At 39.6% G+C, this 144,179-nt stretch overlaps 1 protein-coding gene across 2 annotated transcripts; it reads left to right on the top strand.

Annotated features, from left to right (window-relative positions):
* Nucleotides 1-55,103: 55,103 nt before the first annotated feature.
* GPCPD1 (glycerophosphocholine phosphodiesterase 1) lies at nt 55,104-105,568 on the top strand. 2 transcript variants are annotated; one of them, XM_063101433.1, is made up of 20 exons: nt 55,104-55,283; nt 61,190-61,266; nt 64,010-64,106; nt 65,886-65,970; nt 72,213-72,288; nt 74,295-74,336; nt 76,205-76,328; nt 79,865-80,096; nt 82,140-82,302; nt 82,627-82,759; nt 83,931-83,985; nt 87,372-87,464; nt 90,096-90,173; nt 91,138-91,177; nt 92,854-92,915; nt 94,358-94,423; nt 97,463-97,599; nt 98,095-98,230; nt 99,044-99,204; nt 105,257-105,568. In XM_063101433.1, the coding sequence occupies exons 2-20, from the start codon at nt 61,218-61,220 to the stop codon at nt 105,444-105,446; spliced, it is 2,019 nt and encodes a 672-aa protein (XP_062957503.1). In that variant the 5' UTR covers nt 55,104-55,283; nt 61,190-61,217; the 3' UTR covers nt 105,447-105,568. The 2 variants fall into 2 exon arrangements, with proteins under 2 accessions (XP_062957503.1, XP_062957510.1); XM_063101440.1 differs by lacking the exons at nt 55,104-55,283; nt 61,190-61,266; nt 72,213-72,288 and having other exon boundaries at nt 64,017-64,106.
* Nucleotides 105,569-144,179: the final 38,611 nt, after the last annotated feature.

Genomic DNA, 144,179 nt, shown 5'->3' on the forward strand with positions numbered 1-144,179 from the left:
TTCTAGACTCAGAACTAGCATAGTGTTGCTCTTCCCGTTCTGCTGGTCAAAGCAAGTCACCAAGTTAGCCTGAATTCAATCAACCCCACCATCACTGGGAACGCCTCAAGGACAGAGCCTGGATTTTGATTACCACAGTATCCTTCTGCCCTGGCACTTTGCCTTGCACATAGTAGGTGCTCAATAATATTTTGAAAATAAATACATTAAAGCATATCCTGATTACTGTTTTGTGTTGGTATCCTCTTTTCATGATCACGTCTTATCTCTCTACATCCTAAGTTTATGCCTAGAGGCATAAAACATGTCATGTAGCTCTTTAGATTCCTATCGCGTGCATGGGGCCCTGTTGCAGAAATGCTTGCTGTGGTTGCTAGTGAGTTTAAAGTTCAGGAAAATATCAGGATGTTCAAAGGAAAACAACTTTAGAGGTAACTTACTACCTGCCAGACTCTGGGCAGGTAGTCTTTTAGCCTCCTTGTCTTCAACTGTAAAATGGGGTTATCAACACCAACATCAAAACATTGTGAGATTTCATTCCACAAATATTTGCCAGGTGCCAGCCACATAGCAAGCTTTGTGATAAAATAGTATATGTGAGGGTTAATTTTTCAACTTGACCATGGGGTGCCCAGATATTTGATTAAACATTATTCTGAAGGCTGGCCAGTTACCTCAGTTGGTTAGAGTGCCACCTTGTAACACCAAGGTCAAGGGTTCAGACCCCCACTGCCAAACAAAACAAAACAAAACATTATTCTGGGTGTGGCTGTGAGGGTGTTTCTGGATGAGATTAACACTTGAATCTGTAGATAGAGTCAAGCAGATTGCCCTTCCCAGTGTGGGTAGGTCTCATCCAATCCTTGGAAGGCCTGAGTAGAATAAGAGGCTTAGTAAGAAGGAATTTTCTTTCTGCCTGACTTTGAGCTGGAACATCAGTTTTCTTCTGCCTTTGACTTAGACTCAGACTGGAACTATACCATCAGCTCTCCTGGGTCTGGACTTCTCAGCTTCCATAATCACATGAGCCAGTTCCTTCTCCCCATACAGTAGACCCTGGAAAAACACTAGTTTGAACTGTGCACGTCCACTTATATGTGGATTTTTTTCAATAAATACTATACATGTATTTTCTCTTCCTTATGATTTCTTTAATAACATTTTCTTTCCTCTAGCTTACTTTATTGCAATAATACAGTGTACAACACATAACATACAAAATATGTGTTAATCGATTGTTTCTGATAAGGCTTCTGGTGAATAGTAAGTTATTAGTAGTTCATTTAGGGAGAAGTCAAAAGTTATACGTGGATTTTTGACTCTGTGGGGCATTGCCACCCCTCACCCCTGGGTTGCTCAAGGGTCAACTGTATATCTCTATCTATATACATACGTATGTACACATATATCTATATATATGGAGAACCCTGACTAATATAATATGCAAGGCAGACCTGGTATTTATTATCAGAGAGCTTCACACATTTTGAGAGCAAGGGAAAAAAAAGACAAGTAAAAAGAAGAAAACGAGGTGCTGAGATAGAAAGGCAGGGTGGTATAGAAGTTACTATTGAAGTGACTTCAACATCCCCTGGGCCCACCTGCGCTTATGGTGGCTGCATTAGCCCGCCTCAGCAACACACCATCCTAGACAGCTCTGTGCAGAATGCCTGAGGTGAGTGCAGGTGCTAATGCCCCTGGGCAGCAGTCAGTGGGGGTGGATGTGGTGGATAAATGCCTCAGGCTGCTGCTCTCTAATGGGTTCTAAGGTATGTCCCACTCTGTTTCTTCATGGGCCCCCAGTGCAACCAAGCTTGGTTATCTGCAATAGGCCCTCAGCTGGAAAGCTTGTCTCTCTTCTCTGTCTCACCTGCAGTACTTTGTTACCTTTGTGTCCTGGGATCACCTCCCAGAGAAAGGGCTTGAACCCAAGTCCTTCTCTTAGGACTGTTACTACTACGGATTTATCATTTTCTCCATTTTTCCTGTTACCTCTTGGAGCTGCCTTCTTGTGGTATTTCTACCTGGCCTCAAATTCCCTATATGGGCACAGCCTTCCCAAACTTTTTCTGTTATTATTAAAAATATAACTAGGACCCACGTCTGCCTCACTTGATGGTCCACACTCTAGGTCTTCTTATGATCAGAAACTAATCTTTCTAACTAGATTTGTCCTGTGCCAGCCCTCTGTTTCTTTGTAGTTTGAGAAAAACAGTCCAATCATCTAAACAAATTTCAAGCTGAGCCTATAGATTTTCATTTCCTAATTTTCTCTACTATCTTCTGTGACTTCCTGTTTTTTCCAAACTCCTGGTCTGCACTTGAAAAGCACTGGTTTGGTAACCAATTTCCGTTCCTTGATGAAGAAAGCCTTGTTTACACTCAGGGTTGCCTATTCTGTTACATAAGGGTCCAGCAGTCACATTTCCTCCTCATGCTGTATGAGCAGTTTATTTCAAGCTTTGTCTACACATGGCAACACAGAACAATTGCAGAAATCAATTGCTGGGCCGGCCTGTGGCTCACTCGGGAGAGTGTGGTGCTGATAACACCAAGGCCACGGGTTCGGATCCCATATATGGATGGCCGGCTTGCTCCCTGGGTGAGCATTGTGCTGACAACACCAAGACAAGGGTTAAGATACCCTTACTGGTCATCTTTAAAAAAAGAAAAGAAAAAAAAAAAAAAGAAAGAAATTGCTCATAGTCCCTCTACGCAGCCAGAGTCTAAACACAGAATGTTAGGGTTCAAGGGGCTATGATGTATACTCTACTTTCAGAGAAAACATTCTTTCATGGTGGAATTATGGGTAATTTTAAATTTTTTCTACTCTTCTTCTGTATTTTCCAAAATTTTATAATGTGCATGTTTTACTTTTATACTCAGAGAAAAAAATAAGGGGGGGGGTTCCTGAAAAATGAAACAAAAACAATGCTCTAATCAGTCTTTCTACACTTTAACTTCTTTAGAGTGACTGGCCACCTCCCTTTCCAGACAGAAATTGAGGTCCAGAGTAGTTAACCCACCAGTCAACATACAACTTAATGCCCAAATCAAAACAACTTTTGGGGTATTCATTGATCAAAAATACATATTTTGAAAAATACTCGGCAGGTAAGAATTGTGTATTTGGACTGGAGCCTGTGAGGAAAGGGATTTCATTGATTTGGATAGTTGCTTTGCTCTGAGGAAAATGTTTTCACTCATTCAAAAGGCATGAGTCCCTTCTCCAGGGACCAGGGCTCCACCAGAGCAAAGCACTAATAGCACTGCAGAGGGAGTTGTCTAGAGACAGCAGCAGAGGATGAAGTGATCATGCATGTGGACGCCCAGGATAGCAAAACCATCTGCTGTCTACCTAGGTAAACACGTCAGCAACATGGGAGGAATGTACAATGGCATCTTTTATGAAATAAAAAATAGATTTCAACATAGCACAGTCACACTGTTATCGTTTTCTAGATGGAAAAGTAAATTCAATTTCCCTGAAATGAAAATGTGAGACCGGCCTAAAGGTTTCTAAGCAATTTTGCAATCATTTGACAGCTGTTTCTCCTTTTCCAGGATGTTAGCTCTATATTTGCTATAGACTGTATATTTGGGTCCCTCTGAAATGCATATGTTGAAACATAATCCCCAGTGCAGTGGTTTTAGGAAGTTGTGCCTTTGGGACGTGATTAGATCTTGAGGGTGGAACCCTCATGAATGGGACTAGTGCTCTTATGAAACAGGCCCTAGAGAGCTCCCTTGTCTTCTTTCTCCATGTGAGGTTACACTGAGAAGACAGCCATTTATGAACCAGGAAGCAGGTCCTCACCAGACACCAAATCTGCCAGTGTCTTGATGTTGAACTTTGCAGCCTCTGGAACTGTGAAAAATAAATTTCTGTTGTTTATAAGCCACCCAGTCTATGGTATTCTGTTAGAGCAGCCTGAATAGACTAAGACAGTATATAATAATCCATTTAGGCTAGCCAGTTGTCTCAGTTGGTTAGAGCATGGTGTTCATAATACCAAAGTTAAAGGATCGGATCCCCTTATTGGCCATCTGCAAAAAAAAAGAAAAAAAAAAAAAAATCCATTTAATGGCAAGTTAATTTTGTGTGTGTGTGTCTGGGTGGTCTGAACCCTTAATTTCCATTTGCAAGGTGGCACTGTCACCAATTGAGCTAACTGGCCAGCCCACTTAATGGCAAGTTAAAACAAAATGATTTGGGATGAAAAAAAAGTCACAAGAAAAAATCAGGTCATATTCTATGGTTTGTTTGTTTGTTTGTTTGGAGGCAGTAAAACAAACAAAAGCAAAGAATACCAAAAGATCTATGATGGAAACTAGGTCTATTCTGTCTCCTCCCCGGAGGCAAGCACTCTTTCGTGTTTCTAGAATAGTGTCCCTAAAATATTCTATGCATACATAAGCATTTTACATCTTTTTAAATTTTAAACAAATGCAGACTTTCTGACACCTGCTGTTTCATATTTTGTCTTCCTCATGTGGAAAAAAATCTTGGAGCTTATAAGTGACTTGAATTTCAACAGGATTCCTCAAAAGTGACAGGAAAACATGGGAAGCCAACACTGTTTTGAGTTGTTTTCCTGTGAAATGGATTGGCAAGCGTTCCTTGATGAAATCACCCAGTACGTGCTCAGCATTCATGAGCTCTGTGTGTGGAAAACTTAGGGAGTCCAAAGTGTGAGAAATCAGCTGAAGGTGTATCTTGTGATGGCCACAGACTCTGTGAACATTAGTAACATTAACATGTGCTTTGGGGTAATAATCAGTTGGTCATGATTTCAGTATCACTGTTGGAGATTATGAGGTGTAGGAAGGTAAAGTGCACTCTTTAGCAAGGAAATGTGGATTAAAATAACAATGGGATACAATTTCAGAGCCATTAGATTGGCAAAGATTTCAAGTCTGATAACACGAACTGTGGTAAGAGTGAAGAATCAGAACAGGGGCTTTTATACCCACCCCATGAGAGTGAAATTGGAATAATTACAATAGGGAGCAATTTTGCAAGACTTAGTACAGTAGATATGTACATAATCTCCACTCGACAAAGATACTTCTGTACATATACCCAAGCAAGGTTCTTGCACATATAAGTCAGGCTGGGTGTACACAAGCCTGTTCATTGCACCATTATTTGGGATGGTGAAATGATGAGAAACCTACAGAGCAGCTAAAATGAATGTATGAATTAAAGCTACGTTTTTCAGCATGGATAAATATCAAAAATATAATGGAATGGAAAAAAGCAAGCTGCAAAAGCACATGGAAAAATATGATACCAATTAAGTGAATTTGTAAAACACACAGACAGTGCTTTGTGTTGTTTGCGGACACATACGAGTATTCTCCAATTGTCAGATCCGTCTTGCAGTCTTCTCTATCTTCTGCCAGCCTTGGGAGGCTTTACAGACTTCATCAGGGAGCTCCCGTCCCTCTGGCTTTCTTTGCGTTCATCCAATGGCAGGCACCGGTAGGAGTCTGCAGAAGAGAGAAGCGCAAGGCTAGGTATGAACTCTGGTCCCCTTACCCGACCACTCCCTCTTTGCCAGGCTGGGGTTGGCAGAGGCTGCGTTTGTTCACTGAAGGCCACAGCTGCTGTCAGTTGACCTCTGCTGCAGTGACAGGTCTTCCTCCGTTCTGTCGAGGGTACCTTCAGTTGCTACCCCCAAGGTGCTTCACCATCCCTGGGTTCCCTTATCACAGCCTCCACATTTGCAAAGGTAGCCTTTATTAACCTGTCCCCACTCCATTTGTAGGTGCCTCCCAAGATTCTGAATGATGTACATATTTAGGTGGGGAGATTTATAACTATGTTTGCTAATGACATACACTTAGTTCAGAAGGCTGGTTACCTCTGTGCAAGGTAGTAAAAGACAGGATTTGGAGGAGAGGGTATGGGGGGAGGTTTAGCTGTATTTGAAAAGTTTTATTTTTAAAAAATAAATTTAAAAAAAAAAACACATCAGAAGCTTTTACATGAAAATGGTTAAATCAGTTAAATCTGGGTGGTTAATACATAGGTATCATATAATAATAAGTATTATTTTTGCTTTGATTGAAGTAGTCCTAAAAATAGTTTCCTTTAATAATGAGGTTTAGAAAGCGAAATGCTTCCTCATTCAGAACGATACATGAGGGTCACATGAGGCCCAAGGCAAATTGCACAAAATGGAAAGTTCTCCCTCGCCCCGGAAGCCCTGGACCCTCTTTCCACCAGCAACTCCTCTGAAGACACAAGATAACCCTGCACAATGGGATGAGGCTTTTCTACCCTCTCTGCCTAGAGACCATGGGAAAACGCACAATTGCAATTAGGAAGAGGACGCCCGATGAAAGAGAGATGAAATTGGTCCCCCGTCAACTGTGGAAGGCATCACATTTGTGACAGATGAGTGTTATTAACTGAACAGATCATTTGCATCTTTCTATTTCTACAAATTATTCTTGTTATCCAAGAAATAAACTCATTTGTCTCCATGTTGCTGAGGAACTTGCCTGTGTAGCCAAAATAAACAGTTGAAAACTGCACAACTGTTCAAATTCCGTGAGTAAAATATTAGGTACTCTCTAAATCTTGGAGCCTAGAATTAAACAAAATTCTGTATTGCCTTCCCCTGGGTATAGCTGTGTGTGTGTGTAGGTATGCGTGCATGCAACCTTGTGGTTTTAAGTTTTTAAATCATTTTATTGCTTTCTATTGTACTTACATATATTACATTTATTGCTGTAAAAAAGTAAACAATACTGAAGGGAAGAGTTGAAAAGATAAGTCCTCTTTGCTGTGCCCACCCCACCCAAGCCCCATTCTTTCCCCAGAAATAAACATGGCAATTAATGAGGCATGTTTCTTTCTTTCTTTTTTTTTTTTTTTTTTAACTTAGATGACTGGTAAGGGGATCTTAACCCTTGACTTGGTGTTGTCAGCACCACGCTCTCCCAAGTGAGCTAACCGGCCATCTGTATATAGGGATCTGAACCCATGGCCTTGGTGTTATCAGCACCACACTCTCCCAAGTGAGCCAAGGGCCGGCCCCGAGGAGTGTTTTCTACTGAACCATTTTCTATGTATGAATAGGTATGTGCATACAGACATATTATCCTTAACAGTAAAGCTTTGATACCATGCTTGGTGTTCTACAATTTGCTTTACTCATCTAGTAAAATGTAAGAGCTAGGATTTTTTGATAAATTTCTATGAGACACGCACGATTCAAAATGCTGGACCTGTATTAACCCATTTAATTCTCATTAAAAACCTTAGGATTATAAATGGAAAAGTGGAAGCATAAAGAGCTTAAGTGGCTTATCCGAGGTCTGACAGCCAGGACGTTCCAGAACCATGATTTGAATCCAGGTGGGCCTGTGTTAGAGCCCTCACTGGTTACCCCTGCGCTATGGTGCCCTATCTGGTCATGTCACCACATACAGATCTTCTTGTATCTTTTTAGGTGCTGCGTGGTTTTTGATAGAATGGATGAACCATCATTTACAAGACAGTTCTTGCATGCTAGCCATTTGTGTTCTTCCCAGTGTTTTGTGACTTATGCCTCTTCTTGTACACACCCCTTTGTGCACATGGGTAACTGTTTCTCTGAGCTAGATGCCTAAAATTGGAACCGCTGTGTCATAGGTGTACACACTTAAACTATTGGTATATACCACTAAATTCTCTTCTGAAAGCACTCTGCCAATTTTCAGTTCCGCCAACAGTATATATCCTCGTAGATACGGGGTACTACCAGCCTTAAAATTTTTTTAAAACAGTGTGCATCATCACAAACTCTAAATTAATTAACGATTTTTAAAATGTTTCCTAAACTGATAGGCAAAAAATATTTCGCTATTGGTTGTGACTTCTATTTCCTTGGTTTTTAATGAGGTTGAGATCTTCTCATACATTTATTGGACAATTTTACTTTGACTTCTGTAAATTCCTATTATTGTTTGTCTAATTTTTCTTTGATTATTTGTCTTTTTCTTATTGACTTATATGATATAAATGTACATAATAATTAAAATTCTTTTTCTGCTATACATATTGCAAATATTTTCTATCAGTCCATCTATTTTACTTTATTTTATTTGGCAGGGGGGCAGCTGGTCAGTACTGTCATTTGTATTTTAAATTTATTTTTGGTGTCTTTTGACTCAAAAAGTGTTTAATTTTTATAAAAAAATTTATCAATCTTTTTTTGGGGTTCTGGGGTTGAGTGTCACTTTCTCCTTTTAGAAAAACCTTTGTTTCTTGTAAAAAGTATAAATATATAACACATGTAGAAAATGTAAGCACTACAGATAAGTAAAAATTAAAAGTAAGAAATCAAGTGCAATCCTATCCCTCAGATACAAACAAAGATTGTTAATGTTTTGGGTATTTCCTTTCACATTCTCAGCATACAAGCAGATATAGTTGAACATTATGTTAAAAAAACAGGGTCATTTGTAAAAAGAGGTTCTGCTATAACTATTTTTTAATGTTTGCCATACTGCTCTAAAACACTCAAGAGTGAGGGTCTCATATATCACGGAAAGCACTGGTCCCCACCATCTGGGCTGGAGAAATGTAAGGAGGACATTTCCAAGCAGTTGGTTGCATTTACCTCTTCTATTTCAAGGGGAGAGGAGGATGCCCAGAGGGGCACAGGCAGCCCTGTTTGTCAGGGAAATGCCTCTGTTCCCACCAGGACCCTCTACCCCCAGACTCTGGTCACCCCTTGTATTATAAACAGGAAGCCAAAGCCCCTGGCTCCAACCCTCCCTCCCTATTTCACAGGTGCCACCTGAGCACATATGCCCCAAATGTCATCTGGAATTGTACCTGAGCCCCGAATTCTCCTGGATCTCATTTGCTGTCTTGCTCCAGGCACTAAATAAGCTCAGCACAAAGTTTCCGTTGTTTTCAAAGGGGACATTGCACTCACTGAGCTCCTAAGGTTGTCAGAAATGCACGTGACTTGTGCCACTAAAGTTAAAGATAGGGGGCATATTTTGTGGGAAAAAAAATAATGCAGTTTAGGAGCATTGTTTCACTCTGAAGTCCAATGACTGCACAAACATCACCATAACAATGTAGAAGGAAATAAAAATAATCATTCATCGCTCCTTGACCACCTGTTTTCACATTTTTAATGCCATGCAGCAAAAGCAGTATACTTATTTTTGTGTGGTTTTTTTTGGGGGGGGAGGGGTTATGGGTCATTTTTATTTTCTCCATTGAATTTTTTTTATTTTCTAATTTTCTGCAATAGTGTGCTGTTTAAACAGAAAATGTAAGAAAACAAAAACCACTAGACATGATATATCTATGCCTTTATATGTATAGCCATATGATTTTTTTTTTTTTTTTTTTTTTAAAAGATGACCGGTGAGGGGATCTTAACCCTTGACTTGGTGTTGTCAGCACCACGCTCAGCCAGTGAGCGAACCGGCCATCCGTATATGGGATCCGAACCCGAGGCCTTGGTGCTCTCAGCACCGCACTCTCCCGAGTGAGCCACGGGCCGGCCCGAGCCATATGATTTTTTAACAAAGAAAGAAACCCCAAAATTACAGGTATACCAGTAACTAGAACCCAAAAAGCATTTGCACAGAGAAAATTGTTTCTCTTTTATTTTATTTTATTTTATTTTATTTTATTTTATTTTATTTCATATATATATATTTTTTAATTTTATTAATATTATTTTTTTACATTCTAGGATGTTGTTGCAGAGCAGTTGGGAAGGAGGGGGAGAGGGGAAAGAGGAAGAAAATGTGATGGAAGAAGGAGGAAGGAGGAGGGGCGGGATTGAGGCCTGTGGCACCCCCCTCCTTCCCACAGAGGAGACCAGGGGGATTCCAATAGTGGCTTGGTCATTGCTGGGCTGGATGCAGATGTCGGGGATGGGTGGCAAAAGCCCTCGCCTCCCACAACCCTGGCTCGGGAGAGCCCAGGGTGCTTCCTGTGGCAGCTTGGTGGTCATCACTGGGGTGGTAGCACATGTTGTGGGGGCATGGCCGAGGACCTTGGTCCCCCACTGCTCTGGCTCAGGAGAGCCCGGAGAGCCTCCTGTGGTGGCTCAGTGGTCATCGCTGGGGTGGTGGTATGTGCCAGGGGTTTTTGGCCAAGGCCCAAGGCCCCCACCCTCGGGACTGGTTGTGGGTGTCAGGGGGGCATTGCTGAGGCTCCCAGCCCTCCCCTCTTTCTAGTTTGGTAGCCCAGGGGACTTCCAGTCCTTCTAGGTATTATAGGTGTTCTTTGGTGAAATGAGACCTTTACTAGTTAATATGAAACTTTGTCTCTGGTTGTGGGTACTCTGTTTTTTCTTTCAGTTCTTTGTTGGATTATTTGCTGTTCCCACCACTTAAACTCTGTGCTCGAACTAATTTATTGTCATTTACTTACTTCCAAAATGAGGGAACTTCCTGTGGGGACCAGTACTTGAGCTCTGTGGTTGAGCTAAATTGCTGCTTTGCTGCTGATTCCCTAAGGAAGGCTTTTTGTGCAGCTCAAGGTTTAATGGTTGACTTTATAGTTACTTCCGGGTCTAGTGAAATCCAGTGCACCTGGGTTGTGTAGAAGCTCTGGTCTGAGCCTGAGTCTTTTCATCAAACTGCACCCCATGCTATTCGATATTCCTAACCAGTCTCCTCTGAGTGGTTCTACACTAATTGGGGCACAGATCAGCTGTCTTTGCTGTGCCCCAGTGTTCCCCCAGTGGGCCCATCTCCTTCACCACCTCTGCTGTGAACACTTCCTATGGGATGGGCTGTGCTCTGGTCCCTTGTGATGACTCACTGGCCTCTGGATGGCTCCTTTTTTTCAGATGTTGTGGCTCCGCACTCCTATGTGGGTCCACACGAATCCTATTAGTAGTCTTGCAGGCCTAGGGGCCACAAAAGTCCTCTTCTCCCCTGCAGCCTCCAAGCAACTCCATATGAAGGGCACAGCTGTGACTTTTGCCAGTTCCTGCTCCGTGTGTTCAGCAGCTCCAGCCTGGAAACAGCTGGGGTTCAAAACAGTCAGAGCTGTTTTTTCTTTCTCTTATCATGGTTTCCTCCCACCTTCATGCACTCCGTAGGTCTCTCCTCCTCTTTCCCTGTGCTCTAGCAGTCTCAGCTTGGCTGTTGTTACTATTTTATAGTTGTAAATTGGTTGATTTGTGGGAGAGAGTGACTCTGGGGACCATCTATTTTGCCATCTTGACCGGAAGTCCCCAAAAGCAGTATATTTAGAAGAGCAATTCAATTTCTTTCTTCTTACCTCAAATCACTCACAGTACTGGGCAGACTCTCTGCTGGTGAACTTCACTGGTGTGTGCTGAGCGCTTTTGTTACAACATGCGGGTGTTCATTCTGTCTTTGTAGGTGAACTCTCTCCAGCTATGAAGCCATTCACAGTTTAATTCACGTATATTGTCAATTCCCTGAAGAGTCTAAGACACACAAGTACTGGAAATTCTGTTTTCTCCAATGACATTTTCAACCATGCTCTCTGAGTCCCCTTTCCCATCCCTTAATGACATCTATAGCAGATGCTATGGGTGCTTGACCATAAGGCTTTCACCATTCACACCAACTGCATCTTGAGGCAAGCACATAGATATTCCATCTGAGCTAACTTTGGGAAGTGGCAGGGAATTAACACCTCCAGAAGAAGCCCTCAACCAGTGACTGATGGCAGCTATCTCACCCCTCACATGGGACAAACTCTGCGATGTGGTCTTCACACTCTCCCAGAGGTTTGCAGTGGGACTGAGCCACACTCACCCGTTCTTTCCTATATCCATGGCTTCCTTCCTTTCCCTATGCTGCTTCCCCACTATCCTACAGGTGCTCCCTGGGATCATTGTCCAAATAAACTACTTACCCACACCTCCTTGTCTTCTGGTCTGCTTCGGGGGGAAGCCTGGAGCAATGCTTATACCACCATTCCCAGCATCTGGCCATAGCTGGTTGGACTCAGGCTAGGCACCTGACCGTGCCATTGGATTCTCTCTTGTGGACTCTCATTACGGGACAGAGAAGATGTTGATCAGTGTCTGCAAGAGGCTGGGGCTCTATAAACTCAAGAGCTTTATGGGGTCGTAGTGTACCACATGGGTAGGAGAAGCAGAGAAAGCTGGTTGGGGAGAGGGAGAGAAGGATGGGCCAGAGAACCGGAGGTGTGAGATGGCTTCCTGCTCTAGGCTCCCTCCCTTTCTGAAGTCTTCCTACATCTGGCTTCTGGTCTGTAAATTATGCCAATATAGGTATAAGAAATTCCCCTTTTTTTCTCAGACTAGCTCAAATAAGTTGTTACATACTGCCAAACAATAGATAAACACAGAAGATCATACAAAAGTTAGACTCACCCTCTCACAGAGCTGGAGATCCGTGTTCCAGGATTCTTCTCCCTCCCCTCAACCCCAGTGCCCTTCCCAGCCTAGTTCTCTGCTCTTGGGATTCATGAGGGGAGGAGGCTCTGACTTCCTCCTGTGACTGACCTCCTGGGAGGACTCCCTTGAGCTGCTCCCACCACTAGTGGCCTCCGTTGAGGTGGTGGGTTTTGCTGAGATGGCATGTGCCATTCTTTTGGAATGCTACCTAACTTTATCTGGACCCTTCATGCTGCTGAGGGCCCCCTCAGGAAGGGGCAGTCATGTCTCCCCTCAGCTCTGCCAGCCTCTGCACCCCAGCCCCTCTCCGGGTGAAGCATCTCTTCACTGGACAACTGCTTGGGCAGCTCCTGGTGGTGGCCCCTCCTCTACTCTATGACCCTTCACAAGGTGGTTAAGGACCCTAGAAGTTCTCTTCCATGCCCTTAGGCTAAAGGAAACTGGTGGGGGTAAGTCTCCCAAACCTCTCCTTTTGGAGCATTCTTATCCGCTATAGGCTGCTCATCAGGACTTTCTGTTTCTGAATTTTCTATTCAAGAAGCAATGCCAGTCCTGAGTTCATGAGCATCCCCAAAGTCCATGGGACATATGTCAGCACTCCCAAGAACCCCAAATGTGCAAATGTCCAAAACTGAGTCTGATACCGTCCCTAAACCTGCTCCTCCTTCAGTTGTCCCATCTCAGCTAATAGCAATTCCATCCTTCCAGTTGCTCAGGCCAAAACCCACAGGGTCATCCTTTTTCTGTTTTTTTTTGTTGTTGTTGTTGTTTTATTTGGCAGCTGGCCTGTACTGGGATCTGAATCCTTGAGTCTTGGTGTTACAACACTGGGCTCTAACAAACTGAGCTAACTGGCCAGCCCTGAGTCATCCTTGTCTGCTCTCTTTTTCCCATACCCTATATCCAATCTGAGAGCAAGTCCTGTCAGTTCTACATTCAAAATATATCTAGAATACTTCTCACCACCTTTACTGCTGTCATCATCTCCCACTTGATTACTATATTATCCTCCTAACACATTTCCCTGCTTCCAATTTGCTGCCTGTAACAGTTATCCATTGCCATAATATCCTTATTATGGGTTATGTTTCATAAGAAACAACCAGGAAACCTCAGTGGCATACAACAATGATGCATCCCCTTACCTGAGGATTAGCTGATGGCTCACACCCACATCAGGGTCAGCTGGTTGAGTTGACAGAGATAATTCAGCTCTGCCCTCAAGTGTTTCTCATCCTCCAGGCAAGTTCTCAGGATGGTGGCAGAGGTGCAAGACAGCAAGTGAAACCTGCAAGCCTCTTTGAAACTGAGGTTTGGAACTGCTGTGCCAGCACTGTGGCCTTGTTACCTTGGCCAAAGCAAGTCATGTGGTCAAAACCAGAGTCAGAGTGGAAGGTCCTCACCAAGTACATGGCTGAATCAAATCAGTGGTAGGGAAATGCATGCTGCCTCTTGTTGGGGGAGTGGCAGTGTGACATGGCAAAGGGTGTCAATGAGAGGAGGGATGACTAATTGAGGCCTTTAATCCAATCAGCCTCCCACATCCCTGTCCTGTGAACATTCCACTGATATACCACTTCACTGCTTAGAACTCTCCCAACTACAAAACTTAGGTGAAAACTTAGGGAGAAACCAGCATGACTTTGGATTTGGCAATGATCTCTTGGACATGACACCATATATGCACAGGGAACAAAAGTAAAAATAGATAAACTGGACTACATCAAAATTTGAAACTTCTGTGCATCAAAGGACACACTATCAACAGAGTGAAAAAGTAACCTACAGAATGGGAGAAATTATTCGCAATCATATATAACGGGGTTAATATCCAGAATACATAAAAAACTCCTACAACTAAACAAACAACCCAGTTAAAATATGGGCAAAGAACTTGAATAGACATTTCTCCAAAGAAGATACACAAATGGCCAACAAGCATATGAAAAAATGTTCAACATCACTAATCATTGGAACCATACAAATCAAAATCACAATGAGATACTACTTCACACCAATAGAATGGCTACTATCAAAAATAAAAATAAAGGGGCCGGCCTGTGGCTCACTCTGGAGAGTGTGGTGCTGATAACACCAAGGCCATGGGTTCGGATCTCATATAGGGATGGCCGGTTTGCTCACTGGGTGAACGTGGTGCTGACAACTCCAAGTCAAGGGTTATGATCCCCTTACTGGCCATCTTTTAAAAAAAAAAAAATAATAATAATAATAAATAAAAATAAAACAATTAATAAACAAAAAATAACAAGTGTTGGCAAGGATTTGGAGAAATTGGGCCCCTTGTGCACTGTTAGTGCAAAAGTAAAATGGTACACCCACTGTGGAAAAGAGTACAATGATTTCTCAAAAAATTAAACATAAAATAACCATATGATCCAGAAATTCCACTTATGGGTATATACCCCAAAGAATTGAAAGCAGAGTCTTCTTTTTTTTCTTTTTTTAAAAGATGACTGGTAAGGGGAACTTAACCATTGACTTCGTGTTGTCAGCACCATGCTCTCCAAAGTGAGCTAACTGGCCATCTGTATATAGGGATCTGAACCCGCAGCCTTGGTGTTATCAGCACCACACTCTCCCAAGTGAGCCACAGGCCAGCCCCTGAAAGCAGGGTCTTGAAGAGATATCTGTACACCCATGTTCATAGCAGCATTATTTGCAATAGTCAAAAGTGAAAGCAACTCAGGTGTCCATGAACTAATGAATGGATTAAAAAATGTGGTATATACATACAATGGAATATGATTCAGCTTTAAGGAGAAAGAACAACCTAACACATGCTACAACATGGATGAACCTTGAGGACATAATGCTAAGTGAAATAAGTCAGTCACAAAAGGACAAATGCTATATGGTTTCATTTACATGAGATACCTAGAGTAGCCAAATTCATAGAGAGAGAAAGCAGAGTGGTGATTGCCAGGGGCTATGGAAGTTTAATGGGTGTAGGGTTTTAGTTTAGGAAGATGAAAACGTTCTGGAGATTGGTTGCATAACACTGTGGATTACTTAACACTGCTAAAGCACACACTTGAGAATAGTTAAGATGGTAAATTTTATATTATATATAGTTTACCACAATTTTTCAAAAAACTCCTCTTGTGACACCCCAGATCCCTTTCCATAGCCTCCCTACACCTCTTGCACCCTCTGCTTCCCCAACTTCGCTCCAGCCACACCACTTCCTCATGGTTCCTGAACAGTGTCAGGCACACACCTGCCTCAGGGCACTTGTGCTTCCTGTCCCCCACCTGGAATGTTCTTGCTCTAGATGGCTGCACAGCTCACTAATTCACCTCCTGCAGGTCTTCTCAAATGTCACCTTCAAAGTGAGTCCTACTGGACCCCTTTGTCTAAACTATCAGCCCCTCCCTTCCCTGCTTTAGTTGTTTCCTCTTAACCTTTGTCTTGATGTAACATTTCATATATTTTACTTATTTGTCTTGTGAGTTTTGGTTTTTTTTGTTTGTTCGTTTTCCCCAGTAGAATGTAAGCTCCATGAAGGCAGGGATTGTCTGTTTTGTTTGCTGCTGAATGCCCAGCACTTAAAAAAGTATATGGTGCACAGTAGGTGCCCATAGAATATCTGCTTAATGAATGAACAAATGCCCATCATCGGGATCCTTTACAGATTCCTAATGTGGGCAGCCAGGATCAAGATGTCAGCCTCCCCTTCCTGTAAGTCCAACTATTTTCTTTAAATGAATCCCTTTGAGCATCTCCAATTACTTGATTTAGGGAGAGGAGAAAAGCATCCCTTTTCGACTCCGTTCCCCACTAAGTCAGTTATTCCCAATACCACCCCCAATATTCTTATATATAGACTGAGAAGTGGGGGAGAAGGGAAGAGATGGGGTTATGGCTGGCATAAATCCTAGAGGGAGGCATCCAACCCCACAGGTTGCAGCTCTCTTTAGAATGTGAGATACGTGTGTGTGCTGTTTTCAGCTATGGACCTAGTGCCAACAGGGTGGCTGCATGAAAATCTCCTCCTAACATCCTATGGCACAAGAGCTTCATGTATGACAGATTGTGAAAAATAGTCACAAATTCCTCATATCCCTCTCCCTTCCCAACGTGGTTTTGCATCTCCTCCCATCAAGAGGTAGAAATGATTTCTCTACCCCTTTGAACCCAAACCTTGTGACTTGCTTTGACCAATGGAATGGGGCAGGAGTGACGTGGTGGGAGTCCTGAGCAACATCTTAAGAACACTTGCAGCTGCTGCTCTCACCTTCTGGGTACACAGAGGATGCCAGGTAGAGGAGACCAGGCTCACCTCCTTGAGTATGAGAGACCATGTGGAGAGAGCGGTCCAGTCGACAGCTGGCACCAACTACGCCCACTGTAATGAGGATCATCCAGTCTCAGTCCTGCCCAAATGCAGCAACAGAAAGTATGTATTGCTTTCTGTTGCTGCTGTAACAAACGATCACAAACTTTGCAGCTTAAGGGAACACAAATTTATGATCTCACAATTCTGTAAGGTCTTACTAGGCTAAAATCAAGGTGTTAGCACAACCGTGCTCCTTTCTGGATGCCTTAGGGGAAAATCTGTTTCTTTGCTCATTCAAGCTGTTGGCAGTACTGAGGACTGAGGTCCCTGTTTTCTTTTTGGCTGTCAGTGGGGGTATTTCCAGGTTCTAGAGGTCTCTTGTATTCCTTGGCCCATGGCCTCCTTCCTCTAATTCAAAGCCAGCAATGGCAAACCAAGTCTCTTTCATGCTTTGCCTCTCTCTTTCCTCTTCTTCCATAGCATCTCTCTGCCAAGTCTTTGCTTTCCCCTTTTCTTTTTCTTTTAATATCTATTAATGAGAGGAGGATCCTCCATTTTTAAGGGCCCCTGTGACTACTTTGGTCTCACCCACACAGCCCTGGATAATGTTCTTATCCAAAGGTTTATAAACTTAATTCCATCTGCAAAGTCCCTTTTACCATGTAATGTAACATGCTCCATCCTTATGCCAGGAATTAAGACATCAACGTCTTTGGAGAGACCATTATTCTACCTACCACAGTGACTCCAGGAGTGAGCATCGGTAGAACCACCCAGCTAAGCCCAACCCAAATTCTGACCCACAGAATCATCAGCAAATAAAATGAATGGTTTGCTAATGCAGCAACAATGCACTGATACATCATGCACACAATAATCTCTGATCACAAAGAGGCAAAGGAAAATGCCTTTGGAATTTGACTGGAAGTTTTCAAGTAGGAAGAAAGCCTACAAACCTAAGATAAGTCTTTTTAGGGTGAACTGGAGAGATGAATAATTACATTAGTATCAGATTATGATACATATTTATTGCTGCAGTAGAACTATTTCCTTACACGATAGCTTGGCTTCATGATAGTAGAGAAAATCACTTGCATATATGAATATGAATCTGTGACTGTAATGAAGATATAATGTTGATGATATCTTTAATGATCAATCAAGGTGAGTGGATTAAGAATTTTTGAAATGTCTAAGGTTTGTCCCAGCCCAGGATTATCTGGATGAAGAGGGATTTCAAAGAGTGTCTTTGTCTGCTTAGGCTGCCATAACAAGATATTATGGACTGGGTGGCTAAATCAACAGAATTTTATTTTCTCACAGTCCTGAAGGCTGAAAGTCCAAGATCAGGGTACTAGCACAATTGAGTTCTGGTGAGGGCTCTTTTCCTGGCTTGCTGATGGCTACCTTCTTGCTTTGTGCCTACATGTTGCTTTGCCTCCCACAGATTTGTCACCACTTTTCCCCTGGGTGATGCAGCTGCCAAAGATTACTCAAAGCCCATCTCTTGTAAGCAGTAAGAAGCCCCAAAAAGGGGTTAATCTCCCAGAACCCTCAAGAGAGGGGCATTCCTTCCATTTGGGAAATTAACCCCAAATTGGGGTTCTCTTCCCACATTTATTCTCCAGACTAGGAAGTTACAGGACGAGAACATAGGTGGGGTTTTTGTTAAGTATAGTTTAACAAGTTTAACAGTAGAAGTTGGTAACATTCAGTAAGACAGGCAAGGTGACCTTCCATAATGCAGTTTGCAACAAAAGCTTGATTTTAGCAAACATTCTCTTCTTACAGCAATTTCCCAGTATCTTTACATATCAATCAGTAACCTGTCTGTCTTTGGGCCAGCAGCCTTGAGTGTTACAATGCTTTATCTTACAACAGAGACTATAGCCTGGGGAAAATTTCCTGTCCTTTGCAAGGTCAATATTTGAAACTGCAAGGCTCTGGAAAACCAGGCCTTGTGAAGTACATTTGCTTTATGCATACTCCACACACGTGGCCTTTCCTCAGTGCATATGCATGAATAGAGAGTGATCTCTTTCTCTCTTCCTCTTTTTATTTTTATTTATTTATTTATTTTTAAAAAGATGGCTGGGAAGGAGATCTTAACCCCTGACTTGGTGTTGTCAGCACCACTCTCTCCCAAGTGAGCCATGGGCCAGCCCCATCTCCTCTTCTTTTAACAAGGCCACCAGTCATATCAGATTAGGACTCAACCCTTATGATTTCATTTAACCTTAATTACCTCCTAAAAGCCCTGTCTCCATAGTCACTGGGGTTAGGGCTTCAAAATATGAATTGGGGATGCGGGGAGTGGAGGAGACATGATGCAGTCCATAGCAGAGAGTAAGCAGCCACTCCCTCATCTCAGCATGAAACTTTCAAGTGACCTACAATAAAACCTGTCATGCACAAAGTAGCAACTGATAAGCAAGGTAGAATCTACAGCTCAGAAAGAGGAGGACTGGAGTGCTCAAAGGAGACTCTCTAAAGTTAGGACTATCTTGGAACATGAAGCTTGAGTGTAGTTTTTCTAAACCATTACTCCAGTCAGGTAACTCCCTTGCCCACGGGCTTCTTGCTGCTCTTAAGAGAACACCAGACTGTATCACTGCCCACGGAGCCTGGATTCCACTGCTCGGCCTCTTCTCTTGCCACACCCTGATGCAATCCTAGTGAACTGCCTTCTGTCCCAAGGAGCTCTCCATCTCCTTCAGGCCTGTGCCCACGCTGTTTCCTCCACCTGGAGCACTTATCCAACCAATACCTCACATCGCATCCCCTCAGCCTCAGTTGTGCCTGCAAGCTCCTCTCAGCCTTGCGGTCTCTGTTTACAGGACCCTTCCTCTAGAAAACCTCAGGTTACTCCCGCCAGGGCTGGTTATGTGTCCTTCTGTTTGTTTTGTTTTTTGGTGGCTGGCCAGTAAAAGACCAGAAATTTTTTTTTTTTTTTTTTTTTGGCAGCTGGCCGGTATGGGGATGGGGCTCCGAACCCTTGAGCATGGTATTATCAGCACCACACTCTCCTGAGTGATCTATGTGTATCCTTTCATACTCACTATAAACTGGGGCAGAGAGGTAAAAATAATGCCATGAATCCACACCCCCATCACCTGGCTTCATCTGATGATGGAACATCAAATATTCCTTCACTGTTCAAATTCCCCCAATTGTCTCATAAATCATTTTTAATAGTTTGTTCGAGTCAAAATCCAAAGTCCACAATTTGAAAAATAATACTTAAATTTTTCCACTGAATTATTATGTATGATATTTATCCATGGCTCATCCCTTACCATAATAGTCAAACTACAAGGTATTATCTGGCCCCTTCAGTCACCCCAGACCACAAACCTGGGGTGCAAATTCATAGGCCATACTTGTACCTACAAGCTAACCCCTAACCACAAACTTGCTACTACTGATATTGTTTCCTTTGGAGCCAACTTACTCAAATTGATTGACAGACAGCCCAGATACATCACCAATATGGTAATTTTCAGCATAATTTGACATCATTGTAGGGCTCTGCAAGAGCTAGAAAACTGACCATGTGCTGTTCTTAAAGGGAAACAAGGGCAAGGATACATGGCAGCTCCAGGATCCTCCCAGCACAGCCTTTGAGGACATCTCAGGAAGTTTATAATAGGCTGGGCGAAATGTTTGCATGGGTAGACTCTGTCCCTGTGAGACACACTGTACCAAAAGCTGGATCTAAGTTTAGGTGGATTCCAAGATCTTCCCTTCTCCTGAGAACCTCTAAAAATAGCTTTTCTGTTACTTAGGAAATGTTTGCTCCTGCACTCAAATATGCTGTGATTCGAGTCCAATAGAAAAACGCATTACTGCCTGAGAAAAAAACCAGGGCTCTCAGTGAAGGGCGTGTATGGATAGGAACTATCTGAAATCACTGTCCTCATCTTTTACAATGTGTGTTATGCCCTCTCCCAACCCCTGGTCCCCAGCCCCATTTTGGTTCTTCACTGTAAACAGTGGACAGGCAGCTTCACCACTGAAATCTGGTGCACACAGAAGCAGCAGGGAGACACAGGGAGCTTCCAAGTTCTGCATTGTAACACAACATGTTGGAGAGAGAAATGCTGAAAACAGTGCATAGGAGAGGATTTATATTTCCGTGTTGGCAGTTGATCACATTCAGTCTTATTCAGCGAAGCTGCTTCCATGGCTGTTGCCATGGGAACCAGATGTGCTTAAGTAGTTTATCAGATACAGCTTCCGGAACCGACATTCTAAAGCTGGGTTTAGGGTTTCACCCTCACTTCAGGTGTTTTAAGGCTGCTGGGGTGTTTTCTTCCCATACATGTGTTTTTAATTTCACTGTCCCTGACCACCCAAAACATCTGAGATAAAATGGCTAACTGCATGAACCTACCGTTTGTAGGATTTTAATGATTTTGTCAGGAATGAAGTAATTTTTGGCACATTTGCCAGAAGGAGGCTGTAACTATAAATTTTACATGTGTGCGCACTGACTACGGCATCACAACGCAAGACTTTGAGAGACCACCAAGGCCATCCCTGATTCGCAGCCTTTGCTGTTTCCTGACTGTCCTGGCTCAGAAAAACATTCATCATCATGGTGACTTCATTGTAACCTTTCCAAGCTCTTCACGTTCCTCATTTGTTCAAAGCAGACAGTTCTCTGGTGAGAGTCCAGCCAGACGTCTTGTCTCCTTAGTCACCCACTGAGGTGTATCACCACTGGTTTCTCCTTCGCATTCAGCCCTCTTAGTTACGCACACAACACACGTGGATGAGCAGCTGATACTGAGAGATTGTGTATCTGGGATTCTTTCCAGATACGCCCTGCAGCGGTCAGTGTCTAGAAATCGGCACACACTGAACAGTGAGTAACAAGGTAAGGAATTGTCTGAAACCACTGTCCTTGCTGGAGCACTGGTATCTAAAAAGCCTGAGTTCAGATACGAGCTTTGCCTCTGTGATGCTGGGTGACGTGTTTCCTATTCCACAACTGCTTCCTAATTACTGTGCTGTGCTGCCCAGAGTCCTCTTCAGGCCAGAAGGACTTATTCTCCTAGCTGCTGGAAATATCGGCAACCGACAGCTGAGTTCCTGTCCAGGGTCAGCCTTCTCCTAAAAAGAGCTCCTTCTCAGGAACATGCTTCCTTCCTGGGCATCCCACAGACAGTATCTGGTTCATGGGGGGTATGAAGGCCCAGCCCCCTTCACTTCCACTCACCCTGCTCCAACTCAGGACACCTCTAATGGGCCACCCCAGCAGGCTGAAGCCTTTGTTGTTTGACACCACGTGGAGTATACTTACATTTAGAAAGCAAATATATTTCACAGAGTCTAGTTCCCTGTAGTTTCAGGTTTAGCTTAACTTCTTAAAAGTACATATAAAGTGTTAACCTTGCAAAAGACAGGAAAATTTCCCCAGGCTAAAAGTCTCTGTTGTAAGATAAAGAATTGTAACACAGCAAGGTTGCTGGCTCAAGGACAAACAAGTTACTGATTAATATGTAAAGATACTGGGAAATTGTTGCAGGGAAAAAGTGTTTGCTATGGTCAAGCTTCTGTTGGTGGATTGGCTTAACCTCTTGCAAATTGCATTATGGAATGTCACTTTGGTTGTTACCAGCCTTTATTGTTAAATTATACTTAGGAAAAACCCCACCTATGTTCCTTTTCTGTAATTTCCTGGTCTGGAGAATAAATGTGGGGCGAGAACCCCAGTTCATGGTTAATTTCCCAAGAGGAAGGGATGCCTCTCTCTTGAGGGTTCTGGGAGATTAACCCCTTCAGGGTTTCTCACTGCTCAGAAGAGATGGGCTTTGAGTAATCCCTTGCAACTCCGTCACCCAGGGGAAGAGGGGTGATAAATCCATGGGAGGCAAAGTGACACAACACATCACACAGTCCTACTTCTCCCCTGCTCAATCCCTTTTCCTTTCCAGGATGCTGGTCACAAGGGCACTCCCTATTAAGTCTTCACAGAATGTCCATCTCAGAATCAGCTTCTTCGGATACAAATCAACAACAGCTTTGAAGTTCCTTTGAAAAGTTCCCTCCCCACTGCCTCTTCAGCAAATGGTGCTGGGAGAACTGGATATCCATATGCAGGAGAATGAAACTAGATCCATACCTCTCACCATACACTAAACTCAACTCAAAATGGATTAAGGATTTAAATATACACCCTGAAACAATAAAACTTCTTAAAGAAAACATAGGACAAACACTTCAGGAAATAGGACTGGGCACAGACTTCATGAATACGACCCCCAAAGCACGGGCAACCAAAGGAAAAATAAACAAATGGGATTATATCAAACTAAAAAGCTTCTGCACAGCAAAAGAAACAATTAACAGAGTTAAAAGACAACCAACAGAGTGGGAGAAAATATTTGCAAAATATACATCTGACAAAGGATTAATATCCAGAATATATAAGGAACTCAAACAACTTTACAAGAAGAAAACAAGCAACCCAATTAAAAAATGGGCAAAAGAGCTAAGCAGGCATTTCTCTAAGTAAGATATACAAATGGCCAACAGACATATGAAAAAATGCTCAACATCACTCAGCATCCGGGAAATGCAAATCAAAACCACATTGAGATACCATCTAACCCCAGTTAGGATGGCTAAAATCCAAAAGACTCTGAATGATAAATGCTGGTGAGGTTGCGGAGAAAAAGGAACTCTCATTGTTGGTGGGACTGCAAAATGGTGCAGCCTCTGTGGAAAATGGTATGGAGGTTCCTCAAACAATTGCAGCTAGATCTACCATATGACCCAGCTATCCCACTGTTGGGAATATACCCAGAGGAATGGAAATCATCAAGTCGAAGGTATACCTGTTCCCCAATGTTCATTGCAGCACTCTTTACAATAGCCAAGAGTTGGAACCAGCCCAAATGTCCATCATCATATGAGTGGATACGGAAAATGTGGTACATCTACACAATGGAATACTACTCAGCTATAAAAATGAATGAAATACTGCCATTTGCAACAACATGGATGGACCTTGAGAGAATTATATTAAGTGAAACAAGTCAGGCACAGAAAGAGAAATACCACATGTTCTCACTTATTGGTGGGAGCTAAAAATTAATATATAAATCCACACACACACACACACAAAACCGGGGGGGGGGGAGAAGATATAACAACCACAATTACTTGAAGTTGATACGACAAGCAAACAGAAGGACATTGTTGGGGGGGAGGGGGGGAGGGAGAAGGGAGGGAGGTTTTGGTGATGGGGAGCAATAATCAGCCACAATGTATATCGACAAAATAAAATTTAAAAGAAAATAAATAAATAAATAAACTGGACAATTCACATTCAAATAAAAAAAAAAAAGAAAAGAAAAGAAAAGAAAAGTTCCCTCCCCTATTTTTGCAGTGCTGTTTTAGGGTGACTGATTTAGCCTCAGGCGTAAGGTGTTAGGAAAATCTCATCTCCTCCTTTATCCCCAGGCCAAAAATTAGGGGAATGAAACAATGAGAAGAGGTCTGCAGAAGCCTTTAGAAAAAGCAGCTTTTGGGTCGGCCCCGTGGCTCACTCGGGAGAGTGTGGTGCTGATAACACCAAGGCCACGGGTTCGGATCCCATATAGGGATGGCCGGTTCGCTCACTGGGTGAGCATGGTGCTGACAACACCAAGCCAAGGGTTAAGATCCCCTTACCGGTCATCTTTTTAAAAAAAGAATAAAAAAAAAGAAAAGAAAAAGCAGCTTTCCTCATTTTAAGATCTACCAGAAGAGATGCTCTCTATCATTGGACGTGAAAGAGGAAGCACATGGTCTCCAAGTTACTGGCAGACATCTTCAGAGGTTAAGGAAAGAAGCTGAGATTACAGGCAACTTGGGAAAGTGGAGGCAAGATATAATCACAAGATTTGATCTGTTGGCCCAAACTATGCCCACCTAGCCTCATCTGAAGCCAGTCTTCCTCTGGATTTCTCAACTTGTGAGCTACTAAACTTGCTTTACTGTCTAAGTCAACTTCATGCTCCCCATCTATAAAATGGAACTGATGATACTACAACCTAACTCATGGGGATGTTTTAGAAAATAAGTTATCCATGCATCTGGCACATAGAGCACGCTCTATGAATGTCAGCAATTTGTATGGTTTTCAAAACCCATGGCTGATGAATGCAAATAAAGACTGCTTTTCATAAGCATGGGTTCCTTGAAGGTACAAAGGTCTTTCTTGGATAACAGCTGGGGCTTTCCTTCAACCTGTATTTTGGAGTTTGATCCAGTGCTGAGATTTAAAAAATTTTAAGCAGTGGCGTTTAAAACACCTGGCATCTCATGTGGAAACCATAGACAGATCTTTCTCTATATATATACAAAATAATAATCAAAAGACTTGTAGGGTACTTACTGTGTGCCAAGTACCATGCTTAGCACTTATACTTATAGATTACATGTACATGCTTGTGTTACATATGAATTCACTGAAATCTCCCAGCAACCCCGAGGTAAGCACTCTTACCATCTCTACTGTAGTTCACTCACAACAGTACAGAGAATCCCATATGGAATTTGATGATTATGACTATCTACTCTGAATAACAGATGCTTTGAATCCAGCTTAGAGTCACAAGACTCTTTTAAAAAGCAGGAAATATAATATATGTAGCACAAATAGCCTAAAGTAATAACTACACAAACACACAACATATTCATTTCAGAGCTCTAGCTGGGTCTTTGTGTAGCTGAAACGTAGCAGCTCAGTTACAGATCTCTTTCACATTCCACAGGCCTGAGAAGACAATTTGAAAGAGAAAAGAGGAAAGCAGATTAAGGAAAGGAATAGCCCCATATATGTCACCTCTCGCAGAGTGACAGAGACACAAAAGATTACTCAGAGCCCATGTATTCAGAGCAATGAGAAGCCCGAGGAACTGCACCCAGAGAAAACTCCTTCAAGACAGGAGAGTCCAGGCACAGCCCTGAGTCAGGTTTTGCTTCAGTTTTTATTGTAAAGGACAAGAAAGTTACAGGAGAAACACAGGTGGTTAATCAATCATAGTAAAAACATAAACAAACTGGCTATGTGATGATCTTCATTAAAGCAGGTGTAACTTGAAATAGTTCAAGCAGTTTAGCATCAAAAAGAGTCATAAAACTAAGCTATGTGATGTACAAAAAGAAACGAGATCATCACCATAGCAGTGCTTAGCTCCCCAAGAAACTCAAAGAAACAGCTTAAGGCAAGATGTGGAATGTCCCCCAATCACTACCTAGAAGAATATCCTTGAAGATTTTAGCTCACATACTTTCCCAGCATTTAGGTTTAGGTGCACCAAGTGCAACTGCCCCCAGAGCAATCACTTTTTGCTGTGCTTCAATTCTCTTATCCACATCAAAGGCTTTAATCCTGTGGAAGTTTTCCGGTATTTTTAAATCTTAGCAATTCTATGTTTTTTCCTAAAGTGTTGGGCTTTGGCCCCCTAAGCTAGGGGCTCTGGCCTCCTAAACTACAGGACTTTGGTCCTTCTATCCTATAGGCTTTGGCCCTGTGAAATACATGTGTTTTATTTCTTTCTCATTAATGTCAGTATCCTTCACACATATAGAAAAGTGAAATCTTATATTCAAGGAGGAGAGGCAACTGTGCAAATCACAGGGTATGTTTGGAAAACATTTTACTTCCTCCTTTTGAGTTTAGACTGCAGTCTTTGGACTGGACAAGGTATAGTAAAAAAGAGAAAGAAAAAAGGCTGCACTGTCTGAGAATTAATGTCTGTTGCTGGGAAACTGTGTGTGCATGGTCGATCCTACAGTTTCCTGAAGGGCAACTGGGAAATTAAGAGTTATATCTGCAACTACACTGATAGGGAGATTTGGAGTTGAGGTATAGGACACAGGGAACCCATATGCACACTGGACTCTTCAGTGAGTCTTGGAATGCCAAAGCCTTTGAGAACTGTCCCCAAGGTGTAGTTCCAGACCAAATAAATCAACTTTCATGTACTGCTCAGGGAAGGACAAGGACAGGGACCCAAAACCAAGTCTGATAGGTGGGGGCCAGTGTTCTGAACGGGAGGTAGAGCTTTGCATGGTAGTGAAGCAGGGTCTTTTGCAGGGAGTGGAAGATGCGAGGCTGGGGTAGATTTAGAAACTGGGCCAGAAGGAAACCCCAGTGAAGAGTTTAACTTTTGGGAGAGTTTTCCCTTGAACTAGAGGAAAATTCTTACATGGCCTCATCTTAAATAGCTTCCTTCATATGTTTCATGTATGGTTTGAGTTTCCCTCATTTAATGAAATCTGATAACACCTGCATATCTTGTGAATCGTGGCAATTTGGGGGTGATGGGCCATCAGGGACAGGACACAAAAGGAAGTGGTGGTCCAAGGCAGAGAAAGGAGGGACAGGACCTTTAGACCTAGGGGGCTGGTGGGTGGGACCAGGAAACCCTTGTGTCCTATCTACAACAGACAGTGCTGCCCTTAAAGGATCCAGAAAATGGACCTTTGAGTTCTAAGCATAAAAGGAGTAAAATAAATTTTTCTCCTTAATAGAAAATAATCAAAAGTTTATTCAAACCATTTCCCTACAGAATTGAAAATATTTGTTCATTATTTCCTGTGGTGGCAAGGTGAAATTGTGTTAGTGTGTGACTGTAGAAGTCACAGGAACTGTCTTTCTTAAAGAGAAAAATTACAAGTGGATCCGACATTGTTGCTCTCTGTGAAGGGTTCATTACACAAGTACCCCAGACCCATGACATCCAAGTGTATTTTTTGGTAGATGTTGCTGCATGGCAGGACATCTGGGTGGCAGGAAAGGAGCATGGTGGGGGACGAGAAAGGAAAGGGTCCAGCTTAACCCACCATCAGCCAGCAGTGTGTCACCCCAGACACGTCTCCTTGGCCTCTCAGTGCCTCAGATTTCTCTCTTTTAAAATGGGAGAGGAAAAATAAGTAAATAAATAATGAAAGAGGAGGCTGGCTGGTTAGCTCAGTTGGTTAGAGAGCAGTGATATAACACCAAGGTCAAGAGTTCAGCTCCCCATACTGGCCAACTGCAAAAAAAATAATAATAAAAATAAAATGAGAAGGTGGCAAATTTCACAATTAGAGATTCATTCTTTTGGCCTAAAGTCTTTCCTTCTGCCAAAATACACATAGCCCCTAAGAGTGTTATCAGAAGCCATCGTCAGGTATTTATGCTACTTTCTTCGAGAATAGGCTTTGATGGAGGAGAAGATGCAGGAGAAAAGAGAATTAAAAGGGTTCTCAAGGTCTCGATGTAGGACAACTGAAGTGGAAAAAGAGCACAAAAAGGGGAGGACAGTCAGACCAGCATACATCTTTGATTAGAGCTAAATCAGCAAAGAAAACAAAAATGGAAAGTTTTGACAGTGTCACCTTTTCAAGGGAATAGGGAAGTAGAAGTCACCAACAGTAAGAGTTGCGGATTTTCTGAATATTTGTTCTATTGATAAACAATTTCTAGCTGTGCTGGTTAAAAGCCAAAACACAAAATCACCCCTGGGTTTCTTCCTGGGTTACAGTGTGAGCCAAGCATATTTCAGAGTGAGAAAATTTTCTTTCGTTCAGATTGTCCCCCTAAAAAGTATGATTGGTGATCATTTTGTAATTAGGTCATTTACTGAGAATATAAGAAAGTTCTCTTCTGTTTTATCAACTCCAAAATAAAAAATTGGTCAATGAATTTTTTTTAAAAGTGAGAGTATTGGAGGAGGTAATCCCTTAGGTCTGAAATATTTTGGTTGTCAGCTTTGCCTTACTTCCTGAAAGCAGGTCCATACCCACATGACCCAATTAAAGGAGGAGGCACAGTGCTCAGGGCTGGACAATTTGGCTGACTCATCAGGAGCAGAAATGAATCCATTCTGCATTGGTTGAGCAATAAAAAGAGAGCTGTGTCTTGTATGTCATGCCATTCCGTAGCTTCTTTCAGTTCACCAGACACTGTGAATTAGAGATGGAACTGATGTAATATTCTACATAGAAGTTAAAGTGGGCAACTCAATGTAGGGCTTAGTACAAACAACTCCCTTTAGAAGCAAACATGAAAATGGTCTTAACAGATAAACCATGCTTGGATACTTTAGACAAATCTCTTAGCTCAATCATCTGATCCTTATGATTAAAAAAAGAAAGCAAAATGTTTCTCTTGGCATTTTAAATTTTTAGTTGGCTCCCAAATGACTGTATTAAAGTGGCAGAAGAAAATTCAAAAAGTATTTCAACTCTGAATTAAGTATTCTTCATTATAGAAATAGATACAAACTGCTGGAAACATCTCCTCCTCCATATTTCCTCAGGGACAAATGAGCCTGGGATCTTTGACCTTTGTGGTATCTGGTGACTCAATTTCTATATGCAAAAATAATTTTAGTTGCCTGAAGAAGATTGGCCAATACAGGCCTATGCCCTGCAAAATAGATTTTTTCCCAGAGAATTTTATCTATCTACTCACTGTTTTATGATTTATTTTGAAGCCTGTGAAACATTTTCCATTCCTTGGAAGATAATTTGAATTCATTTAGCAGATTGTAGGCTCCTTTGTGAGCTAGAATTTCAGGATCTATAACTCAACAAAGGTGATTTATGGCTTTTACGAATGTTGGAAAGCAGGAGCTTCAGTAGGTTAAATTCTGAAAATTTGCGGGTGATTTGTACTGGACATATAGTGATTTAGTATTAACAAAACATAAAAAGAAGCTGTTTAAGGTGTTAGAACAGAATTCAAAATCCTGAGTAGGTTTTAGCCAAGTAAATGACAACTTCAAGTTCATAATTATTAGGAGATTTGTTTTTGGCTTAGTATATATGACACAAGGTCTTGCCATAGAAACAAAGTAAGAAGTTGTATTTTAAAGAGTGTGTCTCCTATGCCTTGGGGCCCAGCCCAGGGTCCCAGGGGCCCAGGGCACAAGCCAGGGTATGAACCCCCTGCCCACAACCAGGTACATCGCCAGCACCAAGGAGCATGCCAAAAACATCACCTCCATGTGGGTGGCCCACCACAGCCACCACAGTAACCACAGCTGCTGCAAAAGTGGCTAGATGTCACAGCAACCACACAGATGGTCCACCAGCCACTGGAGTGCATTGACACAAGGAGAGTCACCAGCAGAGACCAAAGAAAAAAAGAGGATGTCTCTCTCCACAAAGCCCATTCCAGAGTGACAGAAGCAGCAGCTGCTCTATGATAATATTGGGGGACCTGAACACACCTTTCAGCATTGGACAGTTCATCTAGACAACAAATCAACAGAGTAACCATTACTCTTTCAGAGGGAGAGAAGAAATCTAGGGTTATCAGTGGTGGGAGGTGGGAGGGAGAGGGGGATAGGGAGAGACTGGGCAAGGGGCATAAAGAATAAGTACAATTTGTAATAATATACATACTAGCAATATTGATTTGATCAACATATGTCAACATTGAATCCCAAAAATATGTATAATCAATTATGATTCAATTTAAAAAAGAAAAAAAGTTAAAAAAAAAAAAATGAAGAGTGTGTTTCCTGACCACTGATATTTTCTATGAATGTAAGAATTTTAAAGAGCTGGAACCTATTCTGCAGTGTCATTCATGCACTCATATAGAAGAATTTAAAAGTTCAAAGAGTCTTCTCTTACACCATCAATTTTTATCTCATGGGACTTTGGTCTTAGAGAAGAAAAAAAGAGAACAACAATAAACTGTAATGAGAAACACAGGAAATGACACTCATCGTGAGAACATTCTTCCACCCTTTATGTGTTCAGTTGGATGCAGCTGTGTCATTGAGGGCCAAGACCACAGCAAGACAGGAACTGGGTAGATAAACACTTTCCACTGAGGGGATGTCAAGAGTGGCCTTATTTTTGGTCTCAGATACTGATTCGCCTTAACAATTTTTAGATACGGGTGCTATTGGTTGTGACTGGCCACATCCAGCAGGATTCCCAGTTAGAAGAGAATCAGTTAATCGTTTATCTGCCTTTGGTTTGTTCCAAATTTAACAAGTTCCTTAACAATCTCCCAATTTCCTCATTTGCAGAAAAATTGGGCTGGCAGCATTATTATGGTCACAACTATGATGATGGAAAGAAAAAAGGAGCTAAGGAGAGAATAAGGGAAACAAAGCAACTTATTTCAGATAGGGTGGTGAGGAGAGGCCTCTCTGAGTAGACGATAATTAAGATAAGACCCAAAGGAAGAGAAAAAGCCAGCAAGAGAAAAGCAGGGGAAGTGCTTCTAGGGAGAAGGAACAGCATATGCAAAGACCCCGAGGATGGACAGGAATGGCGGTGCGGCATAAAATGAGCTTGGGAAAATAAACTACAAGCTTATTTTTTAATTCTAAGTGTAGTAGGAATCGATTGAAGGATGTTATGTACACTGTGGCATAATCTGATTTTTATTTTTTAAGATTGACCTATTTTCTGTGTAGGGAATGGGTTGGACAGGACAGGGGATTGGATGGAAATGGAGGTGGACATGATTGAAATGGGATTCAGAGATGGAATCAAAGGGACTTCTTTTTTTTTTTTTTTAAACGATGACCAGTAAGGGTATCCTAACCCTTGACTTCATGTTGTCAGCACCACACTCTCCCAAGTGAGCCATGGGCAGGCTCTCAAAGGGACTTCTGATGAGTTGGATGTAGAGGGTGACGGAAAGAGTGAAACTAGGTACAGTGAAGTTTCTCACCAGGGTGGCTAAATGAGAGCTGGTGCTATTTGCAAGACAGGTAAGGCTTAGGGTGGGGAAACAGGTTTGGGAGGTGAGAAACCAAAAGAACCAGGAGACACATTGTCATGTCTGTGAAATTCCCTAATAGGAATGTCAAGAAGGCAGTTGGATTACAGCAGTCTCAAGTTACAGGAAGAGATCAGGGCTGGAGACACAAATGTTGACAAAGTTGGCATCTAGATGGCAATGGAATCGTGGCATTAGATAAGATCATGCAGAAAAAGCACAGAAAGAGAAGGTACAAAATTATCAGGATCCTCAACATTTAGATGTTAGATAGTGAAGAAAGAACTTAGATGGTCAAGGAAATGGCAAACAAGGAGAAAATGGTATCCCAGACACCAGGAGGAGAGTATTTCCAGAAACAGTGTGTGGTTAACTGAGTCAGTGTTGCTTAGAGATCAGAAAATACAAAATACAAAAACATCCACTGGATTGGGTAACACAAGATTCTTGTTGACAATGAAGAAAGCAAGGTTAGTACAGTGGTGAGGGTGAAGGACAGGCCAGGGGGAGGTGGGGACAGCATGGAGAGGACATTCTTCCAAGAAACTGGCCCAGATGAAAGTAGTTTTAAAAACCCTTTACTTCCCTGAACATTGAGAAAGAACAAAGCTCTAAGGTTATTGTCATGTTGCAGTCTGGTTTCCCTTCCTGTTTTGATTGCCAAGTTCATTTTGCTTCAATTTTCCATTAGCACTAACTGGAAAGTCACCTCTTTTCATCCCAGCATGAAACCTGCACGTTATTGTCCTGTAAAGTAACTACTAATTACAGTAGCACAAGGAAACTTCCTGAAAGACTGCGTCCTTGTGGAATAAAGCTATCATTCAGGCGACCCTGATTTCTTCTTAGAAGCTAAAAACGTCTTTTCATCTTTATAAAATCAATTAATTATTCAGGAGAAATATTCTTCTTATAGTTCAGCCAAGAAATTAAAAATGACCTTTTCAGGGCAGGGGCAGCTTGTCTCCTGTTGTTAGTGCAGTAATAACTTTGAAAGAGGAGAAATTGGTCTGTCATTCTTACTTCTGGTTCATCTCTTATTTCTGCAAGATGTGTCAGAGACCCTCCATTCCATTCCCAGATTCAGGACCCAAATTAGTGCTTGACTTTTTCTTAAAATGCTCCTGGCTCTGTTTTTATATACCTCTGTTGTCTCTTCTTTTCTCCCCTCAACATTAAGCTTCTCCTTGGCCTGGCTCAGTCACCCAATGATCCCCACCCCCTGGTGGTCATGCCCTTGCATAGTCCCCTCCTTCACTGAATAGGGTTGACTAGGGTGACCAACTGGATTTTACAGAAATGACAGAGGATAACTTCTGAGGTTAGGTCACAAAAAACACCTTGCCCTCCCCTGTATTCTCTGTTGGATTGCCTACTCTGGGGAAGGCAGTCACTATATCATGAGAACAGTCAAGAAATACATGGAGAGGTTTTCATGGAGAAGAACTGAAGCTTCCTGCCAGTAACCAGCACTATGTGAGTGAGCCCATTTGGAAATGGATCTTCCAGCCCCAGGCAAGCCTTCAGATAACTACAGCTCCAACTGATACCTTGACTGCAGCCTCCTGAGAGACTCAGCCAGAACCACTCAGCTAAGCTTCTTCTAGATTCCTGACCCACAGAAATCATGATATATACATACATGATATATATATATGTATGTATGTATAGCATCTGGCTGGTACAGGGATCAAACCGTGGACCTTGGTGTTACTGGCACCATGCTCTAAACAACTGAGCTAACCAGGGAGCCCTATTTATTGTTTCAAGCTACTACATTTTGGAGTAAATCATTATATGGCAGTAGATAACTAGTACATCACTGGGACTGAATTATTGGGAGCAGCTCCACAAACTCCTGGGAGAATTTACATATTTTAAAGAGGATTATTTTATTTTATTTTATTATTTATTTATTTATTTATTTATTTTATTTTTTTTTATTTTTATTTTTATTTTTTTCTTAATTTTATTTTGTCGGTATACAATGTACAATGTGGTTGATTATTGTGGCCCATTACTGAAACCTCCCTCCCTCCTCCCTCTCCCCCCTCCCTCCCAACAATGTCCTTTCTGTTTGCTTGTCGTATCAACTTCAAGTAATTGGGTTGTTATATCTTCTCCCCCCCTCCCCCGGTTTTGTGTGTGTGTGTGTGTGTGTGTGTGTGTGTGAATTTATTTATTTATTTTTAGCTCCCACCAATAAGTGAGAACATGTGGTATTTCTCTTTCTGTGCCTGACTTGTTTCACTTAATATAATTCTCTCAAGGTCCATCCATGTTGTTGCAAATGGCAGTATTTCATTCGTTTTTATAGCTGAGTAGTATTCCATTGTGTAGATATACCACATTTTCCGTATCCACTCATCCGATGATGGGCATTTGGGCTGGTTCCAGCTCTTGGCTATTGTAAAGAGTGCTGCGATGAACATTGGGGAACAGTTATACCTTCGACTTGATGATTTCCATTCCTCTGGGTATATTCCCAGCAGTGGGATAGCTGGGTCATATGGCAGATCTATCTGCAATTGTTTGAGGAATCTGCATACCATTTTCCATAGAGGCTGCACCATTTTGCAGTCTCACCAACAATGTATGAGAGTTCCTTTTTCTCCGCAACCTTGCCAGCATTTATCGTTCAGACTCTTTTGGATTTTAGCCATCCTAACTGGGGTTAGATGGTATCTCAGTGTGGTTTTGATTTGCATTTCCCGGATGCTGAGTGATGTTGAGCATTTTTTCATATGTCTGTTGGCCATTTGTATATCTTCCTTAGAGAAATGCCTACTTAGCTCTTTTGCCCATTTTTTAATGGGGTTGCTTGTTTTTTTCTTGTAAAGTTGTTTGAGTTCCTTGTATATTCTGGATATTAATCCTTTGTCAGATGTATATTTTGCAAATATTTTCTCCCACTCTGTTGGTTATCTTTTAACTCTGTTAATTGTTTCTTTTGCTGTGCAGAAGCTTTTTAGTTTGACATAATCACATTTGTTTATTTTTCCTTTGGTTGCCCGTGCTTTTGGGGTCATATTCACAAAGTCTCTGTCCAGTCCAATTTCCTGAAGTGTCTCTCCTATGTTTTCTTTAAGAAGTTTTATTGTTTCAGGGTGTATATTTAATTCTTTAATCCATTTTGAGTTGACTTTAGTGTATGGTGAAAGGTATGGGTCTAGTTTCATTCTCCTGCATATTGATATCCAGTTCTCCCAGCACCATTTGCTAAAGAGGCAGTCTCTTCCCCAGTGTATAGGCTTGGTGCCTTTGTCAAAGATCAGATAGCTGTAGGTGTGTGGGTTGATTTTTGGATTCTCTATTCTATTCCATTGATCACTGTGTCTGTTTTTATGCCAGTACCATACTTTTTGGTTATTATAGCTTTGTAGTATAGTTTAAAGTCAGGTAGTGTTATACCTCCAGCTTTATTTTTTTTGCTCAGCATTGCTTTGGCTATGTGTGGTCTTTTGTTATTCCATATAAATGTCTGGATAGTTCTTTCCATTTCCGAGAAAAATGTCCTTGGAATTTTGATGGGGATTGCATTAAATTTGTATATCACTTTAGGTAGTATGGACATTTTCACTATGTTGATTCTTCCAATCCAAGAGCATGGGATATCTTTCCATCTTCTTGTATCCTCTCTAATTTCTCTCAGCAGTGGTTTGTAGTTCTCATTATAGAGATTTTTCACCTCCTTGGTTAACTCAATTCCTAAGTATTTTATTTTTTTGGTGGCTATTGTAAATGGGCAGGCTTTCTTGATTTCTCTTTCTGCATGTTCACTATTGGAGAAAAGAAATGCTACTGATTTTTGTGTGTTGATTTTGTATCCTGCTACTGTGCTGAAATCATTTATCAATTCCAACAGATTTTTTGTAGAGGTTTTAGGCTGTTCGATATATAGGATCATGTCATCTGCAAACAGGGACAGTTTGACTTCATCTTTTCCAATCTGGATGCCCTTTATTTCCTTCTCTTCTCTGATAGCTCTGGCTAGTACTTCCAAAACTATGTTGACTAGGAGTGGTGAGAGTGGGCATCCTTGTCTAGTTCCTGTTCTTAAAGGAAAAGCTTTCAGCTTTTCCCCATTCAGGATGATATTGGTGGTGGGTTTATCATATATGGCTTTAATTATGTTGAGATACTTTCCCTCTATACCTAACTTATAGAGGGTCTTTGTCATGAATGAGTGTTGAATTTTATCAGATGCTTTTTCAGCATCTATAGAGATGATCATATGGTCCTTGTGTTTGATTTTATTAATATGGTGTATCACATTTATTGATTTGCATATGTTGAACCAACCTTGCATCCCTGGGATGAATCCCACTTGATCGTGGTGAATAATTTTGTATGTGTTGCTGTATTCTGTTTGCTAGTATTTTAGTGAGGATTTTTGCATGTATATTCATCAAGGATATCGGCCTGTAGTTTTCTTTTTTGGTTATATCTTTACCTGGTTTTGGTATCAAGATGGTGTTTGCTTCATAGAAAGAGTTTGGGAGACTTGGGTCTGTTTCAATCTTTTGGAATAGTTTGTAAAGAATTGGTGTCAATTCCTCTTTGAATGTTTGGTAAAATTCTGCTGTGAATCCATCTGGTCCTGGGCTTTTCTTTGTTGGGAGCCTTCTGATAACAGCTTCAATCTCCTTTATTGTTATTGGTCTGTTCAGATTTTCTACATCTTCATGGCTCAGTTTTGGGAGCTTGTGTGTGTCCAGAAATTTATCCATTTCCTCCAGATTTTCAAACTTGTTGGCGTATAATTGTTTATAGTAGTCTCGAATGATTCCTTGTATTTCAGATGAATCAGCTGTAATATCACCTTTTTCATTTCTAATTTTTGTTATTTGAATCTTCTCTCTTCTTTTCTTTGTTAGCCATGCTAATGGTTTGTCAATTTTATTTATCTTTTCAAAAAACCAACTTTTTGATTCATTGACCTTTTGTATTGCTTTTTGGGTTTCAATTTCATTCAGTTATGCTCTGATCTTAATGATTTCTTTCCATCTGCTAACTTTAGGTTTGGATTGTTCTTGTTTTTCTAGTTCTTTAAGGTGAAGTGTTAGGTTGTTCACTTGCCATCTTTCCATTCTTCTGAGGTGAGCATTTAATGCAATAAATTTCCCCTTTAATACTGCTTTTGCAGTATCCCACAGGTTTTGGTATGATGTATCATTATTTTCATTAGTTTCACTAAATTTTTTGATTTCCTGCTTGATTTCTTCTTGGACCCACATGTCATTAAGTAGAATGCTGTTTAATTTCCATGTGTTTCTATAGTTTCCAGAATTTTGTTTTTTATTTTTTTATTTATTTATTTATTTTTTTAACAGATGACCGGTAAGGGGATCTTAACCCTTGACTTGGTGTTGTCAGCACCACACTCAGCCAGTGAGCGAACCGGCCATTCATATATGGGATCCGAACCCGGGGCCTTGGTGTTATCAGCACCGCACTCTCCCGAGTGAGCCACGGGCCGGCCCGTTTGTTATTGCTTTCTAGTTTTAACCCATTATGGTCTGAGAAAATACATGGGATAATTCCAATTTTTTTGAATTTGTTGCGACTTGATTTATGACCCAATATGTGATCTATCCTGGAGAATGATCCATGTGCTGATGAGAAGAATGAATATTCTGAGGTTGTTGGGTGGAATGTTCTGTAGATATCTGCCAATTCCAATTGGTCTAGAGTATTGTTTAGATCTTGTGTTTCTCTGCTGATTCTTTGCCTAGATGATCTGTCTAGTGTTGACATTGGGGTGTTCTGGTCCCCCATTATTATGGTATTAGTGTCTATTTCCTTCTTTAGGTCTAATAGAGTTTGTTTTATAAATCTGGCTGCTCCAAAATTGGGTGCATACATATTTATGATTGTTATGTCTTCTTGATGGATCAGTCCTTTTATCATTATGTAGTATCCCTCATTGTCTCTTTTTATGGTTTTTAGTTTAAAGTCTACTTTGTCAGATATAAGAATAGCTACTCCAGCTCGTTTTTCTTTTCTGTTTGCATGGTAAATCTTTTTCCATCCTTTCACTCTTAGTCTATGTGAGTCTTTATGGGTGAGGTGGGTCTCTTGTAGGCAGCATATAGTTGGGTCCTCCTTTTTAATCCAGTCAGCCAGTCTGTGTCTTTTGATTGGGGAATTTAAGCCTTTTACATTAAGAGTTGTTATTGAAAGGTGTTGATTTATTCCTAGCATTTTATTGGTTGTTGTTTGGTTGTCTTTGGTGTCTTTTGTTCCTTGCTTTCTGATTTACAATTTGTTTTCTGTGTTTGTTGGTTCCTTAGGTTGTAGATAGCATTTTTGTTTGTTTGTTTTCTCTTCATGAATGCCATTTTCATTATACTAGTGGGTTTTGATTTTTCTTGGGTTTTTATGGCAGTGGTAGTTATTTTTCAGGAACCAAACCCAGTACTCCCTTGAGAATTTCCTGTAAGGGTGGTCGTGTGGTGGTGAACTCCCGCAGTTTTTGTTTGTCTGAGAAATATACTATTTGCCCTTCATTTTGGAAGGATAGCCTTGCAGGGTAGAGTATTCTTGGCTGACAATCTCTGTCTTTTAGTATTTTGAATATATCATCCCATTCCTTTCTGGCTTTTAGGGTTTGTGATAAAAATTATGATGTTAGCCTGATTGGGGCTCCCTTAGAGGTGATTTGACGCTTCTCTCTTGCAGCTTTTAAGATTCTCTCTTTGTCTCTGAGTTTTGCCAGTTTGACTATAACATGTCTTGGAGAAGACCTTTTTGGGTTGAATACGTTTGGAGATCGTTGAGCTTCCTGGATCTGAAGATCTGTTATTTTTCCTGTACCTGGGAAGTTTTCTGCCACTATTTTGTTGAATATGTTTTCAATGCAATCTCCTTTTTCCTCCCCTTCTGGAATACCCATGACAAGGATATTTGAGTGCTTAAGGTTGTCTGATATCTCTCTCAGATTTTCTTCAATGCCTTTGATTCTTTTTTCTTTTTCTTTTTTTTTTTTTTTTTGTCTGCTTGTGTTATTTCAAACAGCCCATCTTCAAGTTCAGAGGTTCTCTCTTCAACTTCCACAAGCCTGTTGGTTAAACTCTCCGTTGTGTTTTTTATTTTGCTGAATAACTTCTTCAGTTCGGCAAGTTCTGCTACATTTTTTTTCAGGGCATTGATTTCCTTGTACAATTCCTCTTTCAGGTCCTGTATACTTTTCCTCATTTCATCATGATGTCTAGCTGAGTTTTCTTGTATCTCATTCAGTTTCCTTAGAATTATCACTCGAAATTCCTTGTCAGTCATTTCAAGGGCTTCTTGTTCTATAGGATCTAGAGCTTGAGATTTATTATCTTTTCGTGGTGTACTTTCTTGATTTTTCATATTTCTGGTATCTTTTCTTTGATGTTCATTCATTGTGGCAGGGGGTTTCACAGTCCACAGGTTTGACACTATTGACTGACTAAGATGTTGTTGTGGTTGCCTATTTGGTATCGCTACTTCAGTGACTCTCTGTTCCATGCGCTCTGGTCCGGGCTGCTGGGATGGCCAAGGCTCTGCAGAGCGTGTGGTCTCTGCAGAGCTTCCCCTTCCCCTGCAGGATGTCTCCCTGCTCTGTGCATGCTTGGCCGAGCTTGGGATGGAGCCGGTGGAGGTGGTGAAGCCTACCTGCTGCTGGATTGCACGGCAGCAGCATGGACCCTGTCGAGTTCCCGCCTCCCCTGCAGGACGTCTCCCCACTCTGTGTACACTGGGCTGGGCTGGGAATGAAGCTGGGTGGCGGCAGTGAAGCCTACCTGTTGGATCACGCAGTGGTGGCCCCACAGGGCGTGTGGTCTCCGTGGAGCTTCTGCCTCTCCCGCTGGACGTTTCCCTGTCTCGGCCGCAGGTTGATTCGCTTCCAGCCCCAGGTACGGGCGGGTGGGGGCTGGGGGTCAGAAGCCATGGTCACCGCTGCAGCCCAGGGTGACACACGCCGGTTCAGGCCTCCATGTTTCCACGTCTGTGGCTGCGGCTGCGACGCGGGCTGCGTCGCACCAGCGGGTCGTGTGCACGTGTTGGGGGAAGATTCCCGGTTCTCGGCAGGGTAAAGACACCCTTTTGAAGCCGTTCCTTTGCGCTGATTCTGCTCATAGCCTGAACTTTCTAAGACAATTCTGGAGGCTAGGAAGTCCAAGGTCAAGGACACATTGGTGATGACTTTCTTGGTGGGAACAAAGAGGATTATTTTAAACTCAGGTATATAATTGATAAATTTTAGAAAATAGAACATGTGGTATGAAGAATCCAAGGCAGGAGGTAAGGAGAGGAGACAATTTTTCTGTGCATATCTGTGCTGTGAGACATAGGATAGGGCAGAAGATATTAACATACGGATAAGTAGGTCCTGAGAGCCTGCCTTCAGATAAATACCTCCCAGCCTGATTTGTCAGAGCTGCTTTCCTCCCTACACTTAAAAAAAATTTTCATTAAAATAATCACTGTGATAGATTAAAAATGGCCACTCTAGGGAATGTCCTTAGCCCACCATGCTGCGAGAAAGCCCAAGTTAGCCATGTGGACACGTGCTTGAAAAGAGAGCTGTTTCAGCCATTCTGGCTGAGGTGCAGGCATGTGAGTGAAGAAGCCATCCTGGATGTATGACCCAGTCTGCTTTTGAGCCAAGTCCAGCCCCAACTACCATCTCACTGCAACTGTACAAGAACTGCCCAGCTAAGAGAGCCAACAAAACTGTCAACCAGCAGAACTGAGAGAGATAATAAAATGGTTGTTTTAAGCCACTAAGTTTTGGAGTGGTTTGTTCTGCAGCAAAAATCATCAGAACAATGAAAGAGAATTGATCAGAGAAACACTAGGAATCCTTATTAAGGCTGGTGCTCATTAGTTCATAATGGAGCCATTTGTCTGGCTATCTTTCTCTAGCTCAGCATCTCAGGTTCAGGAGCAGAGGAAATGAACAGTAGGGCTTATGCAAGATATTCATTTGACCATAAGGGCATGAAGATACATCAAACATCCAAGGGTGATAAATGGGCATTCAATAAAATTGAGTTTGACTTAAAAGGAGAAAAGCAGATGGCCACCAAAAAATTTAAAGATAAAAGGAGAAAAGGACTGCAGAAAATGAAGGTATGTTTCCCGAAACTTGTTGTCTAGGGCCAGTGTTGCCCAAATAATTAAGTTGTCAAAATCAATAACAACAAGCAAGCAAAATCTAATGGTTGACCATCAACATTTCCCCTTCTGAACTCTTAGGCACCTTGTTTCACCCACAATTTTGTGTCTTTTAATGTAATTACTTAGCCACTTGAGTTATTCCCAGTGATGAGATAATGATTTCCAGTAAAGACGGGGGCTATCTTATTCTTTCAAGCATCCCTGTAGCACCCTGCCCAATGTTTCAAACAGTCCTTTAGTAAAAGTTGGTAGTGCTGCTAGGTATTTAATTTTTAAGTATCAAGAACCTTTTATTGTTTATGCTTTTCTTGGTAATGAAGCAGAGTGCCAGAAGTTTTCAAAACCACCAGGAATAGGCTTCCTATACCTGTCTTTGGTCACTCTGATGAATCCTCTTGGTCAGGTCAACCTCCTCATTCTTGGGGTAGCTCTTGACTTTGGTGAAAAGTTCCAATGGCACTGGCCATTTAGCTCACTTGGGAGAGCATGTGCTGGTAACACCAAAGTCAAGGGTTTGAATCCCCTTACTGGCCAGCCACACACACACACACAAAAAGACTTCAGACTGGGATATTAAGTATATCATTTAATAATATAAAAAGCATATTCTTCATGGAGGAAGGGAAGAATAGTGTGATTTTTTTTCAATATGAGACTTTGGCAAGGTCCTCTGTCTGGCAATGAGATGGCATTTGAGAGATTAGAGAAGAAGCTTAGAGCTAAGAGTCCCTAGGCTTATTGGAGATTTATTTTCAGAAAGCAGGGGCATGCTATTAAGGGGGTCAATAAGGTCTAAGTTTATTCTCTTGGCTTGTACCACCCACTATTTTGAGGCTGTTCTAATTGGAAAACGAAGTATAAGACTTATCATCTGGCGGTTCCATAGAGGCAGTTTCAGTGTTTGCTGAAAGTTACAAACTCTACAACAACCAGTCCCAAACCATTAAAACAGGTCTAGTAAGTAGCTGTAATGTCACAATACAAAAGTGAGAAAAGTAAATGCAAATAGAGCCCAAAATCTCCTCTGATCACTGTTTTGACTGTGCGAGGAACAAGCATATGTCTACAGATTTAAAGTGCCCAGAAATTTAGAACAGAGACAATCAAATGTCAATAAATACCTACTAAAGCCTGAGGACTTCTGGGCAGGAAACACTGGGTTTTATTTCTTTAAAAACATAAATAACAAAGGTTATTTTCCATATTCCTTGAAAAAAATAAATTTAGATGTCTTAATACTCTGAAAACTGGGCTAACCAATTAGCTCGGTTGATTAGAGCGTGGTGTTGTAGCAGCAAGTTTGAGGGTTTGGATCTCTGTACAGGCCAGCTGCCAAAAAAAAAAAAAAAAAAAACCCTGAAAACCAAACCAGCTGCAATTCTTTAATCTTGTGTCAAAGGAAATAAGTGTGTAGGATATTTTGTGAATCTATCCTTCAACAAAGTGAAAAACTTTTTTGTGTGTGTCATTCAATGAACACTTTAAAAGGGGACTAATATGTCTCTTCCATATGTATTTTCTTAGGAGCTTTTAAATTCTTTTGTTGTTGATAAAGAACATTTGAAATGAAAATGGGTAGATTTTACCACAATAAGCACAGAGCAGATAAATATCTTTGGAAAGCAATGTAAGCTGGCCATGAGGCCTAACAATGTCAAAGGACAAAATTACAACAAATTTAGTTTAAAGACCTTAATTGGCTTTGAGCGGAGCAAAAGAGGTCAACTCTATAGACAGAAAAATAGCTGAAGAAAGTAGAAACAAAGAACAAAAAAGGAGATTGGTTGTTTCATTGTGGGGTATTTTTGGTTTGTTTTGCTTTTGTTTTTGGCAGCTGACTGGTACGGGGATCAAACCCTGGACCTTCGTGTTATCAGCACCATGCTATAATCCACTAAGCAATTGGCCAGCCCTATAATATTTTTAATACATCACAGTACAAGTGTTTAAATTCTAAGCTACTATTATACATATTTAAATACAAATATCTGTGTAAAAAAAAAAAAAACTGTTCTCCTATTAAACTGTTAAAGGACAAAATTACAACAGGTTTGGATCCTCTTATTAGACAGCTGCCAAAAGAAACCAAGAAACAATGCTGGACAGTACCAAGAAAAAGAAAAAAGAAACCAAAAAACAAAATGAAAAATTACAACAAATATAGTTAAAGATCTCTACTGGCTGTATCGTGATTCCAGAATCAGGCAACACAGTATTTCATAAAACAGAATAAATGTTCCACTGAGCCAAGCAGAGGAGATTGGTTTTATAGACAGAAAAGACTGAAGAAAACAGAAACAAAGAACAAAGAGCAGACTGGTCATTTCAAAGTTACTTTCCTTGTAGGGTGGTAACATCAGGTTACTCCAGGCTTTCTTTTTTGTTTAAGGATTAAAGCAGAGAGAACTTCCTTATCATGCCTTATCATATTGAAGATTTAAACTGGCCTGCTCATGAAATTGGCTATCGTCTCTTTCTCCCGGTTTCTGGGAAGGTCAGACCACAACCTAAATGACTAAAACTTAACAGGGGTGACTCCATTTTGATTTTTAGTCTGATCTTTTGGGGCCTAGGGCAGGAACTTGATGCAAAACAGTGGCCTCCTACAAATTTTATTTAAAATTCTCTCACAACACAACACAGTGCTTCTAAGACCCCAAGCAAGCAAACAAGAAATTCTGCATGGACACCAACAGGGTGTCCTCTAATTGAATTACTTCTGACAGTCTACCTGGAATTAGCCTCAGATCCCACAGGTTGAGGACTCAGTTTCGTAAGACTGCCTCCCACTTCTAACATCAATTGCAAGCCCCAGGTTGTTCTACCTGTTGCTTCTGACCAACCAGCTGTAAATCAGCGTTCTCAAGACCCCTTCCTTTGGTTTGATTAATTTGCTAGAGTGACTCATGAAGTTCAGGGAAGCACATACATTTACTAGTTTATTTTATTTTGTGTTTTTATTCTTTAATCTACCAGTTTATTATAAAGGATATTACAAAGGATACAGATGAACAGCCAGATGAAGAGACACACACTGCAAGATGTGAGAGTCCTGAGTACAGGAGCTTCTGTCTGCTGTGGGGTGCACTACCCTCCCAGTAGGTGTTTTTGTTCATCTTCCTGGAAGCCCCCTGAACTCAGTCCTTTTGGGTTTTTATTGAAGCTTCATTATGTAGGCATGATTGATTAAATCATTGGCTATTGTGATCGCTCAGCCTTCAGGCCCCTCTCTCCTCCCTATAGGTGAGGGGTGGGGCTGTGAGTTCCAACCTTCTGAGCACATGGTTAGCTTCTTTGGCAACAAGCCCTTCCCATCCTATGATTACCTAGAGACTTTCCAAAACTCACCTCATTAACATAAATCAGGTGTGGTTGAAAGGTGCTTGTTACAGATAACAATACTGTCTTTCACCTTTATCACTCTGGAGCTGTTTCAAGAATCAAGGATAGGCCAAATATTTTAACAAATATTTTGCTCTACTCACTTAGGAAACTATGAGTGTTTTAGGAGCTGTAAGCCAGGAACTGTGGACAAAAACCAAAATGTAGTACAAGAAAGCTGGAAACCAAAATGTGGTACAGTAGGTTAGGGCCTGCTGGAGACAGGTCAGTGAGTATGGCCAGTGGTTTGATAACATGGGGAGGGGGACGGCCCAGGAGTGGGGGGACAGGACTCTTATCTTCAGTCCCCTGTTCGATTGAAGCTTGAGTTTCAGAAGGGCACAATGAACCAACGGAATGTTTCCCCATTTCTTCGACCGTAATAAGGGAGTCTCGATATTTTATTATGGAGAAAAAGGAAACTTCCCAGGGTCTAACACCAATCGCTGAAATAATGTTGACCAATACTGCCTTATTTTTTTGTGTGTGTGTGTGACCGGTAAGGGGATCGCAACCCTTGGCTTAGTGTCGCCCGCATCGCGCTCAGCCAGTGAGTACACCGGCCATCCCTATATAGGATCCAAACCTGTGATGGGAGCGCCGCTGCACTCCCAGCACCGCACTCTCCCGAGTGAGCCACAGGGTCGGCCCCAATACTGCCTTATTTTGATAATGTATCTTAATACTGTCTGGTTAATGAAATAGCTACTCCAAGATACAAGTATGCCAAACAAAGGAGCTATTCATAAAAATGATTAATCTACCCCTTTATGGCAGCAACAGGCAGCATAGAGATTTTTCTAAAAAAATAAGCCCACACTAATACCCAAAGATGTCGTATGTAGTATATTGTGTTTCTCTAATCGGATAGAAACAACTGAAATGGGAAAAATCTTTTTCTGGGGCTTTTTTATTTGCCATTCTTGGAATCCCTTCACATTACAGCTGGGAAAATAGGCCTTATGACATGTAGAGCTAAGTTATGAGTCATTCTGCCTAACTAAATAAAGCAAGCATGAATTTGAGCCATACCAGTAAGTCCATCAACTTTCAATCTAGGAACTGTGGTGTGCTGGTAAATATGGCTCTCCAGTTGTTCAATATTTGTAGTGTTTACTGGTTTCTGATTCCCATCATGGCCAACATCAAGGCCTCTATCTGAGGACAGGGAGATATATACACAACCAGCAACAAGCTAGCTCATGAACACTACATATCGCCGAGGAGTCTATTTTAATAATATTTAGTAATACTTGACATCTGGAGAGAAATTTTTTTTTTAAAGATGACCGGTAAGGGGATCTGAACCCTTGACTTGGTGTTGTCAGCTCCACACTCACCCAGTGAGCAAACCGGCCATCTCTATATGGGATCCGAACCCGTGGCCTTGGTGTTATCAGCATCGCACTCTCCCAAGTGAGCCATAGGCCGGCCCTGGAGAGAAATTTTTTAAAATGTATTTTTTTCTCTAGACCAGGTGTTTCATATAAGAACTCCTTTACAGTTGGCATTCTATTACAATCCTTACATTTGATGAAACAGATACTGTCTCTGTTTTATATGCCATAAAACTGAGAGCCTAAGAGAATTAGCGGTTTGTATAAAGTCAGGCAGCCAAGCAGAACTAGGTAATTATTTAACGTCAATGGACTTTTTTTCCATTTCTGTAAAGTGGATAAATAATAGTGCCTCAAAGATGGTTGGAGGGATTCAGTAAAGATAATGCACGTAAAATTCTTAGCACATTGTCTAGGATGCTATTATTCTGTATTTGGAATGCAATAAATGTTCACTGTAGAAAATTAGAAAATGCCAATCTGCCAAACAGAAGAAAATTTAATTGCTAATAATCTTGGTGCAGAGTTCAATTTGGGTTACTAAGACTGACGAAGGGCAGCCCCAGTATGCAAAATGCTTCTTGAATGATGAAGCATTTCAGCAACTGTTGAATGCAGCTCTGTGTGGATCATCATGGAAGCTTAGGTTGTATACAAATGCATGCAAAATACTTCTAAAAAAGAATTAGAGCAGGAATAACAATGTCATTGCCATTCACATGTGCTATGATGTTCTCTTTGGAGTGGAAGTACTAAGCAAGGAGATGTGGCTAAGGCCTGGAGCACTTAATAACTGTGGATGGGACACCATGAGAACACAGTGGTATCATCTGTAAATGGCATTTCTCATGACTTCTACAAGAGAGACAGGCGGAGAGAACTGAGTTGAACAAATTCACAGAGAGACAGGGAAATGTGTTTCTTCTAAGACAGAATTTGGACTGGGCCCGGGGCCCTTCACCCGTGACTGCAAACGGCTGAAACAAACAGCCTCCCAACCTCAGGAATTCAACTCACAGCCATATAAGGGAGATCTTGCAGGAATGCTGGAGCAGGATGTTTACCCAAAGGAGAAGACCCAGCTGTGAAAACCAGACCATCCTGGCCTGCGCCAAGATGGTCTCTAGTGCCGACCGTTTATTGACTTCTTCCGTCATTATAATATTAAAAATCCCGCCCAGGTATAGAGATTTAATGTGCCAATGAGACCCGCGATGCATGAAGAAGCAGGGCCTCCAATTGCACAAACACCAAGAAATCCCCACCTCTGCATGCTTAGATGGCACTCCTTTCCCGCCTAAGCACCTTCAAAATTCTCCCCAACCTTCCTGAGGAACCTTTCCTTCATGCTGTCTCCCTTGCGCTCAAACATAAGCCCCAGTAAAGCTTTGCCTGTGACTCCTGTTAGGCCTCTTGTCAATTTCTATTGCACAGAGAACCCAGGGGCCTGGTTCGGTAACACTTCCAAGCCCAGTCTGTAGGTAGATTCTCCCTGGAGCATTTTGATCAGAAGGACTGTAGGGTCTTTCCTATGGGAGCGTAGAAGGAAGGAGGCTGTGAGTTCATTACATCCTGCTCCTCCTCCTATTGCATTGAGGCCATAAAAGTGGAGAATTACTTGAAGCAAGCGAAGGGGAAGCCTTCTGAAACAGCGGATTCATAACATAGCTTATGATATGACCTTGGCATATAAAACACAGAGAACATAACACCAATGGTTTTTTTTTTTTTTTTTTTTTTTACTTGCAAGCTCAAGAATGAAACCAATAGTATTTAAAAAGAGAGGTGAAAAGAGACATCCATGAGGGAATCTTGGTTTGACTGAGCCTGGCATACTGCAGAATCAGCACTATTTTGATGACAAAAAGAAATTTCTGGGTATTATAAGATTTGGGGGTTTCTGAATTCTTTAAAATTTCTAAGATGAGTTTTGATCTTTGTATTAGTCCGTTTTGTGTTGCTATAACAGAAATACCTGAGACTGGGTAATTTATAAGGAAAAGAGGTTTATTTGGCTTATGATTTGGGGACAGCTGCATCTGGCATGGGCCTCAGGCTGCTTCTACTCATGGCGGAAAGTGGCAGACAGCCAGCGGATACAAGCAGATCACATGGCGAGGGGAAGCAAGATAGAGAGAGGAGCCACCAGGGTATTTTTTTTCTTTTTTTTTTTTAAAGATGACCGGTAAGGGGATCTTAACCCTTGACTTGGTGTTGGCAGCACCACGCTCAGCCAGTGAGCGAACCGGCCATCCGTATATCGGATCCAAACCCGGGGCCTTGGTGTTATCAGCACCGCACTCTCCTGAGTGAGCCACGGGCCAGCCCCGCCAGGGTATTTTTAAACAACCAGCTCTTGTGGGAATTTATAGAGCGAGAACTCACTCATTACTCCCCCCAGGTAGGGAGAGCATTAATCCCCTCATGAGGGATCCGCCCCCACGACTCAATCAGTTTCCAACACTGCCACATTAGGGATCAAATTTCCACATGAGTTCTGGGAGGACAAAACATCCAAACTCCATCAATCTTCTGCAGAAAGAATTTTGGCTGTTTGCTTTATTATACGTTGGGCCCTCACTTTGGCCATAAGTCTAGGATTTTTTTTTTTTTTTTCTTTCTTTTTCTTTTTTTTTGATGGCTGGCCAGTGCTGGGATCTGAGCCCTTGACTGTGGTGTTATCAGCACTGGGTTCTAAAAGTGTCTGATTTAAATCATGAATTGGTGACTTGACAATGGCTTCTCTGGAGTTTTATCTGAGACTTAAGGACATAATCACCGATTGTAATGACAAGTTTTCATAAAACTGTGATGCCATTTTCCTACAGAATCTTTCTGTAATAAACTTCCTACCTGGAACTTCTCTGCCCAAAATCAGTAAAATAGATGTCCTTAAAATCAAGTAATAGTAGAATTTATTAAGTTCATTTCTATAGTTGGCTGGGTAATAAAATAACTTGGGAGACAGTTTCAATTTCTGATGGGCTTTGGTTATCACTCACACTATAATTTACTCTTCTAACCATGATTATAGGTATAATATTTGTGTTAAAAAAATAAAGATGACTTATTCTGGTTTAAAAAAAAACATACAGTTAAATCTGGAGAAAAAAAGATGGGCTTAGAATTCTAACTGTCATCACTTTCGTAGGTCCTTGGTATTTTCTTCCTTTTATTTTTGTTTTTGGTGGCTGGACAGTATGGGGATCTGAACCCTTGACCTTGATATTACAAGGCTGTGCTCTAACCAGCTGAGCTAATCTGCCAGTCCTTTTCCTTTTCTTTAGGAAAATGTTTTGATTATTTTTGCTGTCATAGCATTTTTATACATGCATATAATCATATTGATTGATTTTATGGTAACATTTATAAATACCAAGTTGTTTAGATGATTCTCATCCTCTCTCCATGCCCCTTGGGTTGAAACTTACTTCGATCTTTTAGCAGGAAAATGCTGTAAGGACCACAGCCACGGCACCCACCTATTTTCATGAAAATTGGAACCCTAAAAGAGCCAGTCCTCCAAGACGGATCCTGAAGTGGCTAACTAGGTCTAAACTCAAACTGAAGCCAAGTAGCCATTTGCTAACTAGAGGTTACACAGGTACCCTGTTTGGGACTTCCACAAGCTACCTGTTTCTACTTATGTCTTTGGTCAACTGCTGCCACCGGAACTTAGCCAATGGACCTGTCAAGTGTTAACTGGCCGGAATTCAGCAAGCCATAATCCCTTTTTTGCATAACAGACTGAACCAATCAGGACTGAACAAATTTAAATCGAGGACCTGGGTGGGAACTTTTGCTATATAAGACAGTCTCTTTCCTTTTTCCTGGCAGAGTGCACTTTCATTTTGTACCAAAAGCTGCATCTCTCTGGTTTGCAAACTGTTCACCAAATAAAGTCTTCCTTTATCTCCAAATTCTTTTCAAGTGAATTTGGTTAACAAAAAGAAGGTAAGGTTCCCTTTACCTAGCAGGACTAGGATAATTAGGAGTTTGTTCTGTTGTCCTAGAATCTAAACTCAGGCCAGGTAGGAAGTATGAAATGTATGATTAGAACAGTGGGTGAATAACAGGGTCTGGCCTACCACACTGGTGAGTTGAGTTGGGGTGTGCATTCAAAATTAAACAAATAAATAAAATCTATTTGGTGCACACAGCATTGTTATTAATATATAAAATATTAGCATCTACAATTGATAAACTTATTTAATGCTCTTTCCTGAAACTTTCAGTGCTCTCTGTAAGCACGGTTATTCCTGCTGTGTGCTAGACACTGTGCTGGGACGTGAAGATCAACAGCCTTTGCCTTCAAGAGACAGTCTGTTTATAGGAGGGCAGGGGCAGAAAGGGGGTGATTCCTTTTCTCCCCATCATAAAGATCACGGTCAACATCCCTGTAACAAAGACAGGTTAACAAGAGAAAAGCATAACAATGTAATTTGATCATAGTTTTTAAAAAAATTTTTTTTTTTTTTTTTTTTTGTCGTTTTTTCGTGACTGGCACTCAGCCAGTGAGTGCACCGGTCAGTCCTATATAGGATCCGAACCTGCGGCGGGAGCGTCGCCGCGCTGCCAGCGCAGCACTCTACCAAGTGCGCCACGGGCTCGGCCCTTAAAAAAATTTTGATCATAGTTTTATGTAGTACCATGGGAGCCTTCAAAATTAAGAGCCGATCCCCATACCGACCAGCCACCAAGAAAAAAAAAAAAAAATTGAGTGCCAAAGATACAGGGAAAACTGTCCATTTTTATGCTTAGGTTCAATGAAGCAGAGACAGCCATGAAGAACGGGGATTGGACAGAAAGGGTATGATCTAATGCCAAGAGACTGAGCAGGGAAACTCAGCAAGGCCTGTCTGTTCAGATTCCTGTTGGCTTCTCTGTGCAGCATTCCTTTCTCCCAGGTATGGAATAGAACCCCTCTGGAATGAGAGTCTTTACTTCTTTATGGCCAGTTATTACACAGAAAGGTGGGGGAAAATTAGAGTAATATTTTTGGGTCTTATGTCTGGCTTTGAGGAAAAGGGGTTCTGGTTTCTATGACCCATTGAGCAAGAGGAATTCTATTTTCTATGGCTTACCTCAGTGGAGAATGAGGGGCGAGAGACAGGAGGGAAGGAAAAGGCCAGAGAGAGACCTTTGCTTCTGAGGCTGCTTCCGAAGCCTTCACCTTGGGGTATTGCTTTCTGAGCCCCAACAACAGATAAAGGCAATGAAGTGTTAGTTCTCACTCTCACTTTCATTTTATAGGTAAAATCATAACAAGGATATGGTATGAGCCAGCAAGTCAGGAGTAGAACAGAGAGCAGAATCATGGCCTCTAATCTATCAAAATCATGCACACAAATTACAGTGTTGGGGTGTTGAAGCCACACTCCTCCTCCCGGGGCAGAGAACTAGCCACGACCCCACCCCCATACGCGTATGTAATCTGTTGAAAACATTCGCCAGGACAGGAGAGATAAAGATGGAACCTGAGGGTAGCTGCCGGGGAGTGGCCAAGGAAAGACATAGTTTAAAATTATTGGATAAAAGATATTTCCGCGCTCGTGCTCACCGCGTGATTGCAATAGCAAAGCATTAGAGCAAGATTCATGTTCACATGACCTATAAGATGATAGGTTGAAGTTAGGAAATCCCTTTGCCATCTGCTTAGAAAAGCAGGTGCTTGTGTGAAAATAAACGGAACTGCTTGAGGGAACCCCTGCCCCGTCTGAGTGTCTCTCTGTGGGCTGAATAGGCGGGCGGCATCCTCACCTTCCTCCCGGGCTCTCCTGGACACTAGGGTGGCAGGAGTAATCCTACCAGTTCCCTCTCTTGCTCATCCCATGGTGGGGGGATAACAGGGGCTACTGGGAGGTTCGGGGCCCGCTGCCCTTGAGCCCCCGCAGCTGGCACCCGAACAGGGACCTGAGGGTTAGGGCAACCGGTCCGCCGCGCGGCCAAAAAAGAAGGGTGACAAAAAGGCCACTGAGCCACGGAGCAGAGTTCTCCTCAGAACATCACCTGGGAGTAGTCGAATTTGTCGGGAAAACATCATGAAGATTCCATTATTTGTCTGCCTGATACTACACCTCGGTAGATGCCAAGGTAATGCTGGGAGCAACGGACCACCACCACATATGCCGACATTCTTCCCAAGGTATATTGGCACGAAGGATTCGAGATGTACACACGTTGGACAACCAAGGGAAGGGGATTACATAAAAGAGGCATCCGAGCCGCAGTGGCCGTGTCCTCCCTCCTCGGGGTCATCGGTGCCAGCACAGGAACGGCAGGAATAGCATATGCTTACCACAACATTCAAGATTTAAGACAGACTGTAGATGAAGATTTAGGCCAATTAGAACATTCTACAAGCCATATGCAAACTTCATTAACCTCCTTTTCTGAGGTCATGTTACAAAATCATAGAGGATTAGATCTTTTATTTTTACAGCAGGAGGGCTTATGTGCTGCCCTCAAAGAAGAGCGTTGCTTTTCGCTGATCATTCAGGAGTAGTGCATGAATCTTTAGCTGAGGTTAGAGAAAATTTAGAAAAGCGCCAAAGAGAACGAGAAGCTCAGGCAAGTTGGTTTCAATCATGGTTTAATAATTCTCCTTGGCTCACGACCTTATTATCATCCCTGGCAGGTCCCGTTGTTATCCTCTTGTTAGCAGTAACAATTGGCCCATCAGTGCTTACCAAAATAATTAACCTTATACGGCGTAATGTGGCATCTATCACTATGGTCGCCCAAGTGGTAGACGAGGTGGCCCAAGAAAAGAAACCCTCTAACCCATGCGTAAATATGGTCCTCCAAAAAATTTATTCCAGATACTAAAGAGTTCCGCCAGACCTCCGCTTGGTTGGATAGTCAATGACGGGTAAGATCCCCAGAGGGGGACAACCTAAGACAGGCACAACCACTTGAGGCTGGTGAGGCTGTGAGGTTAGCCGCGTACAGCTGCTCATAAAAAACAAAAAGGGGGACCTGTTGGGGCGTTGAGGCCACACACCTTCTCCCGGGGCAGAGAACTAGCCACGACCCCACCCCCATACGCGTATGTAATCTGTTGAAAACATTCGCCAGGACAGGAGAGATAAAGATGGAACCTGACGGTAGCCGCCGGGGAGTGGCCAAGGAAAGACATAGTTTAAAATTATTGGATAAAAGATATTTCCACGCTCGTGCTCATCGCATGCTTGCAATAGCAAAGCATTAGAGCAAGATGCATGTTCACATGACCTATAAGATGATAGGTTGAAGTTAGGAAATCCCCTTGCCATCTGCTTAGAAAAGCAGGTGCTCGTGTGAAAATAAACAGAACTGCTTGACCGAACCTCTGCCACGTCTGAGTGTCTCTCTGTGGGCCGAATAGGCAGGTGACATCCTCACCTTCCTCCCGGGCTCTCCTGGTCACTAGGGTGGCAGGAGTGATCCTACTGGTTCCCTTTCTTGCTCATCCCGTGGTGGGGGATAAAAGGGGCTACTGGGAGGTTCGGGGCCCGCCGCTCCTGAGTCCCCGCATTACAGGCTAGTCAGTTAGCTCAGTTGGTTAGAGCACAACCTTGTAACATCAAAGTCAAGGGTTCAGTTCCCCTTACAGCCAAAAGAAAAAGAAATCATGCACATAATTAATGCACTGCCATTGCCAACAGCCTCTGCCTCCCTGACTCCAGTCCCAGCTCACTTTGGATGGCTGCCAGCCTGGAGTTGGCAGCTGGGTTTTTGAGCCTGGTGAATGGTTATAGCACTGTTAGAGTTTTTTTGCTCACAGAAAGGATATACTCTGAAAACAGCAGCTCATTCTGCAGACAGTCATGAATAATTTCACTAAAATGATAAAATGATAGCTGGTCAATTGTTAAACCATACAAACAGAATAGGGAATCCCATTGGGAAATCCATTTTAATGCACAAGACTGAAAGGCATTTAGAAAGATTCATAATAATAATAATAATTGGAACAGGCTAGAAACAAATTGGTTCAGTTCAGCGTTTTCTGACACAACTTCTGCTTCTTACTTTTATAAGGTCTTGGTTCCTAAAGACTCTATTGGTGCAGTGCAGCCTTATAACACCAGATTTGTGCGTTTGAATCCCCTTACTAGCCAGCTGCCAAAATAAACAAAAACAAACAAACAAAGTTAGGGCGGCAGGTTAGCTCAGTTGCTTAGAGCAGAGCCCTATGACATCAAGGTCATGGGTTTGATTCCCATACTGGCCAGTCACCAAAAAACAAACAAATAAAAGAGTCTATTGGGGGCCAGCACATGGCTCACTCGGAAGAGTGTGGTGCTGATAACCCCAAGGCCACGGGTTCAGATCCCATATAGGGATGGCCAGTTAGCTCACTTGGGAGTGTGGTGCTGACAACACCAAGTCAAGGGTTAAGATCCCCTTACCGGTCATCTTTAAAAAAAAAAAGTCACAGCCAGTGAGAAGTTGGATTCACATCCAAGTCTGGCCTCTAAAGTCTAGAGCTTTCTCAGCCAATACTACTACTGATTTTATTTTATTTTTTTAAAAGATGACAGGTATAAAGCTAGAACTAATCTAATCTGAACACCTTTTCAGTAGGCCCATTCGAACCAACTAGCAACTGGAGGTATCATCCTGAGAGACCTTCAACATCTCCTGAAAAGTTGGTTCTTTTTAATTTTCAATATCTCACTTGATTTAAATGAAATCTGGTAACATAAGTTAATATTAGAGGTTAACCTTGATGATGGTTACGGTTTAAGGTAGATAAGTGGCAAATGCTTATTAATTTCTTGGGCACCACCTAAGGAGAGAAAAAAATCTGTCTTAAAAAAGTATTTTGGGGGGCCGGCCCGTGGCTCACTCGGGAGAGTGAGGTGCTGAGAACACCAAGGCCCCGGGTGCGGATCCTATATAGGGATGGCCGGTTCGCTCACTGGCTGAGTGTGGTGCTAACAACACCAAGTCAAGGGTTAAGATCCCCTTATAAGAAAAAGTATTTTTTGATACGGCCCATTTTTCAGGAAGTAAAGGACTACACCTTATGCAGGGAGGGCCTTTCTGCTTTCAGAAAAGTTCTTTCAGGGCCGAACCCGTGGCTCACTCGGGAGAGTGCGGCGCTGGGGGCGCCGAGGCCGCGGGTTCGGATCCTATATAGGGATGGCCAGTGCACTCGCTGGCTGAGTGCTGTGCGGGCGACACCAAGCCAAGGGTTACGATGTCCTGGGAGTCTACGATTCGGACTCACCAGCTCCCAGGCGATGCTGCTGGCCTGTAGACCATACTTTGCTTAGCAAAGGTATTTTTATATTGACTGATTGCTTAGCAAAGGTATAAACCCTCCACCATCTTAGGTCACCTAATCTGCATTTTCAACTTTAATGATTTGATCCAAGTGTGACTGTTATTCTGTAACGAAAGAAAGTTTCCAGAAAATATCAGGCCTGCTAATTTCCCTCATTTTCTTTCTTCTTTTTTGGCGGCTGGCCGGTGCAGGAGTGGAACCCTGGACCTTGGTGTTATCAGCACCACCCTCTAACCAACCGAGCTAACCAGCCAACCCTCCTTCATTTTCACATGAGGAAAAGATGTAATTCAGAATTGCAGCTGCACCCTGCACACTTGGTGGTCCCTAAAGTTGGGGGACCACGGTATAGGTCTACGACGCCAGGCGAAGTGGCCCGCGGAGAAGTCGGCCCGCGGAACTACCGGGGAAACCTCGCTGCTCTCCTTGGCCTACGGGTACCCTTTCCAGGATGGCACCAGCCCGCCCAACGCGCGTGCGGCCGCTGATTGGCTCGGACGGCGCCGGGCGTGACGTCAGGTCTCCTCCCTCCGCCCTCTGGCCCCGCCCCGCGGGGCGGCTTGGCGGTTTGGTCTCGAGCAGCTGAAACCGGTTTGAGCGGAGCCGCTTCCTGCCGCCGCGGGCCGCCTGGGGGAGCGCTGGCGAGGCGCAGACGGCGTGCGCCCGGCTCCAACGCCCGCGGCTCTCGCTCTCGGCCGCGGCGGCGCGGACCCGCGGACTTGCGGACCCACGGACCCGGCAGGTGAGGCGGGCGGGGCGGGCCTGACGCTGAGTTCGGGAGCCGGGGCCGGCCACTCACGTGGCGGGCCGAGCTGTCAGGGCGTCCCTGGCCGGGCGACGTGGCTGGGCGGGGGCGCCGGGGCCAAGGGGCGAGTGGGGTCCCCCAGCCCCGGCCGGGAGATCCCCGCAGGGGAACCGGCGGCCTGGACGTTAGCTCCAGTGAGTCGGTGGGTAGGACGTATTATTCGACTTTTATTGTCAGCTGCCACCAGTGCGCTGAGATGCCTGGTGCTTAGCGCCTTTCGGAAAAAATATGTGGAGAATGCCTATAGCGTGGGACAAGCAGGAATACACAGAGTATACCTCTGGGTACCCGTTCCCCTCGCCCACCACCCGTGTATCCTTAAGTAATTCATAGTGTTTTGACAACTGCTTGTTTTCTGAAATTGCCTAAACGCGTCGTCTAGGACATGCTTGTATAACACAGTTATTCCGAGAAACCAAAGAACAGTCGTCAGTGCCCTCCGTCAAATTTTAAGACTGCTGCTTCCTTTTCTCCCAAGCTCTTCACGCTGCCTTGCAGGCTTTGGGGAGAAAGACTCAGTCAATTAGGTGCTTCTTTAGCGCCCCCCACCCCGACTCCATTGCCCAGTTGTAAAGGAAATCAGGCCTGAGTTCAGTCATGAATTGTAGGGAATTTTTTGAGCTTGCGGCAGCTGTTGAGTCTGTTGCAGCGCCAAGATAGAGGAACCCGATCGAACCAAGCAGGATGTCTGGACCTCATGTTCCCTTCATACGCTTCTGTCGCCCTCCCCATTTCTGCCTAGTTCCTACCCACTGCTCAACCCTTCATGCTGCTGCTGCTTGCTGCATTTCTGACAGTTGTGACTTAACTAAGAAATAAATACAAACTGTCAGTTTCTTTTCCAATTCCTAACGCATGGATAGAAATAAGCTTTAAAGCAAATGAAGGGAAAACTGCACATGGTCCAATCCATTCCTTACTTAAGAACTAGAGAGAACCACTATTCTAGACAAAATGTAAATCTGCAAAATAAGATATAGGACCAGTTGGACTAGGAGAAATAATGACAACAAAAGAAAACTCACAGTGGCAGAGTGAGTAAAATTCGATATGTACAAAAAGGTTGATGAATCAAATCTTTGTGTATGACTGAAACAGGAAAAACACATGAAATACAAGGGTGGTATTTCATAAAGTTCGTGGAAAAATAGAATTAAAAGATAATACAAATCTTTCCATGAGTTTTGTTTCTTTGTTTCTGGCCACTGGCCAGTATCCATGAACTTTTTGAAGTACCCTCATATGTATATGAAAATGTCAAGATAAGTGTAATGAAAACATTTGGAAAAATGTTACAGCATTGTTTAGAAAATTGATCAAGAAATTAATATGGCTAAATGAAATCTCCAGAAATGCTTTCTTAATAAAAATTAAGTCTGCATATATTTGATTAAAATATTGCCTTAAGAGTATACTGGTGTCAGAATAGTGGGTCATAATGATCCTCCACCAAGATGAGCATAAATTAACTCAGAAATGTAGGCATTTTATATATTCCTTTATTATAGCAATGTTATGAGGATCAAAGCTGCTAGGATCTAGGGAGAAGCAAGGAGAATTGGAACAGCTTTTCTTGAAAACATCTGAAGGAAAACAAGTGTTCTCTTTGGCCACAAAAACACACTTTAGCTAAAAACTATTTGACTTTAGATCGAAACTAAATGTTCCTGTATCTTGGTTTGCTTAAAATTTTCCTTTGTTCCCCAAACTGGTAAACCAGTAAGGTCTTGGTGTTGGGAGAGTTTATTTGACAAAAAGAATAGAGTAAGAGGGCCGAGCCCGTGGCGCACTTGGTAGAGTGCTGCGCTGGGAGCGCGGCAGACGCTCCCACCGCGGGTTCGGATCCTATATAGGACTGACCGGTGCACTCACTGGCTGAGTACTGGTCACGAAAAAAAAAAAAAAAAAAAAAAAAAAAAAAAAAAAAAAAAAAAAAGAATAGAGTAAGGGCCGGCCCGTGGCTCACTCGGGAGAGTGCGGTGCTGAGAACACCAAGGCCCCGGGTTCGGATCCCATATACGGATGGCCGGTTCGCTCACTGGCTGAGTGTGGTGCTCACAACACCAAGTCAAGGGTTAAGATCCCCTTACCGGTCATCTTTCAAAAAAAAAAAAAAAAAAAAGAATAGAGTAAAATTTATTTTGCCAGGTAGTGTGAACTCTGAGATTTTTATTTTTATTATTTTCTTTTTGGCTTTGGCCTGTATGAGGATCTGTACCCTTGATGAAATATTTTTTAATGTGAATTAATTACAATCTCATACTTGGCTGATTGCTCGACTCTTTTAAAAACTGTTAAAATAGTCTTGAATACTGCTCAAAATCTCAGATGAGAGTACTGTTTAGTATTTATCTTCAAAAAGTACAAAATGGAAGTTATATTTTTAAGAAAACTTGTCTCAGGAAGTGTAGTCTATATGTGAGGTAATAGGTGAGTTGGTTAATTTATCTACGTGGTCAGCTGATGTGTATACAATGACTAGTATTTTTAATCTTACTCTTTTTTTATGTGTACCTGGAAGACATTCCCACTCTAAGTTGGGATGTTTTTTGCTTGTTTGGAAGAGGAAGGAGTATGGTTGGGTGTGTAAATTTTGCATTCTACAACAGAACAGTTTTTTTATTGTCACTGCTATTTTGGTGGTAGCTGGGAGCCAACATGTACGCTTCAATCCTGCACCAGAATTTTGGCCTCTCTCCATGATCAAATAAACTGCCATCAGAGCAGCTCCCCAGGCTTTTATTTGGTATGGTATTAAATTTCTGAGGGTTGGAAATTGAACCAGATTGCTCGAATTTAGGCAATTTAAGGAAAATATGACACTTTGTTGATTTGGGGGGAGGTTTTTTGGGGGGGTGCTTTTGTGCTTGTCTCTGTAGCTTTGTATAGTACATTTACTGCAGCTGTTTACTAACTGGTTATAGTAGCCACTCTTCTAAACAACTTTAAGAATTACTCAATTTTAAGAATCAGTTGACTTCCCTTTTACTAAATGTATCCATTTGTCTTAATGTAGTAGAAATCTAGTGATTAATTTGTCACCAGCTGTTGATTTAATACATAGAAATAATTATATCTGATTTCCCTTAAATTGATTAAAATAGTTATTTAAAGTTGATCAACAAATAGCTGAATGGCAACTATGTAATTATGTAGATGAGATTGTCCTTAATTGAGAACTGTGGCAGTAAACACTGGTTGAAAGTACATTATATGTTAGGATTGAGTTTGGTTTATTCATCCATTTTGCTGGATGATGTTTTTTGTTTGTTTGTTTTTGCTGTCTCTTAAAATGAATTTAATAACTTAAAACTCACCTAGCCTTAAGGTTTCTTCTTGCTGCAGTACAGATATCTTAAATTAAATGTAAAATTACAGTACTTCAGTGAACCATTTTATTTATTAGAAAAGGGAATACTTATACTCTTAGGGTTATACCCAGATTCATATCAGATGTCATGTTAAAAGAGAACTATTAAGATATTCAGATAACAACAGGCTAATGAAGGATTAACAATCTAGAGCATTTATAGGTTTACAGTATGATTTGGCAGTGCTAAAACTGGATGTTTATGCATTAAGTAGATCATGTTTACTCTTAGACACAGAAAGTAGAATAAAGTATTTTAGAAATTATTTTGGTCACGGACAGGTTTTCTCCAGTGCAGTCTTGAGTTTTCTAACTGAAATGGTAGAGTTGCTAAATATGGAATTCTTCATCCAAGTGTGACATGATATCACATTGACTGGTGGTCTTGTTTTATGTGTGTGTGTGTGTATGAATATTCAACACTATATGTGTATAGAAATATGTATTCAGCATTTACATCTTATAATTGATGTAAATGCAATGATTCATAATTTATAGCTAACTTTGAGCTCGGACTCTTGATCCTCATAACAGCCGTCTGTACATATTACAGATCAGGTTTCTCAACCTCAGCCTATTGATGTTTGGAGCTAGACAATTATTTGTGGAGAGCTATTCTGTGCATTGTACAGTGTTCAGCAGCACTCCTGACCTCTACCCACTAGATGCCAGGAGCATCACTCCCAGTTACAACAAGGAAAAATGCCTCCTGAAATTAACAAATATTCCCTGGAGGGCAAAATTGCCTTCATTGTGAACTGCTGCTGTAGATAAATCTACCTGGACTCAAGCGTGGCTAACTGTGGGCAGCAGTGTTCATTAAATGACCATTGCAGAGTTATGCATGTGTTTAGGGATAGGGGAAGGGAGCAAAAGAGAAATAGAATGAGTAGCTGTGAAAGGCACTTTAGGATTGTTTTATAAAGTAATATATAAATACAAATAGAATTTAAGCTGTTAATGGAAATGATGCAGAATAAAGGCATGACTGAGATCTTTTAGAAACATTGGTGGATTGGCATACAAAAGTTTTTTGTGGGGTGTTGGAGAAGTTATGTAAAATATGAAGTGTCTTTGTGTGGAGTATATGTTTATTTAAGTGATATAACTGGCTTGAGGTACAGAAATCTATTTCCTTTCTTCTCTCAGGTACTTAAGTTAGGGGATGGTAAACAGATTTGTTTGGTTAAGAAAGAGGGAAGAAATGAAGAAATTAGTTAGAGAGAAAATGAAGATGAGTAGTAAGGGACCTCAAAGGTTTAGGGTTTAGATTTCTTTAAATAAAGTGATTCCAAGCCAGGGACATGAGGAAGACTATTTTAATTGACATAAAATGTATTACTGGGAAGAGATTTAGAAGCCAAAATATAGGTAGGAGACATGGTTTTATAAAAAATCATACACACGCACCTTATTTATTTATTTATTTTGCTATGTATATATAGGCAGCTGGCTGATAACAAGGATTGAAACTGGACCTTGGTGCTATCAACCCTACTCTCTGACCAACTAAGCTAACTGGCCAGCCCTGATTTATTTTTTGTTTGTGGATATATTTGACATAGTTTTGAATGAAGTTGCTAACTTTAGAAAGAAAGGCATGGATGTAAGATTATTTAGAATGAACAGGATTTGGTAATAGATTATAGAATCAAGATTCTAAATTTGAGCCTGTAGAACCTGAGTAATGAAGAAAAAAGAAACAAAAATGAAAAAAAAAAAACAAAAACAGAAAGAACCAAGAACTTGAGTAATGATGGTCCTATGGTTTAATAAAGAGGAAATATGAAAAGTTATTTGTGGGGGAAGGGTTTTGTTTTTTTTTTTTAGTGGTTAGTTATACTGTATTTTAGAAGCAGATTCTCAAACTTGTAGAACCTAAATTTATTTCAGTGGGTGGTACTTAGGTTCTTTGGTTGTTTCCTTATTTTTAGAGTAGAAATCCTCTCTAGTCAACCTTTTCTCTGTCTATAGTTGGGTTTTTTTCCTTCCATCATAACACAAATGTGGTCAGGAAGGATAGGTTGAATTCGGAGTGGCCGCTTATCAGAAGAGAAAGTATGTACAAGAGAATCTTGACTCCTTAAAAATAGAAAGTTTGGATACTTCTTATTTTTCTGTGTTTCTGGTCCATACATTCCTACAGAATAGGTTGGTAACATCAGGCCTTAAAATTTGCTGTATACTTCTCAAGTAATTCGGACAGTTTGTTTATGAGGACTCTGAAATTAATCTTTTACTCATAGTTGATTCATTTTCATTTTTTGCTTTTTAACTCCCCCCCATCAAAGTTAGTTTTTCTTTTTTTAAACAAACCTAGCATAAAGCTGCAAAGACATTAAATATTGCTTTTAAAAATATAAACATAGTTCTTTGTTTAACTTGTTTCTTGTTTCTTTAACTAGTTTCTTTCTATCTAAAGCTAATATTTTCATGTACTATAATAAATGACAACTTTTCTTTTTCCTTCTAGCACAACATCCTAAAATAAATCCATCAGAATGACTCCTTCTCAGGTTACCTTTGAAATAAAAGGGACTCTTTTACCAGGTAATGTAAAATTTTACTTTAAAACAATTTTTTTTTAATTAAATGAGCATTTTTTTTATCTGGATTATCTTAAGTGTAGAGTTGATATTAGAGTGTGCCTAATTTTTAGATGAAAATATCTTTAGGCCATGCTTGATATCAGAAATGTGTTCAGAACAAACTAAATAAATTAATAAAATAATAATAATAGAAAAAAGCCTTTCCAAATCGTGTCTTATTCTCATGTTTTCCAAGAAAGCTGTGAATTTAATTTTGCACTGGACAAAGACAGATGGGCTATGATTTTTAAGTAGCATGAAAATGAGGGAAATTTTGGTAGTGCAAGAAGTTGGTGTGGTAAGATATTTAGCTAAGATGACTTTGCTCCCTACTTGTGATTTTTTTTTTTTTTTTAGCCGCCTCGTGTTTTTTCCTGTCTGTTGAAGCACTGTGAAATAATTTTAGTGTAAGGTAGCATGTCAAAACAGTATCATGCCTGGAATATGTACCTCCCTGCTTAATATGCTCTGGCTATACTGGCCTTCTTTCAGTTCCTCAAATCTACTGCATTCCTTCCTCCTTTTTTCCTCTTTTGAGACTTTCTCAAATTATGTTTCCTCTGCCTAGACGCGTACACACCCCCGACCCCCACTTCAATTTCCACATTCTACTAGGATAGGGCTTCTGTGAAATTCTCTTGAGGGTTCTGGCCCTATTTTGTAGCACCTCTTAGAGATTTTATAGCATTATTTGAGTAATTTTATTTGTGGACAGATCGTAAACTCTCTGAAAATATAACCTTGTCTTTATGCTGAATTCCTGCACCTAGCACAGTGCCTGGTTCAGAGCAGGAGCATAAGTACGTTTTCAAAGATTAAAGGAATGACTCACTCTGTATCTAACGTCATTGTTCTAGCAACCATCACAGCAATTGGCAGAGTATGTGTATGTCCAAGTTCAAGTTCTTAGCCAAGATGATCTGGTACAGCTTCGCCTTTAGGCAGAAATTCTGCAGGTTGAAAATTGTTAGTCAGCTGATACATCAGTTCCCTTGGGCCTGGTGTTCATTTGTAGTCCAAGTGCGGCCTCCTCTGTGGAGAGAAGACTGTGGAACTATGTTGTACCCTCTCAGGGAGTTGTAGGCAGGCAGTTTAAGCTAGAAGGAACTGGCCATGCCAGGCAAATGTATTGACTGTAGAATTAGCCACAGAAGGGTCAGTTTGTTGAGCAGAGCACTTATTCTCAGGGACTAGAGGGAAGGAGATAATAGTTGATGTGAATGTAGATGACTGTAAGTGGAAAAGAAGAGGTAGAGGCACAGGTAGAAGATGATGGGGGAGGGGCCGGCCCGTGGCTCACTCGGGAGAGTGCGGTGCTGATAACACCAAGACCACGGGTTCGGATCCCATATAGGGATGGCCAGTTGCTCACTGGGTGAGCGTGGTGCTGACAACACCAAGTCAAGGGTTAAGATCCCCTCAAAAAAAAAAAAAAAAAAAAGAAGATGATGGGGGAGACCCCTCCCTCAACTCTCCCATCACCTTGATTTCCTCATGGCAGGAGGAAGTGTTCTTTGCTGAATGTGGAGAGAATGAGGAATGCAGAGAGGGGTGAAGTTGAAGAGGAATAAAAGGAGAGGGGACAAGTAAAAAGAACATGTGGGGGTGCTGTTTGTAAATTCCTTTAGTTAGCATTCAAGTTTTTATAATTATAAATGAGGGCCAATTAAAGAGTTAAAGAAAGAAGTTTGTTCTGGTAAAAAGTTTCCTTTTTTCCAAGAGCCATATTCCCAGGAAATCAGCAGAAAGATAAACACTGCAGGAGGGAATTGGTAAAATGCAGAAGCACCTGAAGAAGGAAAGTAAACCACTAATTCCCCAAGTCTCATTTGGGGTATGCATTCTTGCTGGAGCAAAAAGTAGCTGTTTTGTGTGGGAATAAGAAATAACTGACTCCATGAAAAAAATCTTAATGACACTTTCCTTTGTGAAGGAAGTATAATGGCCCAAATTGGTTGATTTTATGGTAATCTGTACTTTGGGAGCTAGGAGTTATAACATTCGCTATACATATGCATAGCAACATAATGATCTTGAGAATGAATATTTGTGCGTTGTATTTAGCTCCATTGTTTATCCTTTTTTTTAAATCAGGGAAGATAGTGATACCTCAAAAGTGATACCTCAAAGTGTATTGATAAGAAGTGTTCAGATGAAATAACTCATTTTAATAAATAGTAATAGATTTTTCACTATGAAAGGTTTTGTTTTGAGAGTTTGTAATTATGTTGCTACTATCCCATTGGAAATGTTCTTGATATTTAGCTTGTTAATAGCTACTGTTTGAGTTCCTGGAAAATATTGATTAATATTTCTCTATAATACTTATATATATTTAGTGTTTGCCCCTTTAAATTGGAAGGTGCCTTGAAGGCAGGGACTGTGGTTTGATCACTTTGTATTCTTGGGTGCTAGTTACTGTTGACTCAATAAGTAGTTGAACAAATGAAGAAAAGTTCATCTCTATATGCCTTCCACCTTTTCTCTGGCTTTGATTCTAGAGCGGTGAGTCAAGTAAATATGTAGGTGCTAGTGTGGTACCTGGGCCCAGATCCATGCTTTTGGTAAGGCTCTTCCACCTCTGCCAAGAGAGACTCCACATCTGGTTGAACTAGTATAATTGACTGCCCTTTTCTTGCTGCCTAAAACTAAAATTTGAAACTCTCCTAATTATCCCACTGTAACTGATTGTTCTGTTTCCATAGGAGAAGTTTTTGCAATATGTGGAAACTGTGAGGCCTTGGGAAACTGGAATCCTCAAAATGCTGTGGCTCTTCTTCCAGAGAATGAGACAGGTGAAAGGTAAGCTTGGAAATGTTACAGAATAATTGTGACATTCAGATTACAAACTTAGGAGCTTCTAAGATTGAGAAGTAGTGAATGAGAGAGGGGTTCCAGCACATTTTTCAAAGTTTACCTACCTTTGATTCTACTGAGCACATCTGAGGCTAGTTTCGTATACTTTGGCTAAGTGTTTTGTGGATGAGATAGTACTGGAAATTTGCTATTTTTTTGTAGCAGCGATGGTAAATTTCAGCTCTCAGTTGGTAGAGTCTGCCTGGAGCCCTGTATTAGAAAGGATACTGAGGCTTATTAGGGGAAATGTAGGGGCACATGTGCCAAGTGTTTGCTTTATAGCAGTTATTTGCAACCAGCCATATACATCTGAATGCCCTGTAAAGTTTTATCAAATACCGTATGACCAGGCACTGTCCCATACCTATGAAATCAGAATCTCCCAGGGTGGAGCCAGGACTACTGCATTCACCTGATTGTTGAAGTTAGGACCATAGGTGATAGTTGGTTGTGGATATTTCATTAGGAACCAGGATTGAGTAAGAGGAAGGATAATGTCCTAAAACCTGTCTTGGTGGAGTCAGGTGGGGGAGCAGTGTTAGCCATTTGGGATCATGGAATAACATTGGGAGTTGCTGTTTATTCACTAAACTACTCATGCTGAATTAATGTTTGTGTAGTGGCCTATATCATGGCTCTCAAAAACTTAAGTGTTCAACAGAGTCATGTGGAGGCTTGTTAAAATACACATTATTGGGCCGGCCTGTGGCTCACTCGGGAGAGTGTGGTGTTGATAACACCAAGGCCACAGGTTCGGATCCTATATAGGGATGGCTGGTTGGCTCACTGGCTGAGCGTGGTGCTGACAACACCAAGCCAAGGGTTGAGATCCCCTTACCGGTCATCTTTTTAAAAAAATAATAATAATAATAAAATAAAATACACATTATTGGACCCCCATCCTCAGAGTTTCTAATTAAGTAGGTCGGGTGGGGCCTGATAATATGCATTTCTAACAAGCTCCCAGCTAATACTCATGGTCCTGAAACCACACTTTGGATATCACTGGTCTATGATTCGAAGCTAAATATCAGTATATAATTATGAATTGTAGTGAATTATTTCACCTTGAGGCAGCTATTGAATCAAAGCTTTAGTTTCTGTTAGAATAGCTTAGTTCAGAGAAAGACACTGAGTTGAAACAAGATACAGATAACTGATTGCTTGACTAAGGGAATAGCCAGAGCCTGGACAGAAATGTTAGAACACGGGTAGTCGGGAACATGAGTGTAACTGCCCAACATTCACCACTCACTTGCAATGCAAAGGCCTTGGACTCAAAGCCTCTTAGCAGCCATGTACAAGATTCTGACTCTGGCTTCCACCTTTCACTACTTTTATTTTCTGTTTGAAATACTTCTCTTTACTCTTGTGTGGCTGGTTTCTTCTCATCATTACAGCCTCAGCTCATCATTTAGGACAGTTCTTCATTATTGAGGCCTCCCCTCCAAAAGCCTCTTAAACTCCTGTTGTATCTTGTTTGGTTATTTATTTGTCTACCCACACAGGAGAGCAAGCTCCTTGAAGCAGGGGCTCTTTCTGTAATGTTTATCACTGTGTTCCCATCACCTGCTACGGACTAGGCATGGAGTAAAATTTTGTATAGGAATAAATGAGTGCTGTTGGTCACAAACCTTATTTGAGAGGTTTTGTGAATTAAGAGGTCTTTATGCATTTTAGTTTGATGTTGATGCTGTTGTTTTTGTTTTTTTCTTTTCCTCACAGCATGTCATGGAAAGCAACCATTGTACTCAGTACAGGAGTATCAGTTCAGTACCGCTACTTCAAAGGGTACTTTTTAGAACCAAAGGTATGCTTTTTTTTTTAACCTAGTATCCAATTTCTTTAGGTCTTCTTTCAAAAGCAACTAACTTAAGTTTGAAAACATTAAAAGTAAAATGAGTTTGTTTGGTCAAATAAGGAATCAAATTCTCAATTAATAACATTTTAGTACCAAAAGAAAGGAAGTAGCCACTTCAGAGGCAGATAGTTTCTGCCATGGAATTTTAAAAAGACATAGTAAGTATGTTCTGTAATATTCATATCATGAAATTGGTTTTAATGGTAAATGTTCTTTGTGTGCATTTTCTGTAACTTTCATAAACTAGTTAATAACCAGTTGTAAAGGTTTTTCTTTTTGTTTTTTAATTCTTATGTGGTGTAAATACATTTAGAGGAGTTTAAATGAGTAATTGTTTCTAAAAATTATTTCTTAGCATCCTTCTCTTAGTGGCTGCATTAACTCCGATCAAAATTGAAGTATGATTTCTCTTAGATATTTTCAAAGATAGTAGGCCAGGATCTTTTCTGAAGGCTTTTGGAATATCTGATAGTTCTAAACCTAATTCTTCACAATGTTTCATTATTTGAGGATTTTTATATTTAGAAAAGAAAAAAAGTTAATTCTTTTCCTCTTATTCTAAAGCTACTTATTTGCTGAAAGGATTCTTTTCCTTCAGTTTTTTTCTTTTGGCACCTGTGGGCTGCATGTGAACAAGGATTAGGGCAATATGGAAACAATTAGGAAACACTATGGATTAGATCTTTTTAAAAAATGTATTTTCTTTGGGGGACATTGAATACTTTCGTTACATGTGAAAAATACAAGCAGCCACTGTTACCTCATTCTCTTAGCCACCATTGTAAAAAAGAAAGAAAACTGACAAACCCACTTCAGCTGTCTTTTGCACCTATTACGTTTCTTATTCGAAGAATATTTCGTAAATACTCAGTAATTGAACTTAAATTACATTATGGTTGATCATTGTGTTGGCTTTTCTTGACAATGGTCTCACTTTAATATTTAAGAAGAGGGCATCTGTTTATTTGGCATAGGGGCCATGAATCGTGGTGAATTTCTTCAGTATAAATTGAACAATTGTGTATAGATACACTGGTCATAGTACTCATGACATTGAAAGCTTATCTGAGGATGCCTGGTATATGAAGTTTAGCTTTGAACATGTGAAGTCTAAATTTTATTTGGAAAGGGGAGTTTGGACAAGAAAAATCATAATAAGTCCTTTGGGCATAGTTATCCTAAAGTTAGATTATTGTCAACACAGGTCAAATTAAGCCAACCTGTAGTATTTTTCCTCTTCATTGAAAATGTAACCAAAACCAGCAAATCAGTCCAAAATGCCTTTTCAAAAAATTGGCAAGAAGTCTGCTTAGAGTAAAAAACAAGTTTTTCCCCTTGTAATACTTGCAAAAGTTTACAGTATATGTTGGTGAGTGTGTTTCTTTAAGTAGGTGCTCTGTATCGTGTACACATGTACCGTGTGATGCAGGGGCTGCCATGGTAAGTATGTTTTTCGTGGAATAGAGTAAATAGCAACATAAAATCCCATGCATATGGCTAGAGTCTTTTTTTTTCCCCACACATACCAGCTTAAAGTGACACTTCTTTTCTTTTAAAAGTTGGTGGCACTTTTTTAAATGAATCATTTTTAATAGACATATTATGAAATTTTGTACGTTATGTATGTCAGTGATAAAAGTAATGTGTGAGGAATCTGAAATTGTGAAATGATGTAAGTTATTGGAGTACATACTTTATGAATATAAAGAATGATAGGAAAGCAAAGTAATTATGAAAGTATTAAAAGGTTGAAATGAGAGAAAAGATTAATTTTACTGGCCCAAAAGTTTTAGGAGGTAGTGTACAGGAAGTTGTAGAACCTAAGCTAAAGATCTTGTGATTTTGGACACATCACTTCTCCTTTAGACTTCAGCTTCCTGATCGATAAATGAAGGGTTTGAATTATCGATTTCTTTGTCCCCTTTCATTGCTAAAATTTTATTGAGTAAATAAAATTTTACCATTCATATTTTTCTCCTCCATACTTTATTTTTTCTGGCATATTCTTTTTTAGTTTAGAAAATGAGTCCTGAAATCCATTTTCTCAACTTTTCACAGCTGTGTGTTCTCTTACACTTTGTGAATTAGAATAAGGTGTTAATGTGTTGAATTTTTAAATAATTTTACAGGTTACAAAGCAAAATATTACCTTATTTAAACATAGCAAACAAAGGTGTAGTGAGTATTCCTGGAATGAAAATATTGTTATGAGTTTGCAGTTTTAGTCTGCAGATAGTCCATTGATTTTAAGTCTTCACCAAAAATACTTTCACTTTTTTTTTTTTTTTTTTTTTTTTTTGTGGCTAGCGGGTACAGGGAGCCGAACAAAGATACTTTTTGAATTAACATGTAATTTAGACATTTCTTATCTATGTCCCCCCTCCTTTGCTTGTAGCTAGAATTAGGGGTGTTTCCTCATAGTGAAATATTAGCCAATTTTTAATTGTAGCTTTTGAAATTTTTTCTTCATTTTTGTGGAAATAGATCTTTATTTTTAAGTAACATATCTGTGTTTCTAACTTTTATAAGTGCCAACATTAACTCATAATTAGATTCATTACAAACTTTCTTATTTTGAACTTAATCTCCTTTGATTCTTGTTTAAATCCTTTAACAAAAGAATCAATCATCTGTGATAGGCAGATAATTTGTTCATTTTCAGACTAGCCTAGGTTGTCATTTTGTATAGTGGTTCCTTAATATAGTAAAATTCTTCTGGATGCTAAATACTTTCAGCTATATTAACTTGAAATTTGAACCTTCTCTGAGATATCTGTCAGCTTAGCTTCCTTTGCTTCACTCATGTCTAGGTGACCATTTTTCTCACTGATCTTACTAAAACTTGTGACATTTAAAACTATGGGTCTGGCCTCTGTATGACATCATAGGTAAAAGTTCCTCAGATCCCCCTTTATGTGCAGGCTGTTCTCAAAATTGTGGAAAGAAAACAGTCAGTCAAAATTTTAAAAGTCCGTGATACCTCAAGCAGTGATTATACATGACTAGCTGATAATTTTGTTTGGTGGTTTGTTAAAAAAAAAAATTTTTTTTAATGAAACAAAATCCCAGTCTACATAATAAAATTGGATAATCTTTTGTTTATTATTGTCAGTGCTTAATGTAACTGAGTGATATCAGTAATTATTTAAGAAAGCAATCAGTAAGACTTTTCTTCAGAGAAAAATTGGTTTTTATATTTTTGTTAATATGCATGTTTGAAAATATCTCTGCAATCATCTGATTTTATGTATGCTAAATTGTAAAATAACTCTACCAGTGCTGTTAATGGAATATAATCTTGGGCTGGTACTGTTACTTTTTTCTCCAAAGATCCACCTTCTTCTTTACTTCAAAAAGCTTAAAATTATGGCAGCCTTTTCCCGAATGGAACTTTTTCTAAAGTTTTAAAGAATGAGTTATTACAGTTAGCGTATTAGAAAGGATTGCATGTTTTGGAGTCATTACTGAGATTTTGTGTTTCCCATAGCTCAGGTCTTAAATTTTTTTTTTTCCTCCAAAGAACTTGTCAACTGCCCCCCCACCCCCCCAAAAAAAAGAAAAGAGAAAAAGGAACCTAAGTAAAGCTAAAATTTAAGATTACCTTCTCACGAATAATAAAGTAGTCATAACTGTTTTGGAAATTGACTGTATTTTATTTATTTTTTTATTATGTTGGGGTATTGGCAGCTCGCTGGCTCAGGGATCCAAACCCTTGACCAATGTATTTTAAAACTCTAGGTTTTTTTTTTTTCCTCAATATTATAACACTTCATATACCAACCAATATGGTTTGGTAGTGTGAATGCTAATAATCACAATTATAAGTCATCTGTTGAATCAGCCCTTTGGATTGCTCCTCAAATACTCTATTCAAGTCCAGATTGTTTTATGCTGTGGATAGTGGGTTTGTTACTAAAATAGATGAGTGGAGATGTTAGTATTGTTACTAAAACAGGTTCCCTAGCAAATATTTAATCCACAGGACTCTTCTTACATGATAAAGTATAGATACTATGTCAACACTTTGTAGCGTTCACCTGACACCTAATTAAAACAAAGCGAAATAAACCCTCTTTTTCTTTACCCACTTTTTATCCCTATCAACTTGTTTGTTTGTTTTGGGGTTTTTTTTTGTGTGTGTGTGTGGTTGGCTGGTAAGGGGATCCAGACCCATGACCTTGATGTTACAACACCACGCTTTAATCAACTGAGCTAACTGGCCAGCCCACACGTCAGCATTTAAAATATGTTATATTCATGGCACCTTTTTCAACCCAATTTTGATAAGTAACGATTATAAGAATATAGGTCCATACCATCTTTGTAGAGAAGTTTTTTTGGAGGTGGGTCATTGGGGGGAGGGTGGACATGGGAGGGGTGGAGGAAGGGAACAGTTTAATTCTTTCTTAGTGCTTAACATTGTTAAGACACATCGTTTTTATTTTTAATGCATACATCTGTATTTTTCAAGGGTTAGAAAGTTTGATGTTTATACTACAAATCTGAAAAAATGTTTCAGGAAAAAAGTAGTGAAAAACATCTAGCAGATGTAGGATTAATGTATCTTGTTTTTTAGTGTAATAGAAATGAAATTCACCATATTTTAAGATGAGCAGTTTCAGGTTATATTTTCTTTTTAATTCTACTGAGTCTACCAATTTGTAAGTGAACCCTTACAGCAAGGAGGTATTCAGCTAGAGGAAAAAGCATTTTGTTTCAGGGTTAACGATTTGAATGAATATCTGATGCTATTTTAGTTTTTAAACTTCAAAACTTTGCGTACTTTAAAAAAGAATTTAACGTTGTTAAGTGACAGAATTATCTTTTGTGTTTAATTACTTAATAATGTGCCTAATTCGTTACATACTTGTTTATCATTTGGCACATTTATTATAAAATATAATCAATATTAAAATCCTGTAAAATGTATAGAAGAGTATTTAATGCTATCTAAAGATGTACACTATATAGAGAGAAGCTTATGTATTCCAGGCTTTTTAAGATTATATTTAATATATGCTTAAAAAGGGTCCAAAGATTATACACAAAAAATGTTGATGGTAATTATCCCGAAATGGGTGATTTTTTAATTTTCTTTTTGCTTCTCTGTATTTAATTAAATTTCTTCAGAGAACATGTAAAGAAGAAAACAGTTGAAATACCTTGTAAGATTGCAGTTTGAACATTATTCTAAAATTGTGTATTTAAGGACTTTATTTTGGCACATAATTGTTTTTTCTTTTTCTTTTGGAACATAATTTTAATTAGTCAAGGGTTTTTTTAATTATTAAAGGAAAATTAGAATGCTTTTAAACTTCAGTCATTCAGGTATTCTCTGGGAATCTCTGGTGGTAGTTTATTCTTTTCAAATTGCTGTATATGTTGTCAACACATACACCTTTATTTTTTAGTGAGGGAACTTGATCACAGAAGACAGTAATAGGAATTGTCACACTGTATGAATTTATAAACTGTAAACTCTAAGGCATAAGAATAAAACTGAATGTTAGTTCTCATTTTTTCATACTTTTCTTCAAATTTACCCTACCGTGTGTCCTTTCTTTCAGTGTTCCCTGTGCTTTTTAGAAACGTTAGTCACTATGATATGAGAAATCTGATGATGTTCTTTCTTGTTTTCCAGTTACTATCCTTAAATAAGTATAATAAAGAACTTTATTATGCCCTTTAGTTCCTTGAGTAACTTGTGATAATTGATCTTAAAGTACTTGTTTCTCCTATTTCTACTATCGTAGACTTGTTCTGGCTTTTTCCAAACACTTGGAGATTTACTTAAACAGAGAAGGAGATTAATACCTCATTGACTGCTGACATACCAAGCAAAGTACATTTGGTGTTAACTTACAGCGGAATTAATATCTGTTAAAAATGAAAGTTTCTTTGAAAAAAATTAAATATTGAAGGCAGATTTAAGAATGGGTTTAAGACAATTTTGTGTGCCAGCTCATCTCATTTTTCTTTGTTTACTGCCTCACCTTCAATTTCTTCCAGCATTTCATCATGTTTTATGACCTAGTACATTCCTTATTTTGGCAAATAATATTGATAATTAACAAGATGAATCTCTTGGCCTCATATTTAGTATAAGACATAGGCCACAAACATCTAATGGAGTCATGGGTAGAAAATAAGATATAAGAAATTATTGCAGACATTTAACTTTTAAATTGCAGACTATCGGTGGTCCATGTCAAGTCATAGTTCACAAGTGGGAGACTCATCTACAACCACGATCAATAACCCCTTTAGGTATGGGCATTAACTGCATCTATTTGAGGCATATGCATAAAGGTACTAATATGCTGCACAATGGCTTAGTGGGATTTAATAAATTTTTTTCTAAAGTTTAAAGTCAATGCATTTTCATACTACAGATTTCATTTAGCATTTCATGGATTTTACTTTCACAACTAAACTGTTCTTAATTGCCTTTCTTTATAAAAATTTTTAGAAATGCTTGCCTAGTTATTTTTATTCTCTTGGGTTAGATTAATTTATTATGAAATATTTATTTTCATTTGGAGTGATTAGAAAGTTTATAAGTAAGATCATTCTTGACTGAGAATCCGTGGCTATATTTGATTACTTGCTCAGGCTTAGCAAGTGTTTGAGGAAAGAATTAATCCAAAACAAAGGCTCTTAAATTTTTAACTCTGAATAGTAAGAGTAATAGAATAAGTTATTCTATTCTGTTTTTTCTTAAACTAGTAAATACTTGAATAAACTTGTATGAATGAATTCAGATTTCTTTGTTGTAGTAGACATATATTCCTTCTAGTTAAATTCCCTGCTGGCTGTGCTAGAATTGATATTCAGAGAGTTGCTGTTTTTTGGGTTTTGGTTTTTAAATTTTATTTAGTTTTTTGGTGCCTAAAAATGGCATTTGTCTTCATACAAGTATATTTGAATTTCTTTATTTATATTGAAAATAGAATTTGTAGTTTATTTCACATACATTAAATTACTCACATGTATTCATCTATAAATTGACTTAGTGATGAGAAATGTATCTTTCAGTTTCTAGGTGAGGTTAAAGTGTAAAGATAATAACTGGTTTGCTGGCTGGCCCATTGGCTCAGTTGGTTAGAGCATGGTGTTACAACACCAGTGTCAAAGGGTACTGGCCAGCCACCAAAAACAACAACAGCAACAGCAACAACAACAATTGGCTTGCTAGTTTACTAGCTTAGATTAGAAAGTAGTGGTAGTTTCTGCTTTATCTTGTAGCAAGGACACACCTCATTTAAACAGATGTCTCATTCCATCCTCTTTATTGGATTTTCTTTTTACATGTTTTAATACATTTTTGATAGTGTATTTGGAATTTTTATGATAGTATACTTAGAATTATTATAGTCCCATACTGAGGTTGGAACTTACTAGGTATTAAACATTTAAAAAATAATTTTGTATTTTAAAGCATCTTGCAGTTTAATATATTTTCTTGTTGTGAGAAGTGAGATGATTTTGTTTCTGTGTTTTAGAAAGAAGTTTATTTTATACTTTTGGGAAATGTAACTTTTAAACTCAAAAGCTGTGTGAATTCTACCAGAGTATCAATATTTATTAGGAATTAACACATTTATTTTGAGAAATATTTCAGACATGTTTAAAGTATACTGGGAAGGGAAATAGGCACGGGAAAAAATTAGTATTTTATTCAGAGGCGTGGGGCTTTACAGCTTTTCTCATTTAGTTGAAATTTCTGTTAGGAAAAGGGATATGCTAGTACTTATACTTTTTTTGGCAGTTCCTCACAGCACTGTATATACAGGTAAGTTTATGCTGTTTGTAAAGTTTTTGGTTGGGTATAGAGAGTAGTTGGGATTTGAGGAGAATTACATTTTAGACAAGTTCAGATTATGCACTTTTTAAGAATAAGCATTTTAATTGTGCCAAGACCTTTGGTTTGAAAAATCAAGGAGTTATCACTGTCCAGCAGCCTGTTAGTCTCGTACATTGGTGAGTGTAAAGTTCATCCCAGTGCCTCTAGAGCACCTCTCTGAGGAGTTTTCTTTCTCTTCCTTATAATATCATGAATGATCACCAAAGTATGTAAGAACTGTTACTATTTCCCAGCCTCCTTAAAAGGGAATTCTTTATTGAGGGCTACAATAAATATGCTTATTCACTTCGGGCTGCTTAAAGTTATAGATTTCATATTTTAAACAATCCTTAAGGTGGGTAATTTCTCAATTGTTTATTCTGTATACTTATGAATTTTAACTAGGTTTTCTATTTTCCTTAAATTCTAGAAAGTGAAATTATTATTGATGATGGACAATTTGGAATCCACAGTAAGTGAGACTGAGTTTTGCATGTTTGCTGTTGATTGAGATGTTACCTTACATTTCATTGGAACTGTATAGAACAGGGAAATAGGACATAGTATGGTTTTGAAACAGACTAGATCTTAGAAACAAATACATTCTGTTAAAAAGTAGTTTCCAATATAATTATTATGCTTTAAAATTTTATCCTTTTGGTTTTTATTTGACTGGTGTTTTCAGTTATGTGAGTTTATTTAATTAATTTGAAAGTAGTATATTCTTAACTGTTTATATCATCTACTTTAACACTATTGTGTTTGAAAATGATATTAATGATTCTAAACATTTAAAGCGTGAAATGTTATTCTTAGGCTAAGTTTGTGCATTTTTTGAGTTCGTATATACATTAGTAAAATCGAGACTAACCGTAATGTTCTAGTGATTCTGTCTGGAGTCTTTAAAAATTAATTTACAGTAGAATAGAAATTGCCTTAAATTCTGGATATGTTGAAAATGTTATGCATTCATATACTTTTCTGCTTCAGTAAAAACTATCGTGGAAGTTCAAATTTTCTTCTATGACTGGAATTCCATCAGTGTATCAGGGTTATTGTGCTAAATTGCATTTTCATTTTAGATACTACACTGTAGGAGTCAAAAGGTGGAAAGCGGGTAGGCGGAATGTGTGCTTGTACTGACTGAACCAGAGATAAATTGCTGATAACCAATTTGCTTTCCTGTAGGCACAGAAAAGAGCAGGGCCTGAATGTTTTGGTTGTGGTTTTACTATATACATATGTTTATACACATTAGAAATGTACATGCTCTGGGAGTGTTTGGATAAGAATTTAACTTCTTATCCTTGAAAAGAAGGGATTATTTATGTTATATTAGAAGATAGTCTAAAATACTTGAATAGTTTTAGTGTTAAGTGTTTTAGAGTCTTGTCCTCTTTAAAAAAGATAATATTTGTGCTACATGTTTTAGAGAGCTTTATGGACGAATAGTTTTCTCATTTCTTTGGTTGTAATGCATGACATTATGTCTCTCTATTACATGTTAATTACTGTTTATGATTATAAAACATAGGATTTCTTTCCTTATTTTTTTGTTATTGCTGTCATCCTAAATTCAGCTTTAGTTAGCTTTGAGGATGGAAAGCCAGCTCTTCGACTTTGTCCATTTCTGAAAGTAATGTTTAAAATTTGACAGTTATTAAGCATTAAGTTATACTTAAGGAGATAACTTTCTTGATTTCTTTTCTCCCATTGATGAAAAAACTTAGGTCCAAAACAGTTGACAGCTTCTGGTATTTATGAAAAATTTATTACCTATGTTAGTAGATGACTTCAAGTTAATGTTAATGCAGTGTTATCACAGTCATGCAGTTTATTTATGGCAGAATATATAAATGTGAGAATACAGAATTAACTCTGTTCTTACCTTCTCACATCTCAAAAACTCAGCACTGCCGGCATAACTAGTTTCAGCTGAATCTCTTATATGAAGCATTGGAAGTGTAATAGTGATCCCCAATAGAACAATTGCTAGGTTAGAAGCTATCTTGAAACATGTGCTCTTCCTGAAATAGATTTGCATTATTCCAATAATGGATTCTATAAGAATATTTTAATTCACTTAAATTGTTAAAGCATAGCTAATTGTTAATATTTATTTAACTTTTTCCTCCTACTTTATATAAAAGTTCTTTTTCAATGACAAATTTAAGACTACCTGTATATTTGCTTTGTGGAGGTGGGGGAGTACCAGTGTTATATAAACTCAATGTGTTAAAATGTGAGTGTGAACTAGCGTTGTCAATGTGTATTGGTACTAACTGGGTTGTTTAAAAAAATATGTATTATAATTACTGTTCTTTGTATTTACTCTACCAGATGGCGTTGAAACTCTTGATTCTGGATGGCTAACATGTCAGGCTGAAATAAGATTACGTTTGCATTATTCTGAAAAACCTCCTGTGTCGATAACCAAGAAAAAATTTAAAAAATCTAGATTTAGGTATGAACATGTGTATTTGCTACTTCAGCCATTGATTTTCCCTAGTACTACACATTTCTGTCTCCCTTGGTTTTAGCCTTTAAGTATATAAACTAAGAACATAACACACTTAATGATAATGTCACATCCTCTATTGACTGCAGGGCTTTGTAGTAGTGAACTTCTTTCTCCCTTCATGTTGCTACTGTTGCATACTTATGTTAGTCTTAATCTCAAAATTCAGAACCAGAAAAAGTTGTTTTATATAGATAAGTGGTTTCTAAGCTTGTATATTTTTGTAGTTTTCTATTTAAAATTTCCTACTATAGCAATAAATAGTTGCTTTAAAATTGATTTCATGAAATTATTTTGTGCTAAATGAGAGGAGAGAGGCATAAACAGAGAAAAGTAATTGTTGAAAATTTTTTCAGTGTTCTAAATTTTATTGTGGTTTGAGAATGAAAAATTTTCCATGAAGAAAGCTAGCAGTTATCATAGCAGTGCCAAATTAGTTTCTTTTAAGGCCTATATCAATTTTACAGACACATGTCAAGCTTTGTGTAAATGGTTAAATAGTACATAATTTTATTTTTCTGTAATGTCATTGTAAATAACTTTGAGTGAGTTACTTCTCAAAGACCTAGGCAGCCCTATCCAAAATTCAAAATAATTTTTGTGACATTGGGATGGAGTTCTAAGTCTTGATATGTAACACAGCCTTTTCTGACAAAATGTCAGGGCCATTTTCAGTAACTAAAGTGATTGATAATACAGTGCTTATTATCTTTGTAGTAAAATTCACAATAATATTGCTGTTTGTAAATACGTAAGTGTTTTGCCATAACTCCTTAAATATCATAGTACTTACATATTCCAGTCATAAAATAGGTAAGGGAAAGGCTGAGTGGCACTTCACAGTCTTTTGTGGTTGTGGTTATGACAGTGAGTAGAGGGTTTTGGGTGTACCTTGTCCCTGTGCCTTAGCTTTTCTAGGCCTCTGCTTTGCTTCTGAAAAACCAAGGTAATTGGACCACATGGTTGATCTGCAAGATTCATTTGATCTCAAAGATTCTCTAAGTACTTAATTATACATAATTGAATATTTTATTTACCTGCTATTTTAAAGGAAGCACATAAATTTTGTTACAGCTGTAAATTATCTTCTTAGAATAGGACCTCAAAATAAAGATAACAGTAGAAGATAAAGCCTTGGTTGGTTGGCTTATTAGGAATTTTTTCCTTGGTTGCAGTTAAGAAATTAATAAGTAGTTAATGGTTGGGGATCTGATTGGAATGCAAATGAGTACTGAGTCTTGTACTTTTCTTGTTTATATAGAAATCACTTTGAGTGTCTGTATATATTATTCTGTTGCTTTGGCTTAAATCAAATTGAAATATTTTCTCATAACCATACTTGGGCTCTACAAATTAAATGACTTGATTCCTGTTGGAATAATTGTGCATAGCTAGAAATTGGTGTTTGTTCTGACCATCTTTTTTCCCCAAATTCATATTTGTGATAAACTAAGCCTCATGGGGTAGGAAATAAGTTTATTTGTAAGGACACCAGGACTTAAAAATACTAGCAACATCTTATGCATTTAAAATAAAACACTTGGGCCAGCCCCGTGGTTCACTTAGCAGAGTGTGGTACTGATAACACCAAGGCCACAGGTTTGGATCCCATATAGGGATGGCCGGTTAGCTCACTGGGTGAGCGTGGTGCTGACAACACCAAGTCAAGGGTTAAGATCCCCTTACTGGTCATCTTTTAGGAAAAAAAAAAAAAAAACTGGACATGCATCTCTTTAAACACATTTCTCTTTTTGATCAACTCCACCAGTAAGTGGAAAGTAATTGCACTCTTTGTGGTAGACTTTAACATTTGTATAGCTGTTTGAAGGAAACCTTTAACATAAATAAAATGTACTAACTTCTTGCATAGATCCTTTCCCTTTCAACTTTTTTTACATATAAAATGTTGGCAGAATAGCCATTTTTGCCTTTCATGCCTCACTTGCCTGTTCATTTCTGTCTGTTTGCAGTCTCTGTTCATATGTCCTGGTAGGGAATGTTTGCTCCTTCAGGCTTCCCAACAAAATCAGTTATACAGAACCATTCCTAAGAGTTTGGTTTATGTGAAGACTTGATTTTTGTTTTAGGTTATTAAAATGCTACTTTTGATTTTATAGTGTGATTATAAAACAGTTTTACTGATGGAGTAATCTGTATAGCCAACCCCTCAGGGAGACCGCAGAATTATGTGGTTATAAGACAATCCTCAGCAGTGGTTGGAGGAAGAAGGTCACACAGAGAGAGCAGGCCCCACTAATACAATTCCATTATTTCTGTTATAAATCAGATCCCATTTAAATCTAGAATGAAATTTTTTTGTAGTTCAACTGTTACTCTCTACAGTAACATTACTCCCGACTTTAATAGTATTAAAATTGTTTAATCTGTATACATTTCATCTGGTACAAGACATTCCAGAATTGAGTTTACTTTCTGGTATTACAAGTGCTGTGTGCAAATAATTGCTTCTCATTGCAGTAGACTAGTCTTTGTGGCCCTATGGCTTGGGTAACCGGTTTTTGTTTTTGTTACTGTGAAGCCTGTAAGAGTTTTAGAGTCTTGGTTTATTTGTTTGTTTTATTAAAAAAGGATCTACATATAAATACATACACACATAAAAGTTCATGTACACATAAATATATATTATATATGTTTAATTATTTATTCATTTTAAAATTTTTATTTATTTTTAGTCAGCTGGCCAGTACAGGGATCTGAATCCTTGACCATGGTGTTATAACACCATGCTCTAACCCACTGAGCTAACCACCCAGCCCTAGTTTAACACGATATTTTTCTTTAGTTGTATACTTTTCACAAAGTGTCTGGACTTTCACTGTGGTACGGTAGAAAAATGGGAAAATCTTCAATTTAAAGCTCAAATTTTAACAGTCTTTTAATGCACACTAACAATATGGCTCAACTTTTTGCTTGTAAAGTATACATTTGCGAGACCTCTCAAAAGGAGTTCTTATTGTTATTTGAAGGTTAAGAAATGCAGATAACCAGTAATAAATAGGATAATAGTAAATACTTCTTTATATTCATAAAAAAAAAAAAAAACCCAAAATTTAACCAAAGAATTAGTTAAAACAACCTTAGTAGGCATAATGAGCATTTATCCCACTTGAATGCTTTGCAGAAATATGCAGGTACTTTTAAAAGTTCATGAAAAGATTCGTATTACTTTTTTTTTTTTTTTGAACAGTTGATTGGCTGAGATAAGTATTATCTTTTAATTTTTTTCCACGAACTTTTTGAAGGACCCTTATATATGTAGATAAAAACATCATTATTTTATAATACACACCTGATGTCTTAACCTGTAGTATGTGTAGTCCTTGTATATATATGTATATTTTTTTTATTTGAAAATTTAGCTTATTTAGGGAGTACTTTTAAATTTAACATTTAGGTAATGTTTGTATGAGTTTTTCTTCTGTGCCACTTTTTGCTTTTCATTATTTTTTCCTTTTGTGTAGGGTAAAGCTGACACTAGAGGGTCTGGAGGAAGATGACGATGATAGGGTCTCTCCCACCATTCTTCACAAAATGTCCAATAGCCTGGAGATAGCCTTAATAAGCGACCATGAATTCAAGTGCAGGCATTCACAGCCAGAGTGTGGCTATGGCTTACAGTCTGATCGTTGGACAGAGTACAGTATACAGACAATGGAACCAGATAACCTGGAACTAATCTTTGATTTTTTTGAGGTGAGTAGTTATTTCAGTGAGGGGGTTGAGAAAGAATGCAGGCATGAGCTTATTTTTACAAATGTTCTGATTTTTATTTTAATTTGTGTAACACGTGATTCATACAACTTTTTAGATGTTTGCTCCTCTGTACATTTTAGCAGGCTTAAAAAATTTGAAGTTGACAGACTCAAGTTACTGTTAAGTTTCTCTATATAATTAAGAGAACTTCAACAGAATTTGTTTCAAATATAGACCAGATGTCTTGATGTCTGTGTCTATCAAACAATCTAAATACCAATGAATTGTACTCAAAAGAGCCTCCAAGGAGGGCAGACAAGCTGTCCACCTTTGGGTGGGCAACCTGATGTAACTAGCATGACTGAGTCCTCCCCATGATGGAATTCTGTCATCTATTGAGGCATGCTTTATTATGAGGATTTATTGTGACAGTGGATTTGTTTTGCAGCTTTATTTGTCGTCATAAAGGTGTACTAAAAAGTTATAAAACTTGTGCCAGGCAATAAATACATTGAACTTTCAAAAGGAGAGAACAGAACTAAGGTTACCAGAGGTGGGAAAGGGGGAAGGGGAGGGAGGGTAAGGGAAGAATTGGTAAAGAACCATGAAAAACTATTACATTGTATAATTTTGAATATACTAATTATCCTGTTTTGAGCATCACACATTACACATAGGCATTGATATTCAACTCTGTACCCCGCAGATATGTACAATCAACTATGTTTCAATAAAAGTAATTAATTAATTTTAAAAAACTTATGCCAGGTTGTTCAGAATCTGTGCTGCCAACTTGCCAGAGCTACTTGTGATATTTGCACTGGAGCTCGTTAGCTCACTGGCTGTTCACATGCTCCCCACAGATAATACTTAGTACCTCCTCAAAGGTTCATACTGTGGTGTGTACTGGTTTCCTTAGCCCCTAGCTCTTTTGCCACCTCCACTCCCATTTCAACCAGCTTAGAGTTTAAATCTTTGAGGATAGGGAACATGCCTTGACCAGCAATAGCACCTGGCCACAGTTTCTTGAGACCAACAGAATTCAGGGTGGATTTAAACCTACTGGGTGAACTTTTTATACATAATTTAGTTTATTATAATCGTTGAATTATTTAATCTGATAATTCCTTTAGACAGCTTTGTGAGTAACTTTTTGGCTACTTTGTATTATATGGAATTTAAAGTATTTCCTCTAAGATTACATTTTTCAAAAACGAGATCTTACCTAAGCATAAGATCTGTGAGACTTCATTATAAAAATATGAAGTTTTTGGTTGAACATTTCCTTGTTGCTTAAGGACCTACCTTTTAATAATCTCTTGAATATTCTAACTTCCTCTTTCATTTGGTCAGCATTTTTGGAAATACTGCTTTGTTCATAGACTAGGCTGATAGTATATCCAATGTAATGTCTTTTTTGTTTGGTTGGTTTTTGTTTTGTATTTTTTCTGGTTTTTTGTTTGTTTGTTTGTTTGTTTTTGTTATTTCCACTCAGTGTAATATCAAATTGCATATTTGCTTTTCTAGAGAGCTGCTATCCCAATAGCTACTTGTGTAGATACTTTTTTTGTGTGTGTGTGTGTGGCTGGACAGTATAGGGATCTGAACTCTTGACCTTAGTGTAATAACACCACACTCTAACCAAGTGAGCTAACTGGCCAGCCCTAGACACATTTTTAGAGAATATGTTAAAAATTCACTACAAATATATCTTAGTCTTTCCATATAAAAATGCTTAGAAATTTTCAGGCAGTGCTTTAAGTTCACCTAATGCATGTTAGAGAATCAGAAGTGCACATCAGCCAAATTATGATTAATAAAGTAATATATCAAAATCTTAAAATATTTATATTCTAAAAGAAAATGTGTCATTTACTATAAAGAAGCCATCTAAATTACCTGAATATAAGCTTGATTGTATTTCTTTCTCTTCAGTCCTCCTCCGAAGACTCTGAGTTGACTTTAAGAGAGGTTTTTTTTTTTTTAATCATTAAATTGATTGAAGTTTAAGAATTTGGATTGTTCTAAACCTCATCTTTTCAGGAAGATCTCAGTGAACATGTAGTTCAGGGTGATGCCCTTCCTGGACATGTGGGTACAGCGTGCCTCTTATCATCCACCATTGCTGAGAGTGGGAAGAGTGCTGGAATCCTTACTCTTCCCATCATGAGCAGAAATTCCAGGAAAACAATAGGCAAAGTGAGAGGTAAGTTTGGAAAAGCAGGGAGCCCTTCACAAATAAACTAAGGTTAAGTTAGAATTTTAATTGACTTCAAATTGAGTATTTGAGAATGGTAAAGATAAAATTAATGATTTGCTTTAGATTATTAACTAATGCAATAGCAGTTTAAGGAACATATGTATTAAATTTTGTAGAAGCTTTACTTTGAATCAATTTTTGACTTGATTTTTTTTTATTTGATAGAGATTGATAAAGCTGGTGTAAGTGGTATTTAACTGTAGTTGAGCTCTAATTACCCTTTTAATCATCTTTATCTTTGTCCCTCCCTTTGTTTTTTTCCTATGAAAGTTGACTATATAATTATTAAGCCATTACCAGGATACAATTGTGACATGAAATCTTCATTTTCCAAGTATTGGAAGCCAAGAATACCATTGGATGTTGGACATCGAGGTGCAGGCAACTCTACAACAACTGCCAAGTAGGCTGAATATTTGAATAGGATTAGCATTTGGTAGCTCATGTTTGATAAGGTTATATTGGTTTGACACACTGAAGGTTAAATGATGCTTTTATTATTACCCTGGGAATTAAATGTAATTTGGTAATTGGGGTTGCCATTTCAAAATAATTAAAGACCAACTTTCTCCTAAGATTGTGGTCAGTCTTTTTTAATTTAATATTTTACTGAATTGAAAGTGAGAAAGACATTACAAGTAGAAAGGCAGGAGAGAAAGCTTGATGTGGAAAGCTTTGGTGGCATCATTGTGTCTGTTTAGTCCTTTTTGCCCTCTCTGGGTCTCAGCTTCTTCTGGAAGGTTTGGATAAGACTATCCCTGCTATTCCTTTCAGCCCAGCATCCATGAGTCTGAGTGTAAATAAACTCAGGAAATACTAGTTCAAGCTAGACCTCCAGAGAAAGATGCCTTGTCTTAAATTCAGATTCCAGCTAGGTACAGTTGTTTTTCCCTTCCAGTTCTGTGAAGTTGTTTAATTACCAGTGCTGTAGCTCATTGCAGCAGATTTTCTACTGTGAATTTTAATCCCACCCCATTTTATTTTAAAGAGTTGCTGTGATAGCTTTGGGATCTGTCAAATTCTATAGCACAAATCAATTACCATTTAAGGGAGAAGCACTCTCAGTCCCCATCTTTCTAAACAGTAAGGTTTCTTCCTTTCTGTTCTTTTTCTTAATATAGATTTCATATTCTTACCCTGTTGGTGTGTCAGTCTTTTCCCATTCCCCTCACAATCTGTCAGTATACAGTGTTAAGTCACCTGGAGGCTTCATTCCAAAGAGCAAGTTTCTATGTCTCTATTTCTTCATGCCATTGAAAAAGATTATTTTCCTTAATTGGCCACCTCATTTGTCTCCATAAGAAGTCTGTAGTACAGGGGAGGTATGTGTTGTCGTGTAGGATATTACCATATTCAGCTTGTAAATACCTGTTACTGCTAGAGCTTACATTTATGGAATAAATGCACAAACCAGGCAGATGATCTTCACAGTCATATTTTGGGGATGGCAAAATTAGTCTAAAAATAGAGAATAAGTACTATTTCCAGTGTTGAAAATATAGTTGGATTCTTTATTACATTTTTAAAAAATCTTTTCTATAGCCTATTATAACTGTATTTCTTTTCTATTTTAGGCTGGCAAAAGTTCGAGAAAATACTGTTGCTTCCTTAAGAAATGCTGCTAGTCATGTAAGTAACCTTTCTTTTGTTAAACAACTTTGAACTGGTAAGGTAGAGAACTGAGAGGCTCAGGAGTGTTCTCCAGTTGCATTAGTAGTTAAAAAGGAGAAACATTGATACTTCATTTCTAAATGAAGAGCAAATATCTCTTTGTATTTAGATCCATGGTGCAGATTGGGATGGAAATAATAGAATTTTTTTTTTTTTTTTTTTGTCTTTTTCGTGACCGGCACTCAGCCAGTGAGTGCACTGGCCATTCCTACATAGGATCCGAACCCGCGGCAGGAGCGTCGCCGCACTCCCAGCACCGCACTCTCCCGAGTGCGCCACGGGCTCGGCCCGAAATAATAGAATCTTAAGCAACCTTTTTTGAGATAAATTTTGAGCAATTGGGGCAAGAAAAATGTTCCCATTAATCATTGGTTTTCACTACTTGAATAATGTGCTTATAGAAGGGTTCGATGGTGACTTTATGTAACACTTTTTAAAAAGTATATCAGTTTTTACCCTGCATACCAATTTGATTACATTAAATTTCTTAACTCCTTTTATCCAATCATGAGTTACAGTATGTTTTTTAGCTTTGAGTATTTTCAACAAGTGCAAGTTGGCATTTTTAATCAAGAAACTGGGATTTTTTTCCCCCTGTTCCTCTGTGCCTGCCTGGAAAGCCTCATCTTCCAGAGTTAAACTAGGGGAAAAATGGAGGAATGTCTTGTTCTTTTATTTCCACTTTTTCCACAGTATCCTCCACATTCCTTAAACTTTGCCTTTTGAAAAATAGTTCAACAAGTAAACTCGGTTAGTCAGGTATTTAACTTTATCACTTAGGAGCTAACGTCTATTCTAAAACACACTTTTTTTGTAATTTAATCTCTCTGAAATTGGAATTAGTTTTACAATTTAGCTTTGAGTCATTATGGTTTAATTGGCAGTTTTTTCTGCCTTTCTTAGTGGTATATAAAATACTGATGCATTTTATAATTTATAACATCTTAAAGTGATAATAGTAATTATTTTAATGTTTGACAATATTAATAGTAGATAGTTTTTGTTTTGTCTTCATATTAGTCAGTTTTCTGAAACAATTTTAATGTTTGACAATATTAATAGTAGATAGTTTTTGTTTTGTCTTCATACTAGTCAGTTTTCTGCTGCTTATAACAGAATACCTGAAACTGGGTGACTTGTGAATAAATGAAATGTATTTCTTATAGTTTTGAAGGTTGGGAAATTCAGGATCCAGGGGGCACATCTGATGAAGGGCTTCTTCTGGTGGGGACTCTCTACAGAGTCCTGTGGCAACACAGAGTATCATATAGTGAGTGCTGAGCAAGAGCATTTCCACATGCTTTCTTCCTCTCCTTGTAAAGCCCCCTGTCTATTCCCTAATAGCCCATTAAACCATTAACCCATAAATCCATGAATGGATGATCTATTCATGAGGACATAGTCCTCACAATCCAGTTACCCTTTAAAGGCCCTACCTTTCAAGTACCATATTGGGGATTAAGTTCCAACCTGAGCTTTGGAGGGAACAAACATTCAAACTATAGCAGTATTGAAAGGATGATATTAAACTGTGAGTATATTGGGCTATGCTTCATAATTTGGAACAGTTTTAGTTTATTATAGGTAACTAAACATCATTTTATTAGTTGTAAACACATGATGGCCATATTAAAGAATTTTCAGGTTCTTTGTACTTTTTGAGAGAGGATTTTATTAAGCCTTCTTTTTCCATATTTTGATGCAATCCTTTGTAATGCACATGGTTCACATTTTCAAATGTCTTATTTTAGTTATTAATGGCTTATTGGCTTAGTTAATGCTAAAAACATATCTTTGTAGATGTTCTGGCCCATTAATGGGTTATTTCTTAAAGCTCACAGTAAAATTTTGGGATCAAATTTTATCTTTTAGTAAATCTATCTTCAAAAAGGATGATGATTATATAAAATTAGACATTTAAACTAGAAAGCTACAACTTAACATATTTAATAGAACTATTTAAATGTGGTAATATTTGTTCTCTTTTAGTGGAAGTGGTTTGTGATATTGTCTTATTTAAAATAATAGAAGGAACTAAGTTTCCTGCTTCAGAAGTCAACAAAGAGGGGCATAAAGCATAAGTACAATTTGTAACAATATATGTACTAGTAATATTGATTTGATCAACATATGTCAACATTGAACACCCAAAATATGTATAATCAATTATGATTCAATTAAAAAAAAAAAAAAAAAAGAAGTCAACAAAGAAGTAGGCTTCACAACCAGATGACATTTTTTTGTTTGGATGGCTGCTGGCCGGTATGGGGATCTGAACCCTTGACCTTGGTGTTATAAGGCTGTGCTCTAACTGAACTAAACAGCTAACCATAACTAGATGACTCTTGAGTTCCTTTGGTTCTAGTCTGTGATCCATATGTACTCCCAAGTTGAGCATCCTTCTGTGATTCAGGGCCAGTGAAAGAGGTGGAAATGCACTCATCCATTCATGCACAGCACTTCTGTGGGTCACAGTCAGTAACATTACACAAATTCTCAGACCTTGCTTCTTTTGATCCCAGCTGGCTTTCATTCAGTGAATGTACACACTTTTATGTCAGTTTATGTTCTCAAGATTAATTCATAAGACAGAGTTTATCTGACTTTTAAAAATATGTTCTTAAGTATAATTCTTGTCCTCCTCCTCATCTGCTTAGACTTCCATCAGGAAATTTGACATGTGCATTTCTTTTTTTTTGGCTCTGGCTGGTAATGGGGATCTGAACCTGTGACCTTGGTGTTATAAGGCTGCACTCTAACCATCTGAGCTACCAGGGCGGCCCAGTGTGCATCATTCTTGTTTTCTGTTTTCTCTATCAGCCACAGTTGTAGCTTCCCTTTAATCTGATACTAACATTTTGCTAAGAAAGGCGGTAAATAGGCTCTGCACCTTATACTTCCTCTCACCTCATCTTTGAGGTTTAACTTTCAGCTAAGGTATGCAGCAGCTTCAAGGCAAGGGAGTCCTATGCTCCAGGCTCCTGTTAGGCTCCATTTCTGCTAATAGCAGTAGCAGTGATGACACCCATGAAGTCTGTCTCACTACTACTGAGGTGTCCTCAGTGTTTTCAAGTGGATCAATGCCCTTTTTTTTTTTTTTTGCCAGGAAAAAGTGTGCTTTTGCAGAAGAAAACAATAATTGTTTTAAGAGAAGAAATTACTTTTTAGAAAAAGCTTGAAGTGTAGTATTAAATAATTCATGTGGAAGTTTTATGTTTTTGTGTACACGACTATAATTTTATAATGAACAGTGAATTTCTTGTGTCCTTGTGGTTTTAGAGGTATTGTGCACCAGATAATGTTTTTTAAATACTTGCTAACTTTCTTACTTTACTTTTGTTCAGGGTGCAGCCTTTGTAGAATTTGATGTACACCTTTCAAAGGACTTTGTGCCTGTGGTATATCATGATCTCACCTGTTGTTTGACTATGAAGAAGGTATGTTGAAATTCCTTCATTTTAAACCATTTTAAACTCTTACTGTTAGGTAAAAGGTTTAAGAACTAGGAAGTTTGTTAAATTTTAAATTATTTATTAAATAGAGTTGTTCAGTTCATTTTCTTGGCAAATTACTGCCAATCCTCTTCTTGTTAAGCTCTTAAAACATTGAAGAGATGGGAATATTGATTTTTTAGAGTGGGGTCTCAGTATTGCTGAATTTGCTTTTTTATGTTACTAACAATGGGACATTCCAGGTGTTTTCTATATCAGTCTGCTGCTGTCACTATATTGAGGCAGGAGAGGAGGGTAGCATAATGTTTGTTTTCTAGGCTTCTATTTCTTTCCTTTTTTCGGCAGCTGTCTGGTACAGGGATTGAACCCTGGACTTTGGTGTTATCAGCACCACACTCTAACCAATTAAGCTAACTGGCCAGCCCTCCATCTCTTTCTGCTTCAGCTGTTTTTCAAATTTATAGGTTAGTATTATTTGGCTAAAGCAGGAAGAGCCACAGGGGAAAACTGGAAAAATGGTTTGGAGTCAGATAGTGGAGGGCCTCTGCAAAGGGGTTAAGACTTAAGAGTGAGGGAGATATGTAAGACGTTTTAGCTAAGAAGGGAAAGGCTCAGAACTAAACTTCAAGACGAATGTGTTGTTGTGTTTTTTGGTGGCTGGCCTGCACAGGGATCTGAACCCTTGAACTTGGTGTTACAACACTGTGCGCTAACCAACTAAGTAAGTGGCCAGCCCTAAGACTAATGTTTTGGTAGCTAATGTAATAGGAATTTCGGAGGACAGAGACTGGAGGCAAGGGGAGCAGTAATGTGGGCCAAGGTAAGGTAAGCCTGAGCTGGAGTAGGGGCAGGGAGAATGGAGACAAGGTCATAATTCAGGGAAAGTTCCGAATCAGATCTGAAAATGCATGCAATTTTTAAACAATTTTTAATAATTGTTCTACAAACGTGATTGAGATAATTATATAGTCCCTAAACTTCAGTGTACAGATTAACCAAGTGATTTCTCAGGGACATAAACTAGGAGGGTTCTTTTGGCATTTTCTTTAAAACTGTGTTGGGTATCATTTTCAACTGAGTTGATAAGTTAAGGCCATGTTGCTAAATTGTAGAACACTGCACCAGAAACTTCCTGTTGTATAAAAGAGTATGACAAGGCACCTGGCTGTATCTGCTAGTGGGTTCTCATCAGAGTCCTATGGGATTGGATTACGATGATATATAGAAAAGGACCCTTCCATTTCTGTGAAATGGTATTAGCAGAAGGGAGGGAAGGAGATGCGTCTATTCAAATGACAAAAGTAGAATAACTAAACAGAAATGCAGTAGTTTGTTTTTGCTACTGGACAACATTAATGCAAAATGAGAAGGAATGGAGTGGTAAGGGATTCTATTAGCCAGGATTGAGATTAATGAATCTAGCTGTAATTTAAAAATCTGAGAATTAGTTGAAGAATATTACTCATTCCTGTTTTCACCAGACTGCCTTGCTCTGAAGTTGAAACTGAATGAGTTAATTGGGGAATGAAAATAATGAATTGTATATATTTTAGGTTGAGTTTTAATTTTTTTTTTTTTTTTTTTTTTTTTTTTCTTTTTCGTGACCGGCACTCAGCCAGTGAGTGTACCGGCCATTCCTATATAGGATCCGAACCCGCGGCCGCTGGGAGCGTCGCCGCGCTCCCAGCGCAGCACCCTCCCGAGTGCGCCACAGGCTCGGCCCAAGTTTTAATTTTTAAATTGGCTTTTTTTCTTATAAAAACATTCATGTTCATTAGAAAAAAATGAAAATAATTCAGAAGGTTATGAAATGATAAACAAATTTTCTTTCCACTTTCGCCTTCATCTCAGTCCCTTACTCTTAATAGTTTCTTGTGTGTATTCTTCTGAAAAAACTTTATTAACGTACAGATTCATACTATTGTACAGGATTGAATATGTATGTAATGGATTTTAGTATATTTGACGAATTAATGATTTTTTAGTGGTACCATAACTCATTTCCTTAAGATAGAGGTGCCTCCAGCAGTGTGACATTTGATCATTTGATATGGTATTAAAACCCCATAGGATGTATTTGCTTATGGGGAAAACACGATACATCAGAGTTCTTGTTAAGTATTATTGTTTATAGCTAATAAGACAATTTTTTCATAACGTTTTCTTTGTGTGGCTGCTATTTTTAACTAGAGTTTAAAAGGCTTAGAAAAGTTTCGAAACTTACTGACAGAAATTAATTCTTTATAGCACTTGGATGTTGATTTCCTAGTTATGTAGCATGAATATGTGTCCAAATATATACAGCATGACAGGAAATAGGGGAAATGACTAACTTCTTGCTCTGTTCTAAGTGTCTTCAGTGCCACAACTTCTTGCCAACTGTTTTTTTTTTTTTTCTTCCCAGTACTCCCCAGCTACATTAAAAACAAAAGCCAGAATATAAGAGCTGGGAGGTGGGTGTTAAGAAAGAAGTGCTCACTCCAGCATGGGCTTACTATGGCTGCCTAACAGTTATTCTCATTGCTCAGGAAATTGAGATATTAGGCCTGTCTTGTAAACATTCAGTAATAATTTGGGGCCCGTTTTTCTCTTTATCTTTTAATTTTTACTTTTTAGAAATTTGATGCTGATCCAGTTGAATTATTTGAAATTCCAGTAAAGGAATTAACATTTGACCAACTCCAGTTGTTAAAGGTAGGAATAGTAGCATCAACTGTAAATTATTCTTTAGCTTTAGGACTACTTGTACTCGCCTATGTAAGATTCTGTTTGCACATGAGGATGACTATATATTCCACATGTGTAGCGTGTATGCTTTGGTTTTCTGTTCTGTTTGGGGGAATAGGTTTGTGCTGATCATCTGTCTTCTTTAACGGTTTCCCTGGATTCCGCTGGTTTTTGCATTCATGAAGGAGCTACGCCACAAGTCTTTTTAGACCATAGAGGCCAGCCCTTCTCATTCGTTATCTTACCTTTTTCTTTTCCGTGTGTGTGTGTGTGTGTGTGTGTGTGTGTGTGTGTGTGTGTGTGTGTGTGTGTGTGTGTGTGTGTGTGTGTGTGTGTGTGTGTGTGTGTGTGTGTGTGTGTGTGTGTGTGTGTGTGTGTGTGTGTGTGTGTGTGTGTGTGTGTGTGTGTGTGTGTGTGTTTGCTTCTGGTCTGCAGTAGCCCTTCATTATATAACGTCAGTATTTTATAATAGACCTTTTCTGTGATAGCTAGTTTTTATACGTATGTTAATTTCTAGGATCTTTGTATATTTTGTTGTGCCGTGTAATTTTACATGCTTCCTCTTCCCATCCCCATTAGATTAAGTCTCAACCTAATTTAGGAATTTTTATATTCTTCTTCCCTACTTGGGTATTTGATCATGATCTTATATGTATGCCCATATAAAATATATGTAGTGGTTAGTGGTTATTCTTATTAAATTGGTAATTCTACATTTTATACTCTTCTCTAACTTGCTAGCTTTTCAAGTTATAGTTGTTTTTTGTTTTGGCGGGTGGTCAGTACGGGGATCTGAACCCCCGACCTTGGTGTTATAACACCACACTCTAACCAGCTGAGCTAACTGACCAGCCTGAAGTTATAATTCTATTAACCATCTCTTTATAAACTCTAAGGCTTTTTTTCTGATTGCATTTTGTATGTTTTCTAGCTTGCTCATGTGACTGCACTAAAGTCTAAAGATAGGAAAGGTATGTACCAATATGGAAACACTGTTTTCATTTTGTAGTTAGCATTAACGGTCTATTTCCCTATCCATTTTAACATATTCTTGGTCATTTTAATAAATATAATGCTGGACCATCTAAATGTAATTTTCTAGATGTGAAAGCCTTATATATATTAGTTTTCAACTGAATGTATGACATGTATGTAAGTAACCATTTTATTACTTTTCTTAGCTTGATGACCATGGTTGTCTATAATTTTTTACCTATCAATCTTTTCAAAAATTCTTAACCATTACAAAGGTGGAGAGTTTATCAAGAATAGAATTGGGCTCCAAGGCCAGAAGTTTGAACCAGCTCTGTCATTTAATATCTATGACCTTGGGCACGTTACCTTACTAAACTACTATGTGCCTCACATTCCTCAAGCTTATCCTGCCTACCACTCCCCTTTGTAATTTCACTTTGCTTTCTGCTCCCATAGAATTTAGTAGTTGGTGTCATTCATTTGCAGCTTATTGTATCCTGTTTTATGATTTAAAATATGGAGCGAGGACCAGCATTATCACCATCATCCTCTGGAAACTTGTTAGAGATGCAAATTCTTGGTACCCAGCCCAGACCTACTGAATCAGAAACTCCAGGAGTAGGGCCCAGAAACTTGTGTGGTTTTGGGGGGCAACAAGGGGAAGACTGGCCAGTATAGGGATCAAACCCTGAACCTTGGTGTTATCAGCACCATGCTCTAACCAGCTAAGCTAATTGGCCAGCTCTTATTGTAACCTTATTTAAACTCTTTATTTTTGTATTTGTCTCTTCAACTACAATATCAGCTTCTCAAGGGTAGGAAAATATTCTTACATTCCTAGAGACACATACTAGGTACTCAGTAGATGTTTGTAATTGTGATAACAGTATAGTTTGAGTATGTGAAGAAACTGTGAAGTGCTTAAGACTCCAGAGATTATCCCCAGAGTGTAAATGTGACTATATAGGCTTATAGATATTTCAGGACTATTTATAGTAAAATGAATTTTACATTTAATTTATTCAGTTGGAAAATTTTACATGATCTTAGTCTTTTAAGTTATACATACACATAACTTTTTGTTTGTGTGTGTGTTTTCCCCAGAAAAGAAAAGCTTAAAAAAAAAGAAAGAAAGAAAAAGAAAAGCTTGATATTTTCATTTTTTTCTCTTTTCGGAAACAAAAAGTCTTCTGTGTCCCTTAAAATAATCTACTTTCAATTAATTGATAGTAGTAAAGGTACAATAGTAGCCATATATTCTCCTAATTTCTAGTTTCTTAGCTGATTTTGTTATATCAAATAGAAGTCTTAGCAAAATGACAGAGCTCTTAATTCCACCAAGAAATAACAAGTCACTGTTTGTGACTACTTTTTATTAACAATAATATTACAATTTTTATAAGAAAATAATCACTCTTGGGGCCACAATGGTGGTATTTATATTAAGCATTGCAAACCAATCTTTATGAAGGATGCTTATTCGGAAAGTAGAGTTTTCAGGGGTTAAAAATCATATTTACAAAAGCCTTCAAAAGTACTGTATATAAAAGGATCTCATAATAAGCGTACATGCATGTGCACGCTGTCTCTCTTTTTCCCTAAGGATTTAGGAAAAAAACTTAGTGATATAGTGGCATTTTATTTACTGAATTATTGTAATTTAAAATTTCAGAATCTGTGGTTGAGGAGGAAAATTCCTTTTCTGAAAATCAGCCATTTCCTTCTCTTAAGATGGTAAGTTTCTTGAGGAAAACCAGAGCGAGGCCATCACGTTAATTCTGTTATGTCTGAATAATTTAGTTTGGTCTCTTACGTGGGTATTAAAAAGGCTGCGTCAAAGACAGCATTAATATAAGTTGACCATTATCGGTGCTTTTTAGGGAAGATACAGTTATGTGAGGTGTACCAGTGCTACTTGAATAACAAATCCACGTATTTCTGAGTATAAGCAGGAAGTAGAGAGCACAGGAAAAGGGGTAGAAAGAATATATGGTGGTGGGAGAGACATTTTTACAACCACATTTAAAACTGATTCTCAGCTTTTGGGTATAAACATGATTCTCCAGCTAAAGAAAGCAAGTGCCCTTGTTACTTAACATGAGACACAAGTTTGAAGAATATACTCTGAAAAAGTATAAGAAAAGCTAGCATGAAGCATTAAAAACTAGACACAATTTACACAGGAATCCCTTTGACAGCATCAGGAAAGCCTACATGAGGCCAGAGATGCTGCATCTGCTTTTGTTCCGCTGGCTTCATTCCCGAACTTTTGGTCTCCCTTAGTGTCTTTTTCTGGTAAGGGCAAGTACAGCAGATTTCTAAGACAAAATAGGTCATTTCAGCTTACCACAATATGGAAATATATGTTTTTAAATTGAGGCTTATGAATAACACAGTGGGTTTTATCTAGTATCTGGTTGCTAAAGTCTGGTTGCATAAATCAGATACGCACGTATATGGAAGGAAATGACAGTAAGTCATCTATAACCAAGCTTCGTATTTTCAATCTGATTTTCTGGTTCTGACTGCTGAAATAATCTGATTGGGAAGTGTCTAGATAACTTAGTTTAGATAAATTGTCAACATATTTGTTAATTCTTATAGATTATAGGCTTATTGACTTACGAGCCTCAGCATAGTCTTTTATTTGGGGATAACATCTTTTCGGTGAGTTATCAGCATGGTATTTGTTAAGCATAATCATGTTCAAAACAAGCTAAAAATCATGGGGATTTTTTGTTTTTTTCCTATCATCATATCTTAATTGATGGACAGATCTGAATGCAATTCACAAAACATAATAGATGTCTTCTTGAATTCATAATACTGCCTATCTTATTACAGCTCACTTTGGATTTTTCAACAATATCTGTGAAAAGGATTTTAGGTTAAGGATCCATCTTTGTGTGATGGTGGTGATCAGTTATCACAGACGTCGCCTGAGACTACTGCTTTTGCTGTTTAATTTCTTTTGACATTTAATGTAATAATCATCAACCGGGTTGTCAGTTTGAGTGTGAGAAAAGATAGTGGTTTGTGCTAAAGACACAAAATATTTTATCTTTACTAGTGATGTATTTGTATTCGTTGCTTTTTGTAATAATTCTTTTTTTTTTTCTTATTCTACCATTCGTGAAAAACAAAACGAAATTTATCACCAACAAACAAAACTCTAGGTTTTAGAGTCTTTGCCAGAAGATGTGGGGTTTAACATAGAAATAAAGTGGATTTGCCAACAAAGGGTAAGTAATTCTCAATGTGATACATTCTTCTTTCCTCTCTACCCTGTTTAAAAAATTCTTTCATTCCTATTTCTTTTTGTTTTAAAGAAGTAAGCAAAAATGAAATCTTATTGTGGCTTCCTCCAGCAAGCTAAGTGCTTGTTGGACCTTTAAATTAAAGTATATCTTACATTTTACTAATATGTGAGTACTTAAAATTACTGATGAGTGTATTTTTGTAGAAATTTCAGTTTCCATGTGTCTTATATGTACATTAATATGGATGGTTTCTGGGCCTACTTATAAAGTAGATGGTCACAACTCTCTGATTTAGTTTTTATTGTCTTATCCCCCAACAAACATATATTTTAAATAATTGCCTAAGCAGTTGTCTTGGTTAGCAGTAGCTAGTAATAGTTACCCAATTAAAGAAATTTCTACAAGGCCGGCCCGTGGCTCACTCGGGAGAGTGTGGTGCTGATAACACCAAGGCCCCGGGTTCGGATCCCATATAGGGATGGCCGGTTCGCTCACTAGCTGAGCGTGGTGCTGACAACACCAAGTCAAGGGTTAAGATCCCCTTACCAGTCATCTTTAAAAAAAAAAAAAAAGAAAGAAAGAAATTTCTACAGATGTTTTACAAATCACTCTCAGATTTAGTCATTCCTTTGCTCAACCAATATTTATTCAAATACTGCAATGGGCCAGGCATTTTCTGGGTGCTGGGGACAAGTAATGAACAAAACAGAATAAGGTCCTGCCTTCCTGCAACTTATATTCTAGTCAGGGGAAACAGCATATATCAGAGGGGGGTATGTGTAAATGGATAGGATGTATGGTAAAAGTGATGGGGTGGGGTTCGGGGTTGGAAGTAATTAATTCAGGTGTCATGACTGGGAAATTGGAGCAATATCTTGGAATATGTTTTGGTCAGAGTTATCTATAACTGCCCACAAATCAGGCTGTTTGTGAGAAGCTGATCCTGGTTAACATAGTAAATGCTCACCCAAGATTTTCCTAGTATATGGTTTTTAGTTTTCAGAGCTTCTAAGATTATTTTAATGACTAATATGTAAAGCATTTAATATTTGACTTTATTAGGGCTGACTCTAATGTCTTAGTTATGTATATTGAACTTAATTATTTTTTGAGGATACTTGATATGCCTAAGACCCAAAGAAGAGATTTTTAACTGGTTATTGATAATAGGATTTTTTTGTAATGTCTTAGCAAATGAAGTGTCCTATAGTTTTATGAAGATTATATCAAAATACTCTGTTTCCTTTTTTTCTTGCTCTTTCAAAGGCAATTAACTATTATTTTTTAAATAATGAAGCACGTAAGACAGCATAAAGTACAAAAAGGTACTTGGGGGCTATAGAATTTCTGCTAACTAGGAAAATTAAGTAGAAATTAGAGAGTAACGTTTACTGCATTTTGTTAAGAGTAGAATGAATAAATCAATAACAATATGTCATCGCATTGTAATAGAAAGCAGAATCTTAGTTTTGCTTTAATATAGTTTTTGGCAGTAAAGCATTCCTAAGTAATTTTTAGTGAACCCATCAAAGCTGAGGTATGGAAATTTTGCCAGAATTTTAACATGTGTCATTGTATCATTGCTTCTTTCAGAATCATTATTTCAAGTTTTATATTATTATATACATGTATAACCAAGGCAAATAGAATTTACTTCCTGAACTTTCTACAGCTTTTTATATCCATCGGGTTTTGTCTTTTACTATCATCTTTCACATTCTGGAATAACCAGATGTTTAATCTTAGGGTGAATCTATCTTTTTTTCCCTTGATAAACAAAACCAGATTCTATTACCTTGCACAGTTGGTCATATTGCTTGGCCACCATTACTTCTAGAGTAGTCTTGATCACCCATATTAATTATGATGTTTAACCAGTGTACTAACTTATTTTTCACTGAAATTTCTTAAGGATTGGTAATTTAGTATTGTCTGTCATATGCAGTCATTTTATTAGACCAGCAGAGCTCATGAGCATACTAAATTTAACCGCCCACCGCCATGCACATCCTATTTACACCTTCTCAAAGGCAGTAAATGTTATTCGTAGAGTAGCAAAAATGAACACATTCACCAACGTGATCCAAAGACACTCCGTAAAGACATAAGTAAAGTCTCTCACACACATACACTCACCAAGACAAATGTTTCAGTATGATATATTCCGATTCATTTAAGATTATCCAAAGAATATCTACTACTTACCATACTAACACTAAACCTAAAAATTAGCTGTTAATTTTAAGTGAACATACTACAGAACTGTCAGAATTGTAGTTCAGATAGAGTGAACATGTAATTTTATTTTTTTTCTAATGTCACATGTTCTCTACTCCGTACTAGTAAGATTAGGTAGAAGATCTATAGCTGTTTTATAAATACTCTTAGCAAATGGTTCTGAATTGTCCAAAAATTTATCCTATTTTTTTGATCAATAAAAATTATATATATTTATCGAATACAACACAATATTTTGAAATACGTATATTGTAGAATGGCTTAAACAAGCAAATTATCCCATTCATTTCCTCACATAATTTTTTTTTTATGGTGAGAACACTTTAAATGTACTCTCTTAGCAAGTTTCAAGAATATAATACATTGTTGTTCACTACCGTCACCATCTTGAACTTATTCCTCCTATCTAACTAAACTTCGTTTCCTTTACCAACATCTCCCTAACTCCCTACCTCCCTCTTCCTTACCCTGGTACATCAAAGTATTTTAAAGTGATAGTAGACTAAATTTCCAGAGTTTCAGCTTTTATTTTGTTAACTTTCTTAAAGCAAGAGTCTATTGATGGTATAGTTAATCACTTCTTACGGGTTTCTGTACGTGAATTATTCTTGCTGCACCACCACTAAATAGCTATGTGGTCTTGGGCAAGTCACTTAAGCTTTTCAGGCCCTTGGTTTCCTCATCGGTAAAATAGGAGTTGGACGAGATGCTCTCAAGATTTTTTTCTAGCACTGTGATTCTAGGGTGTGTAATGGCTTTCCTTTTCGTTCTTCTCTCACACAGGATGGAATGTGGGATGGTAACTTATCAACATATTTTGACATGAATCTGTTTTTAGACATAATTTTAAAAACTGTTTTAGAAAACTCTGGGAAGAGGAGAATAGTGTTTTCTTCATTTGATGCAGATATTTGTACAATGTGAGTAATATTCAACTTTTTTGTCTTACATTCTTAGGGTGTATCTAGGCCGTAGGATACAAGGAGTGGTTGGGGTGGAGAAGGCGTCCAGATTTCACCCTTGATTTGTCCTACTCAGGTTGTACATATTCCCACGTCCCATCATGACTACTCGCTGGGGTGCCCTTCACTCGTGTGAAGTTCATACCTACTGGGTCCTAGAGCCTCACACTCGATTGCATTTTATAGGCATGCTGTGTCCTCCTTACCACACTATAAGGCCTCAAGGGCCTTCTCATTGCCCATTTTGGAGAATGTTTTAGCTCTTCTATAGAACAGTGTTGAATTCTTACTTTTGACTGAAAGACAACACATGTTAAAGTCCGAGGTTATATCTGTGTAATGGGATTGTGCTTTTGTTTATTTTCTTTATACTTTTAGTGTTTTCTAAAACTTAAAAACAGAATATTACAGTTATCTCCCAGCTGAAAAGTCTTTATTAAATTGTCCTTTTAGGGTTCGGCAAAAGCAGAACAAATATCCCATATTATTTTTGACTCAAGGAAAATCTGATATCTACCCTGAACTCATGGACCTCAGATCTCGGACAACAACTATTGCAATGAGCTTTGCACAGTTTGAAAATCTACTGGTAAGTTATGTTTGAATTTTTATTTTTTAATTTTCTATTTTATGTTTGAGAGCAGTAGTAAATAAGGTTTCATATTACATACGCATAGTTAAAGTTTTGACTAAAGCGTAGCAAACAAGTAGCTCTAATTAAAAATGAGGATATTAGGTCTCAGAATGAAAAGCATTAAATGAAGGGAGGTAAAAGTTTTCTTGTAGGCTTACGTGAAGTTTTTGTTTGTTTCTTGTCTTTTTAAAATTGTCTTTCTAAAAGTGGTATCTTTTTTTTTCTTTTCATCTGGCTGGTAAGGAGATCTGAACCCTTGACCTTGGTGTTATAACACTACACTCTAAGCAACTGAGCTAACCAGCCAGTCCCATTAAGTTGTTTAGTTTAGTTTTTTGAGTGGATTTTATAAATCATCTAAAGTTGGACTGTAAACTTGTTTTGATAGGGCATTCCATTAGTAAAAATTTTTTGTCCACACATTGAATATCTGTATGTTTATAAATTTCCTACAAATATTATGAACAAAAAATTTCCTCAAAAAGTTCATGGGAAGATTCATATTGTATTTTAATTCCATTTTTCCATGAACTTTTTGAAGTATCCTCATATATTGTGAATATATGTACAAGTATATATGAAATATCCATTAAAAAGAATAAGATAATTATTCTTAAAAAGAATAAAATAATTAACTGTAAGAAAATATTCTAATATTTTCTTTTCCTGCTTGCTCTACCTTTGAGAGCACTAATGTAGAGTATGAGCATTTAGCATTTGCAGTTAATACATTACTTTTCCATGAACAACTAATTTTTCTTCTTTTAGGGCATAAATGCACATACTGAAGACCTGCTCAGAAACCCATCCTATATTCAAGAGGCGAAAGCTAAGGGACTCGTCATATTTTGCTGGGGTGATGATAACAATGATCCTGAAAACAGAAGAAAATTGAAGGAATTTGGAGTTAATGGTCTAATTTATGATAGGTATTTATTTTTAATGACAAATTTCCATGGAATGTTGGGAAAAATGTAGTTTTCACCTTACAAATAAAATTAAACTTAGTTAAGTTAAAGTTCTGTAGTTCACCTTGAGGTTTATCTTGATATTTGTTTGTGAGCGGGTTTTTTCAAATTTTGAAGTATACCACAAACATGTGGGAAGCTTGTTAAAAATTCAGATGACTGGTCTCCAACCCAGATGTACTAAATCATCTTGGGAGGTGAGTGTGTCTGCCCCCAGACCTCTTATCTATCTGTATCAGCTTTCTCTGTGATCTCATCCAATTCTGTGGCTTTTCATACCTTTATATGTTCCCAAGTTTATTTATCTCCAACTCAGACCATTTCCCTGACCTCTAAACTTTTATATCCAGGTACTGACACCTGTTCTTCCTAGATAGTCTTCCAGATTTCAATATAAATGACAGCTTTGTCATTCAGTTTCTCAGGCCAAATCCTTGGGGTCTTCCATGACTCTGTTCTTTATCTCATACCCAAATCCAACCAGACAGAAAATCCTGTCAACTCTGTCTTAGAAATATGTCCCAAATCTGTCCACTCACCACGTTTACTTTTGTCACTCAGCTAAACCACCTCATCTCTCCTGTGGATTATTGAAGTTACCCGCTCCCTGATGACTGCTTCCACCCTTGCCTCTGTCTGTTTTCAGCACTGCGGCCAGAGGGGCCTTTTAAAACCTGTCAGATGATGTTGCTACTTAAAACTCTCCCACAGATTTCTGTGTCACCTAAAGGAAAAGCCAGAGTCATTACAAGGCCCTATAGGAGCTGATCCCTGTCCCACACATGCCACCTCCCACCTCTGCCTTTTTGACCTTTCTTCCCACAACTTTCCTCCATCTGCTGTTTCTGTTTTCTTCAGAAAAGGACTTCTGTGAAGACTGAAATGTCACCTGAAAGGCTTAGTGAGGCCTTTCTTGAATAACCTATTTTAAACAGCAGCCTCTGTTCACAGTGCACTTCCTGACTTTTCTCCATATCGTTTATCACTGTCTGACACATCACATATACATATTATATTTTACTTGTTTGTTTTTCCTCCTGGCTCCTTTCTCTCTGTCCCCTCCTCCTGCTCCCCCAATGCACACACTCAAATTAGAACATAAGCTCCATGAGAGCAAGCTTTTGGCCCATTTGTTCACTGCTGTGTCCCACAGTAGGAGCTCAAATATTTGTTGAATAAATCTTTCTCTCTCTCTCTTTCTCTTTCTTTCTCTCTCTCTTTCTTTCTTTCTCACTTTCTTTCTCTCTCTCTCTCTTTCTCTTTCTTTCTCTCTCTCTTTCTTTCTTTCTTCTTTCCTTTCTTTCTTATCAGCTCCTGGGTGTTTATGATATAAATTTGACAGCCACTAATCTGAGAGCCAAAAAGTTTGCTTTAGTATAAAGAAATTTGGGGTTAGAAGGGATCTTATTAATTCTGCTGAGGGATTAGCAGGCCTGCTAATATTTGAGCCGTACCACATAAAGAGTAAGTGATAAAATTTTTACCAGACCTGCTTTAAAAATTTTCTTGGATTTAGTCAGTATTACTGTTTGTCTTATAAAGTTATATCACTTTGTTAATAAAGCTTTTTTTCCTCCACTATTTTGTCTCAATTATTCTGGTTTTAAAATTGTAATTGATAATGCCTACCTGCCTGCCTTTTTAATTGTTTGGTTAATTTTTGTATGAACAGCATAACCCATAGCTCTTTTTAATGGACATTTCAAACTAATTAAATGAAAATTAAAAATTTAAATAACAATTCAAAGCAATTGCTGGCTTTAGCAAATTTTTGAAGAATGTGTATAGATGTATGTATGTATGTATTTTTTGGCAGCTGGCCTATTTATTTACTTTTAAGAAGAAACAATGATTGCAATTATTTTCAGGCAAGAAAAGTGTATTGTGAAATTATATCATGTATGGCATTGTAGAGTGTACAGGTTTTAGTCAGATACTTCATCTCATGGGTTTTACTTGGTTGGAGCCAAATGTTGACATTTAATGGAGAGCAAGAAGATATTATGTGATATAATAGGTGCTAAACAAAGTTCTTCCTGGCTTGGAGCTTTAAAGAGGAAGAATTGAGTTGGGGTTTTGGGGGTGGTTAAATTTGCTTTGCAGAGGCAAGGGCATGAATCAGGGCAGGACTGCACTGAAGGTGTGGAGGAGTTTGAGGAGACAGCCTGGCACTGGACTCCTGTTAGGGTCTGATGAGAGATAAGGTGAGTTAGAGTTGGTCTTCACCCTCAAAAGTATTTTTTATTTAAAAAAAATATTGTTTTTAATGCGGCTGGCTGGTATGAGGATCTGCACCCTTAACACTGCACTCTAACCAACTGAGCTAATTGGCCGGCCTGTTTTTAAGAGAACTACATGTATATAGTTTTAAGGTTTTTAAATTCGTATAGTTCTATAAAGCTTACACCAAAAAAAAAAAGAAATAGCAGTTCCTTATTTCTGTTCCTTCCATTGTCCCTGGCTGAGTCCTTGTCCCCTTTTTAAAAGCTGTTTCTTCTGGTATTTACCTGTAGATTTCTATATAATGTGCTTATGCTGTCATTTTTTTTTTTCATTATCAAATTTAGACATTATATGGAAGGTTGTAAATAATTAGTGATTTTGAGCCACTGAGGCAGAATTAGGGAGAGGTGTGTTGAGAGTGTATGTTTTAGATTATTAAAAACAATTTTCTTTTCCTCCCTCAGACACAACCACTTATCAAATTATTATTCTCTTAAATTTTTTTAAAATCTTGTTTCTGTCCCTAAACAATATACCATTTAGTTTTTCATAGTTTTCAGCTTTATTTATACTTTCGAAAGCCTGTCATTATGTTCTTAAAATTAGTTCATATTGTTGCATATAGCTATAAATTACTCATTTTCATGGCTGTATAATATTTCATTGTATGTCTCTACCGTAGTTTATTCTGCTATTTAAGAACATTTAGGTTGTTGCCAAGTTTTTGCTATTATAGAATACTGTTTACCAATTCTCCTGGAATACTTAAGATTTCTCCAAGGCAATTTCAAACCTCACTGACTCCAACCGGTTTTACGTTTCAACCCAGTCCACACATGGATATGTACATCTGCAAGTGTGGACCTAAGCAAGATTCAAAAAATAACGCCCTTTTGATCCTTTCTTTCCACACGTGTGTACTTTTTAAATGTTAGTCTTTATGAACTGATTGTTTGACCCTGTAGGTCAGCTCAGCACAATCAGGCGTCTCCCTGTAGGTTAGGCATTGGAAACATATCAGAAGTGTGGTTACGTGGAGTGGGCTGTTCTGCATTTCTTCGTTCAGTGCTCATTGTAGCTTTCTACCAGTTCTCAGGAGTAGGGCAAAGCATTATAATCCTGTTAGGTGGTATGGAAACTTTATCAGCACATGGTTAAGACAAACCATATTTAAGTAAGACTGGTTCAGGCTCACTAGGGCACTCTGTCCTTAGGTGATAAAGCTGCTAGAGTGTCAGTGGCCCTCTTGGAGTGATAGCCCTTAACACACCTTCATTTTCACTGGGACTGCTCGAGTACAGATTGGTTAACCTCTGTGGGCACAACTGTCATCCTGTGCCCTGTCATTCCCTCTGTTAGATCTCCTGTTTCCTGTATCCTATATGTTTTTCCTCTCTTGGTTCACTGTCATTTTTATGGAACACATCCTTCAGCATCTTCTTGAGGAAGGAGGACATGGAAAGTAAATGTTTTTGAGGTATTTCATGTCTGGAAATGTCCAGGCTGGGTGTTAAATTCTACATTAGAAATCGTTTTCATTTAGGGCTGGCCTGTTAATTAACTCAGTTGGTTAGAGCATGATGTTGATAACACCAAGGTAAAGGGTTCGGATCCCCTTACAGGCCAGCCACAAAAAATAATAATAGTAATGATTTTCCTTCTTAATTTTAAAACCATTCCTCCGTTGTCTTTACAATTCCTGTTGAGGGGTGTGAAGCCATGTTGATTCCCGTTCTCTCACATGTAATTTGTTTGCCTTCTGGAAGCTTGGAAAGTCTCTTTGTCACCAGTGTTCTAAAATTTTGTAGAAATGGGTCTTGTTTTGGGTTTGGTTTTACCCATTGTGCTGGGTACTTGATAGCTGTTTTACTCTGTCATTACATGTCCTTAAAGATGGGGAGAATTTTGTGAATTATTTCTATGATTTTTATTCCTTCTATTTTTCCAGACTTAGTTTCTTTATAGAAACCGTTTTGTTTGAATCACATACCTCTTAGACCAGACTTCTAATTATTTTCTCTTATTTTCTGTCTTTATCTTTTTGCTCCACTTTGAAAGATTCTCTCAACCTCCTACCCATTCTGTCAAGTTTTTCATATCTACTATTGTAGTTTTAATTTCCGAGGACTGTCTTTTTTCTCTGAATGTACTTTTTTCTATTCATTAAGGGTTTTTTCTTTTTTTGGTCTTTTTCAAGTTATCTTCTGTTTTCTTCCATTTGGAAGCTTTCCTCAGATGTTTGGAAATCCTTGGCTGCCTCCCATGTTAAGGATTTGGGATCTACAAAGCTTGTTGGAAGCTCTGAGTGTGTGAATGGAGTTGTTGACCTGGACTTCACTGTGGAGTGATCTGGGTGGCTTGTGCGGCAATATCTTTGATGTCAGTAGTTTTAGAACCTTACTTTTTGTCTGATCAGATTCTTAATAGAATCTACATATTTTCCTGGGGTGGGGGTGGTGTAGGTTCCTAGGTCTGGCTGCCAGGGTTTTTAGAGTCAAATGAGAAGAGAGAGCCAGAGGGGGGAGGGGTGTCTTCGTTCGAGGGGTCTTAAAAATATTCATGGATTCATATTATCTTGTAATTTAATTTTTCCACAAACTTTTTGAAGTACCTTCATATTTAGCATTTGGTACATATACACCATTTACAAATTCTCTGTGCTGGTGGCAGTGGTGATGGTTTTGTAAAATACCCAAACCCTCGCCTGGTCCTATTATCTTTATTGCAAGAGACATCCTATTTAATTCTCAAAATAAACATCTCAGGTGGGGGAGGGCAGCAGCTCCAGCAGAAGGAAGTGGAGAAAGGGAATGCTTCCTGTGACTAAGAGCCTTCACCCCATCCTCCCTATTTTAGCCCTTTCCTTTGAGAAGGGGAATTCGAGAGGAATTCACTGTTGCTTTTAACTCAGCCTTTTTTCTTTTCGTGTTACCAGCTTGTGATTTGGCTTTTTCAGTTCAGCTAATTGAAAAACTTTTAGTAATTACTTATTCAACTGTTTTCCAGATCCCAAAATATCGTTGCTTTGTCTCCTGGGTTTTTTACATACTCGTGGATTTTTAAAATTTTTTTACTTTATTTTTCTTTTAATGGTGTATAGGGAGAGAGTGAAGTTAGATTCTCTGTTCTGACACCTTGACAGAGGTCACTTTTCATTCTCTTATACATTTCTTTAATTAACAGAAAATATTTGATTTAATATGCCATCTATTTAATTGAGTCAGTGTATTTTTTTTTTTTATCTTGCTTAAGAAATTCTTCCCTACTGTAATGTCATAAAGATTCTCTAGCAGTGCCTTTCATAGTTTCCTGGTTGTAACATGTAGGCATGAGAAGCCATCCTTTCTCTGCTGAATGGACAGTGTCAGTGTTGCCGTCAGTCACCCGAGGCTCTTGACTTTCTTTCTGGGCTCTTGACTCTAGATACTTCTGCCATTACTGCACAGCTTTAGTGCAGTTCTCACACTCAGAAGCAGTCTTCTCATCTTGATCTTTAGTGACTTTGAAGTCAGAACTGGGTATGAATTCCAGTTCTTAATAGCTTCCTATCTGTTAATTAAGGCATTGCTGATTGATTGACTTGGAGAGCAGATGCTGTAAGAATCACTAGTAAGCTACAAATTTCGTTTTCTGATTTAATTGCTTTAGAAAACAAAACAAAAGCAAAACTCTAATATAGATGTTCCAGGCATTCTTTAAATGAATTCTTATGGAAAGGTTAAGTCAGGCAGGTCTTAAGTAAACCATGAAGTTTCACTATTTTATGTATTTTATGTTTCTTTCTTCACAGGATATATGATTGGATGCCTGAACAGCCAAATATATTCCAAGTGGAGCAGTTGGAACGCCTGAAGCAAGAATTGCCAGAGCTAAAAAGCTGTTTGTGTCCCACTGTTGGCCGCTTCGTTCCCTCATCTTTGTGTGGCGAGCCCAATATCCACGTGGATGCCAACATCATTGATAATGTGGAGAATGCTTAGTTTTTATTGCACAGAAGTCATTGGGGGCATGCTGTGCTATTCTGGGTATTCACTTTTCATCATTGAGCATTGTTTATCTATGCCTTTTGGGTTTCTCAGTCCAATAAAGCAATAATGGAGTATTTTACTCTTTCACTACAGTTCTTGCAAGGATTTCAAGTATGCTGTTTAAATCACTTGGCCAGGTGTAATTACCAGTCATTCTCTTTACAATGAGAAAATTTATTGGTTGGCAAATATATTAAACTAAATATGTAAACCTATAATGTTAAATAAATGTTTGTTAAAAGCATAGCACTTTGAAATTAACTATATAAATATCTTGTATTTACACTCCTGATAGCTGTTCATTTGATCAAGTCTGAAATCTTTAGCACTTAAAGAAAATAACTGCATAATTATACCTGACCATGAACAAAATAAGTACCTCAAATGCATGCATTTGCACTGGTGATTTCAACTGCGCAAATCTTTGTGCCATCTGTGTATATAGGTATTTTGTATGTGGATTGACATGCACATAAACCATTTTCATTCAGTATGAACCTTGAGGCTGCTGCCATTTTTCCACTTAACCAAACCAGCCTGGAGGTGAACCTTGAACTGTGTTTAATAAATCTTTCAAAAGTTGTTTTACATAAATGATAAAATTTCAAAATGCTGCAGGGTAATTTAATGTATAAAATATTAGTGAGAAGCATGTATCGCATACTTAGAGTAGATCACAGTGTATACATCTGATTCAATGCATGCTTTAGGATTTAAGCATGATATTGTACACGTTTACTGTTAAGTCCTTGCATCTGTGGTGCTAGGTGAGTGTGAGAAGATGTCAAGGACTGAAAATACAGTTGCCTCAAAAGCCTGTTCATAGGCATTATTATTATAGGCTTATCTTGTCTCTCACCACCTATTCCACACTGTTGCTTATGGGTTTTGTGTATGTGTGTGTGTTGTACAGTAGTTAAATCGCCATGCAGAAAAATAAATGTCCTGAATTCTTATATTGGTATTCTTTATTAGTTAATGTATATCATGCATGTAATTTATTTAGAAATGTAGAGATATTACTAAATGTGTATGCATGTTTTTAGGATTATACTAAGGTTTCTTTCATTAGAAGCAGGTTTTGTTCACATGCTGTAACTTAAGAATGAATGTTAAATAAAATGACAGGTTTATTTTCATTATAAAATGAAATTTTAAGAAGGTGTTACTTTTGTAGAATGGTTTTATAATGTTACAAAAATTTGAAACTAAGTGTCTGCAGCTAAAGGGATGGCTTATTTGCATCTACTTTATACTGCATGTTTTTCACGAGGCAGTTTATTCATGTATTGACATATTTTAGTAGTAGCTGAGAACCTAAGACTTGAACTTACATGTTGTATCTTTTTATTTTTTAAGCTAAACAGTGCAGTTTTGGTTGAATCCTAATTGTGTGAAAATAGGCTCTGAAATCCTAAAGTATTGTATTTGTAACACTGATATTTAGTGAAAAATAGGTTAGGAAATGGAGTCTTCTACAAGGGTTCTGTATACTTTTCCTACATTGAATGACATTTTCCAACATTTTGGTGTGAATTGGGCACTTTTTAGAAAACTCCTGAAAAAGAATTAGTTTTCTTCATCTGCAGACTTTTGTGCAGTACAGTTACCATTACTTCATGGTAACTTGATTAGCCATATGTATGCATTTCTAATCCTGTTTGCTCCTCCCTTGTGCCTTTCTAGTGCCAGCTCCATTTTGAAGACTCAAGGACAGAGGGGAAGCAGATCATAAAGAAAGGGACAGAGGAGGGGATGAGAAAAGGAAGTGGTAGAGGGGTGTAAGCTTCTGAATAGTTCAATCTGCTGAGAAGAGCTTACAGTAACTTCTTATGATAGACAACCTTACTGCTCACTTTCTTTCCTATCTACCTGACCTTATAAACCAGTGGTGGTAGATGATTAAAAATAATGAGCAGTGGTGTGGTTCCTTTTTACAGAACTAAGTACAGGCCTCTGTATCACTAGCTGTCACCCTTTATACTCTGCTCCAGCCACACTGGACCAATAATAGGCCCTGGACATGCCATGTTCCTGCTCTACTTTCTGTCTGTGCCCGTGTTTGCTCTGCCTGAGAGCCCTCTCCTCCCCACAGCCACTGTCTCGCTGCCACAGTCATTGCTCCCTGAGCCATAGAACTTTTTCCTCTGAGCCCTTGCTGAAACTCCTTCAGAAAGGATGAATCCCTCCTTTCACTCCATAGCGTTGTGTCCCTACCTTGATCATACCATGCATCACAGGTATGATGTTCTGGGTAGGCATAGTTGATGTTTGTCTCACCTGCCAGGCTGTGGGCTCTTCAAGGGCCGACACCTTGTCACATTTATTTTTATTTCCACAGTGCGTGGAATATGGTAGAAAATAAATGTTGGAATTATTGGGATAATGTAGTTTGTATCCAATGTCCTTTTGAATTAAGAGGTTTAGTTATGTTTGCTAAAAGTATAAACTTTGAATTGGTTTACATCTTGATGATTGGGATGGTTTATTGATGTCAATTTTGAAATCTAGAGCTATAGTGTTATTTTATACTTTCTGGAAATCAAGTGAAACATTTGATAAAATGCCGCCATTGTTCTCTGGTATTTTTTACTCTTTGGAATTATGTACTGTAACTGACTGGATGTAAACGCAGGGACCCAGCTCACTCCTGTGTGGGTGGTGCCAGAGTGCTGCCACAGCTGGCTTCCTGCCACCCACTTACCTCGCTCCCATTGCTCCTCGTGACCTTGTCTCTCTTCTCCCCTCCAACCCCCATGCTTACGCCTACCTCAGTACCGCTTTTCTTGTCTGATACTCCTTCTCTGCCTTCCTTCAGCTCCTGCTCAGGTGCCAACTTCTCCATAAAACTTGCCTCAGCTTTTGACTTGAGTCATGATGGAAATGGATGCAGACAGCGTCTAAATCTTACTACTTCATTTTGCAGCCGGAGTAATAGACCCAGAGAGTTTACATGACTTACCAGATTGGGACTAGAATCTGGGTTTCGTGATTCCTAATCCCGTGTTCACAAACTATGCTGCTTTCTGAAGTCTTGTGGCATTTGTTAGCTTATGCTTTCTTATAGTCCAACTTCTTCTGTGCCTGTTACATTTCCCTAATAAGACTGTAAGCCCCTTAAGGGCAGGGATTTCTTGGATTTCTAGCACTACTATAGTGCTCTATCCTTAGTTATGAACTAGATAAATAAATGGTGGTGGCAATAATCCTAGTTTCCTAACTGAGATTGTTTCACGTTGAACATAAAGTTTTGTATGGCATACTTGTCCGTGTTGTGGAGTATGTGTGCTCACGTGCATGTGTGTGCATTTGCATGTTCACACATGGAGTTCTCACTCTGTCCCAGTTGCTTGGAGTTACATATTTGATGGATTATCCTAAACCAATTTTCTACTCCATACTAAATGAGAATTATAGGAATACTGCTTATTATTCCGATGGAAGATAAGGTACAATTTACCTGCAGGCTTGGTTGTCCCTTCCTGGGGCAGTATACCTAAACCCTACCACTGGTAGACTGGTAGAGAAGAAGGTGCTGCCTTGGATTAGACTTGTGTGACCTGTGGGGTAGGCTGTCTCAGTCCTGATGGACGATCATTGCCCTGCCCTGGTGTTTCTCTTTGTTAACTGTGACTGAATTTGTCTTTCACATTATTACTGTAGTACTCTAGGTAGATAATGGAGTCCTGTTAATTTAGATTTGGATACAAATGGTTTATATACCTTTGCATTTTAGGTTTGGATCATGTACTGTTTGGGTAGAAAACAAAGTATGCCTATTAGAAACATTGCATTATTTTGGCCTTCATGATTGGAAATTCAAATATAACCTCTTAGGGGACTTAGTTTGAGAAATAGATTTGAAATGTTTAAAATGCAGAGCATATGATTAAGGCCATACAAGTACATGTTGGAGGTAAGGAGGCGAGATCATGGGTTGGAACAGTCAGAGACTTTATGGAGCTTTCAAGCCTTTACAGACAGTAGAGGTCAGAATAGTTGTGAAGCCAGTGTGTGGTGTAGCCTTTGTAAACTCAGACCGGAGTAGTAGTTGTGGTGTGTGCAGAGGGAGGGAAGGAGCTGTCCTGGCAATGGAGAGGGTATTATGAATGCCAGGTAGAGGCTTCTAATTCTTGAAGATGACAAAAGTTTGTTAATGATTTTAAAGGAGGGCAATGACATGAAAGGGAAGATTTATAAACAATGAAGAAAGTTGTTTTAGTACAAGAATAATAAAATAAGTGCTGTGATTAATCTGTCTAGTCCTCACTAAATTTATCTAAACATGCTTTACCTGTGTTGTCAGATAGAAAACAAACGTGGAAAGGATGGGTGAACTTCTGAAACTTTCAAAGCCAAACTACGTAATTCCACAGGAGGAAAGCAATAAAAGCCTAGCAAAAGTCCACTTTTTGTGGTTGCCTCTTTGGGAGCTTCAGGACCTCAGTCTAAGTCATGTATCTGATCACATCTGGTAGTTAATGACTAGGACACCGGGACGTTGTACTCAACCCCAGGGTCACCAGGTGGCTTTGTTTTGATTTCTGGTCCAAGGAGAGTTTTGTGTTCTCTTTTAGTCATTTGGGGGGTTTGTTTTTGTAGTTTGTCCATTTTCCTGTATGTTTGGAGCAAAAGTTTGTTTTTTTTTTTTTTGGCATGAAGTCACAGCCAATCATACAGTGTTAAAAATCCTCACCATCCCAGAGGAGTGTGATGTAGGTTCCTTCCCACAGGGGACCAGAATTAATGTGGTGTGTATAGTGGAGGTTTGTGTTTCTCCAGCTGCCCAGCACCCATCTCTTTCTTTTGGTGGCAGCATTTTCTTTTTGGGAATTTTCTCTCCCCTGTTGGGTACAGTATTTGGGGGCCTGTAAAACAAAAGGGCTCACCTTTCCTCCAGCCAAGGACTGGGCATATGAGCAAAGCTAGGCCACTGGACTCTCCTGGATCATTGCATCTTAATCAGAGCAACCAGAGGACAGAACAAGTGCTTAGAGTGTTTCCATTCCAGGGTGACTTAAAAGATTCATGCCATGAAGCCCATGGATCTTCCTGGGTCCTGTTCTTTCTGACCTGGCTCTTCAGCCTTCCCTTCAATTCTGTGAGGTCCACCACATCCCTCTAGTAAATTCCTCTTTTCTAATATTAGTTAGAGGCAAATTCTGTTGTTTAGACCTAAGAAAACTTGACTGATAGAATATGTACTCTTACATCTATGTATGCATCTAAAGGCATGTAAGTGCTCAAATTAATTCTTACGTAGTATACTTAGAGTTTAGCAACTTGCCTTTTCTTCACAAATCAGATACTTTCATGTACTTACTATTAACAAGAACCATTTATTAAGTAATTAATGTAAGTGCTAATCTGACTTGGTATGGGGATAAATTAACCACTGCTAGATTGTATCTCAGTTAACCAAACAAGCCTCTTAGTCAGGAGTCCAGCCTGTGCTTTTGCTGCCTTATGAACGGTGCGGCTAGAGCGGTTCTGTCCATTCTCATGAATGTTCTACTTCACCCTGTTCCCTCCCAGCCTCGGCTGTCACTGTTCTCAACCCGAGCGAGCCCTCCTCTCCTGTCCCACTGTTCTGCTCACTGCCTCAGAAGGCACTTGTGCTCTTCGCTTTCACCATGTTTCTCTTATTTTACCTCTCCTCCTTGCAAGAGCAGTTCCATGGCCTTGAAAACTTTTATGAATACCCCATGCTATAGCATGTTCCATTTCCCCTCTTTTCCCCTCTGAATTTCCAGAGTAGCTGATTACTGTACACTTGACAGTTGCTTGCTGTTTTAGTCCGTTTTCTGTTGCTATAACAAATACCTGAGACGGGGTAATTTATAAGGAAAAGAGGTTTGTTTGGCTTACAGTTCTGGGACAGCTGCGTCTGGCATGGGCCTCAGGCTGCTTCTACTCATGGTGGAAAGTGGCAGCAGCTGGTGGGTTCAAGCAGATCACATGGCAGGAGGAAGCAAGAGAGAGAAAAGGTGCCAGGGTCTTATTAAGCAACGAGCTCTGCAGGAACTAATAGAATGAGAACTCACTCATTACTCCTCCCTCCCTCGGGGAGAACATTAATTTATTCATGAGGGATCCGCCCCCATGACTCAATCAGTTTCCAACACTGCCACATTGGATATCAAATTTCCACATGAGTTTTGGAGGGGACAACACATCCAGACGCCATCACTTGCCTCGTTACTTATGTATCTGAGTCCAGGATATGAAGAACAATAAGACATTGGTTTGGTGGCATGAGTACTTTTATTTCCCAGGTAAGAGGCTTGTTTCAGTGCTTGATACACACACTTGCCTTTTGAGTGCTGGTCGCGGTGTTATATCTGTGCCGTTTGATTGATGAAGTGAGTGGATTCCACGCTCATACACGAAATTTTTTCATTACCCAGCACCAAAGGTAGGGGAGAAGCCAGATGCCCAAAAAAGGGGTTTGACTTCACTTCCACCGCAGAAGCCTGCTTCCTGAAACTTCAAGCATGTTATCATCTTTTCAGCATTCTCTTAGCTCTTGGTTCCTCATGACATGCCCAGATGTGGGGCTTATTCACCTTCTCTCTGACAATCTTTCTTGTCTTCCCATTTCTGCCAAGATATTTTATTACAGCCCTTCCTAGACTTTATGTTTTCCCACCTCTCCCTGGCACAAAGAATCCTTGTTGCCCCTGCAGCAGCTGATGATTGAAGAAGAGACAGTATCATATACCTTGAATTAGCCAATGGGTTGACATTCAATGGCCAGTATCTTTATGGCTGGATCTAGTAATTAAGGAGCTGTCAGAAACTTTCTTGGGAGTTTCATGTTGGAGAGACCAAGGTCGTGTGTGTCCTGACTGCACACTCAGAGAGGCCAGGTCCCAAGGAATGCCTTGGTTGTGACATACATGGAGAACATTTTTTGCCCAGTAAATCTCTGGTGTGTTTTGGTAGCAAGTAGACTCTTAATACTTTCATTTCTGGGAACCATAAAGGCCAAGATCAACCTACATTAGTCAGAGTGGTAGTAATAAATTTCATGAAAATAGATTTCACAAACAGGTTGCCTAGCAATATGTTGATATTTAAGTATCTAATAACATGTGTCACTTAGTTTATATCTGTAGGAAATGAACTGATGTGAATGTTAAATCTGTGGCAAGAAAAGAGTTACTAATATTCTGAAGATGAGAGTGGTAAATGGCTGCTTGCTACTTCAGACTAACCAAGACGAAAAGGTGAAAAGATTTGAGGTAGGCAATAAGGAAGGGTTTCCCATTTCAAGTTATTAAACATGAGCAGGTAGAAGGGTTTTTTTTGTTTGTTTTTTGTTTTGTTTTGAAGTATTGGCTGCTCTGGGCTGAGGTGGATTAAAATCTCAAATGACCCATAAAACAAGAGAATGAACAAAGACTTGATTGTCTTCTGACCCCATGTGTGAGACATTTTCAGTTTCTTTAAAAGTAAAATATATACCTATCATATACCCAGCCATTTAACTCCTAATGAAAGCCTATGCCTGCATGAAGATTTGTGCATGAACTTCGTAGTAGCCATATCTGTAAGAGCCCCAAACTGGAAACAACTAAATGTCCACTAACAGGGCCGAACCTGTGGCTCAGTCGGGAGAGTGCAGCGCTGGGAGCGCCGAGGCCACGGGTTCAGATCCTATATAGGAATGGCCCGTGCGCTCACTGGCTGAGTGCGGTGCGGACGACACCACGCCAAGGGTTACAATCCCCTTACCGGTCACAAAGAAAATAAATAAATAAATAAAATAAATGTCCACTAACAAGTGACTGAAAAAAAAATGTGGTATATACAAACAATAGAATACATTTAATCAATAAAAAGGAATTATGAATACACAACAACATGGATAAATCTCAAAAATAATTTTACTGAGTATAAGAAGCAAGAGAAAAAGTTCATATCATGACTACATTTATATAAAATTCTAGAAAATGAAAACCAATCTACAGTAACAGAAAGATCAGTGATTGTAGAGGGAAGTTTATTCTTTGTAGCCCAGTTTCATCTAGATAGAACAAACCAAATGTGTGTGTAAGATAAGCCATCACCTTTCACAAGAAAAAAGGTATTAGAACCAATCCCTACACAAACAGAACATGGAGCTGTAGGCTGATGAGGTATACGTTGACTCAAGAGTATTCATCATGTTCACGTTGGGGAGGTGAGGGACTGCTCATGCTTACAGGTGTCATTTATTAGTGGTTGCAATTACGTAGGGCCTAGGCCTCTTCTCAAGACACCAGCTTTTCTCCTGTGGTTCCATTGATTTCCTTGGGCAGAAAGAGCCCAAAGGATCCATTCCTTGAAAGTAGGGGCCAGTAATCTGTAAAGCACCAGCCTATTGGGAATTTTAAAAAACATACACTAAAGTAAGGACCCAAATAATACTTGGCTTCAGTAGTTTGCGACCCGTACTCATACAGCAAAAGCAAAAATAAACTGAGGGGGGATTTCATATGAAGAGAAAACACTAGTAGAAATCAATTTATGGGAAGATAGATATTTTATTATTTTCAAAGTGATGCATGTTCATTATTTTTAAACATGGAAAGTAGAGATAAAATCCAGAAGTCTACCCAAATATTTGTATTATAATTTTATTATATATATATATATATATATAGTATTTTCCTATGCAAATAGTATGTTTTATTTTTAATAAAATTGTGGACCATACTGATTTTAAAATTTAACATATAATGAAAAACTGGATTTCTTCCAGAAAGATTGAATAGAAGTGCTTTCCATATTCCTCCCACTAATATGACTAAAAACCTTGACCATTATATGTAAAACATAAGACTCTAAAATGTGAAGAGAAGACAGACCAGCTAGGGACCTCAGGACTCAAGGAATAACATGGTGGTGAGTTTTCGTTTTGCCTCACATATACTCAGGAATCTGGTAACCAGGAAACACCAACCGGTGTAGACAAAACAAAAAACCCAGCTAGGGCTGGCCAGTTGCTCACTTGGGGGAACATGGTGCTGGTAACACCAAGGTCAAGGGTTCAGATCCCCTTACCAACCAGCCGCCAAAAAAAAAACCGCAGAAAAACTGCAGCTCCCCATCCCCACCCACACTAGTAAAGGCCAAGTGTATAGCCTTCCACCCTATCTAGGCTATAACTAGGCACCCCAAACCTCCTGCCAGGATGGTGTAAGAGAAGGCCTAGTGGGGAGCCTGGACTTCCATCCCCACCAGGCAGTAATGAGGCATCTCTCCCCTCCTTTGTGGGATGGAGTCAGCGGAGGCATAGTGGAGAATCAGGATTTTTCACCATCTCGTGGTGGTGACACTAGCTCCTCCCACTGCTGTGTCAGTGGAGACTACATAGGGAGCCCATCCTATGGTAACAAGGAGCCTCTTCCCCTCCTCACCAGGGTGGTGTCAGAGGAGGTCTAGTGTGGAGCCAGAACTCCCAACACTGCCAAGCACTGATAAACCTTTTTGTCCCCTGGTATTAACAGAGGCCAAGTTGAGAACCTGGACTTTCCCCTCCCCTTACCTGGCAGCCATGAAGCAGCACGCCCTTCACCCGCCAGAGCCGTGGCAAAGGAAGCCCATTAAAACACAAGATTTAACTAAGTTCGAGAGTCTTGTAACATAACACCAAAAATGTCCAAATTTCCATTGAAAATCACTTGTCATACTGAGAACTAGGAAGATTTCAAACCTCATGAAAAAAGAAAGAGAACAGACACCAATACTGAGATGGCATAGTTGTTAGAATTATCTGACAAGGATGTGCTCGCTTCAGCAGCACATATACTAGAATTATCTGACAAGGATTTTAAAACAGCCATTATAAAAATACTTCGACGAGCAGTTACAAATGTTGAAAACCAATGAAAAAGTAGTCTCAACAAAGAAATAGAAGATATTTTAAAAGATTTAAAGATCATTAAAAATTTAAAGATTTTAGAACAGAAATATACAATAATTTAAGTTTAAAAACTCATTGAATAGGTTCAACAGCAGAATAGAGAGGACAAAGGAAAGAATCTGAGAATCTGAAGATAGAAAAATAGAAATTACTCAATCTGAACAGAGAGAAAATAGACTGGAAAAAAAATAGCCTCAGAACATGTAGGACTAGGGCCGGCCGGTGGCTCACATGGGAGAGCGTAGTCCTGACAACACCAGGTCAAGGGTTAAGATCCCCTTGTTGGTCATCTTTAAAAAAAAAAAAAAAAAAGAACATGTAGGTCTAAAAAAATCTAACATTCATGTCATCAGAGTCCAAGAAGGAGAGAAAAATGAGGCCGGGGCTGAAAAAGTATTCACAGAAATAATAATTGTAAATTTACCAAACCTGGGGAAAAAACAAACTCGTAAACCTGGGGATATAAGAAGCTGAGCAAAGAACAAACAAAATAAGCCCAAATATATTCACACCAAGACACATCATAGTCAAAATTCTGAAAAGTGAAGACAGAAATAGTCTTGAAAGCACCCAGAGAGAAATGACCCATTACCCAGAGGGAAAAACAATTCAGTGTCAGCACATTTCTCTTCAGAAACCGTGGAGGCCTGAAGAAAGAGAACAACATTTTTCAAGTACTGGAAGAAACGTACTGTCAGCCCAAAATTCCATATCCAGCAATATCCTTCAGAAGTGAAGGGGAAGTCAAGAGATTTTCAGATGAGGGGAAACTAATAGAATTTGTTGCCAGCAGACCTACCCTAAAAGAATGGCTAAAGGAAATGATATAAGAAGAAATGTTGGAACATCAGACAGGAAAAGAGAACTGAGTAATAGCCAAAATATAGGCAAATACAGTAGAATTTCCTTCTACTGAGTTTTCTAAATTATATTTGATGCTTGAAGCAAAACTTATAACTCTAACATGGTTCTCAATGTATACAGAGGAAATACGTAAGACAATTATAAATAATACAGGGAAAAGGATGTAAAGAGAGATAAGATTCCTACACTTCACTCGAGCTGGTAAAATTGTGGCATCAGTAGACTTTGATAAGTTATCTATATAAAAGGTTCTAAGTAGAATAATCATTGTAGGGAAAATATAGGAAAGTGGCCAGGGCCCCTCAGTTGTTCAGAATCTTGCCGAGCATTTGATGTAAATATGCACGTGTGCCCAGGTGATCCTTGGTTATTGTCTAATGTAATTGTACATGGGCACCCAGGTGTCCTGGGTTACGGACTTAAGTATAAAGGACGAGTGGCTTTGGTCCACGGGGCCCCCTGCCCCTGGGATAACCCTGGGGGGGCCATGGGGAGGCTGCTACTCCTGCTGGAGGCTGTTGCTGCCAGTGCCCCCAGGATGCCCCAAGAGGCCACTGCTGTTGCTGCTGGAGGCTGCTGCAAGCTGCTGGTACTGCTGTGAACTGAGCTTTTGTTGTCCACCAATGGCTCGCGGGATCTTTCCCAATTACCTAGCATGGACCTGCGTGTGAGGGGTCTGGTGAGCCAGCCAGGCGTGTGAAGGGTCTGATGAGCCAGCCTGGCGTGTGAGGGGTCTGGTGAGCCAGCCTGGCGTGTGAGGGGTCTGGTGAGCCAGCCTGGCACGCGAGGGGTCTGGTAACCCAGCCTGGCATGTGAGGGGTCTGTGGGCTCTAACCCCTAGCCCAGACAATGCAAATGGAAAGCTTAGTGTAAATAAAATGTTGAAGCGTTTTGGCTTTAGCGTAGCTATTGCCTCAGCCCTACAATTGACATAGTCTGTAACTCTACAATCACTAAAAAAGCTATCAAGGAGAACGCTAAAAAAATAAAAAATAAAAAATAAATGCAATTGTAAAAAATGTTCAAATAACCCAAAGGGAGGCTGAGGGAAAAAACAAACAAGAAAACAGAAAAAAAAAAGAAAAAAGAAAAAAGAAAAAACCCCACAAAAATAAATACCAGGCCTACACCTTAACATATCAATAATTACATTAAATGTAAATAATCTAAATATACCAAATAAAAGAGATTGATAGAGTGAATTTAAAAAGACCCAACTATACATAGTCTACAGGAAACTCACATCAAATATAGTGATGTATGTAGGTTAAAAGTAAAAAAATAGAAAAATATACACCATGCAAACATCAATCAAAAGAAAGGCAGGAATAACCATTTTAATATCAGATAAAGTAACTTAAAGCAAAGGAAATTACCAGAGATAGAGAGGCACCTTACATAATGATAAAATCAATCCACCAAGAAAACACAGCAATCCTAAAGGTGTATATACCAAACAACAGAGCAGTAAAATATGCGACGTAAAAATGGATAAAACTGAAAGAAGAAACAGATAACAATTATAGATAGAGACTACAATACCCTTTCCTCAACAATTGATGGAACAACTGTAGACAGAAAACAGCAATGCTCTAAACTCAACATCATCAGCCAACAGGATATAACCAATAGTTACAAAATGTCCCACCAAACAACACCAAGATAGACTATATTCTGGGCCATAAAACAAACTTTAACAAATTTAAATAAATTGAAATCACACTGAGTGTGTTCCCTAACTACAATGCAATCAAACAAAAATCAGTAACAGAAAGATAACAGTCAACATTCAACACTTGGAAACTAAACAACACATCTGTAAGTAATTCAAGGATCAAAGAGGAAGTTTCAGGAAAAAATTTAAAAAATACATTGAACTGAATGAAATGAAAATGGCAACATATCAAAATTTGTGGGATACAGCTAACGCGGGGGTGAGAGGAAAATTATGGCACCTAAGTGCACACATTGGAAAAGAGGAAAATTCTCAAATCAATAACCTAAGCCCCCATCTCAAGCAATTAGAAAAAGATCAAATTAAACCCAAAGCAAACAGAAAGAAGGAAATAATAAAGAATAAAAATCAGTAAATTTGAAAACAGAAAAACAATAAAGAAAAAGAAAAGTGAAAGCTGGTTATTTGAAAGGATCAATAAAATTGACAGACCTCTAGCAAGACTGACAAAAAAGAAAAGACACAGTTATTAATATCTGGCATAGTGAAATGGGATTTCACTACAGATCCCGCAGACACCAAACGGAGAACAAGCCAATGCTGTGAAAGAACTCTACACATAAATTTGACAACTTAAATGAATGGGCCAATTCCTTGAAAAGCACAAACTACCACAACTCACACAAAATAAAACAAATAATTTGAATAGCTTTATAAATATTAAGGAAATTAATTTTTTTTTTAAAAAAACCTCCTGAAAAAGAAGTCTCCAAGACTCAGGTGGTTCCAACAGAAAATTCTACCAAGCATTTAAAGAAGAATTAAGACCAATTCTACAGGACTGGCTGGTTAGCTTATTCAGTAGAGCATGGTGCTGATAACACCAAAGGCAAGGGTTTGGATCTCCTACTGGCCAGCCACCACAAAAAAACAAATCTACAAAATTTCTTCCAGAAAGTAGAAAAAGAGGGAACCCTTCCCATCTCATTCTAGGAAGCCAGTATTACCCTCATATCATAAACCAGAGCCAAAAAGAAAAAAGAAAACTATGGGCCAACATTCCTCACGAATACATATGTAAAAATTGATTTAAAAGGGCCAAGCCTGTGGCGCACTCGGGAGAGTGTGGCGCTGGGAGCGCAGCGAAGCTCCCGCCGCGGGTTCGGATCCTATATAGGACTGGCCAGTGCACTCACTGGCTGAGTGCTGGCCACGAAAAAGACAAAAATAAATAAATAAATACATAAATGCATAAATGAATGAATGAATGAATGAATGAATAAATAAATAAATAAATAAATAAATGGTCAGCAAAGAGAATTCAGAAATACAAAAAAGTAGACCCATGAACAAGTGGAGTTTGTCTCAGGGATGCAACATTAGTATAATATTAAAAATCAAACATGGTAATTGCTATGGGTTAAATGTGTCCCCCAAAAGTTCATGTAGTCGAAATTTGACACCCATTGTAACAGAGTTACGAAGGTGAGAAATTCAAGTACTGTATTTGAAAGGTGGTGCCTTTAAAAGGTGATTGGCTCAAGGAAGACTGTGCCCTAGTAAATAGATTGATCCATTCATGGAGTAATGGGCTGATGGTTTAATGGGTGGCCATGGGCGTCATTCTGATGGCTTTACAAGGAGTGCGAGTGAACAGGTTAGTTCTCTTACTCAGCTCATTCTCCCCATGTGACACCCTGGTCACGACGGGACCCTGTAGAGAATTCCCGGCCAGAATAAGGCCCTCACCAGATGTGCTCCCTGAACTTTGGACTTCCCAGCCTCCAAAACTGTAAAAAATTAATTTCATTTCTTTATAAATTAACCAGTTTCAGGTATTCCGTTATAAACAATGGAACGGACTAGTGCAGTAATTGCTCATAGTAACAGACTAAAGTAGAAAAATCACATGGGCCTATTAATTGGTGCAGAAAAAAACATTTGACATAATTCAACACCCATTTATGATAAAAACTCTTAAAAGAAAGGGAATAGAGGGGAACTTCCTCAAGTCGATAAAAAAATGTCTGCAAAAAACCTACAGCTAAAAGTCATACTTAATGGTGAAAGACTGAATACTTTCCCCCCAAGAATGGGAACATGGCAAGGATGTCCACCATCCGATGCTATTCATCATAGCACTGCAAGTCTAATCAACACGATAGGTTAAGGGAAAAAAGCAGGGGGAATAAAAGGCATACAGATCAGGAAGGAAGAAATAAATGGTAAATGTTCTACATAGAAAATATCAAGGAGTCTGAAAACAAAAAACCTCGTAGAACTAATAACTGAGTTCAGCACAGTCACAGGATACAAGATCAACACACAAAAATCAGCTATATTGCTATATACTAGCAATGTCCATGTGAACACCAAAGATAAAATTAGAATACCGGGCCGGCCAGTGGCTCACTCGGGAGAGTGCAGTGCTGATAACACCAAGGCCCCGGGTTCGGATCCCATATAGGGATGGCCAGTTAGCTCATTGGGTGAACGTGGTGCTGACAACACCAAGTCAAGGGTTAAGATCCCCTTACCGGTCATCTTTTTAAAAAAAAAAAAAATTAGAATACCATTTGCAATTGCTAAAAAAAAGAGAGAGAAATACTTAGGTAAAAATTTAACAAAATATATACAAGGCTTGTATGCTGAAAACTACACATTATTGATTTTTAAAATTTTTTAATCTAAATAAATGGAGAGATATCGCAGGTTTATGGATTGGAAGCCTCCACATAGTAAATAGGTCAGTTCTTTCACATTAATAACTTGCTTTAATGCAATTCCTGTCATAATTTCAGCAAAATACTTTGTAGATTTACTCAAGATTATTCTAAAATTTATATGGAAAGGTAAAGGAACTAGAATAACTAAATACAATTTTGAAAACTAAAACAAAAGTGGGAAGAATCACTATCTGATTTTAAAACTCGTGTAACTATTGGAATCAAGACTTTGGTACTGGTGGAAGGACAGACCCATAGCTCAGCGGTACAGAATAAAAAATCCACATAGGAACAATCAATTGGTTTTTAACGAAGGAGCAAAAGCGATTCAGTGAAGGATTGAAGGAGGATAGTTTTTTCAACAATTGATGCTGGAGGAACTGGACGTCCAAAGCCAAAATAAGTGAATTTAAAGTTTACACATTAAGCAGAAGTAACTAAAAATGGATCATGGATTAAAATGTAAAACCCTAAATCTTTTAGAAGATAGCATAGGAGAAAATCTTTGGGACCTAGGGTTTAGTGAAGAGTCCATAGACGTGACACCCAAAAGCATAATCAATAAAATAAAAAATTGATAAGCTGAACTTTATCAAAGTTAAAAACTGTTGCTCTATGAAAGACCTGTTAGGAGGACAAAAAGACAATTTACAGACTTGGAGATAATATTTGCAAAACACATATCTAACAAAGAACTCTCAAAACTCAACTTTAAACTAGGTTAAAAAACGGGAAAAGTTGTGAAGAGACATCACACTGAAGAGTATATAGAGATAGCAAATAAACACATGAAAAGACATTTCACATCATTAGCCATTAAGGAAATGCAAAGTAAGACCATGTTGATATCACTACACAGCTATTAGTATAACTGCAGTAAGAAATAATGATGATAGACTTCCGGTCAAGATGGCGGAATAGACGGTCCCTAACATCACTCTCTCCCACAAATCAACCGATTTAAACTATAAAAACATAACATCAAGTGCATATGGAATGGGGAGACGTCCAGCGGGAGAGGCAGAAGCTCCATGGAGACCACATGCCCTGCGGGGCCTCTGTCACACGATCTGGCAGATAGGCCTCACCTCCACCACCCGGCTCCATTCCCAGCCCAGCCCAGTGTGCACAGAGTGGGGAGACATCCGGCAGGGGAGGCAGAGGCTCTGCAGAAACTACACACACTGTGGGGCCACCACTGCGTGATCCAGCAGGTAGGCTTCACAGCAGGCACCCAGCTCCATTCCCAGCCCAGCCTAGTGCGCACAGAGCAGAGAGACGTCCGGCAGGGGAGGCGGAAACTCCATGGGGACCACACCACTGCCACACAATCCAGCAGCCTGGCCCAATGCATACGGAGCACAGAGACGTCCAGCAGGGGAGATAGAAGCTCCATAGAGTCCACACACCCTGTGGGGGGGCTGCCGCCGTGTGATCCAGCAGCAGGTAAGCTTCACTGCCAACACCCAGCTCCATCCCAAGCCCAGCCTAGCATGCACGGAGCAGGGAGACATCCAGCAGGGGAAGGGGAAGCTCTGCAGAGACCACACGCTCTGCGGTGCCTCCATGCATCCCAGCAGCCCGGCCCAGAGCACATGGAACAGGGAGAAGTCCAGACATTTATATGGAATAACAGAAGACCACACACAGCCAAAGCAACGCTGAGCAAAAAAATAAAGCTGGAGGCATAACACTACCTGACTTTAAACTATACTACAAAGCTATAATAACTAAAACAGTATGGTACTGGCATAAAAACAGACACAGTGATCAATGGAATAGAATAGAGAATCCAGAAATCAACCCACACACCTAGAGCCATCTGACCTTTGACAAAGGCACCAAGCCTATACACTGGGGAAGAGACTGCCTCTTTAGCAAATGGTGCTGGGAAAACTGGATATCAATATGCAGGAGAATGAAACTAGACCCATACCTTTCACCATACACTAAAGTCAACTCAAAATGGATTAAGGATTTAAATATACACCCTGAAACAATAAAACATAGGAGAAACACTTCAGGAAATAGGACTGGACACAGTCTTCATGAATATGACCCCAAAAGCACAGGCAACCAAAGGAAAAATAAACAAATGGGATTATATCATATGAAAGAGCTTCTGCATAGCAAAAGAAACAATTAACAGAGTTAAAAGACGACCAACAGAGTGGGAGTAAATATTTGCAAAATATAGATCTGACAAAGGATTAATATCCAGAATATACAAGGAACTCAAACAACTTTACAAGAAAAAAAACAAGCAACCCAATTAAAAAATAGACAAAAGAGCTAAGTAGGCATTTCTCTAAGGAAGATATACAAATGGCCAACAGACATATGAAAAAATGCTCAACATCATTCAGCATCCGGGAAATGCAAATCAAAACCACACTGAGATACCATCTCACCCCAGTTAGGATGGCTGAAATCCAAAAGACTCTGAACGATAAATGCTGGCGAGGTTGCGGAGAAAAAGGCACTCTCATACATTGTTGGTGGGATTACAAAATGGTGCAGCCTCTTTGGAAAATGGTATGGAGGTTCCTCAAACAATTGCAGATAGATCTACCATATGACCCAGCTATCCCACTGCTGGGAATATACCCAGAGGAATGGAAATCATCAAGTCGAAGGTATACCTGTTCCCCAATGTTCATCGCAGCACTCTTTACAATAGCCAAGAGTTGGAACCAGCCCAAATGTCCATCATCGGATGAGTGGATACGGAAAATGTGGTACATCTACACAATGGAATACTACTCAGCTATAAAAACGAATGAAATACTGCCATTTGCAACAACATGGATGGATCTAGAGAGAATTATATTAAGTGAAAGAAGTCAGTCACAGAAAGAGAAATATCACATGTTCTCACTTATTGGCGGGAGCTAAAAATAAACAAATAAATTCACACACACACACACAAAAAAAAAAAATCGGTGGGGGGAAGAAGACATAACAACTACAGTTCCTTGAAGTTGATATGACAAGCGAACAGAAAGGACATTGTTGGGTGGGAGGGAGGAGAGGGAGGAGGGAGGCAGGTTTCGGTAATGGGCCACAATAATCAACCACATTGTATATCGACAAAATAAAATTTAAAAATTAAAAAAAAGAAATAATGATGATAGAAAATGCTGGCAAGGATGTGGAGAAAGTGGATTTCTCACATATTACTGGTGGGAATGTGAAATGGGATGGCTGCTCTAGAAAATAGCATGCAGTTTCTTAAAAACTAAACATACTTTCTTTCTTTTTTTTTTTTTTTTTCTTTTAAAAATGACCAGTAAGGGGATCTTAATGCTTGGTTTGGTGTTGTCAGCACCACGCTCAGCCAGTGAGCGAACCGGCCATCCCTATAAAGGATCCGAACCCACGGCCTTGGTGCTATCTGCACCTCACTCTCCCGAGTGAGCTATGGGCCGGCCCTTAAACATACTCTGAATATATAACCTAGCAATCACACTTGTGGTCATTTTCAGAGAAATGAAAATTTATGCCTACACAAGAACGTGTACAAAATTGTTCAAAGCAGCTTTATGTGTTATAGACCCAAACTGGAAACAACCAAAATGCTCCTCAATAGATATATGATTCTCTTTGTATAAATTGCTCAAGATAACAAAATTAGAAAGGTAGAAAACAGATCAGTAGTTGTTAGGTGGTAGCAGTGATGTGGGAGGGATAGACGTGACTACAAAGGGAGATCTGTGCAGTGCTGAAATTGTTCTGTATCTTGAATGTGGTGGAGGTTGCATGAATCTAAATATATGATATGAGATATAGAACTATACACACATTTCACACTTTGTACCAATGTCAATGTCCTGGTTTTGCTAGTTTTACTAACAATTACATAAGATGTAATTACTGGGGTAAGTTTGGGTGAAGGGTATGTGGGACCTCTTTGTACTATCTTTGCAACTTCTTGTGCAACTATAATTATTTTGAGATAGAAAGTTAATACATATATATATATATAATGAAATTTTTCCATATTATTCTGTAATATCTTACAACTTCATTTCTAATGGCTGACACTTCAGATCAGTATTTTAAAACATTTTGAGTTGATTGCTACTTTTTAAATGGCTTAGTAGTGGTAGGTAGCAACACATCTTGGGAAAAGCTGGACTATGAGGAATTCCCTCTTTGGAGCATCTATGGAGAAGTCTACCCCCCAAGTCCTAAATTCTCCTGAGAGCTGGGAGAGGGGATCCTCCTCTCTTTCAGTCATAAAGGGCTCTAGATATCCCAGGCCACAGTCTGTTCCTGGAAAGGACAAGAGGACAAGAATATGAGGGCCTGCATCTGTGGCCAGGAAAATGTATTTACATTTTTATTCATACAGATAAAAGAAATTATAGCTTAAAATATAATGTTCAGAGGCCTAAAAACTGAAAACAATTATAAATGGGCAATATAAATGAATTTTACAGGACCTCCCAATACTGTCCTATGAAGTATATAACATAGCATCTTAAAATTAAAAGACAAAAAATACCCCTATTCATTTTATAGTTTTGGCCTATCTTGGTATAATAATTTTGTTTGCTGCTTTGACATTGGGAGGATTTCTAGAGAGTGATTTAGGTGACCCGTGGCTCTTTCCACTTCAATTCCCAGGAACTCACAAGGATCTTCCCAGAAGAGAAAAAGAACCCCCGGAAGAAAAGTTCATACCACGAGGCCCCCGGAGGTCCCAGCTGTCACATCTGGAAAGGAGGGCAGTCTTGCTGCAAGCTTTGGAGGGCAAGGGGACGTGTGAGCAAGTACTGTTTGAAGAAACCAACAGTGGACTAAAGTCACTTCGCTTCTCTTTCTTGCTGCCACTCTGAGTCAACGCCACACTGTTCATGGGACCCCTTTCCCCAAAATGTTGAATAAGTGAGAAAAGTGAAAACATTGGGGACTGCCTCCTTCTACCCTGGAATGCATCCTTTTTCATGCTTCTCTTGATGTCAGTTACCAAAAACACCAGTCATTCTAGGGCACAAGAGGGAGTACAGACTGACCCAGGTGGTCCCTGCTGCCTTCGCTGCTGAAGAGAGTGGCTGCTCCACTCCCCACCGCCAAGAGAGGCTGCCTGCCTTCCTCCCTGCTCCCACTGAGACCAGCTGGTGGCCCCTGGCTGTTTACCCCAGCTCTGATGATAAAGGATGTGGGGATGGGGAGCTGGCTGAAGCTTGGTTGTCTGTCCAGCTTAGCAGGCACCATTGTCTTTTGTAGGGAAGAAAAGAGCCGGTGTGTTGAAGCAGAGTTCATGTACCCAGCTTTATTAGTCAGGGTTCTCCAGAGAGTCAGAATCAATAGGATATGTTATAATTATATGAGAGGGATTTATTAGGGGAATTAGCTCATGTGGCTATGAAGAAAACTCCCACAATGGGCCACCTATGAACTGGATGCTGGTAGCGTGGCTCAGTCCAAGTCCAAGAGCCTCAAAACCAGGGGAGCTGATGGTGTCCTTGGTGTAAGTCCTGGAACCCAAAAACTGAAGAGTCTCGAGCTCTGATGCCCATGGACAGGAGAGAAGAGTGTATCCCAGCTCCAGTGGATCGAGAGAGAGAGAGAGCGTCACCTCTTTCCTCTGTCTTTTGTTCTCTCTGGACACCAGTGGATTGGTTGGTTCCCACCCGCACTGAGGGTGGGTCTTTCCCACCCAGGCCACTCAGACTCTCATACTAATCTCTACTGGAAACACCCTCATGGACACACCTGAAAAGATAGCTTTACCAGGTTTCTCTGCATTCCTTCATCTAACCAAGTTGACGCCTAGAATTAACCTTCACGCTAGCACTGTGCTGCGGCAGACCCTGTGCAGTCCTGGGGACAAAAGATGGAAGAGACTGACCCAACCCTCCCTCAGGACACACTTTGGGTCAAGGCTGGTACTTGGATTTTCCCTTCAGGCTCCTTAAACAGAAGCATGTGGAGTGCCAGGAGCCCAGTGCAAGGTCTTGAAATGAAGTGGTCTGGCCTGTCATCAGAGATGCCCAAGTATCGAATCTCCCTTCCCCCAGCTCTGAAAAATAATGGGTTTTGTTTGTTTGTTTGATTGATTTAGGCAAACCAGGTTTACACACACAAAATAATCATAGAAACAATAAATAACTCTGGATCTAAAATAAGTAATCATATGTTAATGCGCTGGCATCAAACAAGTAGGCTTAAGATACGGAATGTTTCTATAGAAGACCAAATTGCAACAAATTCTGAAACAATATACACATGCAACAGAAAATTCAAGTGCATACAAGTTTGTAATAGGACGGTGTTTGGATTGATAAAGCTGGGTGTTTTGCTTTTCACTCTCAGATCATCTTCCCAGTCAGCTGCTCTGCCATTGTGGCCTTCTGCAAGGGAGACAGAGTGAGAATAAGGCCACTAGGGAAGGAGGACCATGAGTGAGTCCCTTCTGGGCCAGAAAGACAAGTAAAAGGAAGCCAGCCAAGTCTGGAAATAAGAGGCAGATTCCAGGGTCCCTGTCTCCTACAACCTCCTCCCCTGGCTCCCTTCCTGCATGTAAACAGGGATGGAGAGAGATTGCACATCCTCAGAAGACTTGGTGAAAGTTTGTGCTTCTATAGATAGCCAGAGCTTTGCTGCTGGCCCAGCAGAAGCCTGGCCTAAGACAAAGACCCTCTCCTTGACCAAACTCTAACCAGGCTCCTCTGAGCCCTCTTCTCAACCTTGGCCTATAAAGACTTGAGCAAACACTAGCATAGTTTCTAAGAGTTCAAGGCCATATCCCTGGGATGAACATAGCCCCACTTTAAATGTTTGTCTAAGAAAACCCAAGGCTGCCAAAAGAATTTACTGTTCATTCAGGCTAGCACTGAGGGTAGGGCCTCTGTCACCCGGTCTCTCTGAGAGAATAGACGCGTAACACAGCTGGTCTACTCGAATTTACACTGTCTGAGCCTTTATAATTTTTCACTTCCCTGGCTCTACTGAGTCCCTGATCAAATCCTCTCCCACCTCCCCACCCTCTGCCTATTCCATCTTTTTCCTTTTAAAACTCTCAGTCACCACTGTACAAATCAAAGTCGAATTCAGTTCTCACTGGGCTCTTTTTTCTCTTGTAATAGTTATTATTTTTGACACCTGTTAAAAGGTGTCAGGGACACACGACAAGCAGTAACATGGATGCTGTTTCCTCCCCACGGGCCAAGTGGAGCACATGTCCAAGTAGACCTAGAGTAAATGCCTGGGAAGGGAATTACATAGTCAAAAGCTATGTGAAGGGCTGGCCGGTTCACTCGGTTGGATACAGCACAGCCTCATCACACCAGGGCCACAGGTTTGGATCCCCGTACTGGCCAGCCGCCCCCAACAAAGAAAAGGAAAAAAAAAAGAAAACATGAATCCTGTGGTTATCTTTTTAAAGTCCTTGCCTGTTGGAAATATATCACAATGTAATTACAGGGAAAATGACATCATGTCATGAATTTTATTGTCATGGGTTTGTTTGAAAACAACGATCCAGCCCAAAATCAAGAGGAGGGGGGATTGATGTGAAGCAAGAATGATAACATAAATGTGAAAGTTGTCAGAATCAAAATGGAGACATTTGTGTTAAAAAATAAAATAAAAAGAAAGAAATCTGACAGAGCCTGGGAAGGCCATGAAGGAGGGTTCTCACCCACAAATGCCTGATTATCACAAGAACTATCACAAAGGACTCTGCAAAAACCACAACCTTGCTCAAAGGCCATCACAAGCTTACACACACAAAATACTTCTGTGAGGACATCTGCCCAGCAACTGCCTGTCCAAACTCAGAATGGCGTCATTCTTGTTATTGATCCTTGTAGCCAAGGATAATTATCTCGAAACAACTATGTAATCCTCTTCATTTTTCCTGTAAAACCCTTTATCTCCCTTCACCTCCCTGAATATGCCACACAATTTCCTATGGTGTGTGTGTTCCCACTGCAATGCCCTATTCCCGAACAAATACATTTTCTCTTAGAGAGCCTCTCTCTGTTACTTAGGCTGACATTAACAATTGCTGAACTTGACTGATGGGTACATATCAATTTGCTAGTTCTGTCATAACAAAATACCACAGACTAGGTGGCTACACGACAGAAATTTATTTTCTCATAGTTATGGAAGCCAAGACCAAGGCTTAGTTTAATTTTTTTTTTTTAATTTTCGGAGGTTAATTCCACTTCCAACAATATGGCAGACTAGATATACTGGGACATCTTCCCACCACAAAACAAATATTTACTTAAAACACTAGGTGAACTCTTGAGACAGCAAGAAAAATCCACAAAAGACAAAAAACCAAATCAAAATTGAAGCCATAGCTACCCTGAAGAGACTACTAATCCCCAAAAATTAGAGACTGCGTTTCAAAGAACATGTGGAAAAACAGGAGGTGATGTCTTTGGCTCATGGCAAGGTATAGAAATGGAACTCAAGACACTACAAAAGGTAAGGAACACCAAAAGACCACAGTTTGAGTGAAAGGATGATTGAGGAAAAAGAAAAGACTATCAGCAAATTCTTGTCAATCTATCTCAGGCCTCTGCTCAGGATTAGGGTGAGAAAAGCCTCCTCTAAATTTTCACATCACAGGTCTGTCCTCCTACAGGTTCCAGGTTTGCATTTACACTATCACACCACCAGAAAAAACCCAGACGGAGAAATGATTTTCCAATGCTTCCTGGCTGGTCATACCTGTGGGCAGCTTCCAGAAACAGATGCAAATTCTACTTGGAAGAAGTCCCCCAACCCCAGGCCCCTGAGAAGTTCTTCAATTGAAGGGAAGCCACATAAATATTAGTACATAATAGGAAGTTGCCAAACACACAAGCATGCCACCATGAGTGAGTCAACAGAAATATCAAAGAGCAGGTTTGGACACCCAAGGACTCCAGAGAGTAGATTTCTTTTCCTGGTTGGATCCAAAGTAGGTGAGACTGAGAATGGGTAGAGATAGCAGAAGCAAGAGGCTGACTCAGAGGCTGGCAGGACAGTGTCTGACTTACTTGTAGCCACACTGAATGGGGTCTTTATTAACCAAAGCCCGTGGGTTGACTGCTTAATGGTTCTGATCCATTAGGTCCCCGTCATTCCCCTCCATAAACTCAATTCCCAATTCCCTTGAACTGAATTTGCCACTTGCTTCCTCCTTTGTAACTCCTGCTGTTCCATGTATCAACTATCTCAGCACCTGTGGCACTTTATCTCCATTCCTTTTCATGTTTTCCCTCTATTAGGCAATAATAAGGGGAAATAGGCCCTTTGACAGCACAGAAATAGCTAATTTGTTTGTGAAATCAGCACCAAGCACTGATGTGCAAATAATTTATATATAATAAAGATTTATTGAATGCATGGGTATTTAGCAGAGGAGAGAGGAGATTGTCATTTTGGGAAATGTACAGTAAGTTTTAAAAACGTATCAGAAAATATATATACATATAGTGAAAAGGAGAGAGAAAGCAAATGTGGCAAAAAGTTAACAATTGTAAAATGTCAGTGAGCAGTAAATGTTTGCTGTACTCTCTGACAACTTGTTTTGAGCTTCGCAGTGCCTGCCGCTGCCCCGGGGCTGGGGCATGGTTGAGGAAGCGCTTGGAGGTCCACGGCAGCTTCCTGGGTGTCAAGAGGCAGGGTGCTGGGTGTGCATTTTGCTGGCAGGTGAGGTGGTCCTGGAACCGTGCTGTGGCTGTGGCTTCCTGATTTCCCAGCTCCCTGTCTGCAGCTAAAGCCCCAGGCTGGGTCGATCCTTCGGAGACGTTTCCTGAAGTTCAGCCTAGAGCCTATTGGTGTGGCACTTCTAAAGCTTTGTGCATACCTAACTCCCCACTTAACCCACTTCTGTGTACTGGAGTGATTCTTTTTCTGCAACTGAGCTCTAACCAAGCCGTGCTGTTCGAGCTCTTCCCTCCCTACGGTGGCAGTGTGACCCATCCTTGACTGCGGATGGGCTAGAGCGATGTCCTCATATTAAATCCTCTTTTGCTAAATGCACCTGGATGCCAGTGTACCATAGGGGGTGCCCTACACCTCTTCATGTTCGCTCCAAGAACAGCGGGGTCAGCCACCCTTAGCAGAGGTACTGAGGGCACTCTGGTTTTTTTGTTTTTGGGTTTTTTTTTTAAATTCTCAGCCTTGGGGAGATGTTATTCTAGCTGAAGCCCATTTGGCTGGATTTCCCCACCTTCCCAGCATGTCTGTAACTGCTCTATCCTTTATCTACAGCCATCAACTCCATGTCTCGCTTGGGATCAGTATTCATCCTTGCCAGAAAAGGACTTGATGCAAGAAAGGGTGCGACTTCCTTAGGGAAGGGGCACTGAGCCCTGGGGCTGAGCCTACCTCACCCTCCATACTCTTTTTCCCTCATTGCCTCTGGAGCCCAGCAGCCTGCAGCTGCTTTGCTGGTCAGGTCAGGCCCTTCTCCTGGCAGGCGTGGCCACTTCATCTGGAATTGGGCCATGCCTTTATTAGACATGATTCTCATTCATTCATTCACTATGTCTTGAGTGCCCACCATGTGCCAGGTGCTGTGCCAGGTGTTACACTGTACAGGTCTGTGGTTCAGAATCTCTCCCCCCACCCGTGCTGACTTGCTGGCAGGGTCCACCCCCTGGCCCTGACCCTCGTTCCCTCCCCCTGGCCTTTGCAGACAGCCAGTCTAAGAAGGAGTCATCCACTTCTGACCTTCCCCATTGGCTTCAGAAGCTACAAAATCCAAACTTCTGAGACGCGTGAGTTGAATCCCCAAGTCCAATTAAGCATGTAAAATGTGTTTTATGGATTGTAAACTGTCTGTTGTGTTTATTGGGAGTCTCAGTCCAACAGGCAAATGAATAGATAACAAGAGCCATCAGTCGGGGACTCCCTGCCTCACTCGTGGAAATGACAAACCCAAATAGATCCCAAACGTCATTTTTGGGTGACGTCGCCACTTCAATGATCACTCAGCAACTGTCAGTCACCATTACTACTATAATTCAAATAGTTTCTCAGAAAGACAGATCATATCAAGTGTTGGTTAGGATGAGAAGAAATTGAGGTCCTTGTGCACTGCTGGTGGGAATGTAAAATGGTACAGCCAGTTTTAAAACAGTTTAGCGTTCCTCGGATGGTTTCACAGAGAGTTACCATATGACTCTGCAATTACACTCCTAGGTATATGCCTAAGAGAAACGAAAACATATGTCCCTAAAAAAACTTATTCACAAATGTTCATACAGCATTATTCACGGTAGCCCAAAGTGAGAAAATCCCAAATGTCCATCAACTGATGAATGGATAAACAAAGTGTGGTATATACATAGAATGGAATATTCTTCAGTCATAAAAAGGAATGAAGTCTCATACATGCTAAAACGTGGATGAACCTTGAAAACATGATGAATGAAAGAAGTCAGACAAAAAGGCCACATATTGTGTAATTCCACTTATAAGTAGATTAGTGGTTGCCAAGCAATGGGGAATGGGGTGAGAAAGTGGAGTGACTGTTAATGGGTACAGGATTCTTTCTGGGGTCCTGAAAAGTTTCCAAAGTTGACTATGGCGATGGTTGCACAACTCTGTGTGCACACAAAAAACCATTGAACTGTATATTTTAAATTGGTGAATTGTGAGGTAAATGAAATATGTCTCAATAAAGGTGTTAAAAAATTCAAATTGTTTCATGCTTTCGGTTTCCTTCCTTCATTTATTTAAAGAAAAACACTGAGTGAGCATCTAGTACAGGCCTGGCCCTGTGTTCTGTGCTGGAGATGAGGGTCAAAGAAGTCAGATTCCCCAAGATAAGAAAGAACTGAGCCACGGGGCACAAATTCTGTGTCTGCAACAGAGCCCCTAAAAACATGCCTGCTTTTTGTCCTTGAGGACCTGTTTATTGAAGGGTTCACTTTGTTACACAGAAATTCCAAAGGTTAGACTTTACTAGAGTCATAGACCTGTTTTTAAAATGCAAATACTTCAGAACAGGGTTTCCATAGCATGTGTTATAGAATTCTGGAGCCAAAAAATAAAACACAGAAGGTGTTGTACTAAAAGAAGATTCTGTTGGTAAAAGGTTAGGGAGACATTCCCACCTCACTCCTTTGGAAATTCTGACTGACAGCATATCAGAAACTCTGGGGAATCAGGAATAAAGAAATAAATGTGTTTAACTTAAGAAATTATTTGTCTGCATACTTTTTTCTGGGAAACGCTGCTTTAGGAAGATTTTGATACAATCAGTCATTTACATCTCCATGCTGAGACAGTGGGCATTCTTTTTTTTTTTTTTTTTTAAATAGATGACTGGTAAGGGGATCTTAACCCTTGACTTGGTGTTGTCTGCACCATGCTCTCCCAGTGAGCCAACCGGCCATCCCTATATAGGATCTGAACCCGTGGCCTTAGTGTTATCAGCACCTCACTCTCCCAAGTGAGCCACGGGCCGGCCCTGACAGTGGGCATTCTGATTGGCAAGGAGGGCAGGCAGATCATTTTGGAATGCAGGATATTTGGACCTTCGGCGCTCCAGAATGCAGGTATGCAAGACGGCGTGGAGGACAAGAGCCCAGGGGAACAGCTAAAAGAGGTGAAGCAGGGTGCGAGAGATGCTGAAGAGGAAAGAAACTAATAAACAGCATTTTGCTTGGCAGTGGCCTTGCACCAGCAAAGAGATGAGAGGTTCTTGCCTTCTTCTCCCCTCTCGTTCCTGTGATAAAAACTCAGGCTTACAGTATGTGCAGTGCAGCTCAGCAGCATCCAGCTACAGTGGGCTAGCCTGTGACTCTCCATTGCCTTCTAGAACATACCCAATGGGTAATGGTCTCCAAGTTCCTAGGAACCAACTGATTAGCCATCTTTAGAAGCACAGTTTCTTGTGCCAACAAGTGTCTCTAGTCTAGACAAAAATGAGGGTCTGTCTTCATTGACAAGATTGTCATACGAGGAAAGGGCAAGGTTTGGGGAATGAGCATGGTGAAGGCATCCCAGGCTTGGCATTAGAAGGTGGTGGAGGAAGAGAGGCCAAGCATGTTTTAGGGGCTCTGCCGTAGATACAGAATTTGTGCACTGTGGCTCAGCTCTTCTCTCTCCTGGGGAATCTGCAAGGACCCACTTACAATTCCGAGGAGGAACCAGTTGAGCAGGATGAGCTCCAGTGCCCACCGTCCCCTCTTAAGGCGTTTCATGGTGTCACAGAATGTTTGGAGTCTGCACCAAACAACTCTACCTGGGAGAGTTCCAGTGGTGATGCCTTTGCTCAAAGAGGAGTCTCAGAAATGTTCGCACCTCTTGTAATTATTTTTAAGTTCGGAAAACATTAAGAAATAAGGAAGCCGATGGCGAGTGATGCCAAAAATGCAGAAGCAGTGACCCCTCTGCTGTGGGCCTGATGGCGATGGAGTAGGTCAAGTGTGGGCAGGGCTCACATCTGCAGCTTCTGCTGTTGAGTCCTCAGTTTCTCTGTGGGGTACTATTTCAGGTACAAGAATTGCTCATGATTTTAAGTAAGTCAGAGACACCTACTAGATACCCAGAATTTCACCAAGTCATTGTTAGCTCTGTGCCAGGCACCAGGACCTCAGTGGTGAGCACATGGCACCTCCTCGTGAAGCTCAATGTCTAATGCATTTGAATCCTGTCTCCACCCACATGAATCCATCTGCTGGAACTTCAGTCTCCTTTTCTGGAAAATGCGGTATTAGTCCCAAATTGGCAAAGTTACAGTGTGGCCTAGAGATAGTATACAGCACCTAGCCTAATAGTAGTTGGGCACTTTGTATTTAGAGATCGTTGTATCGCCTGCTGGTCTGATGTGTTTAGGTCTGATACTTGGGACGCTCCCATGGACCCCTGGAGTGATGCCCAGCCATAGAGAGCCCCAAGGTGAGCACAAGGCCAACATGCTGCTCAGACCCCAACCACTGTTTCTGTTGGGGTCAGGCCAGTAGCTGGGTCCATCACACCCTGGGAGAAAGAGAAGCTTCTCTTCCCCCTGTAGGAAAAAACAACCTTGAATTATTCTCACCCTTATATTACCCAGACCCGTTCCCTTGAGGCAAACTAACGTACTTGTTTAGCCTGATTTCATCCACACAGATGAAAATGTAGCTGGTGCCAAGAATGATCAGCATTAGAGCTTGATCCAACCCTCACACATAAAAGCTCCCTCCCCTCGCACCCCTGCATCCCCACCCAGGATACTGACCACCCAGTCCTTGCTGTTATCTCAGGGTCCTGCTGGAGCAGTGGGAGCATACTGATGTCTTCCTTGGTTTCCCAGGGGCTGGATAGTACATGCAAGTCTGCCTGAATGTAAACAACGTCACCATGCCCCATAACCAAGTTTCAAAATATCAAATAACCATCAGAAAAGAGGGGACTCAGAGAAAAGCATGCTAAAAAAAAAAAAATTGTGTCCTTTTAAAATCTTTTAGAACCCATGCAGTTTAAGGTCCCCACATGACTTCAGTCCTGCTCACCCCAACGGGATCAGCCCACACCACCTGAACCTACTAAGCATTTTGGTCTTAGCATCATCAAAAGTAGCAAGGAGTGATTATGTGCCCCCGATGGACAGCAAGAGCAAATGCACGATACCTCCTATCAATTCTTCCTGCCTAAAAAGCTGAATCTGAAACCTGAACAAGCCTTCAGATGTGACTTCCAGTGTACAGGAAATACAGGGAACAGGGGAGTGCTGTAGGACAAACATGACATCAGCAAAGCAAGAAGCCAAGCCCAGAGCATGGAGCATTCTAGAAGTCAATTGATCCACCCTCTCCAAGAAATCAATGGCATTAAAACAAAAAGAGGAGGGGAAAAGGGAGAGATTGGATAAGGGGCAAAATGAATAAGTATGATTTATAACAATGAATATGCTAATAAAAAATACATTTTTTAAAAAAGGGATAAGATTGCTGTAGAATAGAAGGGACTTACAAGACATAACAACTAAGTGCAGTGTATGAACCTTTTTAATCTTGATCCGAACAACTCACCTGTAGAAATTTACCTTTGAGATAATCAAAGAAATAAATATGGACAGGTGTTAGATGACATTAAAGGAATTTTTGTTAACTTTATTAGGTCTTTAATGGCATATATTTTTCTTTTTTTTTTTTTTTAAAAGATGACCGGTAAGGGTATCTTAACCCTTGACTTGGTGTTGTCAGCACCACGCTCAGCCAGCAAGCTAACCGGCCATCCCTATATGGGATCCGAACCCAGGGCCTTGGTATTCTCAACACTGCACTCTCCCGAGTGAGCCACGGGCTGGCCCGACATATATTTTTCTTTTTAAAATACTCTTATTGGTTAGAGAAGAACCAAAAGTATTTACAAGAGAAATGACATAGTATCTTGAATTTGCTTTCAAACAATCCAGTACAAATGGGTGAGGACAGATGAAACAATACTGGCAACTCGTTGGTAATTGTGATCATTGTTGTAGCTAAGTGATGAGTACATATTCTGTCTACTTTTGTATACTTTGAATTATTCCATAATAAAAAGTGAAAAGAGAGGGTTCTCAGAACTTATTAATGTTGGTTAAATAAAAATTTTCTGAGTGCATTGTTTTGGACTAAGTTCCTGCACTAGCCCCAAAAGACCAGACTAAAAACCAAAATGAGGGCCGGCCCGTGGCTCACTCGGGAGAGTGTGGTGCTGACAACACCAAGGCCACGGGTTCGGATCCTATATAGGGATGGCCGGTCGGCTCACTGGCTGAGCGTGGTGCTGACAGCACCAAGCCAAGGGTTGAGATCCCCTTACCGGTCATCTTTATAAAAATAAATAAATAGATAAATAAAATAAAAACAAAAATGGAGTCACCCCTGCTAAGTTCCATGGCACTTAGTTTGTGGTCTGACCTTCCAAGAAGTCAGGAGAAGAGATAACAGCCAATTTCATGAACAGGCTAGTTTTAATCTTCGGTAGGTATGATAATGAAGTTTCCTCCACTTTAATCCTTACACAAAAGAGACAGCCTGAAGTAACCTGATGAGAACTTAGTTATTTTCTATTATTCTGTCTTCCTGTCCCCACTTTACAAGGAAAGTAACTTTGAAATGACCGGTCTGCTTTTTGTTCTTTGTTTCTGCTTTCTTCAGTCTTTTCTGTCCATAAAACCAACCTCCTCTGCTGGGATCACTGGAACATTTATTCTATTTTATAATAGAATAATGTGTTGCCTGATTCTAGAACCACAAAAAAGCCAGTTGAGATCTTTAACTAAATTTGCTGTCGTTTTGTTCCTTGACACATTACTGTCTCTGAAATTGGTATACAACACCCCCCACCCCGATCCCCCATTGCTAAATTTGACTGGCTTTTTAAAAAAAGTTAAAAGAGAAAGGAGAAAAAGAGGCCTGGATTCTGGTTCTGATTTGGCCACCAACCAAGGTGCTGCATCTTGCTTCGAGATGCAGCAAGTTAGTTCACCTCCCAGGCCTTCAGTTTCCTGATCAGTAAAATCAGTAATTTAATGATGATCTTCTAGCTCCTGACTTCCGTAGTTCTCTTTGACTTGGGAGCCAGTTTTAAATGCCTTCCCAGTTATGCCCGTGCAGGAGGCATCCGTAGTACAGGCTGTGCAGGAGGCATGGGGTTCCAGAGAAAAGTGGAATGCAGAACTAACTTAGGGTTAAATGGTGATAATCAAGAGTTTACAAGTATTTGTGATTTTTTAGCTAACCAAAGGAACTAAAAAAGGGAAGCAGGATTCATCTTAGGTAATTTCTTTCTTCTTCTTTTTGCAAACTATACAAATTGGTTAATTTCTATGCCGAGAGCTCTATGCTGAGGCTCTGGGTAGGAGAACTGCACGTTCACCTGCTGGCCTAAAGCAGAGGGAATGGCTTGTCTCAGCTGCGGGTGGTGTGATTGATTCTGCTAAAAAGACTCTTAACCAACATTTTATTCACTATAAACAAAACTCCAGATATGTAGAAAAATGTTTGTAACGGAGCAAGAGCAAGTTGTGAGCAGGGTGAGCAGCACGTAGAAAGTTCTTGATGAACATCTATAGGATCTCTAATTACAAAACGTGGAGATGCCAGTCTGGTTTCTGGATCCTTATACTGTGCATCAGCTGGTATGTGTCCAAGGTATGCACATTCATTGTAATATTAGATTGAGCCAACGTCAATGTGCACTTGCCCCTCCAACCCCTTCTTCCAGCTCGGACAGCTCCTGAAGACCCTCCTCTGTGCCACTTGGTCAGTTGTCAGCTAAACGCCCTGTGTCCTCAATCTCTCTTCTAAGTGTTCCTTTCATCTTTTTCTGAACCTGCACTGCCCAGTAGAAATGTAATGGGAGCCACATATGTAATTCTAAATTTTCTAGTAGCCACATTAAGTAAAAAGAAGCAGGTGAGATCAATTTTAACAATATATTTTAGGTAATCCAAGAGATCCAACATTCAAAAACTTTTTATGTCACTCAATACATTTCAACATGCAAAAAGTATAAAAATATTAATGAGATATTTTACGTATATATTTTTCCCACCCGAAATCTTCGAAATCTGGTATGTATTTTACACATAGAGTACATCTCAGTTTGGATTTTCAATGGTTAAAGTGAAATGTAGTCCTAACAATAAGCTGTGTTTAACAGAAAAGTATTTTATACTGCTTGTTTTTAACTTGATTTGAGTCAAATTCAATTAAAAGTTAAGTTCCTTAGTCACATAAGCCACATTTCAAGTGCTCAGTAGTCGCACGTGGCTGGTGGCTGCCGTACTGGACTTGGCAGCTCTGAGTGGAAACTCACTCTCCCCTGCTGCTCTCTGAAAATGTGGATGTCTTCTTTCCTGCACTTTCTTGCAATTCTGCGGGCCTGAAGGCGGGCGTCTTCTTTGCCTCTCGCTGCTCTCCTAGAAATTCTCCCTCCTTCCCAGGAGAGACCGTTTCTCCCACACCCTGGTGGTTACGGTCGTCTACCAAAGCCCGGATAGAGGACATTTATCCCTTGAAGATTTCTCTTCCTATCTCACTGTCACTTTCTCTAACACTCTTGAGCCCTTGGTGTTATCAGTATCTTTGCAAATATTTCCAATGTACCGGCCTCTCAGTTCTCTGCCTATGATCTTGTCTCCTTGGCCCTTCATTCCCACGGTCACAGCCCAGACATGTCATGTCCCGTCCCAACACCCTTCTATCACAGAAGTCTCATCCATCCGACTCTCCCATCACTGCTCACTCCCACTGGCACCCTCCGCACCACAAGACCCACAATGCAGTGGTCCCATCCCCGTTCGCTGTGGCCCACCTCCTCGCAGTCCCTCCCTTCCCACCTTGCCAGCTGTAATTAGATGGCCAGTTGCTGGAATCACTTCTTGGTATGTGCCCTCAAGCCCTTGCCCTGACTTGGTTCCTCACATGCCTCTGACCGTGTCTACCTCCAGGTCTGTGTCTGCACCCACACAGCCAACACGGCTGGAGCAGAGCAAGCCCCACTTCCAACTGGCTTCATATTCACAGCTACTAACTGACCTCAGGTGCTCTGCACAGCCTGCCTGAAGTCTACGACAGCTCTCCAACCATCCAAACGCCTGTTCTCCTGATGATATTTTACTATCCTTAAAAGTATACAAAAGACCTCCTCCTAGCTAAATTCATTTTTTTCTAGTTACAAGGGTACTTCAAGAAGTTCATGGAAAATTGGAATTAATAAATAATATGAATCTTTCCATGAAATTTTTGAAGACCCTACATACATCGGAAAGTGACATGATACTCTGTTTTCTCATAAAAGAGAGATAATGCGCAACCTTGCATAACCATACATAACTTAGGTAAATCGCACATATGAAAATGTGCACGTCAAAAATTGGAGATGTTATTTTACAGTGAAAACCCACATGCCAAATATGTTGATGGGGTTTGAATCCCCATACTGTCCAGTCACCGAAAAATAATAAATAAATAAATAACCAAAACAAACAAAAAATCAGGGGCCTCTGATTTCCTATTTGCCTTATCCTAAACTGCGTCGTGTTTCCCTTCCCCATCAGGTGGGTGCCTGGGTCAGGTGGATGAGTGTGAACTGCTGAGCCAGGAGAGGTAGTGGGGAGGCAGGCCTCTGCATGAGTTTCCCGCATGTAGGTGAGGTTTATGTACATAAAATATCTTTACCTCCTCCCTCCTACCTGTCTGCCTATCTTTTCATCCATTCACCATTCCATTACTTAAGTACTATGCAGTATCGAGTATCTTGCTCCCTGCCCTCCACCCCCAAGCCAGAAATAGGAATTGGGAAAAGCCAACTTTCCAACACCAAACTATGTGGCGGGCAGTCGCCATTCAAAGCCAGCTGTACATGCTTACCTGCGATCCACCGCTTCTAAGAGTCCTTTGCCAGCCCATGGCATTTTGGGTATCAATGTAATTTTGGTCCTACAATTAAAGTGAAGAGAAAAATTATCAAGCACTCTTGTAAAGAATCTTATGAACGTTTTCTTGATAATAAGTTGCTAATTACTGTTCTAATTCCAAGCAAAGGGCTATTCTCAGCTGGTGTAAGATTGAACACATCAATGATCGTATTAGTTACAAAATATTCTCTATGAGAAGATGACCCCTTTGTGTATTGGACCTGGTAGACTTCAGCAGTAAAAGCTTAGACATGAGCGCCACCTTGAGGACTCCTTGTGTACTGAGGGGTGTTGGGAGGCAGGCAGGCCAGGTTGAGAACGCCCCGCCCTCTTTACTAGTATGCTCCATTACCAAGGCTCCTGAAGGGTCGAATCCTTTTTTTTTCCTTTCTGTAAAATGAGGATAATAATCACTATGTCAGACGGCTGCAGTAAAGTTTATGCGATAATGCACGTAAGGCACGGCCTATATGCCCAACATTGGGCTTAATGCTCAATGAACGAACTGCAGCAATTATAAGACACCCAAGCCACAACCCAAGCAGATTATCTGTGCCAAAAAAATCTTTTACCAAGTATCATTGACTTTTGGCTTCAGATGCAAGATGCACACTCTTTACCAAAAGGTGAGGAATTCTGAACGACGGGATGTCGTCCGTCGAATCTCTGTATATCTCAGGAAATGCTGTGTGTTTTCAACCCATTGTCATAAAAACATGCATTATAAACCTTTAAGTGCAGGGTTTTCCAGTATGGCAGGGGCATAACTCAACAGTTTAACTGCAACGTTCTCTCAGTGTGAGGAAGCTTTAAATGCTGTGTGTATGAACTGCCATCTTGTGGCTTTTTGGGGAAATTGTCTCTGACGTATTCTGGAGCCTTTAGCTGACTTGGTAAATTCTATCCTTTCTGAGCAAGATTACATATTACATGTTATGTACATATACATACCCATAACTTTAGATAAAACACTGTGTTCCGTAGAGTGGGTCACTTCATCCACAAAATTACTCACAGCTTGTCCTAAGTGTAGGAGGACAGATGACAAGGTACATTCCTTCCAAAGAAGGAAAAACACATGTTCCTTCATAGGCAAAGGAAGATGCCCTGTGGAGGTCATGTTTCCTAAGTCCTTTGAACTGAGGCCGATCTGGGAAACCTGAAGCCTAAGAGATTCAGTTCAAGATTTACCCAACTCTGGACTGTACCATTCAGTTCTGCTGGTGTGTCCTTGTTCTCTGCCAGCCTCTCAGCACACACCCCAACTCTGCCCCATCCCCGTGCCCACTCTCTGGAAAGCCATACACATTCCAAGTCCGAACTTGTGCAGCATCTGCCCTCAAACCGCTCTGCACATCCACCCATGGAAGGACATCTGGTTGTGTCCAGTTTGAGGCTACCATGACTAAAGCTGCTATAGACATGCATGTACAAGCTTTTGTGTGAAAATGTAAGTTCTCATTTCTCTGGAATAAATTCCCAAGACTGTAATGACTAAGTTATATGGTAGCTGTGTGTTTCGTTTTTGAAAGAAACAGCCAAACTGTTTTCCAGAGCAGCTGTACCATTTGCATTTCCACCAGCGGTGTAGGAGACATCCAGTTGCTCCTCATCCTTGCCAGCACGTGGTGTTATCACTATTTTTAATTTTAGCTATGCTGATAGGTGTGTAGTGACATCACCTTGTGGTCTTAATTTGCATTTTCCTAATGGCTCATGTGTTAATTTGCCATCTGTATGTACTCTTTGGGGAAATGTCTCCATGTCTTTTGCCCATTTTCTAATTGGTCGTGCGTGTGTGTCTCTGTGTATGTGTATGTATTTTACTTTAACAGTTTTAAGTGTTCTTTACATAATCTAGATATTAGTCATTTGTTGAGTATATAATTTGCAAATATTTTTTTCCCAGTCTGGGAGTCTCTTATTCTCTTAAAAGGAATTTCTTGCAAAGGAAAAGTTTTTAGTTTTGATAAAGTCCAATTTATCATTTTTTTTCCTTTTATCTATCAGGATTTTGGTATAAAGTTTAACAACTCTTGCCAAACCATAGATCTCAAAGATTTTCTCTTGTGTGTGTTTTTTTCCTAAAACTTTTATAGTTTTGCATTTTACATTAAAGTTCATGATCCATTTTGAGTTCATTATAGAGGGTGTGAGACTTAGGTCAAGGTTCATTCTTTGCCTGTGGATGTCCAGTTGCTCTAGTACCATTTGTTAGAAAGCCTATCCTTTCTCCACTGAATTGCTTTCTCACCTTTGTCAAAAATCAATTCACTGTAAGGGCTGGCTGGTAAGCTCAGCTGATTAGAGTGCTTAGATCATGATGTCATAACACAAAGGTCAAGGATTCAGATCCCCATACTAGCCAATTGCCAAAAATCGATCCACTGTAGTTGTGTGGGACTCTCTCTGGGCTTTCTGTTCTGTTTCTTTGATCTGTATATATATTTCTTTGCCAATACTGCACTTTCTTGACTATAGCTATATAATATATGTCTTAAAATCAGTTAGACTGATTTCTCCTGCTTCATTCTTATTTTTCAAATTGTTTTAACTATGACAGTTCCTTTGCCTTTCTATATAAACTTTATGATAATCTTTTTTTTTTTTTTTTTTTTTTGTCCTTTTGGTGACCGGCACTCAGCCAGTGAGTGCACCGGCCAGTCCTATATAGGATCCGAACCCGCGGCGGCAGCGTCGCAGCGCTCCCAGCGCCGCACTCTACCAAGTGCGCCTAAACCTACACTAAAAATCTTGCTGGCAAGGGTTCAGATCGCTGTACCAGCAAGCCACAAAAAAAAAAAAAAAAAAAAAAAATCTTAAATCTTGCTGGGATTTTGGTAGGAATCATGTTAAACCTGTATACCAATTTGGGAAGAATTGACATCTTAACTATCTCATATCATCTGACCCATGAACATGGTGTGTCCCTCCGTTTATTCAGATCTTCTTTAATTTCTTTCATCAGTGTTTTGTTAGTTTTTACCATACAAGAGTTCTGTACATATTATGTTACTTTTGTATCTACGTATTTCTTTTTTTTTTTCTTTTCCTTGAGTGATTATAAACGGTATTACATTTTAAATTTTGGTGTGCACATTTTTGTTGCTACTCTACATTGATCATGTATGCTGAACTTACTTATTAGTTCTAGGAGTTTTTTTTTAATTTTTCTTTTTTTCATAGATTCCTTGGGATTTTTTAGATAGGACATCATGCCGTCTGCAAAAAGGGACAGTTTTATATCTTCCTTTTCAATCTGTGTGCCTTTTATTTCCTTTTCTTACTTTGTTGAGCTGCCTAGAACCACCAGTCAAGAGGACAGGTTCTGATCTCTCCTAGCTATTCCACAGACCCAAGTCAGAGCAGGTCTTGGCTGGGGGAAAGGGGATGGCTAAAGAAAATCTGCTTAACCAAGCAGGACAGCCTGGATTCCTAGGAGTAACAAATTCAGTTAATAATAAGAGTAGAGTTGATTAAACATAAACTTCCTTTCCTTAGGCAAAGACATGATTTGAAGGTCAGAATGTTCCATAACTGAATGCCTTATGGCTTAAGTTAACACCTATAATGCTAATCTTGAGTTATTTCTGCGGGCCACCTGCAACTACAAACCTGCTTTGAAGCATAAACATCCTGGACCCTAAGGCACCATGGAAAATATCAGTCTAGAAGCTAGGAATAGTTTTACTGACTTCACCTCAAACCAATCAGCTTCCCACACAATCCCAGGACCTCCACTCTTGATTCTACTCTATAAATGCTTGTGATTCTAAGCTAGCGGGGAGTCCAGTATCTTAAAATCTCCTTTGGCTACCATGGGCTGCTTTGAATGGCCATCCAAATAAATGCTAATCTTTAACACTGCGAACTATGACAGGAGGGGCTTTTTAGTCATTTGGGCAGGGAATGAGGAACCTCTCTCAGATAATACTGTGTTGGATAGCATTGAATAGCAGACCTCTTTGACCTGTTCCCAATCTTAGCAGGAGAGCATTCAGTCTTTCATCAGTGAGTATAATGTTAGGGGCAGGCTTTTTGTAGGCATTCTTTATCAATATGAGAAAATTCCCTTCATTTCTATTATTTTTTTTTAAAGATGACCGGTAAGGGGATCTCAACCCTTGGCTTGGTGTTGTCAGCACCACGCTCA

This window comes from Cynocephalus volans, chromosome 1 (assembly GCF_027409185.1).
Source record: "Cynocephalus volans isolate mCynVol1 chromosome 1, mCynVol1.pri, whole genome shotgun sequence".
Classification (NCBI taxonomy): domain Eukaryota; kingdom Metazoa; phylum Chordata; class Mammalia; order Dermoptera; family Cynocephalidae; genus Cynocephalus; species Cynocephalus volans.

Bases quoted from the DNA above. Each gene is read 5' to 3' on its own strand.
- GPCPD1 (XM_063101433.1), top strand. From the start codon at position 61,218: ATGACTCCTTCTCAGGTTACCTTTGAAATAAAAGGGACTCTTTTACCA. The intron at 91,178-92,853 runs GTATGTACCAAT...TTAAAATTTCAG, and splicing joins AAAGTCTAAAGATAGGAAAG to AATCTGTGGTTGAGGAGGAA. The intron at 99,205-105,256 runs GTATTTATTTTT...CTTTCTTCACAG, and splicing joins AATGGTCTAATTTATGATAG to GATATATGATTGGATGCCTG.